The sequence below is a fragment of the Solea senegalensis genome, unplaced genomic scaffold (assembly GCF_019176455.1).
Source record: "Solea senegalensis isolate Sse05_10M unplaced genomic scaffold, IFAPA_SoseM_1 scf7180000015002, whole genome shotgun sequence".
NCBI classification, from domain to species: domain Eukaryota; kingdom Metazoa; phylum Chordata; class Actinopteri; order Pleuronectiformes; family Soleidae; genus Solea; species Solea senegalensis.
In genome coordinates, this window is record NW_025321194.1 from 1 (window position 1) to 121116 (window position 121116).

Sequence of the window (121116 nt, forward strand, 5' to 3'; positions counted from 1 at the left end):
CTGTTACATGTCTGTTACAAACAGATTACACATGACTTGGCCAGCGTGTCTGCCCTCTGTATTGCACCACAGAGAGAATTGTGCTTCAAATACCAAGATAGTATAGAATGAAGAAACGCACAAATTCCAGCTCTGGGTGAAGTTAATGTCTAACTAAATTTATCAAAACTATCAGCTTCTGACTTGACTTAAGAACATGCAGGAAATACATACATATAATTCAAAAACGATGTGATCTAGAAAGACATAATTAGTGCAATAAAAACATTACATAAATCATTATGTAACAGCTGTCATGCTTAGCACAGGTGGTGCCTGTGCTAAGCATTTATGTTCAGACATACGATAGCCATCACCCAACATTCACCTTTTGACTTATTTCTGACTCAAACACTTCCTTATCTCAGGTTGCACATGCCTAATTATTCTGACCAGTTCAACCAAAGAGTGGGGATTTGTTTTCCCCATTATTATATTTCAATAATGTTTAGAGTCTAAAATTGGTCCAATTGTAATTGACAATTCAATGTGTTGTTTTTACAAGGACAAATAAGCTCTTTCTTCTAGCAGAGGTCCAGTTCCTTCTCCGTCAAGGACCCCTCCAAGGACATTCCCACCATTTCCCTTGAATTCATTTGACTATAATGGAATAGCATTTCATACTACAAAATGGAGCAAAACCTGCCTCTTTGCATGTGTATGCCATATTATTATTACTATTGTTGTTGTTATTATAGTTATTCATTCATCCACCTTCTACTGCTTTATCCTCCACATGAAGGTCGCAGGGGGCGCTGGTGCCAATCCTAGCTGACGGGGAAACTGGAGAACCTGGAGGAGAATGAGAACATGCAAACTCCATTATGGGTTAAGGAAAGAGTGTGAACCACTACACAAACCGTGTTATTATAGTTATTAACATATTGTTTATCATTACAATAATACAAATAATGTTATTTTTTTGTTTATTTTCATTACCATGATGATTACAGAAATATTACAGAGTAGTTGTTTCAGTGCAGTAAAAATGGACAATATTGACTATTGTCATCAAGAGTAAAAGTTTAAAGCTCAATGTCATTCTTTCAAGGTTAACTACTGACCTTCACTGAGCTGAGGACATTTAATACGCACATGTGTTTTAGTCGCATGTTTGTAAAGTTCTGCCTATTAAACTACACAATCACGAGTTTGTTCGTGTTTGCCGTTCCTCTGGAGTGTGATTTTAATTAAGTGATCTCTTATTCAACTGTACTATAGGAGTCAAACCATGCCTCAGACACCCTGCACACTACCGGAAGTGCGTCACACTGCCATGTGACTGCTCCACTTCAGGGGGCGGAAACTTGCCTCTGTTCACTCGGTGACAGCAACGCCTTCCCTCGCCGGTATTTATCAACGGAACCGACTGCGGCGTCGCTCAGCTACTCCGATAACCTCAGCTCAACCATGAAAATCTGGACTTCAGAACACATATTCCAGTGAGTATTCTATTTACAAGCTCACACGCAACGACACACAGTCTTAGCGTATTATACGCCGTGATGTCTTCGACCGGTCGCCCGGCTTATGAGCGTAGAGGAAACTGAAGCATTTAAAAACTATCACAGAAGCCTTTAGAACTGTATGCAACTGTAGAATGTATTTATAAGTCACAACATTGTGCTTATTTTCATTAAATTACCGCAAGAAAAATGTAAGGAAATTGAGAAGAGAGTGCACTTCATTGACAATCCGAGGGAAAATTGCGTAAGCAGGCGGTCAGGTCCCACCCCCCCTGCGCAAGACCTTTCCCCTACATGGTGACGTAGGCGGCTACGTCACTCCCCAACGCCGGTGCGTTACCTTGACAACAATTCACATCCACGTTAGATTCGCATTTCGAACGATGCTGAAGTATTGTGTGTGATTACGATTAATTTACAGGAAAAGTATCTTACTTCATGAGGAGAATGTCACATTAAATGTACAAAATGAGCTGAAACTGTAGTGTCCAGAATGGGACTGCCTTACGAAGCCTTAAATTATTCTCTTTAACTTCTAAAGTATTTATACTTTATCTTTACGTATCAGTACAGCAAGACAATGAGAGACACAATAGAGTGACAGTTAGTTCCACTTCATTCATATTCTTATATGTATTATGGATAAAAAAAATGTGATTATAACTAGGTTAATAGTTATAATAGGTATAACTGGTAAATAATACTGTAAAATGACTGACAATTTCAGTGAAAACCCCCATGCTAAAAATCAAACTCTGTAAAACTAAATGCTCTAAGTGATATTTTATGGTTTTATCACTACTGGTGTTTTATCTTTGTTGCTAGTAAACTTTAACAGTTTTACTCATCATATTTAAAATCTGAATGTAGGCTATAAAGTAATTTAAGTGCAGAGAAGAAACTTGAACTTGGACCGCAGACTGACTTGAACTTGGACCGCAGTTGTCCTTGCATACATGCATATTTTACTACTTATCATAGGTTCTTTGTTTTAAAGAATGTAGGGCATTTAATATTTGATGTTACGTTTCTTTGTTTTCACTTGAAATGGTAAATAAAGCATAATTCTATTCAAACTATCTAAGCAAGGTATTTGTTGTAATTTGTCAGTAAATGTGTTCGTATTGACATGAATTTTTTTCCCTTTAACCTTCAATAGTCATCCTTGGGAGACGGTGACCAAGGCTGCCATGCAGAAGTACCCGAACCCCATGAACCCTAGTGTGATCGGAGTGGATGTCTTGGACAGAGGCGTGGACAAACAGGGACGCCTCCACAGTAAAAGACTGCTCAGTACAGAGTGGGGCCTTCCATCTATAGTGAAATCTGTGAGTTTCTCCATCTTTTTTCTTAAGAGTGGAACTGGTCAGTGGTCTGACGTTGTAGGCTCAAACTTGCTGCATTAGCTCAACATGTCGCCATGTGACTGTGAGTGGAGAAACACATGACCTGACATGGCAGCTTCTGCTCGTGATTCACTGGCTTGACACTACTTCAGAAGTCTGAAGCTCCACGTGAAACCAGTTATAGCTTCGGTCAGTTTAGTCGGTATGTTAATGCTTTTCAGCCAGTGAGTGTGACCTTAACCTGCAAGGCTATTTGTGTCTGGGTGTATCTTGCTGCATGGAACAAGTACAAGTTTGTGGCTTTGTGCCATAGCTCGTTTTGTACAGAGCGTGAGGTTTAACTCATGATCCCGTGTGATGCAACTTTCCATCTGTGTTGGCTCAGTTAAAACTAGAGGTTACTACAATGCAGAGTAGTGACAAAGGCTTGTGGATCTCAGTCAGTGATAGAGTTTCATTTCGCTGTTTGAATGCTGTAACTATAAGGCTGGAGAAAGATAATATCCTCTGACTTTGTCCTGTGTAATCTAACTACTGACCTTTGCTGTCAACGTATAGCCCCTTAAACTAAAAGGACAGTGATTGATAGAATATTAACATAAACCTTTGATCAGATTGTGCCAAGGCAAATCAGCCTTGAGCCTTAGTGTATCATATAAACTGGATGAAGATTGTTATCATAAGCTGAAGACAAATAAAACACTGATAGCAAACTCCAGCATCACTTTAAAGCTTAATCTAGTGGAACAGTGAGATATGCAAATATCGGATGGAACAGATTTCAGATCAAAACTTTTAACAGTCTTAAAATTATGAGGAGGTTAAATCACATATACTATGAGAAGTTAGGTGCCGCCAGAGTTTGGCTGAAGCAGAATGTGAATTACAAAACCTAACCTTAGGTTCGAGTTAATATTCAAATGTCAATTTTATTTGATTTATTTAGAAATGTATAGGCATTATGTATAAGTATGTCAGATTATAGCCCAGGGCTAGTTCTCATCTGCAGTCCCTTGGCAGGATGATGGAACATCAACAAAAAAGACTCGTAATACAGAGATAACAAACAAAGACAGAACAGCTGTAGAAAGATACAAACAAACAAGTCAACAGAAGAGAGATAATGAGCTGTTTCAGTGATTGCACATGTTTCCAGTGGATTTAATACTGTGTGTTTCAGATCAGCCAAAGGATAACCATAAATGTTTATTATTATTGTTATCAATAATTCCATTAGTCAATAAAGTTGTCATTTCAAAGCTAAAATTCTGTTCAGATAAGAATTATTGCATATCGTCGTAACAAGTATTTCTGTCTCTTTTCTTTTCAGATCATTGGCAATTCACGAACGTACACATATGTTCAGGAGCACTCGGTGGTGGATCCTAAAGAGAAAACCTTTGAACTTCAGTCCACAAATGTGAGCATTTACTAATGATAATAATGCTGCCCTTTGTTTGGGCTTATGTAGAGTTTTGTGTGTCCTCAGTTTACTTGAATGTCAGTGTAAATAACATGCAGCTTATAATGGGCGCAAGTATTCGGTCTGAGATTTTGTGTCACCCAGTAATAAACATACTACATAAGATTCCAGGAGTGAAATAGAATAATCATAATTCATGACTCTGTTTTGAGTTTCAGTCTGATATAACTCTGGTAATTTAGTCTTACCAGACCATCCAGCTGTTATCTGTTCTGTTTAGGGTTTATCAGCAACAAACATCCATCTGGATCCACCTTTCGTGCCTTTTAATTGACAGAACATATTTAGTAAAGTCAGTATGTGAGGCATCACTGGAATGAAGTCCTGCTCGTTCTCTTTCCAACAAGGAACATTCACAGTGGTTGTTTTGTTTGTTCTTACTTTGGCCTGTAACATGACCTGCTCTGTATTGCATCTTAACATTTACTCACTTGTGTTTTCTTACATTTTGTCTGTAGATCACTTTTACAAATATGGTTTCTGTGGATGAGAAGTTAACATACAAACCACACCCTCAGGATCCAGAGAAGTAAGTTTTACTGTTGACTAATTATACAATGATGATTCCCTAGCTTAAGAGCTCACATCTCTTGATTCATTTGTGAAAAAAATTAGGTTAAATGAACACACTTTTGATAATCCTTTCTCCTTCAGAACAATACTGACTCAGGAGGCGATCATCTCTGTGAAAGGAGTCAGTCTCAGCAGTTATCTGGAGGGAGTTATGGCCAGCAGCATCTCTTCTAATGCTGGCAAGGTAAGCAAACAGTTTAAATCAGTTCTGTTTTGGGCACATGACAAGTTTTAAACTAAAAAAACTTGACAGAATGTTCATTGGCATTAAAGTGAGAGGTGGAGTGTGATCTGGTGTTGCTTGTTTCTGCACAAAATTTAATAGAAATAGCTGAATGAAGAATTATTATTTTCATTAAATCAGTAAAATGTGATTTGTTTATCAGATGGTCAAAAAATAATAACTTTTAGACTGGCTGATTTATTCATCTCTTTTGAACATGTGACCCCCTAGTTAACCTTTGGACCTCTTGAAAGTAACCATCATCTTGACTTATTCTTGTCTAACTGTTGTGGAATCATTTTTATATCATTTCCTGTAAATTAATACTTTGTATTTTGTTCCCGATCAGGGCCGTGAAGCCATGGAGTGGGTAATCAGGCGACTGAATGCTGAAATTGAGGAGTTGGCGGCCACAGCACGTGGGACCATACGTACTCCAATGGCTGCTGCAGTCACAGAGAAATGACACCTACCTTTCTGTGCAAATGAAGTCTGAGAGGAACTTCGCACCAGTGCAACCAGCTTCCCTTTGTGATGCTCAGCTGCTGTTTTGGTGCTCTGCATCTTAGTGTTATTTAATTCCTTTTTTTGATATATTACTTACCAGCTTGTGCATCATAAAGGGATTCTGGTCAGGCTTTTTCAAGATATGCTGTCTGGCAGGACCACAATGGTGAGAGGCACATGGAGAGGACATGTGGGTGGTGGACTCAGTGACATTTTTATCTGTGTTGGAAAAGCATAACATGGACAGAGATGCATCAGAGGTTTTGGATGAACTGAAAACATCAAGTGCCAAAGAAGACGGGCCAGTTTTTTGTCCAGCCTCTGACAAAAACAAAACCTTTCTGGCTGCCATAACACCTTATATTGCCAGGAAATCGTGCCAGTGGCATGAACTCTTGAGTTTACAATCACAGAGTCAAGAGAGAAAAAAAAAAGAATGGTGGCGCCATGAACAGCACAGACGTGATGCAGAGGAATTCACCTGTTAAGATTTGGTGGTAGAAGACAATGCTGTGTCGTGACGGGTTACAAGTGCACTGCGAGTCAAGGGTACATGGAAATGGTTTCAGGTTTCGGTAAACAGTTGGTTACACACTGAGGTGGTAATGAGACTTTTAAAAGTCAAGTTTGTTTGTTACCATCTCCTTAACGGTGTTTTCTTGCAGGACCTGAGTAATAACAAGACACTGTACATGCCAATATTTAGATACAAACCTGAATATAAACTATATTTGTTATTATGTAATAACTTATATTGTTGTTAAGGTATCAAGGTATATGCCATATTTATATTTTATGTCTCTTAGATCGTGTTATGTACACAGGCACTACAGTAAAAAACGTGTTTTATTGAACAACATGAAATTTGTTACTTCGATGTAACTGAGTGCTTTCAGTGAAAAAGCTGAGACATTTGCAGTAGCTCTTATTTGCACTCAAATCAACTTATTTTAACAAAGAAAAGCTGCTATACCTGGTTATTTAGGTGTTTGGTATATTTTAAGAAAGGAAAGTTTGGTCAGTCTGTTTTGTGGTGAAGGAGAAAACTTCATGTTCAGTACATGATTAATAACCTGTGACAGAAATATATATATCCAGACCACAGAGAAATGTGATATCACACACTTGTTACCTCTGAAAAAGAAATGTTCTCACTTCTCTAGAATGTGGCAATTAATTAAAAACAGTATTTAACATGGTGTAGATATTCCAGATTACTGTTGTTTTATCTTCAAGTAGCAAAAAGGCCTGTATGGAAATGTCAAGTGCATATGATTCTGCCAAAATAGTGGCTCAGTTTTCTTTGGGAAGTTTGATCAAGAGATGTTCTTTGAATGTACGCATTCCAATAGTCACTGTTAAAGGGGACATATTATGCAAAATCAACTTTTTAACCATTTCAATACTTATATTTGGGACTCTGGAGGCCCTACCAGTCGCCAAAGTGTGGGAAAAGAATACTCAGTCATGTTTTCGTGGTCCCCCTTAGTGTAAGTATAGGCGATAAAACACTCGATGTTGAATTCCCTGCGCTTATGATGGCAGCATGCGCATTTCACCGCGAATGTTACCGCCCCACCAGTAAGTTTACTTGGAGAGCTCCACCTTAGCTCTACCTTGTCCCTGCGAGAGTGCAGGCGAGGGAGGAAGAGCGGTATTATGTCAACGCGGAGGGACAAGTGTGCTGTTCATTTGCATATAAAGGGACCATGCACGAAAACCGAGCGTTCTGAAAGGGGCGGGTTTAGCAGGGTTATTGAACTGCTATGGTGCTTCATCCTTATGGTATTTTGACCAAAGCATGTCACTGACATGTTCATTAGGACACCAGGGAACTATTTAAATGGGGGAGATAGGGTATAATATGTCCCCTTTAACTAAAGGGTATGAAAGTATGTTTTTCCTCTATATCATCAGAGACAAACTTTGTACTGTATAAACACTGTCAGATCCTCTGACGTTGCATGTTTGACCTGGAAATATCACATGGTGCCACATGGTGGCCAAAGGTTAAACATCCAATGTCATCATGCCTAATAGTGTTGAAGATTATATGTAAATGCTGCAAATAAGGTCTTCCCTTGACTTAAGTTTGGGCCAAAATTAATAAAATGTTGTGTTTTCATTGATTTCATTGATTAGATAACAAATGCTCCAATGAATGGTTAAATAAAATATTTTTTTAATTATTATCTGAGATATTTCTTTGAGAATCTATCTGTCTGTCCGTCCACCTATCTATTTTTTAATTGTACAGCATCCATGTACATTGAAAACATTAACAAATATGGTAACATGGTAGTTTTGTGGGAAAAGTGCATTAACACATAGCATAAAATCCAGAAAATAACATTAATTAACATATAAGGGAAATGTATCATCTCAGCCCATTGAAACATTGCGGAGAGTTGTCATAATATTGTATGTAAAAAACAAAGGAGTTCTTGTTGTTCATAAGTTATTATGCTATTTTACTGGTCCGGCTCACTTGAGATCAAATTGTGCTGTATGTGGCCCCTGAACAAAAATGAGTTTGACACCCTTGTTTTAGGGGGTATGGGGAATTTGAAATACATAATTCTTAGTTTTGTGAATTTTTATTCTGTCGTTTGGGGTATAATTTTCTTTTTTCTTTTTTGAACATTTGCTAATGAATAAGTTATTGCATTTTTTGTCAAGAATTACTATCTACAGAGCTGGCTAGTCTCTGACGTCATGACGCAACCCGTTAGTATCTCTTGTTAACCAATGAGAGTGAACGTAAGGCATTCTCTCAGCCAATCGGAGCTCGTGGTTTATTTAAAGGCATTGAACGGGGTACGTTTGAAATTGAAATCAGTTAAAGCCGTCTCCGCTGGTGCTCGGAAGTCGCGTTTACAATTTGTCATCTTATTTCTGTTTTGTTTCATCTATTCGGAGTTTTTAAGATATATTGTCTTTACGGAGGCAAGCCTACTACTGAAAAGACTGACTCTGCGGTAGCGTGGTTCGAGAGGAACTCGTATGTATCTATGTATGTCTTTGGTCAACTGGCTGACGTAGCTGCTAGCTAGCGAAGCTAACTACCTGTTTGAGAGCTGCTTTGAGTTAATTTAAATCTGGACATATTCGTGGACGTGTTCGCTGTCGGTCAGTGCACAGTAATACATTTAGGTAAGTACTCTTGTCTCATGGATAACAATGTTGTTGTTGTGTTGTTCGCTGTGGTTGTATGCTATTGCTAACGTTAGCCGGCAAGTAGCGGCGATACTTTGGTCGAGAGGACAGTGCTTTATCTATTCGCCGTTAGATAGTTGAGCCAAATATAAATAAGATTTAACTAAACCTGTCAATAATTGTTATTCTTTTTCTCTCAGAGCAATTTCAGTCATTTAAACTGTTGCCCGCTAGGGAGCGTTTTTAGAGTGACAAAGCGTTGGCTAACAGGCGAATGTTTCCTATCATAAAGCCGTGGGGGCACTTATCGCTCATGTGTGTATTTTATACACATTCAAATGACAAAGTGACACCCGTTGTGATATTGTGCGTCAGTGACCTATCTGTTCGTGCGTACAGAGATGTAACTTATCTCAGATTTGTTCAATCCTGCCTGCAATCCTGCGTTTACATTGTTTTCTAAATTCAGAAAGTAACTCTGCTTTTCTTTTTTTTCCAGAATATGGACTCTGCTGCAAGACTGAAGTTGGCACAGGACACAAAACTCCAAAAGCCTGAAGTGAAAGTGAGTGATGTTATTGTCTTGTCTGAATAATTGCTGTTGAAACTAAAATGTTGTGTTCTTGAGTAGAGCTGCAACTAACGATTACTTTCTCGATTAATCAAGTACTTGTTCTGTAAAATTTCAGAAAATGTTGAAAAATATTTATCAGTGTTTCTCAAACCTTGAAGTTATGTTCTGAAATGTCTTGTTTTGTCCACAAACCAGAAAATATTTACATTTAAGAAGCTGAAAAAACAAAGTTGCTGGTATAATTGGGAAAAAAAAACCCACTTGAACCTGTTTATCAATTATCTATCATTATATCTATGCAGCCTAGACCACCCTGTGAGAACCTTGACCTGGGTAATGTAGCCAAAAAGGTTATCATAAAAAAGCCCTTCTCTATTCTAAATTAAAAATTGATTTAAAGTAGCCAGTTTATTGTTTTTTGACAAAACACCTACTCACTTATCTGTGGTAAAACGTTCATAATATTGTGATATCTCAATGTAATTATGTGGGGCTGTCTTTTGATTGCAGTCCAGCAGGGAAGGACCAAAGCGGGTTCCTGTGTCACAACACTCTCAGATGGCTGTAGTTACACCAACGCCACACCAACGGGTCCTGGGTGTGTCAAATGGACCTCTGCGCATTCAGCGGCCTGTGAGCCACCAGAAACCACCATCTCATGTCTCTGTTGCCAACAAGTCCACTCTGCCATCCGATCAGAATTTGAACCCCATGACTCAAAATGTAAATCCCGCACCTCAGCCTAAACCTGGTTCTCAGCAAAACCAGACTAGAATTAATACAGCTACAGTGAAGGAGACTGTTAAACCACCAACAGAAACAGCAAAGCCGGAGAAGCACCAGAGTAAGAACAGCATGAGCATAGACAGACTAGTCAATAGCATATGTGTGTGTTTTTTGAATCCTAAAATATTTTACCCCCTTTTTGTTAGACAAACCTACCAAGAATGATGCTGTAGATGCTGCAGGATCAAAGTATGTTCAAGTGTGATTCACTATATATATATTTTTTTCACATTGTTGATTAGATTACAAATGATGTTGCTTTTGTGTGTAATTATGCATATTACTGCTCAACAGGAAGCGATGGAGCCTAGAAAATTTTGACATTGGCCGTCCCTTGGGAAAGGGTAAATTTGGCAATGTCTACCTGGCGAGAGAGCGACAAAGTAAGTTCATCTTGGCCCTGAAGGTGCTCTTCAAGAAACAGCTGGAGAAGGCCGGGGTGGAACACCAGCTGAGGAGAGAAGTGGAGATCCAGTCTCACCTCAGGTAAATTGTTTTTCACCTCGTGTGATGTTACATTAAAGCTGAACTGTGACTGTATTTTGATTTGTCAGAGGTTGAAATTTATGATATTTGATTGCTGTAGGTTGCTGTGGTACTAGTGTTTCAGTGTTCAGACCCTAGATTAAGACAAGGCAGATGCATAAATTGCAGTAATAAATAAATTGTAATGATGCCAGTATTGTGGCTTTAGTTCCTAATTGGAATTGATTTGTTATCAATGACACTGTTTTGACTTGAGAAAATCATTTGAAGTGGGCAAACCCAATCCAATGATCAGAGTTTAAGAGTGAAGAGTGGAAATAGGGTTGATATAGAAGGAGTTTGAATAACAGCAGCTGCTGCTTACTAGAAGAGAACTTGTGAATAGTAATCTGATTATTTAAACAAACAAGCAGTTACAATAAAAAGTGTTTGGCATAATATTCCCTTTTTAAGAAATGTATGCAGTGTAAACATGGTGGCTTGGTCATGTTTGATAAATGTGTTCTCCTGTTGTGCACAGCTCTGATGGACTCCCATAATATCCAAGCCGTGTTATATGTAGAAACCACCACTTGTGAATTCTAGTTCTGCTCCACTCGGCTGTGCCACAGGCTGCTTAGTCGAGAGCAAAGCTAATGTGTTACTTGAAAAAAAAATCTAATTTGTAATGCAGTTGTTGTTCCTGCCAGTGTTTGCTTTTTAAACCATGGTTGGATATTTCAACACAATTTCTCTACTATTCTGACATTCTGCAGGCACCCCAATATCTTGCGCCTCTATGGTTACTTCCATGACACCTCTCGTGTGTATCTCATCCTTGAGTTTGCACCGCGGGGAGAACTCTACGGTGAGCTGCAGCGCTGTGGAAGTTTTCCTGAGGACAGAAGTGCAACAGTAAGTGTGCCAGAATAGTCTTGAATTTTTTTTGTCATATAGACAATATATCTCCATGTATAATTATCTTTAAAAGTAGAATATATGTTTTAAAGTCTGTTGTCTATGGAAAGTTTTTTTTTTAAATGGAGGATGCTTTCAAGCATTTCACTTATCATAGTTCTTCATATGTTGTTCTAGTACATCATGGAGCTGGCCGATGCCCTCAACTATTGCCACTCCAAGAAGGTGATCCACCGAGATATCAAACCAGAAAACCTTTTACTCGGGGCAAACGGCGAGCTAAAGATTGCTGATTTTGGCTGGTCTGTCCACACGCCCTCCTCCAGGTATTTTAACTAACTTTTATATGAATGTCTTTATTTTCATGGTTTAAGCATGTCTTTTATAGAGATTTCTAATGGTTGGAGAGGAACCACTTACTGGGTTGCATATGGTGGTCGACTTAATTGCACCCATAAATTAACTTAAAAGTACTTAATCAATCACCTTTTCCTTGTTCAGGAGGTCCACTCTGTGTGGAACACTGGACTACCTGCCTCCAGAAATGATTGAGGGGAAAACTCATGATGAAAAGGTGGACCTGTGGAGCCTTGGTGTGCTCTGCTACGAGTTCCTGGTTGGAAGCCCCCCCTTTGAAGCGAAAACCCACGAGGACACCTACCGCAGGATATCAAGGGTAAGGCAAAAATGACTTTAAAAAGTAACTAAACCCTGAAATCACTTTTGCCTGGCAACCAGTGTGTATGGATTAGAGCTGAAACGATGAATCGATTACTAAATTAATCAACAATTATTTTGATAATCGGTTTTAAGGTTTTTTTCATGATTAAAACAAGATTTCTGATTAAGCTTCTTAAATGTGAATATTTTCTTAATTTCTTTGTTCTGGATAACAAAGAAATCATTAAAAGTCAATCATTTTGGTTTGTGGACAAAACAAGACATTTGAGAACATCATTTCAAGGTTTGATGATCGCCGATCAACATTTTTAAGGTTTTCTGATATTTTATGGACCAATCGATTATGAAAATAATCCTTAGTTGCATCTCTAGTATGGATATATTGTCATGTTATTTGTTGATCCAGGTGCAAATCTTAAGTTGAGTGTAAAGTATTGAATGTTGTGATTTAAACAAAATCTTCTGCCTCTCTGGTTGCACATCAGCTACAGCATTCAAATTTTTACCATTGGCATGTTTACGACACTGGTGCTAACTCACGTCACTCGTTTGTCTAATCAGAACAAGCAGTTGCTCTGTGAAGCATGGCACATTTTCCAGGTTTATATAATAAACCCTTCAATTGGCTTTTTTCTGCAATCCATGTCTGATCCTTTGATTTTAGATTTATAGTATGTAGTTAAAGGTGTCTCTTTCATTTACTGTATAATGTAAATCATTCAAAAGGTTCTTCATGAATTGATCATCACTTACTAAACTCTTCAAATTTCCTTGCAAACATCTATTTATAGGAAACTGTGACCAAAACTGTTGATTATATTACTGCAGTGTTTCTCTTAACTGGTTGTATTGTGATTTTACTTAAATCTGTTTCATGCTAATCTGTTTGTACAAAATGGCAAACTCAAGAGAATGCTTTCAACAGCAGCCCAGCAATCGTGCTGGCTAGGTGTGGATTCACATGTGTTTGAGCCACAGCAGGTTGATGAGGTCAGTGCTGTGGCCTGAGGCTAAAACACTCTTCTGTTTTCTGTTGTACAGGTGGAGTACACTTACCCTGCACAGTCCAACTTCAGTGCGGGAGCCAAACACTTGGTTGCCCAGCTATTGAAGCACAACCCCATGCAAAGACTTCCTATCCAGGGAGTCCTGTCTCACCCGTGGGTTGTCGAATACTCAACCAAGAAGCCCACAACTCTGAACCCTGAGGAGTCCAGCTAGTGAGCCGCTGTGCTTTTGGAGTGGTGATGTCACTGTGACTGGCTGGTGTGGAACATGACTGCTACAGCTGATCACAATCTGCTTTTTGCAACTACTTTGGCTACCACTTCACGTGTCTGCAGACAGTTTGAGCCTCTTGTCTTTTTTTTATATCCTTTTCAGATTTCCTAATTTCACTGGTGGCATTTAGTTGCCTGTAAATATTTCATTGTCTTTGTGTAATTATGTATTTGTATTATCGAGCTTTCCTAAAAATGTTATTACTTGAATTGGGGGGTGGGAGGGGTGTGGAAGAGACCATTATGCAATCGTAATCATAATTCTGACACTGACTCCATACATGTGCATTGTCAGTTGGCACAGTTGTGATGCTTGTGTTGTCACTGTCTGTCCCGTCATGTCTACAACACCTGCCAAAGTCTCAGATTCAGTATCACCTCTGTTTGTAGCTTGTCTCTGTTATGACACAGACTCACAGAGTGAAAACTTTAACAGCCCAATGGTCTCTGCTCCCAATACATTATTCATGGTGTATATCACTGACCAGTCCATGTTAAATAATACTGTTGCCAGCATGTTTGTTGTCCTCATTGGATGCATTTCTGCGACAGGTTTTCTTTTGAGATTCATTTCAGACTAGAAATCAGATTAACCATGTCCCCCATTTGGAAAAGCTGACTTCTGGTAGGTGGCTTTTGTCTGTGGACGGTTTTGTTACGTCGGTGCAACACATTAATACAGATGTTTAGCTGGACTTGGAAGTGCCGAGTTGATGATGGGTGTGGTCCGACCCATGACTACTTGGAGCCCAAGTGATGTATTATTGATGTTTTGTTTTTTCCTCCCAAATTAAATGATCAATGCTGTTTTGAGTCCAGCATTCTTAAATGTTACCAGCAGAGGGAGCCAGAATACTGGGAACAGGTTTTAGATGACAAAAAGCCCATTAATGCCACTGTCAATGTTAATTAATATTTGAAGCAAAGTGACTTCCAATTTAAATAAACTGTTGAAATGTATGTATTTTATTATGTATTGCCATTGATGTGAACACTATATTACAGTGAAATCTTTAAATACAATGTTGACATGTAATGAAATCAGTACTTTTATAGGTTATAGGTACTTTTCATCTGATTATTATTATACTAGTAGTGCCTACGTTGTTTCTCAAATTGCGATATGTGTACCAACCATTGTACACAAACTTCCTTAAGTGGTACTTGGAACATCAGAAAAGAAATCGTGTGTGTGTAGGAGGACGACAGAGCAAATGTTCTTATTTAGAATAAATCTGCCTCCTGTGAAAAGTCCAGAGCTGACTTTTCTCGGCCTATTTACACCACTGTATTTTAACGTTGGTGATAATGGTATCAATATTTTTCAGTTGGTACTTGATATGTGTAGTTTGAGAACCACTGATTTACTAACTTCTGGATTTTTTATGCATATTGTATTGTTTAGCATGTGGGATATGGAAGGCGCGAGTTATTCATTTGAATATTTTGTTCTGAGGTGCATGAAAAACATTGCCGTTATATGTATAGTAGACGGTCTTGAGAGGAAGCAGTGTCTCATCTCTCCGCCTCTTGGTGGCTCCCTAGGCATTTTTGATATTTAACAGAACTGCCTTGGCAATGATGGATGGAGAGAATCCATCTCATGAATCTGTGCTCATGTAGAAATGTTCATATTTTGCATTTGTGAGTATAGTCAAGTTTATGTCATGAGGATGAGGAGGATCACTGCTGCATTATTTTACTCTTCATAGTCTGCAGTTTGCGTGTTGGCTAACTAAGATGTTGATATGATTTCCATGTGTCCAGTGGGGTCTCCTTATTTTCTCGATGAAATAAATCCCTCAGTCTTAATTTCCCCGCAGTTGGTGATTCAGTAGCTGCAGATTAGGCCGGTTCAGAGAATAAAGACGTTGTCTAGAGAGATGATGTCGGAGGTGAAAAATCAACACAGTGAAGGAACAGGTCGACATAAGGCTTGATGCGCGCCTGCAGCAGGGAATCCGACAAATGGCTCATCATCTGAGCACGAGAATGTAACACGTGTTTTTTTTTTTTCGTTTTTCTGCAGAAAAAAACACGCTGCTGCATCATTCACTTAAGGTTTAGGGAGACAATGATTATAGAGGTATGATTGTGACTCACACACCCTTTCTTTGCCCCCCTGAGCCACTGAAGGCCCCTGCAACTGTTTACATTTACATCAAATAATATGAATGCGACTATTATTTCCACCATTTTCTGTGTTTTATTATATAGAGAGAGAGAGAGAAAAAAAATACACGTTCTGACCTTTTTTCATTTTACATAAAACCACACACATTTTTACAATATAATTTCACTTATTTCTTTATTCTTTAATATTAATTTCACGATATATGAGAACGACTTTGAGATATACATTCCATCTTTTTGAAACCACAATAACACTACACATACGGTTTTATAACATTTCCACAGGACCCATTGGATTGCACAGAATGAAAAATGTCTATATGCACATTTTCCTCTTGAATGATCTCTCTTTTTTTTATTCGTACACCGAATTTCAAACGTAATTTCTGAACAGGCCACGTATTTTTTTTTCAAGTTAACGAAAAGGAAGTTATTTTAAAACTGCGTGTGTAGGATTTCTGAGATTAGGGCCGTGATCTGGGGCTTGGAGAAGTAAATTACTTTGTTGTCGCTTAAAATGCCAATACTAAATAATACATGTCGAATATTATGAGGAAAAATACCAAAGCATTAACACTTTCACACAGAAGAATCGAAATTTAGACCCAGTTTCATTATGTTTTGTGACTGAAGTATCATACATTCAATGCATAGTTTGTATAGCTGCTGCTGTGTTCTCTAGTTTTGCATTTTTAATAACAACTGCCCAGGGGAAGGTCCAAATTTCCTCATTTATGAACAAAAACCACACCGTTTTTCTTAAAATGTGGTTTCAACTGCTGGTTATTTTCTCTTTTCTGGAATAAGCAGCACCCCACTCGTGTCCATAATCATACTGCAAATTACCTATTTCGAAGGAAGTGTCCTTTTGTGTTCCGTTTATTTATTTTTTCCTTTTCTTTATAATGATAATGATCATCAGTGACACACATTAAACCGTCGAATGTCCGTCTATCACAAACTCGAGCATTACATGAAGTGAAGTCTCGCGTGGGGAAGCACCACAAGAGCGAAGACAAGACAGACTGCCCTTTTTGCAATTTTGTTTAAGGTCAATATTGTAAACGTTCACTCCACTGGAAAATATGTAGATGCACTTTATTTGATCGCATATTTATACAACATGTATCCTCCATATAGTGTGTGTTGTGGATGGATTCGATTTCCTCACTGCCTCCGGTCTTATTTGTGTGTGTGTGTGCGCACGCATGTTTTTTTTCTGAATCAATGCAAAGACTGTATATGAGTGCGTAAATGTCCGCGTGTATTCTGTGCGCGCTTTTACGCATGGATTAAGCAGAGGGACTGCGTTTGCGGGGAAGTTTTTTGTTTTATTTATTTTCTCTTTTTTTTTTTTTACACTTTTTATCCACTAAATGAAGGGGGGGTTTGCAGTTTAACATATAGTTCCAGCAATGACTTGCAATCTACTCGTGTATGTTATATTTGAAAGCCTCTATGAGCCCCTCCATGGAGTGGATGAAACCAGATATGCTGCATATACCTCCTATAACAAAGATGGAGACGTCAAAGAAAACCTGGTGCCACTGCAGCTTTCTCCATAGAAGCTTGAGGTGGAAGATACTAGGCAGCAGAAAGCAAAGGCCTGCGCCCGTCAGGCTGCCGGTGAGGCCCATGAGGAGGGCGAAGTGTGGCACATAGATGGCCATGAGCAAGGTGAACACTACAAGGACACAGCGGAGAGTCAGTCCCCAGGATTTTAGGCGTCCATCGCCATCGTAGCAATTTGGAAAGTACGAGCGTCCCCCGTCCTGGAAAAACGATTTCTCTAACACCTCAACGGCGGCGAAAAACGGCAACGGATACGACAGCAAAGCTTTGGCCACCAGAAAGAGGTTGACAACGGCTCGGATGGTTGGGGGCAGGTTGTCGGTGATGACCTCCTTGGTTTCGTCAGCCCAGGTCAGGTAGGCCACCAGGGCGAAGAGGCCTTTGAGGATACAGGCAGCGATGTGAGTCCACTTCATCATGCAGCTGAACTCGCTGGGTTTCTGCATGTTCCCCTCCAGCGACGGCAGGAAGATCTGCGACGTGTAGCTGAACACGATAATCCCAATGGAGATGGGGAACTTCTTGACGTCGATGTAAAACTTGACCTTGTCCCAGGCCCAGTCCCGCGCTCTAGAGAGGCAGTAGGCGATCACCAGGACGTTGATGACGAAGTGGGCCATCGTGCACAGCAGGCTGAACTTGGACACGGCCTTCAGGTTTTTGAGGAAGGCGCACGGCAGGAGGGCGGCGGTGGCGATGATGGCCCATGACTTCTGGGAAATCGGCATGTTGGGGAAACTGTTGTACATGAGATTACCGCTGACCACCACGTACAGGATGCACGTCATCACCAACTCTATGATTTGGGCTACATTCACGACGTGGCCTCCTAAAGAGGGGAACCTGGGGGCGCAGCAGGCGTTCGCAATGTCCACATAGGAGTCCCTCACACGGACCAGCTGCCCGTCTTCGTCCTCCTCGTACAGACAGGCAATGAGGATTTTGCCCGTGTAGCAGCACACCACGGCGGCAAAGATAATCAGAAAGAGTCCGAGGTATCCTCCGTGCAGGATGGCGTAGGGCAACCCGAGGACAAACATCCCCTGCGAACAGACAGAAGCGGGAAACACGCATTGTGGATGAGTTTAGTGAGTTGTTGTAGCATAAAAAATGAAAAGTATTATTCGTTTCAAACTGAATGACATCATAACGTGGACTTTGACTCAGTGCGGCCTGTGTGCCTGTAACTGTTCTCCATGTTGTGTGTTTTCCACTTTGCTCTGAGCGCGTCCGCCCACCTCTGACGTCACCGTGAGCTGGAGGAGACACACTCTGACGTCACAGTGACTGCCGCGACCACGGCCGTGATAAAGAAAGGATTGCGCCTGCCTGGGGATTTTTTTGTCGCATAGCCTCCCACACACACACACACACACCTACGCACTTTCACTGATGCTTCTGCGCACACACAAGTCTCTTTTTGTTTGTGTTGTTTCAGCCTAAATATACTCAACATAAAAGTAATGTATAATATTTCTTACATTCATATCAGCACAATTACAAAGACAATATTTGAATAGGTGTGGCAGCATTATAATTCATATTTATGAGCTGATATTTGGCAACTTTTCTATGTAGAGTTATGTTCTGGCAACAATTATTATTATTATTTTTAAATCATTTTCCATGATCCATGTATTGTTTCAGGTGAGCAGTTATCAGGGAGGAGATCAGACACTGGAGATCACGCACAGTGTGTGTCTGTGTGTGTGTGTGTGTGTGTGTTGAGAAAAGGGCGCGGGTGTTGGTGGGTACATGGCACTGCTCTAAAATCTCTGCATTCTCACGATGACAGTGCGTGGAAATGTGAGAATGAACAGCGACACGAAATGCTGATATTCCCCCAAAACAAAAGTCTGCCACATTTATTTATTCCACCACTATTATTAATTAAGTAACTTAATGAAGTTGCTTTAAAGGGGACTTAAATGAACCTTGAATGGACAATGTTATGCGCTCGCGCAGATGTGCGTGTGTCTGGATTTTCACAGCTGATCCGGACGCGGCTCAGACAAATATGAACCACCAGAACCGCCCGTTTATAATCCACGAAGTGCGTCTTTACCTGGATTGCATTCGTGACGTTCCAGCCCGCCTCCCAAGCGGTAATTCTTGGTCTGACTTCAGTCAACTCGTTGTTCGGACCCCCGTCCTTTGAGCCGGAGTGCGGTGGCCCGGTTCCATCCCTCTGGTAGTGGCTGTCTCCCTCCAGCGCACTGCCGTCCCCGCTCGCCTCTCCTCCCATCTCATCAGATGACAGGATGTCCATCTGCATACCTTGTCTGTGGTCGTAGTCCAAGTCATCGCAGGCGGCAAAGCCAAGACCCTCGTCGTCGGTGGCGGCCTGGAAGCCCATCCTGGCGAACATGCCGCTCACCTTCGCCTGGGATTTGTTGGACACAGCCGTGGCTGCATTTGACAGTTTATTGGAAAGCTTGCCTCTGATTAAAGTCGCCATTTTTCGCTCCTCTCTTGAGTCTCAACTGTCCGCAGCTTAATTAGTGTTTTTCCTCCTTCAGTCAGAACAAAATGTGAGGCTACTTTAAGTTGCAGCTCTTGATTCTCTACATTAGACAAAGCCACGAGAGGGAAAAAAAGGCGCAAGTTTTGTTTGAAGACACCGATCGTTTTCAGTTGCTATCTCCGCTCCTGGTTCAGTGCTCGCCTGCTGCTCTCGCTTATCCTCAGGTTCATGTCACCTTCAGACGTCGCTGCTCTGTCTGTGCATCCTGGCACCGCGCTCTGGTTCAAGACGAGTAGCGCACCTCAGTTTCAGCCCGCGTGCGCAAAAGCTTTACGCACGACAAAGCGGCAGCCACAGGTTCCAGAAAGGCCTATGATATCGCTTTCTTTTGGGTTATAAGGTGGAAGGCAGCGTTTCCTGGAGCAGGCTGAAGGTTTTCAGGTGCCTTTACTGATGCCTATGCGGTACCGTGGCGCCCAGAGGGGGGAGAGGAGGAAGAGGACGAGGAGGAGGATGATGAGAAGACACGTGTCCTCACCAGCCTGCCAATGCAAAGCACGTCTCCAACCCTCCCAGTGCCCCACCACACGAGAGGACGGGAGAGATTTGCTGCATTTCTAGGGGAGGCGCTTGTGAACCCCTACCATTCCTTTCCAAACCCATAATACATAAAACCTCCTGCCAACATCCAATGACATTCCGGGGCCCTGAAATTGTGCATAACTTTACGCCTATAAAAGGAGGCTGGAATTCACCGAAAATCCAAACTCGCGGATCAGATATTATTACATACAAAAGTAGGATTCCTTTACTTACTCCCTTTTCAGTCAAATAATGCGGAACATTACAGGGTTTTTTTTTCACGGAGAAGTGGACGCGGGGCTTCAAAAAGTCACTCAAGTTGTTTTTGGGATTAAATCGTGTTGTGTTTGTTGAGTGGGAAAATCGTGCGTTTCGTTTTTTTTTTGCTAAATTATGGTAAGATATAGAGATGGAGACGGAATGTGTTTTTTAATCTACTCTATGCAAAATGTGACGTATTGTTATTTTTTTTATTAAAACTAAATGTTAATATTGTTTGTGTTTTCAGGCTTAAGTCTTACTTTCTTCCCTCATTAATTCATTCAGTCAGTGACAGTGTGTGTGATGACAGTCATGGAAAATGGCGGCGGTTGTAACGGGATATAAACGGTACAGTAGTATATGTTAACTTAAAAAAAAGTAGATGTGCGTATGCACGTTCTATAAAATAAAAATAATAATAATTGTTTTTATGTTTAGGGTCACATTTTTTTTTTTACCTTTTATTTGAAAACAAAAATCACGAAACCACGTTGAATTTCTGCGACACATTTGCAGTGATGCTGTAAACAGTTTGTTGTCAGTAGTAGCGCAGTATCATCACTATGATGCAGAGTCACGGCCTTAATCTGAAAGAGCAGTAGCACAGTCTGCTGTTTGCTTTGTAACTGAGATATACACCCAACCAACATCAACACAACAAAAGGCTTTTAACCTGGTTTCTTCAATAGAACAGAGTCAACTGTGTCATCATATGACAAACCCAGAGGCGGTTATTGTTTCCATCAAAGCTCCTGCTACAGGGATTTTTAGCTATTCACAAAAACATTATTTTAAATGTCAAAATGTAATTTGGTGCAAATTGAAAAGTTCCATACAGTAAATACCTGGAATGTATCTAATATAATTGTATTTATGTGTGCGCTGTGTTGCAGTGGTGACACAGTGGGGTTCAGTGGTAGCGTATACATGCCGAACCACAGCGACCATTGTGCTTCTATCGCTCTGTTAGATCCTAAACCTGGTATAAATCTGGAAAAAAAACAAAACACCAGACAAATTATCCACTCACTCTGACTCACACTGTCGTGTGTGCGTGGTTTAATGTGTAGTTGTGGGACTGAAAAATGGCTGCTTTCCCCTCTTTGAAAGAGTTAATGACGGAGGCTGTTATCAGCGGAGTGCAGGCTGCTCTGTGTGTGTGTGTGTGTGTGTGTGTGTGCGCGCGCTGCATGATGAAAAGAGCCAGCAGGTTACACAGGCTGCACACGTTTTTACGACATGCCGCACACCTTATGATAATAATAATAATAATAATAATAATAATAATAATAATAATAATAATAATAATAATAATAATAACAATAATAATAACAATACACTTTGTTGTCATTAATTCGATTCAATTCAATTCAAACAACTTTAGTCCCAGGAGCAATTGGTTAAAGGTACAATGTCTCAAATGTAACATTCATTAGTGAAGCTGAATGTTGCAGTTGCATAAAATCCCTCATGTTACACTTCATTTACACGTGTGTTGGAGAACCCAGCTCCTGATACAAAGAAAAAATGCTTACCCTGAAAAACAACAATTCACAATTCACTCAATCAGGTGATTGTACACATGTCCAACAATTGATCTCCAAATGTGCCTGCCAAAGAAGAATAATGTCAAGTACATTTTTACACGCTGGACCTTTAAGAGCAGCAACGACACCACATAGCAGCACATATAGGCTACACCACAAGGTGAGTTCACCTGGAGACAAGTGAAGTGACAGCGTAGTTCATGCGCAATACAATAAAACATTGAAACAATATAACGACGCCCTTCATGTGTGGGTATCCGGTCTGGTTTCAACAAGGCCTGTGATGATGAAGCTCACATTTGCACGTGATGTAGTGCACAAAGAGCAGAGGCCTCATCTTCCTCTTCTTCTTCCTTTAACTCTTCTCCTTCCTCTTCCTCTTCTTCTTCCTCTTCCTCACAGCGTTTGGGCCTCTTATTTCTCACATCCTTATAGTCAAAGCCAGACAAGGATTAAGTGATTGATTACTAATTTTGAACGTTTATTTGATCACATGTGCACGCGCTGACTCTGTGGGTGCGTGCCCTTCACGTGCAGAGACAGGGGATTCTCGCAGTTTATCATCCACTGTCTGTGGGTCAGCAGGGCCGTGCGTCCCACGAGGATCCTCGTCTGTGTCGCGTACAGATATGCGAGCAATCAAAGCTCCTTATCTTTTTCTCAACACTGCATGTCCCAGCGGTCAGCAAAAGGCGACATGGGAGGACAAACCCAAAATGGCACAGTGTTCTCACTTCAAATATTCATTTCAGCATGCAACCCCCACACACACACACACGCGTCGCCCCTTCTCTCCCTCCCTACACATCATTTCACCCCCGGCTCTCCCTTTTCACATTACACACATGGGTGAGCTGGCACAAGGTTCTCCGCCTTCGTGTAACCTCCTCCCGCCTCCGTCGACCCTCGCCCTCCCCCTCCCTCCCCACTTTCCTCGAATCACAAAAATACAAACCTAATTTTCGCGTTTATGGGAGACGTTTTCGCCTGCGTGGAAACAGCATTTCTCACAGCAGATCCCAATACATCAAGACACGTACAAAACATCTTCTTGATATATATACATGTCCAGTAGCTACGTGCCTTGTTTTCAAAGTTGCTGCAGTGTGACTCACATTACACATTTACGCAGGCTAAACCAGCAGGCTTTTATGTTTCCATGGCATCGTTGACCGCAATTATATGGATCCACATGTAGTGCCTTTTCATTGTGGGCTATGATTACTTCATCCATTAAATGATTTCAGCGAGAAAAGGCGCGTGAGTGTGTGCGTGTGTCTGTTACATGAATCCTTTTGACGCACGACCCAGATAAAAATCAGACTATTTCAGGAAGAGAGCAGGTCTAGGATAACCATTCCTGAACTCAAACTACAAGATTTCTCACCTAAAATATCTCATAGAGCCCCCCCGAATTCAGAAAACGCACGCACGAATCCTTTCATTCGATTTAACCCGTGATTAGCTGTCTGCTGTGTCTATCTGCCAAAACCAGCCAGGCAGAAAATACCACCCAACACTCATTGATTAATGCGGGACAATGAAAAGGCACTACAGTGCGGGCTCTCTGGGGACTGACTGTGTGCAGAGGAGGAGAATTAGCCCACATCAGGCTAATCACAGGGAGACCTCCAAGTCCATTAACATTTGCATCACAATCACACGTAGCACGCTGTCTGTCACGCGCATATGGTTATTGTTACTATTATTATCTGCTGTCCGAACATTTGTGCGCGTAAAACCGTCCACGGCGTGATTTCAGCACCTTGGACAGCGCGGCTACGTCTGCGCTCCTGAAAAGTGAAATTCACCCAAACATTTTTTATTATTACTCACTCACTCATTCATCTTTTAGAGCTTTATCTTTCACGTCAGGGTAACGGGGGGGCTTTATTGTTATTATTATTATTATTATTATTATTGGCCAAATAATATTATATATATATATATATTTGTTATCTTCCATAGTCTTAAATATAAAAAATCGGTTCCAAAAAAGAATGTATCGCAAAGGACACACTTTCCAAATTATTTTCTCTTTCTGACGCAGGACATCTAAATAGCACGTGTGGCTCATGCAACTAAGATCATTTGAAACCGTGACTTATTTTGTAAAAGTCATTCCATTTATTTATTGTTTACCTCAATTCCAAATTGAGCCTTTTCAGGAACATGTTTATTTTTGACGTTTACAGGAATGGATTGTGTCAAATGTAATGTAATGCGTGACTTCCACAAAAGCCACACATTTCCCCTCCATGTCGTCTACCAACCACATGAAGACCACAAACCACTCAAACACTGCTTTACTTTTTTTTGCTCTTCACTGCGGAGCATCAGAGAGTCACAGCCGCCGCCCACTTCCACACAGAGACATCCAGGTGGCCCACAGTGGTAAACCACTAAGAGCCTTTTCATTAGTCCTAATGCGGCTGTTTAATGGCTTATTATGTGCTCCCGAGAGACTTCCTCAGTGTCAGTGCTGCATGATGGCTCCTGTCTCATAACACCAGGACAACAGTGATCTATCTATCTATCTATCTATCTATCTATCTATCTATCTATCTATCTATCTATCTATCTATCTATCTATCTATCTATCTATCTATCTATCTGTCTGTCTGTCTGTCTGCGTAAAAGAGTCTGAAGTGTTTCCTCATGTCGGTGAGTTTATTCCATGTGTTCGGTGTTTGCTACCAAACGCTCCCTCGGCGCCTTTTTGCTGTTAACCCACGGTGACTCCGCTCTCTCCATCAACCCTTTGACGTCGTCTTTCCGGGTTCACTCTCCTGCTGCGACACATTAACATTGTAATTGCCTTTTTTTGAGCACAATAAACGGAGCCAGTCCGCGGGGACCTGCACAGCCCGGGGCTGGCACAAAGCTATGCCATCGATTTTTCACTCTCTGCCAGCAAAAAAAACCAAAAACCTCAGCCATGGAGAAACACAAACCTACCTTGACATGCAGTGTTTTTCTTGTACACTGAAATTGAAATTGTGCAGATGATGATGTATGTTGGCGGCCATCTGACACTTGCCTCAGGCAATGCATACATTATAGCTAATTATAATAATTTGTCTGGTAATGACTTAAAATATCAGCATGATAATTGTTCTCTTTTTTTATTGTCAGACACACATAGGAAGGCTGTATTGATCAAATGTGAGGTGATAGATAATCATCAATACCTCTCACACATAATCCACTCAGTCCGTCTATTGATGTGTGAGTGTGTCTGTTAAAAACACATTTCAAAACAGTAGGCTGTGTGTGTGTGTGTGGTCTTGTGCAGAGTCAGAGCCATGTCAATACACAGGCAGAGACCTCAGTGGCTGTTTAACTGGTGTGTTGTAGTTTTGTCCTCATTAAAGTTTCATGTCGTGGGAGCAGCAGACATCACAGGGATTCCCACGTTTGAATTACACTGCACTTTGACTGAGAGAGCAGAGCGGTTCACTGTGTGTTTCATCCTCAAGCACTTGACACAGTCATAACACACACGGGGACAACGACTGGGAGTTATCCAACCTGTGTCATGTACCCTCAACTTTAAGCTGCTGTTGTGTAGGATCATGTTACATCATGGATTAAAGCTCAAGTCCGTCATTTGTTTCTGACACACCTGTATGTAATCTGTTGAAATCCTCTTCACACCCTGATAGCTGTCAACAAACACAATTGTCAGGGAAAGAAATGAATACAAAAAATCTGGCGTAGAAGGAGTCTGGATTGCAGCAGCAGGCAAATGTTCTTTAGTATACTATAGCTGTTGTGTTACGCTGTTGGTACAGCCGTACTGCGAGTAATGTGTGTTACCGAGATACGAAGGTGAAAGATTTTATTGTAGATGGAAGAGAAAAAACTTATTATCCGGCCTTCTTTAGATTAGAAACTCATATTCCTAAAAGCACAAGCCTAACAAACTCAGGACAAGGCCAGCTGCAACTCTGTGTAACCCTGGCACCCATACTTTGTCTACAGATATGCCATAACTCTGGGATTCACAGGCAGAATGACTGCCCAACTGTTAACATCTCCCTGTTCATGTTTGGCATTGTCTTAGTTCTTCTTAGATCTGAGCTGTTTCCAAAAAAGCTTTTCAACTTAACTCATCACTGACTCCAGACACTCCATCCTTGGTAGTCTCACCTGACAATCAAATCTCCGCAACAGTAGACGGCTCTGATCCGAGGAGAACTGAGACAAGGCCTGACATTTGAACAGTGAGGCATCATCGCAGATTCTAGCGAGCAGCTTGCCAGGTCTGACACATATAGTTAGTAAGCCTTGAGATAGTGTATCTGGGCCAGATGCCTGGCACCTTGGTATCTAGTGAGGTAACCGTGAAAGGCACCTAGTTTGTGTCTTATGCTAAGTTATGGCTGTTTATATTGATCACCAGGTCTGTTTATAAGAATATGTGAGTGATTAAACCTAAAGATGGCTGAAGATTAGAATTTTCTCTCACTATGTGGTCCCTAAAGGTCTGCTTAAGCTTTGTTTTTTCTCAGTTGTCCTGGGGAGATTTAGGGTAACAACAAACTCCTGAGATGCTAAGGCCCGCACTTCAAGAAGAATGATTCAAGCACCTTAGCAGATGAGGGTTGTCCTTCTCTCACCCGGCAAAGAATGGCAGATGTTGGTGGACCTTAGGAATTAGCTGGTTTTCCCAGCAGTAATTACAACAACCAGCCTACGTCCAAATGTCATCCTTTGGTCCACAGCTGAGAAAACAGTCCTGAGCTTCACGTCCTCTGGGAGGAAAGCATGTCAACATCACACGGGAGGAAACACCTGAAGTAGACACCTGAATTCCAAGAGGCTGGCTGAAAGGGTTTGCCCGGTTGAGGTCAGATGCAGGGAATTTGAGGCAAAAGCAACAGTCCAATCGACATCCACCCACAACCACTGCCCCTCCAGCCCTGAGATGTGGTGGCAAACGGGGCGAAACATCACTCAACGTGGCCTGGTGGAGGTGTGTCAGGCCTAGTGTCGAAGCAGAGATTAAAAACCTCACCTGTACAAGGTTTTATCTGGCACTGGTTGATGTTATGAGGCCTGTGTCCAGACCTTCTCCATAGTTTGCTACTCACACAAGAGAACCCAGAAGAACCCAGTGGAACAGTGTGACTGTGAATTGCATTCACACCAGCAGAAGAACCTCTGGATGATCCAGGTCAGCGATTTGAGCATGAAAGAATCAAGACATTCACTGGAGAATAGAAAAGGGAAGCTGGTTGTTACATCTGCAGAGAATGTTCAGTGCAAAAATTTGCATTCTCACATAAGGCAATCTCTTGAGTTCAGCGCATGATTGAAGGCAGCTGGCCTTATCAAACATTATCTCACTGATCTGTGTCCAGGTACTGTACAATAGGAGTGGGTCTAAATATCAATTTGGTTGATATATTGACGTCTTTCCTTGTGCAATACAATAACGAGACGCCACAGCAAATATCAATATTTTAATCAAATTAGGGTGTTCTAAAGAAAACACTCTGTACCAGTTTCACTCGCCGGGTCTCACTACGTGATATCTCCTCATGGTGGCGCTGCTCAAATGAATGAGGAGGAAACTTGAGGGGAAGTTACCTGGCTGAAGAAGAGGGAGTTTACAGCGGGATAATAGAGGAGAAGGCTACGTTAAGAGATGTCACATCCACGTTCAATACATAGATACATTTATGCACTTTGTTTTCTATGTTGTAAATAAATAGAAAACAACATTTAGTCTTTTTCACATCACGACGTGATGTATCGTCTTGCAATATATCGATTATCACAGAATCGCTGTATCGTGATTTTATTGGTATCGTGGACCATGTATCGCATATCATAGTGTATCGTTAGCTACCCTGTGATACCCAACAGTGAATCCATACATTCAGTCCAGCACTTTGAGATTTCTGGCTGTTTATTACATGATTCTGAGATTACATTTAAAAACTTTATTCATTAATAGCTATCGGGACATAGAGATAAAAATGTTTTGAAACAAATTATGAACTGTGCATTTAAAAGGCTTTTTAACCCAAAATATTTTATGTGGAATTCTTACTTGGAGTATGTTATTACACTTTTATTCTACTTTGTTTTTAAATCTTCTGTTGAGGTGATCTGTGCTTTTAGCATATTAATACATTTAAAAAAAACATTTTTATACAAGTGTAAAACAACTGAAAATACAGCCACATATTAGAAAAAGAAGGAAATTAAACAAACAAGCAAAACACATGGTTATGTGGCCACACCCATTACATTCTAGAGACCATTATATCTGTTATATTGACATGGCACAGTAGAAGAGAAAAACGATACACATACACATTCATTGTTGTTGTTTTTTAATGGAGTATGAATTGAATTGAATCTGGATAAACAAAGCTGGGGTCAGGTGGAAACGCTCCTTTTTGGTTTTAGCCACAGTCATTTTAATGCATTTATTGTTGCTCTAATGTTTTTAGTCTTTTACTAAAAAGCCATCAGCTAAAACTGTAACTCTGGCTTTTTAGAACCAAGCAGTCAGAACACAACTTAACATATTTTACTCCACTTCACTGTGTTTCTCCATTAATAACCTTTTATGTCTCTAAAAATAAATGTTTTAACCACATGCCAAATTAAAGGAAAATGGCATCAAACAAATATTGCTTGGCAATTCAGGAAATCCCCCCTTTTGAAATCAGCATTGATGCTTTGTTTATTCCAATGCATCCATTCAGTCTGAATGATTCATTCAAATGCACATTTTCTTTGCAACTGACTACATTCACGACCTGCTAAAAGCTTTTTGTTGTGTGTCTGTGATGTCGGCGGGCCTTCAAACAGCTTTGCTCTAATTGAAACAGTGCTCATGGAGACAGTTTTCAGAGCTCAATAAAGGCAACTGCTGGTCACGTTACATTCAGGTTTATGAATATAAACCACATATGCTTTTGAAAATGGGTTTTCCACTCCACGTGCTACCATCCCCCACAGTCAAACCGTGCAGCCACTTTGGGCTGTCATTAACTGCTATTGTCAGCGACATAATCAAGAGCAGGGGGTGGTGGTGGTGGGGATTTACTCCAGCACTTCATGATGAGCTCGACTGAGAGAGAGAGAGGGAACCCACAAACAACACTCCAGAGAAGGATGGATGTTACTATCGATTTCTGAGCTGATGTGCGAGACATCGCACAAATATGGAAGCCTGGGTGCAAAAGGTGTTTTAGTCTTTGATAAAAACTATAATTGTTCTGAAAAACCAGGCCAGTGTCTGACTCTATGTTTAGACCGTGGGTCAATACAGCTACTGCGACAAAAGTTTGATCTGAGCTACTCTTATAAAGACTCGTGTAGAGCCCAAAACTCATCACAGACACGAGAGCGCACCATTCAGTGAAATAACAACATGATCATACATAGTGCGGGTTTGTTTTTGCCCCACTGTTCTAATCATTGTTTTATTATGAATTTATTATGAAGTGTCAACGCACTATTGTGAGTTATACTCTCGGGTGGGATGGCGTGCTTCATTGAACGTGTTCAAATCTTGAGGTTCACTCCACAACATGCAATTGTTTTTTTCAAGCTTGTAAATTTAATCTGGATTCTTGTCATTTGTTTTCTGCTTGTGTTTTAACGGTTGAGTGTTTCTTATTTGCTGCCGCCTATCTTGGCCAGGACTCTTAAGGTTCTTAATCTCAATGGGATTTTCTTGGTTAAATAAAGGTTTAATAAAATAAATAAAATAAAAATGACATCTTTAAACATTGGTCATACAAGCAAGTAAGTGAAAACATTTTTGATCACCTCAACACCAGCTACAAGGTGCTTAACAGCATCATGGAGGATTTAAAACAGAGTAGATACAGACATAAAATATGCACCAAAATATTCACAAAATTAAAATTGACCGAGGATAATGTGTATCTTCATTGATCTCACATAGAGGGAAATTAAAAAATGAAAGCTATTGAAGAAGACTGCAGGTCGGTGACGTCAGCGGAAAAAAAAATCCGTATGGATTGTGATATTTACTCTCATGTGTGTCAGATATATCTGATCTCGAGCCACAGAAGTGACACAGATCTGATTTGACAAGTGGAATTGACAATCAGATTTCTGTGTCCACAAATCCCTGATGTATATCTATATCTATATCTATATATATATATATATATATATATATATATATATATATATATATATATACATGAAGCTGCAGGAGAAAGTGGAGTGTGTGTGTGGAAACTGAGAGCAGTTGCAGGTGAGCTGGTTGTCACAGCTGGTGCTTGTTTGTAATTATGCTCCAACTTCAGATATCAGATGTTTGTGTGTGTGTGTGTGTGTGTGTGTGTGTGTGTGTGTGTGTGTGTGTGTGTATGTGTGTGGGACATGTGATGATGGGAGCCAGGACTCATCAGCATTTTTGCAATTTGACTTTGTTGTTTATGTGTGGATAGCTCTGTGTTACGACCCCAGAGTTTTCTTTGTGTGTATGTGTCTGCATGTGAGTGTGAGATGGATTGCAGGTGTGCATGTTTGACTGAACGACATGTGGGTGTGAGAGTGTAGGTGGATCCTGGGAGCTGATTGGTCCTGCACAGCAGGTTCCTGTGGTATAAGAAGCTTGATCCTCCCAGCTGTAGTGGACTTCCTGGAAGTCTTCTGAAATGTTTTGTGTTAGTTGCTGTTGGTTCTTTGGGAGTTGGGAAGAGGGAGTTTCCACACTTTCTATCAAAGTTGAGTTGATGTAACCACATAGAAAGACTGGATGGTTTTGCCCATTGAGCTTGAGCTCACCAGATGGAAAAAAAACTCCAAACATAAGCCTGGCGTCTGCCTGAGCTACAGCATTTAGCCCCACACTCACATCATGAGTGTAATGACCCTCTAAAGTGACTCGTGGGATCATCTGCTGAAATATCCAGGGGCATGTGGATGCTGGTTTCTCATTGTGAAATCCATATTTTAGTGATTTTCCGTTTGGGAGCGCATATATTTGATTTGTTTACTCTTAGAAATTACATGTGTGTACATATATCCATCTGTACCATGTATCATCTTAGGGATACATCTAACTCATAACTAATGGAAAATCAAGGGTTAGATGTAGCACAGTGTATACACACAGTCTCTGTACTCCAGCTGCCGTGGAGCACATTGAGGGTGTACGCTCTGACCCCTCTGAGCTCACCATTTGGGTATAGTTTCTATATGTGGAATCACTTATGCACTTTAAGTATCAAGTGTGAATATGGAAGTAGGTACAGCGTAGTGATTGGGTTGTCATCGAGTCTGCAGAGTAAACCTTGGATCCTTGGTATGTTCGCAGGTCTATGATACTTGGGTGGTTCCGTGCTCCGTCTGGTTGTTAGTTCAGCCTTGTAAAATAGCACCAAATCCATACTTGCAACACTTCTGTTCCTGTGATTGTCTCCAGTGCGTCTTTCACCGGAGGACTAGAGGTTAATGTTGCCTGTTGGCTTCTGCCTGGCTTGAGCTGTAGTGAGCAGCGTCCCAGGGGAGCGGCTGCAGCGACACGTCTCATACAAGCCTGTCAATACTCAACTTCTCTCTCTCATTTTGACACCAGCCCTCAGGCTCTGTGCCCTTGTATCTACAATTCATGCCTTATCGCTTTCAGGTCGCAGATCTTGTACTGTTTAAGCAGAACATGGACGGACACGGGCATGGCTGCAGAGGCCAACACACACACACACACACACACTCTGCTGATGGTGGACACATTTTGAGTGTTTGGGGGAGATTTGAGAGGACACAGTTAAAGGTGCAGTCAATGTTAAATATCTCTATACTCCTGACATTAATCTATCTAGTTAAATCAGATAACAGAAAATTATTCTGTCAGACAAAGGTTGTCTATTCAGTGTCAGGGTTCTGAATAACCAGTGCACAGTTACGTATGTAAATTATGTCGACATACAGTAATAAGATAATAAGAATAAGATACTGTGGTTTTTTTTTTAACTGAGACAGTTGCACAACATTCCCGTCTTCAATAATAGAAATACGTGTCAAGGATTGTTGAGGAATTTACATTTAGTGCTTTGGTGTTATGATTAATATCGTCAACCACACACACACACACATATTTAGTTTAGCTATGAAACATCTATTTTCTCAGTAACAGAAGTCAAGTGATCAGATCACAGCTCTTCCTAATTCAATCTTGAATGTAGCTTATCGTGTTTTCGCCACGATCTGAACTGTTTTTCACTCCTAGTTGCCAGATAGCATCTCCATTGTATGCTTCTGTTTAGTTGAGATAACGGCAAACAATATTAAACACCTCCATATCTGCACCCTGCCCCTCCTTTCTCACCCTCAGTGCTGCCTTATTACATTTCCACCTTACAGCTCTCTGATATGGTCTGTATTTATTCAGCACTTTTCTGGTATTGATGACCACTCTAAGCTGATTCATCCAATTTAATTGAATTCAATTTTATTTGTATAGCTCCATCAAATCACAACATAGTAGGACAGAAACCTTTACAATACTACAGAGATAAAAGAAACCCAACAATCTACACAATGAACAAACACTACAAAAAACTCTCTTTGACAGAACCAGACATAAAAATGTGCAGCACCTGCCTTGATTGGTTGGGGTGAATTGAAAAGTGTGGGACAGGAAAAGGGTGAGGTAGAGACACAAGAGAGATACTGAACCAGAGAGATTGTTGGGACTGGTCTGTTGGAAGGAAAAACTAGTGTTCCCCAGTCCTGGTCCTCAGGGACCCACTGCCCTGCATGTTTTAGATGTTGCCCTGGTCCAACACACCTGATTCAAATAGTCAGCTCGTCATCAAGCTCTGCAGAAGGCTGATAACAAACAACCCTTTTTAACATCTAAAACATGCAGGGCAGGGCGGTCCCTGAGGACCAGGACTGGGAAACGGTGTAGAGGAGTGATATGGTCCCTCTTTCTAGTAGGGATGGGACATACCACTTATACCACAACTGTGAAGCTGTGAACAACACATTTGTGGTGAGTCGTTTCAAAGACACAATTCTCCAACTGTGTAACAAATATTGTTCTCCCAAAACAGTCCAAACATGGACTCAGCTAAAATGCTTTTGTGGATTTTTATTTATGAGACACGTAGGATTTTTTTTGTTCCATCAGATTTTACATTTTTATCTGTTTGATATCCACTATAGTGATTTTGTGCTGCAATAATCCAACTCACACATAAGAAATGTATTAAGTCGTTTTGTAGCGTCCTTTTAAGGACAAAAGGTTTCTAATTTTCATAATGTTTCTGCAGGTGGAAGTAGGCTGTTCTGGAATTTAGTTTTATGTGTGAGTCAAAAATAACTCAAAAAGGTTCCTCACATTAGAACTGGAAGCCGTGGTGATGTCATCTAAAGTGACAATGTGGTCAGAAGGTTTTCCTCTAAGGTGTTTGGGGCCAAGTATAATGACCTCAGATCTACAGCTCACTCTGCCACTGACTTACCTGACTTACCTACCGTCACCCCATATACTTTCCTATAACATAGTGCTATCACATTGTACCTCTACTAAGTCAGCATGTGCTTCTGACTTCTCCACTTTATTTTTTCGCCCACGTAAGCAAAAACGTCCAGGAATGGTGGTGTTGACCAGGTGATTGGTCTGCCATTGATTCCCTGATTTAAGAGCCTCTGTTAGCTTCGACTGTACTTTATGTTAACTGCTAAAATAATAAAGATTTGTGAACAGTGAACGCGGTAAAATACGGTGTTATACCTGCAAAACGTCACCATGTGAGGATGCTGAACATAGCTCAGTTCACCACTGTGTTCTCAAAGAGCTGCAAGTATAAGATGAATGTCAGGATACTGCAGGTCAGAAATAATATCCTCTACGACTTTTTTCCAAATTCGTAAAAAGCACGACGTGGGCATGATAAGAGTCAGATATATTCAGACTTTCAAGTTGTGCAGTAAACTCTGATGGGGTGAATCCAGCATAAGTCCCGTTCATTTTTGCTGCATCTTAGGCAAAATTTGTTTTCCATATTTTTTTTATTGGCCAAATTTATTAATCAACACTGATTGCTTTTCCTTATCGTAGTTAACTCATATTCAGGTGTTTCAGGTGTCCTCACTTTCATCTGAATCACTCCTGCCTCTTGTGTCTGCCTCTCTCCATTTCTCTTATAACACCACCCTCTCTTTTTTCCACCTTCCCCCACCTTCCCTCTCTCCTCCTCCAGTGTCCCCTCTCCTTCTTCTCCGTTGTGATCATACCTCCACCAGGCACCTGACTGCAGATAATCACCCAACACCAAAGAGGAAAGGGAAAAAAGCACAATTTTTATCTGCAGCCACAGCTGCAATTCATTGTAGAGTGGTGAATGGAGAGATTAATAGCCCCCCCACCACACACACACACATCCCCTCTCTTTTCTCCTCTTCCCCCTTTTCCTCCACTTTCTGTCAACGCTGCCTCCTACAGCTGTGTTTTCTGAAGAGTGAAAAAAAAAAATACTCATCTCAATTTCAATGCCCCATTTAACAGCAACATTCATAGATGACACAGATGAAGATGGAGATGCATTTTGGAACTGTCCTTTTTGATATTTATGTCTAAAAGGGGATGAGAATTACATAGTTTTGACCATTGAGATTTTAAAAAAAAGAAAAGAAAAGTGCATAATTAAAGTTGCTTTAAGGGATACAAAGGCAATACGTTTTGCTCTTGCAATTACAAAAATTTTGATTTTGACCCCAAGGCAGCAAAACTCAAAATGAGTTGTAAATGTTAAGGGCGTGCAGTGGTTTGCAGCGCTCCGTAAATATCACACTGATAAATGGAACAAGACTGGACCTGGACAGTACTGCGGGCAAACAGGAAATCATCTACATCCTTTTAATTTCTTTAATGTGAAACTAGTTATTGTGTTGTTGTGAGTCGATCAAAAACTACAGGAGTGAATGTCAGAACTGTTTGAAAAAACTGTTCAATGTTGTCTGGCATTTACATAATAGAGCTGGTACCTTTTTCAATTTTATAATAATGTTCTAATAATTGCCTATTAGTGGTATATTTAGGGTGCAGGCCCTGTCTTGATTTGTGTATGCAGCATGCAGGAAACAGTGTATTTTGGGGTGATTACCTTTTACAGTATATGGAAAAACAAAGTGTTTGACAATGTTTTTACAGACTTAAAACATGTCGTCATACTCTTTGTTTTCAGAGAAATCAGACAAAGAACTAACATGATATCTAAAATAAGAAAGAAAGAAAGAAAGAAAGAATAGAATTAGAATACAACCAGTAATACAGGAAATATATATGTTGTATTGTATTAAAACCCTTTAATTTGCCATGGTAGGACAACAAACAAACAGACAAACAAACAAAAAAAACTGTATGTTTGAACACGTCAAACGTCCAGTTAGCAATGCTAGCACTAGCACAATTTTGGCTAAGTCTAATGCCATAACACAACCCCTGAATGTGTAAACATGATAAAAATCCAGTTCACAGTGCTAATACACAAGTTGGACAATGCCTAGTGTCCTTACACCACTATGTTTGTATGTGTAAGCAAGTTAAAAGTCCACTTAGCTATGCTAACACTAGCTAACACACACCTGGAGTAGAACCCTAATTAATGCCCCTGGTAACACCTGTGTTTGTAATGTTACTTCATGTTGAAAGTGGCTGCTGTAAAAGGGTGAATTATTTATTCAAGACATACTTGAACATTACATACACTTATGTATGCGCTTCATTCACTGGAATTTTATCATTCCATTCCAAAATGCCAAATATCACAGAATTTCACAGACAGAAAAATCATACTTTTGCATCAACAAGGCCAACAACAGACCTAGTGGAGGCCTGAGACCTTTGCACATTTTTGACACTTTCTTAAATTTTCTATTTTAGAAAGTTGTGTTTTGACAAATTATTTGAGGAAAATTAAGAATTTAACCATTTTCAAAGGTCAAATAGATGACTGAGATTATCTGAGTGTGCGTAATCGTTTCCAGTGTAATGCTGTGATACACTTTAGATCATTTGAGATGATCTGTTCTGTTCTCAAACACATCATTTCCACGTCATGGAGTGGCATGGCTGCATGGCTCTTCACTCCACGGTGTGAAGGGCCGTCTGGGGACGTGGACACGGGTCGCAGGCAGTGACAGCATCAGGGCATCAAGCTCCAGCCGAGTGGGAATTCATGTTGATTTTCATGCATGGCTAAGTCTGTTTTGCCAGCTGCCATTTATGCTCAGACATTCATTCTGTATGAGTAACTGTGTGTGTGTGTGTGTGTGTGTGTCTGTGTCCTATATTGGACAGCACAATGCAACATCCAGGTTAAAATAAAACCAGTGTCACAACATGTGAGCGACAGAATCTCTTTGAAAACAACAAAGCAAAAATGTACATATGGACGCAGAGACTGCATCATTTCTTATTCCTGCCGCTTCAGAAGCAGACATAAGAGCTTTTCTTCTCTGCCGAATACAATTCAGCCAGCCGTCTAATTCATATTATTACTGAAATTGCCCCAAATTTGTTGCCATGGTTATTTTTCTCCCCTCTCTTTTTTAAGCTTTGTGCCTCCTTGACGGCCAATGATTAGAGTCGACAGCGGCTAGAAAGAGTCTGGGGTGTGGAGAGACTGTGTGTGTGTGTGTGTATGTGTGTGTGTGTGTGAATGGAGGACAGACAGGCTGCAAGGCAGTGACCTGGTAATAGTGAATGTATCCACAGGCCATACACCATGATAGTTGCCATGGTCACAATAATTGGAAGACAGAGCAGTGAGGGACAAGGTGTGCGTGTCTGTGTGTGTGTACATCTGTATTTGTTACCTCTTTAGGACCGTTTCTTGCATAAACACTGATCTTGTCAGGACCAGTAGTCCACATGGAGAATAAAACCTGGTCCTAACGAGGCAGAACCTCATTTCTGAGGAACTGACTGAGTTTAGGGCTAGAATTTGAATTTGTGTTTGTGTTAAGAATAATTTGATTACGGTTAAAGTTTAGGGATAACACTTTGTCTCGACTGTTCAAATTATGACTTTTCAAAAATGTCAATTCAGTGTCGTAAGAAGAATAGCTGTGGAAACCTGTGTGTGTGTGTGTGTGTGTGGTAACAATGTCTCAAGAGAGACAAAGAAAGGGAGTGTGAGAATGATTGACTTTGAGAAAAAGAGGCTTGAGGCAACACTGCAGACTAGCAGCAGGAAGTGGTATTACATGACCAGCCAGTGATGCTGCTTCTGTTGCTGCTGGGCTGTTCACGTAGACAACACTGGACGGAATAACACAAACGTCTCGCTGTACTGCACTGTAATGCAGTTATAGGTCAAAAAGAAAACAAGCTGGACAGTCTGGTGAATCTAAACCTCCTACAGGAGCATAACAAAATCAGCTAATGTTCACACACTTTTTTCAGACTAACCTACAAAACAACAACCTTGTAGCTTGTGATTGCTTCCCACATCACATTGCTGTGATATGGGAAGGCCTGACAATTGTTGGGTGCATTTTGTTTGACAAAAAGCAACATTGGTGAAGGGGAGTACAAGCTTTAGTGTTTCAGCTGAATGATGAATGTGATTTGATCGTCGTATATGCATAGACGCGTTTTAATTTGGCGACACTTGGGCTTCAGTTTGTTGAACGTCTCCACTTCTGACGCGAGCAATGCAAAGAAACCGATCCATAATGCAATATGGTGACGCCCGACACTGGGAGAATGTGATGTTTGTGGTGTATTTGGAAAGTGGGAATGGCGTCAAATGTGTTTGAACGGATTCAACTTGATTTTTGGAAGAAAAAAAATGACAGCCCTCTTTCTGTGAAGCACTTGACTGAAATGTGGTATTCACATTAAAATAGCCTTTGCCTCAAGGTTTAGCACAAAACACAACAGCTTTGTTTTTTTGTAAGATACACTGTTGTCACTGTACATCTGTGATGTTGTGTTGTGTTTGTGTGTAACCATCTCTGTACGTCTGCTATCAGCTATGTCTCAGTCTGTCTGCAGCTGAATGAAGGCGCTCTGTTCTGTCTCTCTGTCACAGCCCAGCAGCAGCAGCAGCAGCAGCAGCAGCATCATCATCCTCTGACACACTCAGATCACAGGGGTCTCCCCCTCCCTGTACACACAGACACACACACAGATTTGTGACTGGCTTACTAACCTCTTTCATTCCACTGTCACCATTGCTACTGTCAACTCATATCTCTCTCCCTGTCTGCTGCTTCTTCCTGCTGTGGTCAGGAAAGCCTCCTGGAGGGAGTGATGGCGGTGGTTCAGCACTGCTGTGTTTTTCCACACTATACCCACTGTAAAGTCACTGGTGTGTAGGCGTTTGTGTGTGATTTTCAGAGATCTGAGGGCACGTCTGAAAGATGGGATTGCATGTTCAGCTCTCCTCTTGTCTCCTCCCCTCTCTCTTCTTGTTGAGGCACACACACACACACACACAACACACTCCTTGTGCAAAGAGATTCACTCCGTGTCACTGTGACAGTGGCAATTTGCAACCTTTTAAATACAGTATGTCTACTACATATAAATCATTGTCAAATGACTTCACACAATGCTGATTAAAGTCTATCAGCTCCACATGACTCTCTATACGTGTTTCTCAGTATAGCATGACATTCCTGCACTGCATCACGGGTGACTCTGCTTGCACAGCATGAGTAAAGCGAGACGGCTGCAACCATAAAAGTCTCAACAAATAGCTACTGCTAAAAATAAAAACTGGACTTCACAATTGCATTTTAATCATGATCACGATTTTTTTGGCCTCTCACAAACGTGGTCATACGTTATTGAAAATGCAAATCCAGCGCTTGCCTGCATGTCCAACCTCAGCTGCTGCTGTTCCTGTACCATGCGGCTCCATGTCTCTGGATGCAGTCTGGACAAATGACACCAGGTCAAAAGACAGATCTATGACACATGACTTACATCACCTTGGGGCAGGGTTAGAGAGAAGTGGTCGGATAATTACTCAACTTTAAAGCTGCTGTCAGTAAAATGTCAGTAAGTTAGTTGAAATAAAAGTATCGAGATCTTTAGCAAAACAGCTCTAAGTTCTGAGCGATATCACTGACTGAGAGCGTGTGGTCAGTGTATAATCCACTGAAGCTAAACTTTAGAGGGTTTCCGCTCCACACCAGTCTGTCTCACCACCTCATCACAATATTCATTTAGCAGTTAATGAAAAGAATGTACATATGGTCCATTTTAATAAAGAAATGTCATCTGAATAGCTGCTGCGATGAGCCCGAACTCGCGAGTAAATCAGTGGAGGTTATCATCGCCGGAAGCAGCCTCCTTTAAGCATATTTGCACTGATGGATATTGAAAGATAAAGCGGGGCTTTTCCATGCAATCATTTTATCTTTAATTATGTGTTTTATTAATGGCACTTTTTATATGGAAATTTGATTATATTAACACAACACGCAAATTGTAGTTTTATTTAAAGCCTCTCTGCTTTTAATTTCTTCTTAAAAAGAAAAAGAAGAAATAGAGGCGGGGGTTGACGAAGTGGCTATTTGTATATCTTTGATGTTTCCTTTCAGTGTCTTCCTGATGCAGATTCACAATCAGTTCTCTGCCCGTCTTTTGGCCTTCTGCAGGAGAGATAGGGCTCTCTTCATTACGCGCTTCATTAATTTAAATGCTAATTGATTCTGCGTGGGGCTTTCAGACTGAGGGCCAAATCCTGTCTTCCCCCCTTGATTGTGTGTGTGCGTGTGTGTGTGTGTGTGTGTGTTTTGTGCACCTGCTGGATCCTGGAGTGACACGTCCCGACAGAACAGCCTCTCCTGCCTGTCTGTCTGACTCAAGTGTGGCGCTGATATGGTTTGAGAGCTTCAAGCCAAAAAACCCAAGTACTAACAATACACAAAAAAAATACAAAAAACAAAACACCACCGCCATCCAGACTCTGGGCAGCAGTTTTGGGCCTGACTGGTGGGAATGTGAATAAAGGCGGCTGGCACACTGTTGGCACACTGTAACAATCGGAGGAATAAAAACAGAAGATGCAGGAGCAGTTAAATGATCCGTGCTCCGTTGCTAGGAGACATCCAGGCTGGATGGTGGAGATAAACGCTGGGATCCACTCCTGGTGGGAAGCAGAGGGGAGTGAGAGGGGAGGCAGGGGGTAAGAACGGGAAAGGAGGGGTAGAGTCATGAGACAGAGGCACCCTCTCTAATGGCAGATAAGCTTTTTTTTTATAATTTCTTTTTTTTGCCCCACCATCCCCCTTTTATACCCCCTTCTCAACCGTTATTTACAAAAGTGAAATTTGGTTTCTCACCTTCACATGTTCACTTTACACATTTGAACTGTTTTTTAGAACATAAGAGCTACATTTATTGAGTGAGTGTCATCAAAAACTTCAAAAAATATACAGAATATGTGAATATAGTTCAACTGACACAAAGAAAATGTCCCCAATTACTGTGCAGTTAGATTAGATCTAGATTTTGGATGTTTCATAACAGTGTCATTCTGAATCTGAAACACATTTATCGTATGATTTTCTGTAGGTATGTGTCTGAAGTTGCTTTGTACAGTCAATGTCGTATCTAAATCACCTTTCAGAAACCACTGTGTGTAATTTGTATTTACTAAATCTAAGCATTACAATAATTGAACACCTGACACAGTTTTTATAAAACATACTCTGCATAAACTACAGCACTTTTGATTCTCCCATTTCCTGCCTCACTTGAACACATCATCAGCTGCAGAAATTAAAGTCTAAATTTGAAATGCGTGTGTGTGTGGTGGGTCCACTGACACACACACACACACACACACACACACACAGCAGCTCCATCTCACACTGTCATCCCTCATCAATCCAGTTGACTCCGGTCAGACTGGCATAAAAGGACAAAAAAATCAAAATAAAGGGAAAGTGCTTCCTCCATCAAATGTGAGGGAAGTGCTTATAGCTAAGTGCACATCTTAGTTAGTTGTGAATGGAATGCAGTGGTCTGATTGGAGGAGAGAGAGCCGGGGGTCAGGATTTCTGCCAGCAGCTCATACAAGGCTGCTGATTGCTATTCATCCTCTGATTACAGTAATTTAGACCTGCAGCAGGCCAAAGGGACATGCGTCTGGCAAGCTGGTGCTGCAGCTCTGTTTGGGGGGTGGAGGGTGCACTCGGGTTTTCTCCGTATTTTTGTTGTTTTTCCAGAAATGAGTGGAAGAGGCTCGAATAACAACCAAACATAACATGAAGAATATTACAGCTGCACTGAGGCGAGGTGATGTGAAATCCTGTATGATGAGGCCGTCGGTGCAGACAACAGAGCCAATATCTGCGTTGTGTGGTGGAGAATACGAGGTAGCCTACTTTATTCGAGATTGTGCTTTGTTTTTTGATGTAAAATACGTGTTTTTTTCCCCCTTTTGTCTTCCAATCGCCCGTTTGGACACAAGTGAAAACCCTGAATAATCAAAGCTGATGAGGCAGTTAGTTGTAAATGGTTTTTCGAGGAGTGATGGTGATGATTAATCAAGGAACTGAGCAGCAGTGGCCTCTCCACCCGCACACATTACAAGGTTAATCTCTGTATTGATTATTTCTGCAGAATGAACCAATACTTCACTACAGATTTTCCCTGTTCCACAAATGTGTGTATGTTTGCTCCGTTCTGTGGAGGCATACATAAAGAAACGTGGCGGCAGGAGCTGATGCGACTGTGGAGTTGATGAATGATGTTTCTGTTGATACCATCTACCCCCACCTCCTGTGCCCATTATCCCATATTGAAAAAAATAAATCATGTTTAGCACAACATGAGATTCACATTTATTGACATTTAAAAAAAGAACTTTTTTTTCCTCTCTCTCTACAGCAAAGTATTTTTCACAGAAGTAGTAAAAACAATGACTTGCGTAAAGGGCTGAAATACATTCTGACGTCAGCACACTCATGCCTAAAAACCTTTGTCACAAGAACAAAATTGGACACTGAGTCAAAAGCTCAGCTCCAGACATATTTACCCATGAGGGGATTTTTAAACTGCAGCATGTGAACTTTTGCCTCCCTCTTTTTTTTAGGTTTGTCCACGTGTGTCATGTGTGTTGAGACAGTATATACGTCCATGTGCTCAGCTCCTCGGGCCACATGGACACACACACACACACACAGACTGCTTGCCCTCTGGGATGCTGCTGCAGAGGTGACCTAGTTCTCCTGATTGTCAGCAGAAGGCAGTTTCATCAGCTCGCTTTGTGCCGAGGCACTGAACTGTGCCCGCATCCATGCGACGGGCCAATTGGACTTGTGTAATGAAGCTCATCATCACACACACACACGTATGCATGCAGACACGCTCCTGCGATGCTGTTGTCAGGTCCATGGCAGCAGAATTTATGACAAACCATTTATTACCTGCTTCTTTATCAAAGAAATGTGATTCTCCTGCACCTTTCTGATGCATGCACTGCGCCGCTCCATTATGGTCCATTATAGGGAGGTGACAAAGATGGAGCTGGGGGGGCTGATAGATGTTGGTGGTGGTGGTGGTGGTGGGCCGCCTGTCATTACTCTGTCTATCGAGTGGAGTGTGAGAGGCACTTCCACAAAATGGCCGCGGAGCACCAACATGGCTCCGTCAGGCCGGGAGAGCGAGACGATTCACATTCTGCGGTGATTGATACAAAATGTGCGACACGTTCACTTGCTGCTCGCAATGTGTCTGGAATAACTTATTGGCTTTGAGTCGTGACACGATCACAACAGAGTGTTCTACTGCGGCGGTTGTAGTGCTTCTTTACAGCAAACTAGAGATATACAGTATGTACACAGGGGAAATTCCTCCTACTTGTACTGTCCAGGTAAAGTGATACATCAAAAAACGAATAATTATGTACAAGAACACTGTCAATTCCCACACTGAGGATGGGGAAACTTACACACAACATACTGTGACACTGAGTGCAGCAAGTCCATGTAATCCTAAATGCTCTCGAGCCTACGGAACACTTTTTAGATGCAGAAGAAAGAATGGCATTACATTCATATCATATAAATAATAATAATAATAATAATAATAATCCCAGTTTACCCCGCACTTTCGGCTCCATTCAACTGAAGACCAGCTTCAATGTGTCCTTAACGACTCCCTTTTTCTTTTTTTTTTACACAAACAATTACCGTCGTTGAGGTTGTGACACTAAACTCGTCCCTGTGTCAGAGGAAAAGAGTCTCTTTCAGTACTGCTCTGTTCAGGCCAAAGGTCCTTGGAAGCCCATGGATTTTTATAAGGCCCAGGAGACCACATGGTTTCACAGATAAAGGGGGGAACCCAGGTCACCAGGCTCTCTTTCCCCAACCTGAAAGGCACAGGCGAAGAAAGGAGCCGATGCAGAGAAACCCTCTGTCTTTGTTCACGTTGATCAAAATGTCTGAGCCGCAAAACAGACACAGTAATACAGATCAATCACTTAATTATTATAATTGATCGCTCAGTAATTGTGTGTGTTTATCAAGAGCTGAAGTTCCTGGTGAGCTCCAGTTCCTCTATAGCTTTTATTTTTATTTTGTATGTTTTCACAGTGAAGATTTGCAATACTCAAGGTTTTTCTGTCCTTCTTCTAAGCTACGTAGGCATTTATTAATAGTCGGTGTTTTTTAAGATAGCTTTCTACATGAAGCTGATCTCTTTACTATCTAAAGTGGGAACACATTTTAGTAGAGTAGAGGATTAGAATTGCTGTGAAACGCGAAAACGTAACAGTGGCAACTATACATCCTCGTATTTAGTGATGAGGATGTATAGTTTTCTCTAGAAGTTTAAATAGTCTGATTTCAACTGTTTGACTATTTCTTGAACTCAGAAAACGTCCTCAACTTTGCCGATCACATATTAAATGCTGTTTTCTTTCATATACCAGAAAGTAATGTTTTAAAATGAATTCAAAGGATATTTGATTGAGCAAAGAACATAGACAGAAAATCTCCCCCGTTTCTTTTTTAAAAACACTCGCGGGTAGAAAAACTCTGGCCTGTGAAAAGAGAAGCCAGAGGTGCTCTGCATCCCATCTGCTCTCTAATGGTTGAACATGACGATTTTGAGAGGAAAGGCTGCAAAGCAACTGTGCAGCTGCTCCGCTTCTCTTCACTTCTCCACGCAGCAGGTTCTCTGTCGGAAATAATGAGTCACGTCCGCAGCTCCCAGCTTCCAGAGTCAAGCCCCGTAAAGAAATGATGGAGAAGAAAAAAGAAATTGCACCATCTTCATCCACCTGATCGCAGAAAGTGTCTGTGTCCTCCATCTGTCTCCCTCTGCCATGTTGCTCCAAAGTTGAACAGGAGGCTGGATTTCATCTTTTTTTCTTTTTTTTTACAGATTTGTCCGTCCATCAATTCGATCACAGTGCTCTGCTGGCGTTGGGTTTCAGTTTGATGACCCATTCCCCTCCTGGGTTACTGTTGTACAAGTCCAGCAGGTGTGTGTCAGGATCCAGACAGTGCTCGCCTGCAGGGAAAAAACATTTCAGTATTCCACGGTTGTAATGGTGTGCTGTTGTTGTCTTCAAATGTCTAATATATTCTCTCAAATATGTTCAAGTTTACGATGGCTGAAAAGCAGCACATGTTTCCAATTAAGAGACCACAACTAAAATAAAGAACTAAGTGTTGAATTGAAGGTGCAAATGTGCAGGTTGAGACTTTTTTCTCCAGCCCACATCCATTTGTCTGCTCTGATAACTGCACATGCACTGCTCTTGTCTGCCTGGCGTCGGCACGGTTCATTACACAAGAGCTCGCTGCTCCCCTCATCAGCTCAACGAGCAGAAAGACATGCTAATGTCAGTGCTGCTCTCTGATCGCAGACGCTCACTTACCGATATTCCCTCCGACTTCGTAAAGGCCACAGTCTGGAGACGCCACCGAGCCGTTTCTGTTTAGAGACACAACACTCATGTATCAAGTTCTGCTTTTCCACGAAGGAGAGATATAGAGAAGTTGCATATTTTACCATATATTCAGAAGTATAGTGATTCTCTTATACACTAAAAATGAAATAAATACAACATGAAAATATAAAACAGATGATTTAGGTGATATTCTGGTTGCTGCCGAGTTTTGTCAGTCACAAAAATACGAAAAGATGCCGCTCTACAGAAACCCGCCAATGCTTCCCTGCCATGTTGCAGACCCAAATCTCATTCATTCATTCATTAATCTTCCACCGTTTTATCCTCCACATGAGGGTCGCGGTGGGGCACTGGTGCCAATCCGGTCATATGTCCATCACAGGGCTGCATAGAGATAAACAACCATCCACTCTCACTCTCACACCTCTGGTTAATTTAGAGTGTCCAATTTGCCTAATCCCCAAATCTGTATGTGTTTGGACTGTGGGAGGAAACTGGAGAACCCGGAGAAAACCCACACAGACACGGGGGCCCTTGTTCCGACCAGGGTCTGTCAGTCAGGGTCGTGTGAACTCGTGGTGCCGTACCTGCGCATTTTGCCTTTCCTATTTTCGGGACTGTGGACGAACTGGCGGTGAAACTGGGCGAGCAGGTCTGAGGTTCGTGAGTTGATGTTGAGCTGAAACTCCATGGTGCTGCTCACCAGATCTCCGACGTGGACCTTCACCGTGCGGCAAAGCTTTAAAAGCAAACACAGGGAGAGATTATGCGTCGCAATAATGACTTTGATCACAAAAGAAAAGGTTCCACAGTCCAGTTTGATAATAAGTGAAGTGTTGACATGTTAAACCAGCTCACCTCTGAGGTGTTTTTCCCAGGTTTCTCCCGGCTATCTGTGTGGATCTTCCTGAGCAGGTTCTTGATGCGGCGATCGTAGAACTGGTAACGTCGGTTACTGTTCTCATTCAGCTTGCGCACCTGGCTCATGAGAAAATTGGGGATCTGAAGGGAGAAGAGAGTGCACTGGTTAAAGTTGTAGTTTTTGTGCCAACAAATACCACATGTATACTGTCGGATTACAGTTTACACGTGACAGACAAATGTGTTATTATAAGGTCGATTGACTTGTTTACAAGAACAGAATGGTTAGCAACGAGTCTTCGGGATTAATCAAGACTTTGGCTGATAAAACATAACAAACTTCGGATGTGAAATGTCAAGTTTACTTAATATTGGACCTGTTCGCTTGCATTTTTAAAACCTAACAATGTCATGGTTGTCAGGTTAGTAAGTCACCTGCCAGGTTTGAGGCCTGTCAAGTGATACGTTCAACAGGAATGCGACACAGATGTCTCTTGAATTTTCCCTATCCAAACAAAGTCAAAGTCGCACACTGCTGCGTTCTTTCGACAAAGAACATTCAAGTGTGTAATTTACTCCCACGGTTGCCATGGTAACCCGCATACAGATCACAGAAAGGTTGAAGGTGGCATTTGTCTCCATTCATTTCGCCATTGTGAGCAGTGGCAACACAATGGTGCCCTCAGTAAATCACCTGCCAAGTTTGAAGCCTGTCGAGTTGGACGGGTGTGGTTAATGGACAGACAGACAGACAGACAGTCCTTGAATTAATAGAGAGACTAAAAGATATCACCGAAAAGCACATAGATCCATCCATCATCACCTACCGTCCAAAGAAGGTCCTGGTAGCGGATGAGGAGCCTCATCACATCAGCTGCCTTCTCCGCCTGTCCTTTCTCTGCTCCCTCAGTCAGACGACTGGGTACAGCCTTATGGAGGAAGAGGTTAGGAGCCATGATGGTCGCTACGGCCCACAGATTCATCCTGTTCCTCTTCTCCCTGGAAACCACCTTACTGAGGAACTCGAGGAGAACCTGAATGTGACACGGTTTAAATACAAATTGAGGAGGATGAGCATGCAGATTGTAGTTTAGTACATTAAATGACGTGTTTGTCTTCTGAAAGAAAGTGGCCACAAGAGACAGGTGAGACACCGACGGAAGTGTCTCTGTAAATAAGTCTGTTAAAGCACAGTAGGCCTTTTTTTGGCATTAACACTGGCTTTTTCAGGACCACTAGTCCTCATGGAGACCATCATTTAGCAGAACTTAATTTCTGAGAAACTGGTTAAGTTTAGGGGCTAAGATTTGATTTGTGGTTATAGTTAAGTGTCTTAAGAAAAGTAGCTGTGTAAATGTGTGTGTGTGTGTGTGTTTGCTGTACCTTCAGTGTGTTTCTGTTGGGCTCAGGCAGCAGCAGAATGAGCAGGTTCAACATGTGAAGTTTCTGCTTCAGGTCTGTGATGTCTGTAAAAAGAGCAGAGGTAAGATACTGGTCAAACACACACACACACACACACACACACACACACACACACACGTGCACACTTGTTTTTATATCATAGTGAGGACACAGCATAGACATAATGCATTCTCTAGCCCCTTATCCTAACCTTAACTATCACAACAGAGTGCCTAACTTTAACCATTGCTCTAACCTAAACCCCATTCTAACCTTAAAACCAGGTCTTAAGACTGAAGAAGCCCTTTAACGTTTTGCCCATACAAGGTAAAAATTTCCCCACATAGATAGGCTTTTACTTCGTTTTTTTGGACCTCACAAAGATATAAATATAAGTACACCCACACACACAGTCTGGTTTCTATGACTTCAGAGGACAATGCATTGATTTACATACATTTCCTGGAGACTTACTCTAACCCTAACATGTCTTTGCCTTAAAATGTAATCATTTACATTATGGACACTTGCTCTTTTGTCCCCATAATGACAGTTTAAACAGATTTAGGTCCCCACAACATGAGTAATACCCGGAACACACACACTCACTCCCTTCATTTCCTCTGTGTTTGGCTAAGAATAATGGGATGTCTAAAGATTAATAGCATTGTGACAGGCAGTTATTATGTTTGTTAGTTTCTGTCTCCGTGGTCACATGTCATTTATCACTTTTGAGTCTCCTCACAAACTACAACATCAGTGAGTCATCAATCAGGTTTTATTACATTAATATCAATCCGTCGCTTTATTAAGGTGAAGCTAATAAAAGATTTGCTGATCCTTGTTACTTAAAAGTCTATGAACTTGTTCCATCTTAATGTCGATTTCTTGGCTGAAATACATCTAAAACTGTCCTGAAAGTGACAGATGTTTTAATGTAACCAGACATTTGTCTTCTGCCCACTGACCTCTGACAGCGCTGAAGGTGTTGAGGTACTCGGCTGTGAGCAGAGGAGCGGGAAGCTCTCGGATGAACTTCTTCAGAAGTGCGGCGGCGTCGTTTGGACTCACTTCCTCCCAGCTGACCTGACCCGAGTAGAAGTTTGCCTCCAGGTTCTGCTGCAGCAGCTGCAGGGAGAAAATAACGAGAGCAACATGAGCACAGATGACAAAAACATGACAAACTGCACATCATGCAGAAGCTATGTCGCAACTATATTTCATGAATCTCTCAAGAAATAATGCAGATCGTGTAATAAAAAAAGTAATAATCAAGCATGCATGAGATACTAATATGAAGATGTAACACTTGGTGGAATTTCAGATAATGGAGCATTACCCTAACACATTTATTTTGAAATGTAAGGACCTGCAGGAACACAGAAAGGACCTGGGACGAACTGGGTAACAGTCTAGTTCAGATTTATGAACTTGTTTATATTCATTAAGTGAAAAAGAGTATGTGAGCAAAAGTCACAGTCATAAGTGTTGTAATTTGTAATTTTACTGCGTAATTGTTGAGCAGTTTGAGCATATTCTTGTTGCTATGTATGGTTTATGTTCATTTGAAAGGCTTGTAGTGGACAGAATTCAAGTCAAATCAAGTCAAACATGTTTACTTCAAATTCTCCCCAATCAATCAACGCTGTCACATCCATGATCCGTTGGCACTTACTCGATTGATTAGTCCTGGTAGTATGTCACGTCTGTTTTTCTCCCTCAGTGCTATATGGTGCCCTCTGGTGGCACTTGAGATTGAACAGATTGGCCATCTACTGCTCATGTGCTGAACTGAACACAGTATCATAAAAGGTATGTGGCAGCAGCTCAATAAAACGCCACGATTGATTTCTGTAAATGCCAACTGTGGTTAAACTCAGTCCGTTCGTAATTCTCTCTGCTATTCTTGCTCTTTTGACATTAACCGCAGTCAATAGTTCAGAAGGGGTTTCTTTCAGTTAAGGCAGAAGCAAAGCAAAGCTAAAACCTGTCCTGACACCACAGTAATCCATGCTTTTATCACAACTGGGCTGGATTACTGTAACAGTCTCTATGTTGGGGTTTGCCAGGCTAAACCCTCACGCCTTCACCGTGTCCACAGCGTTTCTGCTCGGCTTTTAACTGGAACCCACAGACGTGAGCACATTTCACCTGTGCTTTACACTCTTCATTGGCTTCATTGATTGTTTACTCTTTTTAATTGTTTGTGTGTTTATCTATCTCTCTGTTCTGCTTCAGCCATATGTTTCCTCTCGGGCCCAAAAGGTCGACTGACCACCTGACCTTGGTTGCCCCTAAGACCAGGCTGAAGCTCAGAGGGGATCGGGACTTTAAAGTTACCTTGAGCTGTTAGGCAGGCTGCTTCTCTTCCTGTTTTTAAATCTCTTTTGAAGACACATTTTGTTTTCATTGAGCTTTTTTCGTGTTTGCGTTACTTAATTGTGTCAATTTTATACGCGTACTATGTACGTTATGTACGATTTAAGACTGTACAGCACTCTGTATAAAGTTGGATTGGATTGGAATAGTTTGGGTGGATTTGGGGTCATGAAATTCTTTGTTTTGATTTGAACATTAAACCGTGAAACCGCACACTGTTGTCGGTGTGGTTTGACAGAAGTAAGTAAGTAAAGAAGGCATGGATGTAGAATTCGTACCTTGATTCTCGACTGGGACCCCGGAACCCGCAGAATCCCTTCTGAGTCAACTCCTTTCTTTTCCAAAAATGATAACAACTGCAGAGAGAGAAGGAGGTGGTGGGGGAGGGCAATAGCAGAGAGTGTCAGGCATGGGCAGATAAGAATCACACACTCACCTCTGCTGGTTATTCTTAGTAACTGCTGCTACGTACAGGGTGCGGTCAAAGCATTTCACACTCAGAGCAAAACTGTGATCATGTAATCTGCTGCTTCTTATGATGGGGGGGGGAAAAACCCTTTCATCGAATGTCACGCCACAGTATTGCATGTTTAGTACACACTGCGTGTGGAACTAATAGATTCTCACATACTGGCTTTGCATTTGCTGTGGCTTGTCATTCCTGTACAGTATGTGTGTGTGTGTGTGTGTGGACATTGTGTAATTTAGGTTCTCACCGCCTGCAGGAAGAGTGGAGTTGGTGTGTTGGGCTTCAGTTTCTGGTCGTTCTCCAGCAGTGTGGCCAGATGCACGCCAAAGAGAGGGCTCTCTGTAAAAAGACACAAGTCATTCAGATGTTCACAAGCATTATTCACAAGTGCCTGCATCTATACTGCAGTGTGTCATGTTCTAGCTGCAAACAATGGGTGTAAGAAAATATCTCATGGCATGATACTGTATTGATTCTTGATTCTGAATCGGAAATATTCTTGACAGTAGTTTTGTGTTGTTTGTGTTTCGGCCATTTGTCTCTGTCCACCTCCTGTCACTTCTGTTTATGTGTAATATAGCATTGTTATTTTTGCTCATAATATTGCTTGTAGTATTCCAATATATTCCAATGTATTATTCCAATTTCAATCACCTGATAATCATCTAAATGGCAGGGAAAGTTTTTAGGTTAAGGCAGTGCTACAGACAACCAGTGAAGTACCAGTTAGAATCAATAAAAGGCCTATAAAACACAAAACACTACTAATGAATAGTCTATGAGAGGCCTTTTGTTTGTGTATTTATCCTCCGCGTGAGGTGCTGCCATACCTGGGATTTTCCTCTTGCCGGTTTTGTGCCTTTTGACCTCGAGCTCCAAGAGGTCACACAGCGCTGTCATGTCGATGAGAGCCAGCTGACGCACCTTCTTCATGTCAGCGTAGGAGAGATCTTGGATATGAGTCACTCCCAAGCGGCACTTGGGGCAAATCACCCGCTGAGGAGAGACCAGAGGTGGACAGATGAGACGAAGTAGTAAAAAAGTAATAATAATGATAATTTAAAGGGAAAGAAAACAGGGGAGAGTGAGGGAGAAAGCAGAGCAGCAGCAAGTGGAGAGAAAAGGAGGAAAATAGAGATTTATCAAATCCTACAGTAAAGTTATATTATTCCCTTGTTTGATCCTCCATTCAGTATTTTCAAGTACATCTGACAATGGCATTAATCCGTTTACAATCATTGTATTAAAATCCATGTATTCTTCCCCTTATTCACGTATTCAGTCTAAAATAATAATAAAAAACAGATCTGCTGGATTCTGTTAATCCCTTCATTATTTCAGTCACTTAATCTGATATCTATTAAACACTAACGCTGAATACAGAAGAAACAGTGTGTATTTTCATGTTAATATGGAAAATACTTTGGTCAAAATCACTAAGAATCATGACATAGTTTGCTCAGTTTCACATTGACTTTTTATTTTTCATCAGTTCAAACTGACTGACCCGATATGATGATTTAGGAGTGGAAGAAAGGCTTGGCTGCTTAAAACCAGACTTAAAAACAAACTGCTTTTCTTCCAAAAGCGTGTGAATATACGGAAGCCTTTTAAAATAATTACAGATTTGTGAATGAAGAAAAATAAAACAACCCTGGAATGAAGAACCATATAGTTTGTGTCTTAAGAATAATAGAAAAATAGAATGAAGATTTGGACATAATGGTAAAATTGACCTTTCAAGCCACATATGATACTAAGTGAGAGGAACATGAGGATGGAATAGAGTAGTGTGTGCTTACAGGCAGGGTGCCATCTTCTTTCCTGCGCTGGCTGTTGTTCTGCGGCAGTTTGGCCTGTTTGAGGAAGATGACGGCCTGTTCGCAGTAAGCCACGTCAGTGATGAAGAATTCCTCTTTTGGAGCACCTTGCTGATGCTCTGGCGTCACACCTGAGCGGGGGAACGCAGATACACATGAATGCAGACTATTGGACACCAGTGTATTTGTTTCTTTTAGTAAGAACGACCAGAGGAGGGAAAAGAAATGAGTATGGCAAAGATATGTGGAAATATAGAAGTTCCAAACAGACAGGGAGCTGAAGACCGCTGTGTATCTGTTGTGGAAAGATTGTTTAGTTCCAGCACTGAAAGCTGGGACTAAACTGTATGTGGTACATGAACATGTGTGGACAGGGACTTTCTCCAGTTTAATCTGAACCAATTATATTATAGATCCAGTCAGAAAATCCCTCACAAATCCCCACTGATGCTCATCTGACTTATTCAGACACGCCAGTTCAGAGTTCACTTGTAGTTAAACCTGTGAGTATAAGTTAACATAATAAGTCTGGTTAAAGTTTTGTTGTGATTTAACTTTACAGTTGAATTCAAATAATCTCTCCTGTAGCAGAACATATGTCAACGTACTGTATGTGGTGAAATGAATAGTCCTGAAAACTACACAACAATAACACATACGTACAATATAAAATAGAATATAAAAGCAACAGGCAAGCACACAGGGTTAGAACAAAATGAATCTTCATGTCTTTGTTGATCCATTGTCACTTGATTAAAGATTTAAAATGAAGTTGCTCTTACCTGACAGTGGCGATTTGGCAACTGAAGCCATGCTGTTTTGTGCTTCACTGTGCTCAGACTCGGGGAGAAGCGTCTGGTGACCAAAAAAAAAACAACCCCAAAAAACATCAGAAAACAAAAACTACACTTCTTAAAAGAAAAGATTTAGTCCATATAATATTCCCCGAGCACAGGGAGCGGAGCTGACAAACGTGAACATGTAAAGTGTTTCTTTTGATAAAAAGTGATACAGATCAGAAGAACGTTGTGTCCTCTCCCCGGTCAGAGCGTCTTACAGACAGGGAGGACAAAGCATGGCCTTTTACGTGTGATTTGCCGTCATTGTCACAGGACAGTCCCTCAGCACAGAGCAACACAGCGCGGTATACACTGGAATGATGGGAAGTCTCGCAGCCTTGAGCCTTGACAGTCACATGGGAAATGTGACTGGGAAATTATATTCTACTGTATTTTAATGCGACGGTGACCAGACAGGCTCTTTATTGTTGTGTGAAACAGATACAGTAAATGTAAATATAGCAGTAATGTTGTGATGTACAGTGTATGCTACTCATTAAATGTTGTTTTAATCATGTATGGCAGCACGTGTACATCACTGTTCATCACTGGTGTGAACGCCATCCGCATCTTTCACTGGAAGCTTAGCATCTACAGCGGTACACCTACAGTGTTCTCATCTAGATTAGATTAGATTAGATTAGATTCAACTTTATAATCATTACACTTGTTCAGAACAATGCAACGAAAAGCAGTCTAGATTACTACAAGCTTTACTGCATCTACATCTGCAAGAGAGGAGAACCAGGAAGAGATCGAGTGATAGATGGAAATGAGAACGCTGCTCCTCTGTGTCTGGCTCGGTACCTACTCTTCCCGCTCTGCAGATAAACTAACACATTTAAGACTCAAGATTCAAAGAGTTTAATGTCATGTGTACAGTGAGAAAACACGTTGGCTTCTCTGTAAGTAAGAAAAATAATACACAATGAGGGCAATATAACTTTAAATGCAATAGAAATATCTATAATATCTGTACAATTTAACAGATTTAACAGAGCATCGTGACTCCAAGCAGTATTAAGTGTGTTGAAGTAAAGTAACCTGAGAGATGGGCGAGTTGAAGACGTCGCGGACGTCTCGGGGAGCTGATTTGTTCCTCTTGCGCAGGGACAACGTGTACGAGTCTATTCGGCGCTGGACGGCCTCGGCCTGGGTCCGAGTCAGAGTGGACAGCAGCACCACGTTGTCTACATCTTCAGCTTCCTCGCTGATGAGTGTCGACAGACCGGCGTCAGCCAACCACTGCTCCTCCTGTTCACCTTCTAAGACACATACACATACAAAAAAGCACGGCGGTTATAACACAGTAAGATCTGGAGACATGCTTTACTTCCTATGAGGCACTACTTCTTGTTAGTCAGCTTTACACTTTATAACATTGTTAAAAAGTCCTACATAAATACAATGATTTATTATAAAATAAGTATTACTACAGATATGCGATTACACTGTACATTTATAATAGATTACTGGAATATGTTGCACCAGATATTCCATTTCTCTGTTTCCTCACGTCCTTCCTTAGTCTGTACCAACTACTACCACGTATTAAACCAGCAATTTTATCAAATAAAAGGGCTGTTTTGCCCATTTTTTTCCCAAATTAAGAGTAAACTAATAACAATTACTAAAACTATAACAATTACAACGCTGCTGTGTTTGTTTAATTCACATTCTAACATTTTTTTTTATTGTTATTGTTTTGTTTTTTTTCCAGATCTTTCACTCATGAAGCATGTTATAATTGACAGAAACACAGTGAAGAGCAGTGTAGGGCTTTTATTTCCTTTGAAGGCAGTCACTTTGACGTCAACTTTTTGCCAGTTTTATTTAGTTTATTTATCTCTGGAAATTAGTCAAAAAAACTGTATGTTTCTTGGGTGACATAGCCTTCAGGAACAAATCTACTCTGCACAAACAATTAAGTCACTGTAGCATCAAACGCTGCAGCGCAACTTTGAATTTAAAGCCGTTTTCTTGGTGGTCGATTGATATTAATTGCAGCAGTTAGCATTGTGTTTGTATTTGACTTGGGCCGTGAGCAACAAAAAAGTGTTCACCCTCTCAAAAATAATAATGAGGCACACAGACATAAACAACGCACATCTGACATCAGGACTTCAGTGGTCTCAGTCATGACAGAAGAATAAACCTAAGACGGCGTCTCGGTTTAACAAAAGATCAAAAATATCCGTTGAATGGACACAATATAATGACGTTCACATCAAAGGAGCGTCCATTAATGGCTGTGTGGCGTGTGCATATCCCTACCGTGGAGTGTTTGATCCTGTTGTTATGGTGATAGCGGGGGGCTACTTAAGAGTAACCTGATATGTTGCCATGGCAAATGCATCCTCTCGGGGAGGATATTCAGTAGCAGCTGTGTTAATTCTATCACATAACCCCATATCTTGCTCCATCAGCACAGGATTTGCATTGTTTACCTTCTGATTGTTTGGAGTCTCTCCTGCTGCAGTCAAGGTCTGAGTAGCCACTCCCCTGTCGGATGGTCTCCACCTCGCTCCAGAAGGAGTCCAGGCACAGTTTGTCAGGGTGCTGCTCCTGATCCTGTGAGGGAAGCGCGTGGGTGCTGTGTGCGTGGTCAGCGGCTGCCTGGTCCTGCGGGCTGGCCCAGCTGGGCTCCACGCTCATCTCGGTGGGACTGGGATCTCTGCCGCAGACATACACACACGTCAAGAAATGGCAGGCATGCATGCAAACAGGCGAGCAGCGACACAAAGACACATACAAACACAGGAGGAATGGTGAAGAATGAGGCAGTGCAGGGGAGCCGTGTCGGCCTGGAGCACCCAGAGAGATGGGGAGACAAAAGGAGAGGGACGGAGGAAGGGCCGGAGTGAGGAGGGATGACGAGAGCGGACACAGAGGGGGGGTCTCTATTGTTCTTATGAAATGTGGCCCGCAGGCATGGTACCCAGTATATCCACTAGATGTCACTGTTGTAACGTGAAATCTGTTTTCATGAGGGTAACACCCCTCGATCACCTCTCACACACACACACACACACACACAGACATGAGCTCACTAGAAATGGAGAAATGGAGGGTGAAACGTGCAGTGAAAAGTGAAATAACAGTCGTAAATGAACTTATTCTGCTCTCAGCTTCCTTTCAAAACACAAACAGGGAGAATACAGTCTGCTCTTCCTGTGTAGCACTCAACAACAACAGAGGATACTGTTCTTCTGACAACAATGGGACACACTCAGCTGGCAAACGCACACACACACACACACACACATACACACACACACACCAAAAATGTGACCCAATGATCCCAGACACAGGAAATGGTCAGCTGACTCACTCCATCACTGTGCAGTTCAGCAGCATTCCTGAAGTCAGCGGCACACGTTAAGAGCCATGCCAAACGTCACTGCTCCCTCTCTGAGGAATGTTATAGATACAGCAGCTCATAAACGAACAGAGAATAGTTACCTGACAAGAAAAAATCATAATAAAATGCCAAAGATGTGAATCAGTGTGAGAACACTGACCTGGTGTGCTAATGCATTTCATGACCACATCAGATACAAGCCGGTTGAATCCAGATCAGTGCTTTGATGTGTTAAACCAGTTTTGATGGGTTTCACGGTGTCGCGTGGGCGGGGGGCAGTGACGTGACAAGTTTTGAGTTTCAGTGATTATTTTCTACAGCAATTAATTTAATATCTACTTCAGTTCATACTTGTTTTATCATTAGCCTGCGGTTATCATTACATTGAGTGCTATTGTGTCATCCACAGTATTCTAAAGCTATGATTATTTTTTCACTGTGCTCAGGCCTGTCAAATGTAAATGGGAGAAATAGGTCAAGTTCTTCACAGTGTCCTGTTAACCTGTAGGGTTAGTATCCAAACTGGTTTAGAGACGTGCACGTGGGAAAGTGACATACATGTCAATGTACTGATGTTTTGGATAGAGAGGTGAAACATATTCAGCAGAAACTTCACGTCCAGTCTCAATGGGTTTTGGATCACAGTGATCTGGATGAATGAGAATCTACACAGAATGACGTAAATGTGAATCCGGTCATCGCAGGCGTTTGTTTTTATACTGAAATTATTGCAAGGGTCAGATATTAGCCACACTGAGGCAACGTCTACAAAACTCAGCACACAAAAACCTTCCGATATTGAATTTACTCTCTTTTAGTTCAACTGATTTTTATTCCCCACTTTATTTTATTAATCCACCAATGATCATATAATTATGACTTGTGTATCTGTTCTAAGAACTTTGATAAATGCTGATAAATGCACTAAATCTTTCATTTATTTGCCAATGTTTGTTTTTGATGGCTATTTTCCATGTATCCTATTTTTCTTTGGACATTACTTTCATCTTAAATACAGACACTAAGTGCACTGCAGACAAAAATCATTTTGTGCATCATTTGCTATTATTAAACTGTTATGTTTCATAAAATGGAGGGAAAAATGAAAAACACCTAAACATACTGGTGGAAAACCAAACAAATAAACCTCTTTTCTAAAGCTCGAGATCAGCATTGGCCACAGAAAGATGACTGAGTTTCAGTCCGAGGATATAAATATGGTATTGATGCTTTTTTTATTTTTGCAGTGTGGACACTATGACCACTGTTTTTCCTGCATCATCTGACTCACTACTTCTCTCACACACACTCACTGGATCTATCACACACAGCTTCTTCTTCTTCTTCTTCTTCTTCTAATAATAATTTCTGGCAGGCTGTACACAGAGAAATGCAGCTGTCCAAAGCCAAAACATGTGCTCACAATCTGCTCCATCATCACATACATTAAGTGCATCAGATGTCTGCGGGGGCAGCTGACTCAGCAGTCGACAATCATCCTCATTTTTAAATGATGAAACAACTGTCGACCGTCTTTCAGACATTTACGATTGACGATCGACTGCACAAACTACAACAACGTGGTTTCCATAAAACACAGATTCAGAACTTGCTGATCCACATCAAATGCTACACGTACCTGGATTTTTTCTTGTAGGAGGACGACTTCTTGCGTTTGCCTCCCAGGGGGCTCAGGGAAGGACGGAGCCTGAAACGGCTCAGCCTGCTGCGTGGAAACTGCATGTTGGACCTGAGCGTGCTCACCTCTACCTCCTCTCTGCCTCCCATATCCACTGGGCCAAATCCAACCAGGAATTTACAGTCCAGCAAACTAACTCTATCCAGTCGTGGTGGTTCCACACCGCAAATCTGTAACTAAATCTGTCCACACGTCCAAGTTTTCTGTGCAGTGACGGTAAGGGACGTTGTCAGTCCACTGGGGCTCAAGGCTGTGTGACGTGTTTGTGAGCCGAATGGCGGTCGACCTGGGGTGGAATGCATGAGGGAGTGACAACTCCCTGAACATTAACACATCATTCACACCTGTCCCCTCCCTTGCCACTCTGGGGTGACACACCCTGCTGTCACGCCTGACAGCCATCAGCTTCCTCTTTGGCTCAAACAGGAATCTATGACCTGCTCTACGTTTAAATTCCAAATTTAAAAAGCCTAATTTCCAGTGAGGTTCGATGCTAAGTGGCAGCTGACTAAACTGCAATGTCTACTCACAAACTCGTCGACTCTGTTTGAGCTAATTAATCAAGAGCTCTTTGTCGACGAGACGAGACACGTGATCGCCTCTTTGAAACTGCTGTCACTGTAAGAGGCCAGAAATAAGTTAATCAAGTGGCTCAAAAGGAATGGATCTGTTTTCTTCCTATTCAAACTGTGGCCGCAAACGTGTTTACCTCAAATCAGTTATCTCCTGCTTGTGGTGCGACAGCCAATGACACCGTGAGCTGAACCAAACAACGCCCTTATAAGTAGAAAACATCTGCCTATTGCACCAATCACAAATTCAGGAGCCTCCGGCACATGAACAGTAAGAGAAGGTGCAACACGCATATTATTCTGTTATTCCACATCCGGTTGATTCAAATGGCGGCCTGTGGGCCACATTTGGCCCACAACCAACTTCATTTTGGCCCAGCCTGTGGTTTAACCGGAAACACTGAGAAATAACTAGAGAGACACTTTTCACTTGTCCCTCAAAGATTCCTACGTCAATTCCTGATAGGTTTGATATCAGTGTTGGTTCTTTTGTATTCTGTTAAAGGCACTTTAAGATGTTTGTGGGTCATATATGACGTGTGTTTATCTTATTTCAAAAAGAAACAAATGCTAATACTGTACTTTTTTTTTTTAATTTTGTGCACTTTTATTTATTTTCTATTTAAAATAGTTACAGCTACTACTGTGCACTTTTTTATGCAATAAAAAATAATTTTATTGCTAGTTCTTTTATTACATTTGTCCTGCTCGACATTGTTACAATACATTTCATGTAACCAGAACTGTGACATTCTCGGCTGCAGGCCCTCAGCAAATTGTCACGTTTTCGTTACCTCTTGAACAACATACAGCCTGATTTTGAGGTGAGGAGAGTGACACATTCCACCTGCAGTACATACAGATGTGTATCTGTGTACACGTGCACAGTTCCCTAATGCACAGATCAGCCTTGTCTGTTCAATGAAACTGTCAAGAAAGTGTTTCGGAATGCATTATTTCTCTGTCACTCTGTCGCCAAACCACTGACATCAGAATCTGCAGAGTGTGACTCTCTGCATATAGTATTACATCCAGATTATGCAAATCCCTGAGCCAAACTCACAATAATTGAAATCATCACAAAAGTACCTTCAGGTTAAAAATTCCAGTGTCTTTCACATGGGACATCCCCAGAAGGATTAAGTACAACGGTGAAAGTAGTGGTGCTTTGGATCTATTTTTCCTAGTCTTCCATGAACCCAGAAGTAAACAATCATTCATTCATTATCCTCCACATGAGGTTGCGGGGAGCTGGATTCATATGCGCCCCCCCCCTCCCCCCCAGAAGTAAACAGCGTTGTCTGATTTTCAAACCAGCTAATAATACCTTGAATCCTGGCCAGCTATTTGAAAAGCTCAGCCACAAAACAAAGCCAGTGTTCCACGCTACTACTGTCAACGCACAATTAAAAAAAAAGAGAAAAGAACAAGGACTATGGAAAATGTCAAGGTGTTTGAATTGTTTCTCGTTGAATGGACTTCCCATAAAGAGAGAGTATCAACAGGAAAATGTCCACTGTGCGAGAAGAATGGACAAAATGTCAAACTGTTATCTTCAGCACTCGCAGGCGAATAACACAGAAATAACTCCGGCCAATAACTTGGGTCAAGGAATACAATAATCCACTTGCAAAAGCAGCTTTTGTTGGAAGCAACACAGTGTTTAATCCTTGTGGCTGAATTCCACTGCAAGCCTCTTAGCTTGCAGAGAATGCAGCAGTGAGCTCCTGCGTGGGGGCCTCAAGAAAGCGTTTGTCTCCAAGGTTCTTTCACAGGCGTTTAAGATCGGCCCAGAGAAAATCCCAAACGCTGAGCATTCCAACAACCTTTCCAAGGACACAAAGAAGCATCAAAACCCTTGCACCGTGAAATCGTTGCAAAAACTAAGAATCAAAAACTGTAAAAGACACAAAACATCTCAGTCAAGTAGAGCAAGTGTACTTGCTGCACCCCACATCAGCTTATTTTAGACAAGAAAAACAAATTCATACATGGACCTTTTGGTCAGGAGAACCCTGAGTCCAAAGCAGCTGCAAAGACCTGATCCTACCTGGCCTTGGCCCGTCCGATGGCTCTGCCCGACAGCAGCAGCAGGACCGCCGAGCCACTTCTCCGCCACGGCATTCTGCTGTTGTCCCCCCCAAAACTGCCACAGGCTGTAGGAAACGGCAGCTGCCTGCCAGTGGCAAGCTGCTTCCCTGGAACCTCTTCAGTGCACAAACACTTTAGGACAAGGACAATCTGAGTGCGCTGGCAGGCAACGTCACTACATCGCATCCTGAGGCAGGAAAAAGGAGGTCTGCATGTGGGGGGCTGTGAAGGAGAGGAGCTGAGTGCTTGAATAGCTGGACGGCGCTGAGACACAGACAGACGGCAGAAGATGAATGGACTCTGACTGCATGGAAATACAGTAAGGGCACAGCTGCATGTCTGACTGTGTGCCCTCCTGGCTGGATGGCTTAACTACATGTTTGGATAAAGTTACACTGGCCTGCATTATTTTCAGACGAAGAGGTATGGACGTCATAGGTTTACCCTAACCCAAACACACTCACTAGAAATGCTGCTCTCTTAAGCTTGACCTTTGCTCTTTCATTGCAGTTTTTCACCAGCGTTTGTTTATCTTATTTCAAAGAGAAAATACTAATACTGTGCAGCTTTTTTTTTATTTTGTGCAGATGACAAAACATGTTTTTTTTTTAATCTAAAATAGTTACAGCTACTACTGTGCACTTTTTTATGCAATACAACATTAGTATTGCACTTTTTGATGTAATTTTTAAATTTGTCCTCACCTACAGCTTACTGGCTGCAGAAATTTCGACAGATTTCGTGTTCTCAGAGTACTCGTCTACATGAAGCGGACAAAAACCACAGTGTTGATTGTGATTTTAAACATCCAGTGTGCAGCTTTTAGGAGGGTTGATAGGCAAACATTGATAACATTTGTGTTCATTGCCTTTGGAGTAAGTTATATAGACTTTAGAAAAGATTTTTATGGCGGCCGCCACCTTTGCGTCACCATCTTTCTACAGCAGCCTGAATAAACAGACCAGCCAGACCGTGCATTTTTCTGGTTTTGAATAGGAAATGAAGAAGAGCACCTCTGCCCACAAATGTACATATGGTGTGTAAACCAAAAAAAAGAGGAAGGCAGAAAAAGAAAAATGGAGGGGGTGAGTGAAGGAGTCCTTTATCACTAATTATTGCCCACTGGACCCTTTTAGGATCAAGGTAAACTGTATTTTTCGAGGATACACAAAAGACAAAACCAAAATCAATGTTCAGCCACTGTGGCGTATAACTAGTAAATTAAATACAGGAATCAATTGAAATATTCATTCAGCATGGGTGAAATCACATTTGCCTCGGTGCTGCTGCAGTGTCAGGTTTCTGGCAGTTTATGAGCCACTTGTTAGACACAGTTTGTCTTTAACCAGATCAACACAGATTAAGGAGACGGCACCGATGCCTCTTGGGACTCTGCCTCTCTCGCCAGATTTCTCTTCTCACACTAGCGTAGTCATTATATTAAGACTCGCAGAACATCCGTACTCTCTGATCTAATCCTTCTTAAACCAAAAAGAAAAAAAAGTTTGAACATTTCTTCTCTTTCCCTTTGAGTCAAGCCCGATGCTCTGATTCTCATGCCCTCCCTCACCTTCTCTGACAATCCTCCTTAGCTCACATACAATATATATGCCAGGAGGAGAGGATGAGTAGAGAACGTGACGGCGCGTCTCAGCGTGACCCTGCGCATGTCATGTGACAGCCAGCTCAGCCTTGTGCCCCGCTCATCCATATCTTGGCAAGCAGGGCCCAGAGCCTGTGGCGACAGCGGACAGGAGTAGAACAGGAGAGGGAGACAAGATGCATGAGAAAAGAGAGCAAAGGGGACAATAAAGGATGAGAGGAGAGGAGGGAGGATGTGTGCGGGGAGTGGAGAAAAAAAATGCACAAAAGCCCCACTGCTAGATTTCAGTATATTAGAATCACAAGCCTATGTTTTTGTGGCCGACCGTGTTAACCTGCAACTATGTCAATGTCAAATCTGATCCTGACTGAGGAGAAAAACAACGCCTGTGCCGATCGACGCTCACAAACAAGCAACATGCCACTCATACCAGACATGATTAAAAACCAGCATGTCAGCATGCTCGCCGGTGAAGAGCCACCAAAACAGACAAAACAAAGGCGCTGACTGTATCACGGTGCCATCAAAACCAACTCATACAATAAACATTCAAAGAATATGCGCAGTCAACAGTGTACTCAAGCGTACGGGACATTCAACAAATCACAAGTCACGCATGTGGAATTTGCTCCGTCTACAAACGCATGGGTCAAAGTGTACAGCCGTGGTGACATCCCCGCTTCATTCTGACAACAACACAAGTAGTTTGGTGCATTCTTAAGCTGAATTAGTTCTCGTGTTAGTTTAGCTTTAAAGTCACGTTAAGTTCTTGTCACTTTTGGTGTGGGTTTGATTTTCACTTCCCCTTTTATTTTGGTAAATGTCATGTCTTCCTGTCTCGTAGTCTCCTCTCCCCTAATTCCCTCATGCACTTCACCTGGTGATCTTTAAGTAATCATTCCCACCTTGAATCCCTCTCCCCTATATAGTGCTCCCAGTTCCTTTGCCTTTCACCAGTGCGTCCTTCATGCTCCTGGAGCTTGTGTTTGTGTCATCTTAGCGCAAGTGTCAAGTCAAGTCTTGTTTGTTTTCCTTCTGTTAAGAAGTGATTTTGTTTTTGCCTGCCTTTTCAAGAGGAGAATAAAGACTCTTGAAATCAGTCATCATGCCTCATGTCTCGTGCATTGGGGTCCAAACAGAGCATCACTGACAGCGACGACTATAGTTAGATTTAAAGACGCAGAGTCCACCGGGTGAGTTTGTTGGAGGGGTTAAACATAAGCTCCATAAACAGTTGTTCCTCCTAGTGACACGTGTGGCCATCACTGAACCGCCGCCTCATTGCTATGTTTGCACTCGCAGGGGCTCACGACAGCTGCCAGCGTCCAACCCGGGGCTCACTGGTGACCGCAGTATTTGACTCACGGACAATGAAGAAGCTAAAAGCCATGTTTCTAAGTGGAACAGTTCGGTACAGTACATATTTTTCGTTACATTATTACCAGAAGAATGGTATGGTACAGTAAGAGTGGACCTTGACCCACGTCGGGTCAGCTGATTGGGCGACAGAAAAGCGCCACTCCATTGCGAGCAGTGTCTCGTACACAGCTTGACGTCCTCCGTTGTTGTCTCGTTCAATGACGTTGTCGTTGCGCCGCTACAACCACCATGCCGCGTATCTCACTGACACCCCACACTACCAAGTAAATGTACTTTTCTCAGTCGAAACGCAAGTCTGACCCAGGACTTTAACGTGGTTTACAACCACATTCTAGTCTTGCACAGTGTCGGGCACCATCCTGTTTTGGCCCAACAGGCTCTGCTCGAAATTTTTGTGAGTCTGTGTTGTGCTGGGAGGAGCAGGTAGATTGTTGATATTAGCATTAGCATCCCTATGCTAATAACAACTCACTGGCTACGCACTGCTTTGGGAGCAGCCACTGCTGTTTGCCTGAGGCATGCAAGAGCTGCATAACATCACATAACGTATCGATTTTTGGCAGAAAATCTGAAGGCCGCTGTTGGCAACGGAGGAGGATGCATCTCATTTTTGAAGTCATGTTATATGTTCATTCATCCACTCATCCATCCATCTTCTACCGCTTCATCCTCCACATGAGGGTCGTGCCATAGGGTGAATGGCACGGTCACACCCTGGACAAGTCTCCAGTCCATCACAGTGCCACATACACAGACAAACAACCACCCATTCTCACTCGCACCTACGGTCAATTTAGAGTTGTATAATTTACCTAATCCCCATATTGCATGTTTTTGGACTGTGGGAGGAAACTGGAGAACCCAGAGAAAACTCATGCACACATGAGGGGGACATGCAAACTCCTTGCAGAAAGATCCTTGTTCCGACTGTGTCGCAAACCCCCGTCTTCTTGCTACGAGGGCAATAGTTTGTTCATTCATTTGTGTTCTAAAAATATTTAATGCATGAATAATCTTACATACACCGCCTTTTAAGATAAAAACCAGAAACAGCTCATACTCTCTACACTCATGCTGTACTATACAAAAAGCAGTAGAATATGAATGAATGAATTAATAATGCTGAAAACATAATCTGCAGCATATAACCATATCACTACTCTTTCAGTCTTTTGTGAATACGATGCTCTTTACAAGAACTGTGTAAGTCTACTTCTCTCTTGATTCATAGCATCAGTAAACATTTTTTTTAATTCTAAGCTTCAGGTCTTCTCCAGATGATTGTTCTCTCAAATCAAGCCAAGTACTTGATCACTGATTTGTTCACAGTGCTGTGAACAATCAAACACTGTGTGTAAGTCACAACAACCCACATGACCTCAGGGTAAAGTCCCACACGGCAGCTGTCCACCTGAGCTGTGCAGGGTTTAAGCCATGAACGCTGGAGAGCCTCCACTTTTCTTGCCATATGGAGTAAAAGTGGATTACAACAACACCATTACTGTGCTGTGACTCTTACTAGTTCAACTAAGAAACAAACACACTGACCACAAACCATTTGTTGTTGTTTTACAGGCATGCACTGTCATTATCTTACATGTCATTTAAATGTGAAAATATACTGATTTCCAGTTTCTCAAATAACAAATTCAAAACAAATTCGAGTAAACCGTTCTGCACGTGCAGGCAGGAAACAATGACGTCCATAGAAACCTGACCTGATACCTTAGCAACCAGAGACGCATGGACAAGAGAGATGCAAAGGCAAACTACACAAGAAACACTACTGCACTATTAAACATTAAAAAACACGGGAGTGTAACGTTTAATTACTTTAAACAAAACAGTGAACAAGTTCACCAAAAACAATCACACCATATGTTTTCTTCTTACCCGAGAAAACAGCGTCGCCAGCCCCGTGAAAGAAGAGTTTTCCATGAAGTTTAGCAACAGTGACGCGTGTGAGTCTGACTGTGAACACTGTCCAAACTATCACGAGGACAGAGGAGACAGAGGAGAGGACAGAGGAGACAGAGGAGAGGACAGGAGAGTCTGATGCTCCCACGTTATCCTCCTCAACGTGCGGCTGACGTGACGTCACCACAGCACAACAACAACGATGAGTTCATGCACGCTGTAAATTACACTGTAAAAAAAAAATACTGCAGTATTATTGTTTTTTCTGGGTAGATTTCAAGAATATAATATAATATATAACATCTAATAAGTATCTCCCCCTTTCTTGTTTAACATTAAATTTCTCATTAAACAACAACAAAACTCTCTGCCCTGCACCTTCCTTTACTTAATTTATTTTTACTTTTTTCATGATTTACACCAGTAATCCGGCATTATTACTTATATTGTATGCATGTTTGTATTTGTATATTATTATATTATATAATTATATATACATTTACATGCACAGAGATAATCACACATTGATCTTATTCTGAATACAATGTCATTTAGATGACGACGTTTCCATGATTTATTATGAAAACAATCTATCCATGTTCCTGTGTACATGAAACAGAACATAGTCTGATTATGACTCGCATCACATAGTATAACCTAAAATAAAATACCATATTTTATTCTAAATCTATTGGTGAATGAGAAAGCAGACATGACCTTAAAGAGTTGTTTTTGTTCAAACAAAGAAGGGCAACAACCAACATGAGGAGTAAATGTGTGTCAATAAAAAGCAACCGTTACATTTTTAAGAGAGAGATCGTTTAAAAATAGAGTTATAGATCAATCTAAGTAACTTGAGGATTGATATTTGTGAAAACATGAGATAGGATATTGTAAAAGACGTGGTGATTTGTAATTATTAATGGGACTGTGTGGCATTAGCACGACAGTGTCTTATTCAGACTATTGTCTTAATCAGGCTAAATATTACTGTCTATGTAAACATAGACTCGTTGCAACATAGGAGTAATGGAAATATAATCGTCCTCTCATCAACGAGACGTTTCGTGGGGTAGACTATCAACATGCCTATGTAGAAGCCTTGGCTGACCCAAATGTAGACGATGGCTTCAGTGAATTTATTTATCAGAATCAGAATCAGAATGACTTTATTGATCCTGAATAGTAGCTCCAGAATAGTACTGGAAAAGCAGTGTAAGTGTTGGTATGAAAAAATAAATAAAAGTGAATTAAAGTGTTTGGTCCAGAGCGTGAAAATGTCTCAAAATCCACTTCAACAGATTGGGATTAAAAATTTGATTAAAAAATAAAAGTGGATTTTTACTGATTTTGGATTTAAATCCTTAATTTTATGACTTTTTTAAAGCATAGACTATTTGTCTTGTTAAATTATGTTTAGTGTGTGGGTGAAATGTTAAACCGAATGCGTGAAATTCAATTACGACGTTGTTATGAAGTCTCTCTCTGTAGACACAGTCATGTCGCAGTCATTTATTTGGAAATATCCCATTCCAAACAAACTGTAAACGCCGCCTGACTCGTCCACTCCACCCCTGCATTTTGTCTTGTTGCAGTTCTGAAGTGGAAAGATCATTCTCCTGGTACAGATAAATTCTCTCTGGCATCCTGTTTTTGTTTTCATTGTCTTCTCAGCTTTCTTGCAGACAGTCCACTTCATGCTGCGTATGTGAGCGAGTGTGTGTGTCTGGGTGAAACTGAGTGTGTGGGAGAAACGCACAGATAGACAGAAAGAGACAGAGAGAAAAAACAACAAAATAAGAGACATGAGCGACACAGAGGTCCAGTAGAGCGGACCTCTCTTCTTCCTGCCATTGTTTTCATCTCGGGGACCCATGTAAGGTTTTTGTAGGCCACACCTCCTGCTTTGTGTTTCCATGGAGACAGAGAATATGCCTGCAGATGATGATTGCATCCCCCCGCTGAAAGACAGTCATGGAGAAAATAGTCATGCACAGCCTGATATTCTGACTGTTTAAAGTGTATTCACTCATTCACTCACACTTTCACACAGTGAACCCTGTGTAAGTCGCACAGAGAGAGTCTGGTGCACATTCGGACATGTGTGCATTAAGCTGGATTCCTAACGTCCTTAAGGCCTTCAGCTGCTTTACTGTAGTAAACCTGGGGGAAAAGGGCCAAGACATCTGCTCTCTTGTTTACTTGACGTCGTGCCACCGAAGCACGTGAAAGCTGCCCAGCGACAATAGACACCTGGTCATGATGAAGTGAACTTGCACCAAACGAGTATAAAGAAAGCTCAAATGTGTGGTTATTTCTGACAGGCATTCACAAATGTGTGAGTGCCTCAGTGCACAGAAGATGAGGGAAATGTTACACAGCAGATAAAATAACTAAATGAATCACATTTTTCACCCTATATCAGGTGTTGGATGGCAGACACTTTGAATACTCTGGATGTTGACAGTAACCACTATCCTCTTAAAGTGGTTCTCTTCAGGTGAGAACTATGAGATTGTCTAGGTCCCGAAAGATAATTAAATTTCTTTTAGGTTAAAATCAACATCTGAGTTCTACACTGAAGCTGATATTTACAAGTGCAAGTTTTTATCCTAAAACTTTCATTTTTAAAATTTTTGATCGCCTGCAGTTGGTTGTCAGGGAAGTTCCCTGAAGTGACCCACACTATCAAGTCTGTGCCACCACAAATATTATTCATCATTACCTGTAGCTGTTGGAGGTTCATGCAGCGGCTTCCAATCTTTGTCTGCAGAGCTCCCAAATACAAAAAAGAAAGAAAGAAAGGAACTTCTCACATTGATCATATAACTTATTTCCTGCAGAAGTTGAGTTGCCAACCAATTACAATTTTTTTTTTATTTCCATGAACTTGTGAATTATTGCTTCTGCTGGTTTGATTACAGGGCAGAGGTTCAACGTGAGCAGAGCGATTACATGAACTCACAGACAATGCACACTATTCAAGCGAGGCTGGAAATGCTTGCTATATTTAACCACTTCTCCCTCATTCAAAACAATATCCTGCTTTTGGGATTAAGCCTGATTGGAAGCTGGGCAACATAGTATCACAGAGCAGCACGAGTTGTGATGACGTTTGACAAAGGAGTTACATGAGGCGAGAAAAGATAAGATTGTAACCAGTGCGATACATTTTCTGATGGCAGCCTAAAACTTTGTTTTCTGAATGAGTTCCCAGTGAAAGTGATTGTCTATGATACAAAATTGAATACACATGCTTATATTTTCATTTAAACTATATTTTAGCCCAGAGATTAAATCTCTTTTTCCTGGCCAAGAGGCACACATAAACACAATAAATGATAAAAAAAAAAACCACAACATGTTTGTTATAAATTGTGTGATTATAAGACCTATTTTTCCATGTATAAACACATTTGTTTTGTTTACTAGAATAACATATAAAGACTGTTATCAGACTATACAGGGACTATATTTCCTGCCATGCTTTTGGACAGGTGTAGATTAATTTCTTGACAGATCATAACACCACACCAGCGCCCCTCTATGTCATTATGTGTGTACTACACTTCTTCCTGCACATTGTTGTCAGTGGGAAACATTTGAAAATATTGACTGGGACACAGAGACACACAGGCAGTGATAGTAAATATGATTTGAAATATAAATATTATAAATACAAAACCTCTGTGGTTTTGTTCACAGCAGCTCAACAGCTTTATATCATCATTGTTGCTTCATATGTAATTGCACAGATCAACCACAAGGGAGCAGTCTTGCTTTCTGTATGGAAAGCTGCAAATGTAGAGAAGAGAGAGTATATATATATGTATATGTATATATATATATACAGCAGAGCGTTAATACCTCACTGCTTTTATAGATGCAAGGTGAATTTTATTTATCCTTTATTTTGCCAAGGTCCCATTGAGATACAAGATCTTCTCTTCCAGGGAGTCCTGGTCAAGATAGCAGCACAGATAAAACTAATAGTTACATAAAACAAGACAATTTCAGATGTAAAACTCACAACAGAATAAAAAGTTTTTCCAGAATAAACCTAAGATCCTTGTGATGCTGCTGTGTTTGTTTATTTCACTTTGTCTAACAGTGCTGGCATATTATTTATTTTTGCTTAATGAAGATCCTTCACTCATAACACATAAAACTCAGTGGAGAGCAACGTACTGAAGTCACTTTAACATCGACTGATAGTCAATTTTATATTATTTTCTTTCAATCCCGACTCCCTGTGTTCTTTTGGGAATGGGACATGTGTCTCAGAGCGTGTGTGCAGTATCTTTTTTGGTGAAGTGTCCCTTTAAAAGGAGGTAAAAAAAAGAGAGAGATAATAAAGTAAAGTGCTCAAACAGGTTATGTAAATCAACAACATATTTCTTTCATGACGGTCCATAAAATGCATTTCAACATGTTTAAAGAAGGCAGTGTTTGTAGTGAAATTGTGTTTTACACCTCATATCCATGTCCATGGTGCGTAGATGGAAAAAGCAGTTTCACTGAATTCAGAGTTCATGCTGGGAATATTTAAAAAAACCTGGTGTTAGTTGCTGACAGGAGGCTAGAAACATACATAGGAAGTTTACGTATAAAAAGGCCTTGATAGTAAAACAAAATATGCATATGCATTTTCCAGCCTACAGATTCATATAAAATACAATATAAAATGAGATGAAGCTGCATGCGTGCAAATCACATCACCATAATCTAACACAGATAAGAATGAACGCTGTACAATTCTCCTTCATTTCTTCAAACGATAGACAAAACCCAGTTTTGAACATTAAAAGCAAAGTCAGGTCCAGTATGACATGGACAGTGATGCAACGCCAAGAAAAGAATGAAACTCGAGGAAAAAAAAAAAAGTCCAGAGAATGAAAGAGAATGACATTGTGATGCCAAAAAGGGGAATCAGGGCATGGTTTGGTTTACTGTCAGATTCTTCAAAGGAACACTCAGAGCTCGAGGCCTTCAGAGCCACAGTATCGCTCCTGTCAGCACGACATGTGTGATAATCAATGTCTGCTACAGTGGGATGGAGAGGAGCTCAATATACGTCTTTGTTTGAGAGGCACAACTTGACACCGGCTGAATAACCTGCCTGCAATCAGGGGTGGAAAAGCAGCTAAATAAGCACTTACAGCTCAAGCCAATGCAAGAAGACGTGACACGTTTTGTGTTTGGTCCTTCAGATGTCCTCAAAATATTCAATAGTAGACATTGTGCTGAAAATATTACTGCAAAAGTATTAACTAGTATTTTTCAGCAATTAAATAACTACTGCAAATTACTGCCTATTATACTATTATGCATGTTAGTTACGCACAAACTGCAGTAACTAACTGTGACGAAAGTATTTATGATTAAAAATCTAATACTTTTTGCTTGATTCGTATTTGAATGAAGTACTCTTATGTGATAGAGCAGAGGTGTCAAAGTGGCGGTGTAACATCCCTGAGGAGTCTTGTGTTTCCTGTTTTATTTTGAAATAATTACCATTACCTCTCGTTTCAGAGCCTGCTTCCTGTAAAGTTTCCCTCCTCTGTGATTACCTGCCCCGCCCTGATGTGTTTCACCTGTGTATTTAGCCCGCGTGTTTCCTGTGTCTGTTGCCAGTTCGTCTTGTCTGCTGACCAGTAAGCATCCTTGTCGTTATCTAAAGATTCATTTCTAGTAGCCTTTTGACCTGTTTTGTTGCCTTGTGCTTTCAGAAACCAGTAAAAGGTCTTTTTTCTTCACACTGAGACTATTTCAATGATAGGCCCAGCACTTACTTACCATACCTTTAACGAGGTGATAGAATATAATACTTGATATTGTTTGCTAGCAATATTTTTTATAATGGTAACACATTTATGTTGCACCTAGAGCTGAAACAATTACTCGATTATTAATCGTTTACTAAATAAATCAACTATTTTGGTAATCGATTCATCTGTTTGAAGCTTTTTTCATTATTAAAGAAAGATTTCTGATTGTTTCAGCTTCTTAAATGTGAATATTTTCTGTTTTCATTGCTCCATAAAACAAAGAAGTCATTAAAAGTGAATCATTTTGGTTGCTGGACAAAACAAGACATTTGGGAACATCATCATTTCCGGGTTTGACAAACACTGATCAACATTTTTAACGTTTTCTGACATTTTATGGACCAAGCGATTACTCAATGAATCGAGAAAATAATGGACAGATTGATCGATTATGAAAATAATCGTTATTTACAGCCTTAGTTGCATTATAAATATGTTTTTTAGTGTATGCTGTACATGTTTCCATATCAAAACAAGTGCATTATTTTGAAATTGTGTGAAACATCATCATGAATATGTTAACTGCATTATCCCGATGAAATACTGTGTTATAATTATAGGGTCACCAGACATTCACTGGCCCCCAGGGTCATTTGAGTTTGACACCCCTGTATTATTACATTAAGAGTATTTCTGAAAATACTTTTAAGCTTATTTGATGTCATTCTAATACTTAGTATTCTCTAAAAGAAAGATTAGAGTATTAAATAAAATAATCAAATTGCCCAAAACCAGTCAGCTGAGGTGTTTTGCAGCACAAAGGTTTGTTCCAGCTTCTAAATGCACAACTTCTCCTTTCGACTGAGACGTCAGCAATATGCAAAAAATGCTGGAGGAAATGCTGGGGACTGTTATTTGTGATTTCTCTTCTCTCTTAGGCTGTCATTATGACGCAGTCTTTTTAAGTTCCCTGGAGAATCACTGACACAGCAGGACTCTTATCACAGAGTAAATTATGTCATGCAGGTTTTGGGTTTTAGCTCGATGGCTGATGCCAGTTTTTCCTTCCGTGCAGGAGTGGAAAACATTCACAGGGAAACATCTTTCCCCCTTTTAATGCCAGGGGAAAACATTTTGAACAGCCTGGTTAAAGTGAACATGGAGATCTATTGGCACATATTGTCACATATAGTGAGACAGTATGTACATATACATATATATATATATATATATATATATATATATATATATATATATATACATATATATATATATACATACATATATATATATATATATATATATATATATATATATATATATATATATATATATATATATACATATATATATATATACATATATGTATTGCATTATATACCCCTTTATACCCCATTAGTAATAATTCGACCGCAGACACTGTTTCAGTTTTATATGGCGGCAAAGTATTCTTATTTACCAGCTGAATGAACTAAGAGGCAGCGTGTGTCATTTGCAGCTGTTCTGTTTGCATCTTTATGAAGCATTGTCACCTTCAGTGCATGGAGTAGAGCATTTAAATGCAACACTCTGATTCAATCCACACCCTCCATTCAGAAATATGTTTTAGCTATTATCAGCTGTGTCCAATCACTGTCTCCTGTATGTATGTACATAGTCTGTCTGTGCGCACCTCAGCCACAACATGCAGCTTACACAATGCAACTGTTGCGATAACAACTGAAAGCAACTTAAACAGCTAAAGAAGTTAGTGCTTTTTTTCCATTGCTGTGTTTAAACATACAATATATACAGAGGATATAAGAATGTGTAATATAGAGTGTCTATATACTGTATATCCTTTTTTCTCAGCACAACCTAGGCAATCTGATGGGGGAAAAAAACTTTTTCACTAACTACATAAACACACCTGAGCAAAAAGTGCTCAAAATGTTAAAAATCAGATTGAATTTGTGAAATATGGAAATATGTCACAGTCCATAGTTCACTTGGCTCGTTTTTTTATGAACAAAAAGAAAAGAAAAAGTCTATTTTGTGACTTCTGCACAATTATTGCTACTTTATCTCACTATTAAAATGTGATATGAAATGATTCAGAATTCAGAAACACATAAGAAGAAAAAAAAGGATTTTTAAAGGCCTGAATATGTGACCTATAAACACACACCCCATGGATGTCCATATTTGGAGTTGTGTATTATTCCCACTGCCATGGGTGCACCTGCGGCACAGATCTGTGCCGTGTTAGCACAGAGGGTTAATCAGCTTGTCACTGTGAGTTCTTTTAATTATTTTGTGGTGAGTTCTCAACTTTGATTGTTGTTTGTTCGGTCAAAGTTGTAATGTTATTTCAATACACATTTTGGAACTTTAAAGTGTGTAATAAGATAATTGGGTCAGTTTATAGTAATAACACTTCAGAGACACAGGATCGCATCTGGATTCATTTGCTTCCATTCATGACGGGCAGTTTTTTATTTTCGTCAAAGTTAAAATGACTACCCTAGGATAATGGAAGGCAGAATGGCAGAATGGCAAAGAATGGCATAAAGACTTGTTATTGTAGAGAAAATCAAATAGCACAGCAATTACATGTGAAGCCAGGAAAACATATGCGACAAAAACCTTAAACTAAGATAATCATGATTTTAACAAAATATAAAAGAAATCGGGGAAAAAAATCAAAATCTTGTGTAAATAATCAAATCTACTTACTCAGTATGCATTAGATAATGTTATATACTACTACTTTTACTATTACCATACTATAATCTTACTTCTCATTAGCCAAACAGTTAAATATTTAACATTGTGGATTGTTTTATTTGACAAAACTAAATCTGTGGAATAATAGTAACCATAGCAATCAATGAAATATGTAGTGAAATGTAAATTTCCCTCTAAAATGTGAAAGTAAAACTTGCTGAAATACACATGCATGTGGAGCAGGGGTCATAAACTCAAGTGACCTGGGGGCTACTGAGTGTCTAGTTGGTCAGTGGGGGGCCGGTCATTTGGAAACAAATGATAATAAATTATCAAAATAATATTTATGATGAAAATATGTCACAATACACACTTATTGATGATGTAAAAATGTATCTAGTATTAATTAAAAAAACATGAATTAAGTGACGGGCTGCTTGAAATTAATTGGTGGGCTGTACACTGTGAGAAAGACTCAAGGATCCTCACTGTGAGGCTCGTTATTATTTGACAGCACACTGTTTATTCACAAGTTCATTAATAGTTCAAATTACACTGCGATACATAACACTTAAAATTTTACGTCTGATTAATGATTAATGTACAACTTAGTAGAAAAAAGAGGGACTTTGTCGGTAATATGAGTACGCTCCATCCTCGTTGATGTGCTAATATCTTAATTGCAGGATTTGACAACATGGGCTCATCATAGCTGGCAGCAGCTACTTGGCACAGATCTTCTCTTCACCACGGAGATAAAAGAGAGCGAGAGAGAGATTGACACAGAAAGAAGAGGGTGGATCAATGTAGACAAGTATCTCTGAGCATATTTATAATATGATTTTTAATAGCATAACTCAGAGAGACAGCATTAGTCAACAAGATTGACTCTATTTGCCTATAACAGCTGGTGATGGAGCGTTCTGACTTATAAATTGACTTAGCAATGTAGGGTGTAATGAGCATCTTAATCATTTTTAAGCACCAAAGACTCCAGCCTCTTTATAACGAAATTCCATTGCTCTAAAATTGTCTCTCGTGTCAGCTTGAGGGACATGGGCAGAGACCCAACCTTCTTTTTTTTATTTGTGGGCTTTGTTGAGTCATGCCACTCCCAAAACAACACTAACCACCCCCTTTCTTCTGCCTGGCAGAAGTGGGGCAAGTGCAAATCCATGAAATATGTAAAGACTAAAGCCTGTCTGCCATTTCCAGCTTCAATGGGGACAAATACTTTGTTTCTCTGAAAATGACTGTTGACCCAGATTCTAAAATCTGTGTGATATAATGTTAAAACTTTTGTTTACGCTTTTTGCCCAGGAGACTTTGTTTGGTAACAGAATGTTATATTGGGCATTGCTGTGCCTTCTTTACCTGTCATGTTTTAAAAGCTCTATGAGATAATTCCACATTGACTCACAGAGCAGACAGTGTTTTTCTCATTTGGACAACAACAATAATTAAAGTATTGGATGATAAATAATTGAAAGCAAGAAGGAAGGTGGGGCAGCTCATTTACTGTCTGAATCACTCCTAAAAGCTTTCTGGTTGGGTCTGGCATACGAGCATGAGCTGGTCTGGTCTCTATCTTCAAGAGACACTTGAAAAGTCTTCTCTTTGGAGAACGCTTTCTCTTTAAAATCTCTAACTCAAACTCTAGTGGTCTTTTTTTCTTTCTGGTGGTTCCTCTCACTGTGTTGTTACTCTAATGAATGTCTCTGGTTATCCTGTCATTTTTTAAATGAATATTTTCTATTAACATTGAATATTGCCTATGACATTGTAACCTTAATACATCTATTTACCCACTCAGGACTGCACCCACAGAGATTGATGCACAGTATAACTGCAGGACATGAGGACACACCAAATTTCCGAGCTAAACTTCAGATGAAAAAGTAATTTATAGGAGACATAAAAGAGCGCATCCTCCTCAGGGAAACCTTTGCATTTGTGATTTGTCTGTAATGTGTTTATTTAGCATTTTCACCTACTGAATAAAATGCACAGCCCCAAATATGCACTTAAACATTTAAATGCATGCGCATGTGTTTTGTTATTCATTATTGCACACCTAAATATGAACACAGTGTAACCAATCTTTTATTTTTAAGTTGCAGCATGAGTCATTTATTAGTCATTCGGGTGAAATATGAAAGAAATATAAATAAAATAGCTTTTCTTTCAAATTGTGGAAGACAAAACAGTTTTCCTGAATTTCTGCAATCCTCTATGAATACAGTGTTATTACCTTGTATCAGGAAGCAGAGCTTTGTGCTGGAGTTGAGAAAATGGTGCGAGTCCTTGAGGTCTTAAGTGACAAGGTGAAGCAGTTCTCCCTTGAGCGTCACTTTACTTCCAATCAGAGCAGCAACTTCCAACTCAGTATGTGTGTATACAAGTTTGGTCTGAATATAACAATAAAGAAATAATAATCAGGAACAGTGTGACAGCAATGACACAACCAGCACAGCGTCATTGCACAAACACACAGCATGCACACAAGTACTGCTAGCTGATGAGAGCTGACCTATTACACTTGACATCAAACGGCATAAACACACCATAATATGAAACATGGCAGCTAACCAATATAATAGAACACAACAGCAAATGACATGTTAGCCAGCTAGTGTGCTAACCTCTGGCTAGCGTGCTAACTGCTAGCGCAAGTATGGGTAATGTTTTACTTTTATTGTCAACTGTAATGCATAATACTGCTTTAATGTAATGAAAATGTTTCTGAGTGAGTTGGTGGCACATAAAACAACAACAATGTTTTTTTGTCCGGTGACCACATTAATGTACGTTTTTAGTGCTAATGACTGTACTGCAGCACAGTAAAATCAACTTAACTGGCAAAGTGCATCACACACAAGTTGTCAATGCTTGTAAACAGTGCAAATAAAGGCACACAAATGTACATCCACATACAAATGTTTTTTAACATAGGTCAGCCAACTCAGCTAGTTTATAGGCAGATTAACCGCAATGGGCCTTTTGCACAGCAGCTATTTTGAGTTCATGTACGTTTATACAGTGTGACAATGAATCAGCATGTAGTCCAAAAGAGATAGAGCTATTATAGTATTGTGACCTGTGCAAAGGGCCCATTCAAGAAACATCATATACCACCGCTCTGTTACATCAGTGTTGTCTTACAGATGCACAAGGAACCCTTCTGCCCTTCGGGTTCAATTGAAGTCAGTTGAAAGCCTCTTTCAGATGTGGAGGGGCATGTTGTGTAATGCTGAGGGACATGACAAAGTGGCATATGATGTTTTGGGAACGAGAACAGGCTCAGTCTAATACCTGAGCTGCAATCTGGATGATCAGTCACACTGAACTGTGATGTGCAGAGGGAATAACATGTACTGTGGCTCTATACTCATACAGCTCATCATTTGGTGGCAGGATCACAATTCAGCCAATTTTGGTATTTGCTCTCTCTGTCTCTTCAGGTCGGGTGAATTCTACTGTGGGTCTTATTATCCAAACCACAGTGTTGGGTCTTATTCAGGTCTATTTTTGGAACCTGTCTGACTACAGGTCACTTTCGGACTGAAAGTCTCCTCTTGTGGTTTTCCACAGGTCAGAATTAATGAAGGCCTTCAGGTAAGTGCAGGCTGGTGTACTGGCAGAAAGAACCCGTCACTAAAAGAGAGTGTGCCGGCCCAGGGCAGCCAGAGGGGTTAAAGCTATCGCTGCATGAGGATTGTTCCAAATATATTCAGGTGGCTGTTTCATACGAGCATGTAGAAACATGCAGAAGCATTTACAAATGTATTTGTAGTTGCATCATTCAAGGAGAAGGTTTTACATGTGTTTCTTTGTAAATCTCAGGCTCAGACATGGTGCACACTTCATTTACAGTTTCCTCCAGATGCCACGTGTCTGTGAAGGACTGTGTGATGTAAAGTTTGTCGTCTGCTCATTTCTACAAAGGCCTGTGTCAACCATGTGCTTGCCGTATAAAATATATGGCCAGACATCTGTGAAGATAACTGCTGTAGTCTCACTCATGTAAGACTTTTTGAAATTTGAGCTTCTTTCAAGAGTCTCTCCTACTTTTAGGATTTGTCATGATTTCCTCTGTGGCAGCAAAATATGTTACACCAGTCTCCAGAAAGTCCTGCAGCTTCAATTTAAGGACGAATGAACTCCAAAAGGCTCACAGTGACAATAAGTTGTTAAACTGCAGTTTCCTCCATCATTAAGATCAAATGTGTTAGTTTGTAACTTTGGCATTTGAAACCTTTGGTTTAGATTTACATAACTGACACAAACTCACCAAACAAACAGCCGTAAACTAGCAGCTCCTGTGTCCTGCGAGATAAAAACTCAGGTTTTCTCTATGGAGCTTAGTGCTGGAGAGTAAGCCATTTACAATGTGTAGTTTCCAGAATAATGTCTATCCGTGAGATAACGTGGCAAACCTTTTAATTTATCATAAAGGATAGTGTGGTGCATCTGTCTGGCTTTTCATTTCACACATGTTAACAGATTAGCACAGCTATAGTCCCCTCAGGTAAAGTTTGTTCCATGGGCTGTATATTCTTTTAGCAAAATATACAGTGAAAATGATCTTTCACCACATACTGTTCGAGCTAGTCTTGGTTGGACTAACATACCTAGATAATGTAATTCATGAGTTTGACTACTCCTGCATGTATACACTTAGTCGGACTGGATTCGGACGTGGTGTTCTGTGCATGCACCAAAATTTCCTCCCTGGTCTTTGACCTGGAAGTCTTTCTTCAGACAACACAGCAGGTACGAAACATACGGAACCACAGCACACTCCATCTCGCCATTCCAACTGATTCAATGTGCACCAATTAATGAGAGATACAGCGCCACCTAGGCAGATGTGCGCGGCCAATAACTAGATTTTTTTTCCTCCCTCCGTGTGTATACTCTGGCTCGGGCAAGTTGTCCGGTTGCCTGTCTTAGTCGGACTATGGCCTTAGCTGGATTAAACTGTGTATGCATCAGATCAGCATCATGCACCCAATGGATCTGTATCACATTCACATTGACACTCCCAGAGAATATAACCCACATTTACTTTACTTTTTTTCACAGATAAACATTTTGTGCGGTGCAGGGGCAACTACAGCGCGACGGGCCCCACTTTTTTGCGCTCCTGCTGCTTCAGTGCGGCTGCATCCGCCCTCAGACTCCTCCTCCCGCTCAGCTCCTCCCTCAAGGAGTGAGAGAGAGGGGGAGAGAGAGATAGAGGTTCTGCAGAGTGGCAGACACACACACACACGTACGATAACGGACTCACTCAGTTTAACGTGAAGCGTTTCGTTTCCAGCCTATCAGTGTCTGCACTAACGGGACAAGTTTAAAATTCTGGGATACCACGGACGGTCCTTCGCTTTTCTCTCCCCTCGGTGTGAACATCTCGACCCGGAGTGAGGTGAGTGCAAAAATGTAGACATGTTGACAGTTTTTAGGTGGGGAAGTGAGCTGGTTGTAACTAAATGAAGGGGAAGACGGGAGGCTGTTCTGTGGAGGTAAAAGCGGCAAACAGAGCTCTCACTCATCTTCCAGTAGTTGTTTGGCTTTACCGCCCCAACAACCCGCAGTTACACCCGGCGAACGGCGTCGTTTCCGCCGCTGGCGCCTGTACACGGAGCCTGAGATTAGCCGAGCTGCTTCAACATCCTCCCCGGGATGTTGCCGCTGTTAAACCGCTACGCACCCACACACACACACACACACACACACATGGCTGTTTGCTACAACACACTAAAATAACACCACTGCTTCTGCTGCTGGGACACTTGGACACAGTTTGAAATGTGTTGTTGATGCAGAGATTTACTTTCAAAGTCTCTGTACACAAGAGAAGGAAGAGCTCATAATCACCACTGTAGAGGTTCAGGCTTTTGTAAGTGAGGAGCTGAGTCTAATCCCAAACTTTGAATGGAAACCTTCAGTTTCTGTTACTATGTGGAGTATGATTGATTTCATGTGTGGGCTACAAGACTTTGCTGTCATAAGATTTTTATTCAACCTTTTTCCTTTTTTACGAAGCAGACATAAGAACTGAACAAGTTAATATTTTTTTTTCACTATTATACACATCCAGACCTGTACAAACCAATTCTGGACTGATATTTACTGTTTAATATACTCATATATTGATAATAATAACAATAATAATAATAATAATAATAATACTAATAACAGATTTTATTTGTATTGCACTTTACATTCGAACAACAAATCTCAAAGTGCTATATTATACCGCCCATACAATATAACATATTCAAACACACAACAGATATGAACAACATCCTCACATAAAAGTAACATTGTAATGTCAGGGAGACAATGCAGTGACCACTGTGTCACTTTACAGTATCTCTATTTTTCTTCCAGGTCAGATGTATAAGTCTCCATTTCATCCTTTGAGATTTAATGTCCCCTAGATATTCACAGAGATGATACCAGGTCTCTCTCTTTTTTAGGCCATAGAGAAAGCTTGATAAGGGATGATATTTGAGAGAATATGTAAAGGGCTCTAACTCTGAATATCAATGGTCAGCTTAAGCTGATCCTTGCACCAAGACACAAAGTGTGTTTGAAGGTTTTGTTGAGATGATGAATAATTGCCCTCCAGTTTTGCTGAATGTGAAGACAGTCCCTCATGGCAATAAAAAAATGAACCAACAATCTGACATTTAGTGCAGAGATCTGAGTAATATACAGTCTGAATTATCTTAGTAGGTTTTTTACTTAAGTCAGTACTGGAGTTAAGCTGCCAATATTTATTTTATGTACAGCTGAATTCAAATTGATTTTTTTTTTTACTAAACATAGAAAATGAGAAATGTCAAGATTTTTGATATTTTTGATTGATAAATGACTCAAGTTGATGTTTAAAACAGGTGCTGTCATTAATCTATGACATATCATTGTAAAATACATTTACGCTGCATTTATTTTGCAACTTGATTGTCAATAAAACTGGATTAACTACCTTTGCAAACAGAAACTGGGCTGTGCCAGATTTTTTAATTGTCATTTTGAGTTATTATTGGGATTGATAATAAAATGGTCCTTCACAATTTAACAGATCTAGTTTCAGTCAAACTGTTTTAAAGTCAAAGAGATTTAACTGTCAATCGCAAATAAACAGAGAAGACCTGGAAATCCTGAAGCAATACATTTGATTATTGATTAATCAACAGTATCCTCAGTCCTTTAAATTACACTGGGCCACATCAAACACAAATCTGAAATGACAGCAGAACTGCAGCATGTAAAGTCTCCGTCTCTCGCAGGTTTTCTCATCCGCTGTTTGATGTTTCATGGACCAGCGCACAAAATGATGTGTGTGTCTCTTTTGGTGGCAGATGCAGGTGGTATCCCTGTCTGTCAGTGTTGGCCTGTTTTATGTGCAAAGACTTCTGAGCGCTTTTCTCCTGCTGTTTTCTCTCAGCATCTGCTCCTCCTGTCAGCTCTTGGTATACTGTAGAAATGGGCTGTTAGAGACGATCTGCCATGCACACAGTATAGTACACATATGCGTTTATATCTTGACTGTGATGTGGGATGGCATTAACGCCATGTCTGCTGTGCACATTGTGTTTCATGGATAATGTTTATGGCTGAGTCATACAAGTGACCTGAAAAACACACCAGGGCCCGTCAGTCTAAACACTGCCACTCTACATACAATATAATCATTCGCACAATCTATGTTCATTAGAAAAGCTTTAGAGACAATGTGTGTGTGGTGTCAATGTGTGGTACGTAGCGGTAAAGCCCCAGGTGTTTTCAAGAGCAAAACAACCAGCTTAGCAAAGACTGTTTTGTTTTGACAAGTCGTCTTTCTGAGATAAAAATCCATCAGTTAAAAAGGTGATTGATAAGGTTGTGCCTCACCAAACCATTTTCACCCATCACTTGTTGCTTTCATGTCATAGTCAGTTGCTTCTCAGCACAACACAAAGTAAAACAAATGTTAAAATTTTGATATTCGGTGTATATTTTAGACCATTAATCAATTTAAAAAGAACAAAATCTCACATCATCTCCTTCATTTTGAGGATTTCCTGTTTTCGTATTTCCTTGCATGATAGTGAAATTAACTTTTCACGGGTATTTTTGGTCCGGTACCTTTGACTTGAGCTTCAGCGAATTTGTGCTGATGATGCATTAGATTCATTGATACAGGAGTGTTTTCTGAAATGGTGTTAAATTAATCTGAAAAAAAAACCCCTGCAGCATCAGTTCTTCCTCCAAAATCAAACCTTTAACAGGAACAGAAATCACGTTATCCTTTTCATGCAGAGTTCATCTGCAAGATCTTCTTCATCTCCTGGTATCAATCGATATTTTTTTTTATGTCAAATTAAAATCTGGACCTAGATGAAACTTAGTCTGATGGTAGATTGTCTAATTTTTCTTTTTTTTTTCCTTTATAGCAGTGAAATAAAAACTGTGTGGGAGGCTCTCTGAAATCTTTATCCTAACACTAGCAGACTACAGTCAACACAGACACACACGACTAATAATTTATTACATTTTGATTGAAAAATACAGCCTCCCTTCAGCAGTCCTCAGTTTCTTTATGATATGAGTTGGAAATCTGTTTCCTGACCTCCTGCTGTTCAAGGCATCGTCTATGAGCCTCACCTGAACGCACTGTGCTTGTTTATCGTTGAAAAGTGATTATACGTGATCAGCTTCCCGATCACAGCAAGCGACTGGGGGCTGCCTGCTAATCTGGGGTCCAAATACTGAGACAGGCAAATCTCGGGGCAACTATCACGGCTACTGGGTTTTTGATGCACCGAGACTTAAATGATCAGTGGATGTAAGTTTGAACCCCTGCTGATGGATGCTGGGAGTCCCTCGTGTGACCACTCACTGAGAGGGTAAAGCCACAAACATTGTTTTCTAGAGAGGAGCTTTAGTACAATGCAAATCGATCAGTCTTGTGTGTGTGTGTATTTGTTGGTGAGAATCTTAATTTGCAAATGGTCTTTGTTCTTAAATCCATTTATCACCAAATGTGATTTTCTTTTAAAGGGATCAGGCTAATTGTAAGGCAGTCCTCCTTCGCAGGGCTGAATCACCACTTTTTTTTGGAATCATTTTGCATATAGTTCAATTCAATTTGCATAATAAAAAAACGGTGGGACGGCTTCCAAGCTGAAGTTAAACCAGCAACGTTGCAATGGGTTATATGCGTCTTTACCCCTCAGCTACCAGAGACATACCACTATTTATAACAGAAACATTTTCTGTGAAATCACTGTGATGAATTGGAGAATTTGTGCAGTGATCTGGTTGGATGTTTTACCATGGTAAACTGTCTTTACAGCACTGCCAAAATGTTAATTTGTGATAGTTGAGTTCTTCCTTCATCTGTTTTTTTTGTCCCAGTTATCAGACCTTTTCAGATGTGTTGCTAAAATACTAATTATTTAAATACATTTTCAGTTTATAGGATAACACAAATGACAAATTGAAAACCGAACTTTAACTTTCTTTAAAATGTGTAAAAACAAACAAACAGTACATTCAGTATTTAGCTGTAGCACCTGAATCTTTCAGCGATTGCACCTGATTTGCACATTCTAAGACATTTTCCTCTGGCTCTTGAGCTCTGTCTGGTTGGAGAGGGTCCATCTGCGGTCAGCCATGTTTTAGGTCTCCAGGGATGTTTGATTGGGTTAAAGTCAGGACTGAGTCCGAGCCACTCAAGGACATTCACAGAGCTGTCCCTCAAGCATGCCTGTGGCTGTGTCACTAGGGTCACAGTCCAGTTGGAGGTCCTGAGGACTCTACTCCAGGTTTTCATTAACGGTATCTCTGTACATCGACCAATTTAGCTCATTTGGCTTCACAAACCCCAACCAGTCTTCATGTCCCTACTTGGGCCACCCTTTTGGGATGGTATTGGGCAGGTGCCCAGTTACCTCCAGACTTGATGCCTTGAAGTGAACAGTTATATTTTAGTCTCATCAGAACAGAAAACCTTGTCTCTTACAATCCATAAAAAGGCTGTTTAACAAACCACAGCCAAGCTTACATATATCCATCTGTCTACTCTGCCATAAAGCCTATAAAGTGCTGGAGTGTTATAGTGACAGTGTAGCCGTTTAAATTGACTTTGTTGTGCCTTTTTCTCTTGTGCTCAGGCACGTGGGCTCATACAGTTCTTGAAGAACCTCACTACATTATCTCAAAAATGTTCTTTTCTTAGATTTACAGAGGGAACATTTTGATGTTCACCCCTCCTTTAGATTTCTGGCATCTGTGTTAAAGCCCAGCCTCTCCTGCAGGTTGTGTCTTGTGAAGCAGAGGAACCCAGTTGGTGAATTATTGTGACCAGGAAGTGAGCTCACACTCGGGGTCCAGGAAGATGTTTGACTGAGGGGAGGGCGCATTGTAAACATTGTTGAGGAAAGCACAGAAAGCCTGGTCCAGTCTGACTTAAACACTTTATTCCTGAGAAACACGTCAAATCCCAGGATTTCCTGGTGTCCTGTTAAAGTTGTCGTCATAATGCACGGAGAACGCGCCATGTTTTCTCAACCAGGCATTGAAGACCTTGCACGATATGAGGAAATCATGCCATATAAGATAATGTTGAATATTGTGCAGAAGATGTCGAGTGCGATAAATGAACAAATACAAATAAAGACATTTGTTTCGATATGTATTGATTTACAGTAACAAATAAGAAAAACAAACTAGATTGAAGATGTATCATAAAACCTTCACTATATATGTGCTGTAAAGCCAGAAACTTCATCAAAGCAGCATAAAAACAGCGGCGCTCATCTCACCTCCGCTATGTGTGCGTGTGTGTGTGAGGGAGAGAGAGAGAGAGAGAGAGAGAGAGACGCTCTGCCACCGCTCACACATGAGACTGAGCAGAAGCAGGAAGAGAAGAGAGAAAAGGAACAACACTGAACTGGAATGAAAGAAATATTGCTCCGAAACGCTTGAGTTTGTGAATCATCGTGTGAAAGTTTAGCAGCGGTGATCCTGACGTTGCACAATATACTGTGCAGCACTACTTTCCATGTCTTCTTCAGACGATCTATGGGAAACAGATTTTGTATATACGGTCCTTGCTGTCTATAAAGAACCTCTCTCTCTCCTCAAAAATGCCTTTTAGATTAGATGCACACAGCTGTTGACATTCGGCCAACATTGACGTTGAAACAGTCCCTCTCTCTGTTTTTATGAATTCCCCCTGTGCTGTTTAAGATGTGCTCTTTAATGTCTTACGTCTCCATCCAGCTCTGCACCCATTGGTCTGAAATTGATGGCACAGTCTGGTGCCTGGTTGTACCACGGCAGTGGTTGTTGTGTGTGTGTGTGTGTCTGTGTGTGTGTCTACTTGTTATTCATATCTTTGTGAGGTCCAAAAACTCTTTTTGACTTTTTGTCTGGGCCCTTCAACTTTAAAGGGGCTTTTTCAGGACCTGGTTTTAGGTTTAATATTTTTGTGGTTAGTGCCCTTAGTGTTGTTCCTGTAGGCCTACGCATGAATGTGTGTGTACAGTTTCTACAAGTGCTTTTGCACGTTTCTGAAGTTAACGTTTCAAGATCTGCAACAATGGATTGTCAGTCAATTACTAAATGCATTGCCAACTATTTTTCTTTGCTCCATATAACAAAGAATTCAGTAAAACTGAGGACACATTTGAGAACATCACCATTTTTTTTAACCTTTTCTCACATTTTTTGGACCAAGCAAGATTAATGATCGATTATGAACATACATGCGTCTCAATGACTGATGCTCTTCAGCGAAAGTTACTGCATTCATTTACAAAAGAAACAGAAAGTACATGTAAGGGGAAAGTTATGACAACAATCTTGATTGTTGAACTACACCAGGTCCAATACAATGATTTTTTTTTTTTCTAGTTCAGCTATCTGACTTACTCCTTTTAATCAAGTTTGCATCTGTCCTGTCAGTATGATGGGTTTTTCTGAGCATTTTTCTGAGGATAATAATATACTAGACTATCTTCGATGATCCAAAGTCATGTAAGTTGAAAGTGGAGTTGTGAAGAAAGTGTTTTAACTAAGTTTAAAGTGCAGAAACTTGATGACACTAAGAAAGTATTTGCATAGCTGCAACGTATGTTTTTTTTTTCGACCTTCATTTTATACAAACAAATTAGCTGAGGCAGCTTACACTCACAGAGTATCACTGAACTGTCCAGCAGGAAGAACAGATTGTGGAGCAGATTGTTGAGATCAACTGTGTCCTCATCCTTTTTGTCTGTGTCTACTTCTTTGTATCCAACAAACACTGACAGATCTTTTATTTTGCGGCATAGTAAAATGAGAAATCAGAATGCACAGTTCCTAAACTGTCCACGCCTTCAGACACGTGCATGTGCAGTGTTGGATTAGAAGAGACACGTCCTGCAGACTGGCTGAGTCTAAGCCTTGTTTACTCTGGCACGGTCTTTGCCGTGGACTCAACCATCATTAGACAGTGAAATGACTCCACAGTGAGACACCGAGCCCCAGAGAGAGAAGCCCAAGAGGGAAAACAGTACGACAAACCGCTCAGAAAAAGAGGCTACTCCTGAAATTGTCTGGCAATAGACTGAACCGGATGACTGCAGCAGGGGGTGTAGTTGGAACCAGGAGGTCAGGGCGTGCTGTGGTCAAACCCTTTTTATAAATAAACAGACAGATTGGTCTAAAATAAACAGAAGTCGCTCATGTCAGTGTGGAGCAGATGGACGTATAACCCCACCCAGGTCCAGGAGAGGACACTGGGCCCTAAACACGGGTTGTTGCTGCTGCTGCTGCTGCTGCTGTGCAGACAGGACACACGGCAGGTTTAAAACCCTCCCACACAGGAACATCTGCAGAAACCAACCAGTCAGGACATTTGTTCTTGTTCTTGTGTTGTGTTTGGGGTGGGGAAAAATATTGATTGTTAGATGCATCGCGATTCAGACATGGACGATTCTGAATTGATTCACAAATGTCTGACTTCTGATGATTTAAATGTTAAATAACATAAAATACATGGTACGAAAAGGCACCCAGACATACTATGGGGAGCACATAACAAAGATGCACAGAGATGCTGGTAAACACATTTCATGTAAAAGCACGATTCTGTTTACATTTTGTCTTAAATATGTGAATTGTGATTTAAGACGTTACTTCTTTACAATGCAATAGAACGTGCATCAAGACGTATCAATTCAGGATGCATCGATAATCGTTTCATAATCAAATCGTGGCCCCTGAATGGTAAATCGAATTGTGAGGCCCCTAAAGATTCCCACCCCTAGTGTGTGGTGTCTTCTAGGGAATGGTTGGCTGGACAGATATTTTTCAAAGCTGTTAACCTGGTTGTCAACCTGCTACCTCAGACCTGCACTGTGTTTTGCTGATGTAGCAAAAAACACGGTCAGCAGCTGAAAAGAAATGGTGTCTGTTTCTAAACGGGGGGAATAAAAAGAGCTAATGCGGCCTTGCGTCAGTTCATGGTAGTCTTTCGCCCCAGCTAGAATCAGCTGACAGCAAGCTGATCATAATCTATTAATCACTCTCCAATCACAGTCACCCTCACACCAACACAGTCCATTTAAATAACACTCCTCCCTCACTCATTTCTTGCTACACAAACGCCGCCTCACTCTGCTGTCACTGGCAAACCTTTAACACCATCACCCCAGCTTCCACTTTTCGGACTCAACATTTTTTAAATGTAATTCAGTGGCTGCATCTTAAGAGCAGAGTCATCAATGTCTATCATGTCAAACTGAATTTGCATTTTCTTTTTTTCTTTTGCAATAAATGGTTCAACTATTGGTTTAATTATAATGAGGGTTCCTTCCTGACCGAGCGGCGCATAAATGAAGATTAGACAATTAGAGGTTGTTCTTATTTATTCTGCTGAACATAGTTAACGTGTATGTCACGTCTTGTGTCGTGTGTGTGTTGAACAGATTATTTAATATTTATGTAAGACACAACATGCCAGAGCTTTTTACTTGAATGTTTTGTTTTTTTTTAAATGTGGTCCTAAATTAAGCAGTACACTGATTGTGTTATTGCTAAGTTATCAAGTCCGATGTGGGAAATAGAAATTGCCTTCATGAAGTTTTTATGAGCGAGGAAATGCATTATAGTGCAGTGTAATAAATAGCACTGTAAATAGATCAGTCAGTGAAATGGCTGACAAAGTAATTGGCAGCTATTTTAATAATTGATCAATCGCAGCACTATTTCTTAAGCAGATTTGCCAAACACTCTGCCAACTTTTTTTTTGTTTTTTGGTGTTGACACATGGTGACATGGACAATACTATGTGAGGCCATCTTGGTCGTATACAATCAGTTTTCCTCTGTATCTCAGTTTCTTTCTGATTTAAAGCACTGAGTTTACAGACATGATTGTAGACTTCTGCCTCTCCCAAGCTCTTAACTGTTTTTGGCGTCAAAATAGGATAATTGGTAGTTATTTTCTTTAGATCTCTTGCAGGGGGGCGTCCCGTCTCAGTGCGTTGAGCCAACCAGGTTAACAAGCTGTTTCCACCACTGTTGATCTTGAGCCAGCTGCTCTGCGTCCACCACAGCAACTCCATGTTGTTGGAGGTCGCCTGCAATAACGTCGAGCCATCGGGTGCGGGGCTTGCCTCGTGGTCGTCTCCAGCCTGCAGCCCTCGGGTCAAATTGGAAAATGGCTCTCGTCCGATGGTCAAGGGGAAGACGGAGAACATGACCAAGCCAGTGGGTGTGCCGCTGCGCGACCAGACAAGAGCCATGCTATCAAAACCATCTAGTCTTGTGGCCAGAGACTTGTGTAAGGGCCATGTTTCAGAGTTGTAACGCAGGATAGATAGTATTGCTGAGTTGTAGATCTGTAGCTTCGTCTTGCGTGAGATGGCCTGGTGCCGCCAGAGTGGTTTCCAGAGGGACTGCAGAGCTGATGCTACCAGGGCTCTTCAGCGGATAATTTCTGGTTTTAGGTCCCCATTGTCTGTCACTATGGACCCCAGGTACACAAAGTTGTTGACAGGTTCTACAATGTTGTTACCAAGCCTATACTTGGAAGTAGCTGTATAAAATAAACCAGGAGCTCTCGATGGGTTTGTGCTTTAAAGGAATATACTGCTGCATTTATGGCCCCCTGCTGTTAATCTTTGTGTAATCATTTGCATATGGCTTTGGAGTGCATGTTTTCCGTTTACCTGTTGTAAAGTTATGGCTGTCCTCTCTTACATTATTACCATCCTGGGCCGTTCAACCGACCGTTGAGATATGCAAATGAATCTATTAGTCTTAATTAAATAATATAATCCTCTGAGTGTGAATGTTTATAAAGGCTTAGAAACACAGCAGTGGTGTGTGCCAAGGTTTTTTCCCCACATTAGGCTGCTTCATATTTATTCACACAGAGGAACAGTAACAGATTGACAGCGTATCTCACCGTGTGTTGTTGTTGTTTTCTCTTTTGATTTCAGTGTGTTCATCAAGATCTCGTGTTTACCATTCATACCGTTCATTTAGTTTCTATTTTAATATATAAATTACTCCTTTTTTTTATTTACCCCAATGGAATGAGCTTTGCTTCCCAATAAATCAGTTTGTTTTAGAGCTGAAACAATTACTCGATTAATCGATTACTAAATTAATCATCTTCTATTTTGATAATCGTTTGGAAGCTTTTTTCATGATTAAAACAAGATTTCTGATTGTTTAGTTTAGAATATTTTCTAGTTTCTTTGCTCCAGATAACAAATCTGAATCATTTCGGTTTGCTGACAAAACGACCAAGCGATTACTCGATTAATCGAGAAAACAATCAATTGATTATGAAATTTTTGCAGCTCTCGTTTCTTTATCTTTAAGTGAATCTGTCAGATAACTTCTACTGTTTAGGTTCAGTATTATAATGTATGTCCAAGTAATGTCTATGACTGTTTTAATGTGTCCTTAAATCGGGGTGGCATATGGATGAAAGTGTAATTTCAAAATCTCTTTTTTTTAATCTGTGTATTTAGGCTTTTTTAATCTGTGTATTTAAGTATCTACATGGTTTATTTTCCTGAGGTGCTGCCTGCCCTCACTCAAAACAAAAGAAAACAAAAGAGAGAAACACAAAGTTAGGATAATGAGAGAGACTGAACATTTTCTACAAAGACTTCTTGTTTTGAAAACATGCTCTAACAAGCACAGTCATAAAACGCACCGTTGGTACAAAGATGACAAACAAATGCTGTTTCTCAGATTTTCTAATTAATAAGGTAGAATTATTGAAATTGCTCCCTACAAAGAGAGTGTAAAGACAAACTGCTGCTTGTCAGAGATGAAACGCTGCCATTATGATGTGAGAAATGACACAAATTTGAATTAAAAGAAGGTGAAAACATATGGTTATGCTACTTAATTTGGCTCTTTATGAAAAGGTGCTAAATCTGAATTATCATCCCAAATCTTGAATCTTTACTTCCCCTTAGGATTTACGGCTGGACTTGACTTGACCTGTATTTTCCCATTTGGGCTTTTTTTGAGACCTGCTCTGGTTCCCCACACACACACACACACACATTGGCTAAATCTGTGTTTCCCACAAAGTTATTTTTCAATCTATAGTGGTAGCAGGGGTGCACCTGCTGCCACATGCAACAGAGCTTGAGTGACAGGTACGGTACACAGGGCAGAGAGTTGAAGAGAAGAGAGAGAACGGAAAAACAACAAAACAAGGTTGATTGGGAAAGAAACACTGCGCTTTCCACTATACAGTTCTAGCACGACTCGGCCTGACTCTGCATTTCATTTTCCATTGCTAAAGTACCTCCTCAGCGTGGGTGGGATCGTCATAGCGGCTGCACGAAAGTGCTGTTTCATTTGCGACACGCACACAAACTAGTGATGAGAAAAGCAGTTATTCTCAGTGCACTGAATCATTAGAATCAGTTCATTAAAAAGACACAGTTACTGAATTAAAATATGGCTGAACTTGAGCAGTGCTGTCGCTAAATACACCAGAATATTGAGATTTCCTTGCTAAATGTTTGAGATTAGACACATGTTTTCAGGATTTTTAAGTCTTTTTGACTGATCTACTGTTCTGCATTGTTCAGTCTGGGTGTTGTGTCGGACGTCGCGCTCATGACGCTTCCACTGACGACACTCATTCAATCAGTGGCCGGCAGTCTGTCAACGTCATATTTTAGTATCGCCTCGGCTCATGTGGAACCTTGCCCAGAGCGGGTACCAAAAGAGCAACAGGTAGAGCAGAGTCAAGCTGAGCCGAGCTGGAACTGTATATGGGAATATGGGAAAAGTGCCAAAAGGCTGCTTGAGAGCACAAGGGAAGTAGTGCTGCAAATAGTGCCACACTCAGCTGTACAAAGAAGCATCAGAGCAAAACACTACTTAGAGATGATGTTATCCGAGGTGTATTTTTTCATTCTGAAACTGTGGTGGGACAAATTAAAACATGGCATACTGCCACAGCTTAGATAATCAATGGAAAGACTAAGTACTCAAATTTAGTTGTAGTAATGTTGACTGGCTGTTTTAGGCAGAACGGAGCATCTAACTATGAATAACGCTAATAGGAATTATAATGTGGACTGTGCATGACTGCAGGGCCATGATGTGTTGTGTCGCAGTGATTAATAAGTTGGTCACTCACGTGTGACTTATGCAGATATCGGGCAGTGTAATTTGGATGCTTATGACTTGTGTTGAGCTGAATGCTTCATGGTCACTGTGAGAACACTGGATCACATTTGGAAGCGAAATCTAAACCCACAAGTAATAGTGTTGACCTGTCCCTGCTCAGTTCCGGGCTCTGCTGACCAGCTGTTGCTTCCCGCAACACCTCAACACACCTTGTTCTTGTCGATCTGCAGTGAGCTGTCGCTAACACTGGCCTGGTTCATTACGACAGGGGAGACAATGACCCAGAATCCAGTTGACCTGAGTGCTTTAAATCAAGGCTCCACGGGAAGAAATAAATTCTCTTCCTAGCCTAGTGCCAACTAGGACAAGTAATCCAGACAGAATAAAAATGTCCTCTTAAAGGACGCCTAGGGAGAGCGGGATGGAGGAGGGAAGACTTGTTACGCAAAGGGAGGAAGCAGTTAAAGTGGTGGCCTTGTGATAAAAGATGAGTTGCTTTTGCATCAGTTTTTGTTCAGGATATTTGCTGTTCACAAATCCGGACTAACAAAATCCCTGATTGACACATGACGTGCAGAGATCTGTCATACCTTTGAGACATGAGACCTAAGAATAAGGTCTATTGTACAAAATGGGACATTTAGATTTAGGGTCATATTAGCATTGATAACAATTGCCCTTTATCCTGTGTTTGAGTTTGGGATTAAACCCCCTTTCATTGCTGCACTTATAATACAAACCCCACAGCTTGGAAAGTGTCAAAGGGATGTCATCATGATCCACATAAAAGGCTGCACTGCAGCATCACTTCTTCCCCAGAGTCCATGTATCACTTGTCATTTCTGACAAGGCTGTTTCAGCGCTGTGAAGGGCTTCCAAATCCTGATTTAAATGAATCAAGGTGCGTAGGAAAGGTTGCAGTTGTTCTCCGTTTGCATTTGAAAGGAATGGTAATTTTGTGATGGACTGGACTGATAGCGGAACATTTTAGCTCAAGGTTATGTTTGTTTGAGCAGAGGCTGCATACCTGAATGTTTAAAAAGTGCAGGGTCAAATTTCCGTCTAAAAATTTAAAAAAATAATCTCTTAATGATGAAGTGTTTAGTTTGTGAGATTGATCACGACTGAAAATGAGGATTGGGATTTTCTGGCTGTAGATCCATCTCTTTTAAGAGTTGTCTGACAGCTGATGCGATGTACTGTAAGTGTGGGGAGTCTGCATTTAAGCACAGTTGGATGCCAGTTCAGTTGAGCAGGAGGAATGAATGAAGAATGAAAAAAAAAAATCTGGCAAATCAGACCCTGTTGAACTGTAATACTTGGGTTTTTTTCACTGAAGCATTCAGGTGACTTTAACAAACGAGTAACATATTAATCGGTAAACTTGGAAGGTGCTGGATGCAGCTGCATGTTTTTTTTTTTAAACCTTTGAGCAGAGCCCGGGTAGTTCCTTGTCTATGTGTTGTGCTAAGCTAAGCTAACAGGCTGCTGGCAGTAGATTTATATTTACTCTACAGAGACGAGAGGGCTATCATGTCGTTAAAACTGCAAAAAAGAAGTTTTAAGTGTCAAATAGTGCAATATGGATATTTGTACTACTACTACATCATTCTAAATATTGAAAAATAGAAAACAATACCCTGCTCATAATGTATAATGTACTATATGAAGTGTGTATTTGCTGGGTTTTGTCTTCACACATTTAGAGTTGGCCCTTTATGGTGTTACCGCACGTTGCACAATTTCGACACGAAACATCCATTATGACATTTTCAAGTAAATGGTGCGTGCCTCAAACCACATGTTTGTGTGTATGTGTATGAATTGCTTTTCTCTTGATGTGTTAAGATGCTGCAACAGCTGCTGCCACTGTCTTTTTTCGCCCCCACTTCGCTGCTCTCCTCTGCCACCGAAGGTTTCCTTTCAAGTCTCTTTTTCTGTTGAAGAAAGGAAACTGCTGCTGGGGCTGCGGAGGGAGTCGAAAACAGACAGAACATACAGTCGCTAATATGTTTAAAACAAATAATCCTGTTTGAGTGAAATGCTGATTTGGTCGAGTCCCAAATCATAGAATTAGCATTTTCATTAAGTCTAAATTTTGTATTTCTACTTTTAAAAGCAAAGTTCAATGGGGAAAGGCCATGAAAACCTTCCAGATTCATTTTAAAGGCCACATAGACCGGAAGCTCCAATTAACGCTGCGTTTGTGTGTGTATCTGCGTCATTACCTCGTTTATGAAACCCTAAAGTTTCAGAACAACAGTTCAGCCACTGCTGAGAAAATAGTGTTGTATTGTTTTCCTGGGCTCTGCGAAGCGGATCGGCACTTCCTTAATTTGATGTCGTCATCAGAAATCCTCACCACTCCTCTCACCACCGTAGCGCCTCCTGGTGCGGGCACTAGTCCGGGCACATCCGGTTGCGTACATTCAACCGCAGAAGAAGAAGAACTACTCTCGTTGTAGCTGCTGAGATGCAGAGCATCCACCGTGCCAGAGGGGGAGCTGTGTATCTGAGAGCTGGCCTATCTATTACGTCACTTCCAGGTACCTGGCCAATCACAGGACAGTGGGAAAGCTCTCGTTGGCTGTCCAATCACAACACAGTCCACATTCTAGGGGTGTGGTTTTGGTCTGAAACAGTGCGGCTGACGAGAGCGTCAGTGAGGAGATATTTTGATCGGCTCGTTTGCAGCGATTAGGAGGTTTTTAACCATGAAAACAAGTTAATATATGTAAGTAGACCTCCATAACTAACATATATGTGTGATACAAGCATTCTATGTCACCTTTAAAGTGAAACTAGATAATGCATTATTCAAAGATTAAAATTCAGAACAAACAGTTATGGAAAATGTGTTTAGTGTTTCATTAAATCAATGTAATACACCAATCTTAATGAAAAAGAACTTGATAACTTGTAATATCGTGTGTATGTGTGTGTGCTCCTGGTTCTCCACACACAGACCTGCCTTCTGTCAGTTTGACACCAGTGTTTGACACGGCCTAGGGTCGTGTGGTGGCTAATTGCTGCAGTGGTCAGAAAGGTCACATGTCGAATGTCAAATGGCATAACCAACCACTTCCCGATATATTAGCCTTGTGCTGTGTCAGAAGCCTTTTGTGCTTCTTTTTTTTCATCACAAGTGGCTTGAGGCTTAAATATTTCAACCATTTTCAAAACATGCCTCAGGATAAATTTAAAGATTACAGGAGCTGTAATCGACTTACTTAGTAAATTGATGAGACCTGGGAACACGGCAACAATGACAAAATAAAGAAGGATGGGCAGGTAGATCATAATAATACCAGTTTTATTATAATGCAGCTTAGGCAAAGGCATTTGGCAAAACCTTTAAATTCCTTTTATGATACTTAATTAAATAATTGTCTCAATCCGTTAATCAAGCCCACACACTTGCCCATAGCAAGTTGATGTGAAAGCATTCATCTTTCAGTATGTATGTGACACTTATTATCATCTGCTGGCACAAGAAGAACATAAACATATGATGGTACTTCATTTATATTATGTAGGAACAATATTTAAATGATATATGTAGGAAAATGCAGAAGGAAAATTGTCGGCTCACAGTATTAAAACCTCTAAGTGCCAAGTTTCTCATCTTGTTTCAAATGAATGTTTTGAGGGATTTTAGAAAAGGAATTCTGTTGGTACCATCAAAAGCACCAAGCTCTGTGTTAGTGCTTAAGACTCACATGCTCTCAAAGTGACAAAACACCCATAAAACAATCTAACATAAAGTCAGGAATCATTGAGACTACAGTCCTCTCCACCAAATGTACTGTATGTTTCCCCCTCACTCTCTAAGCTGCTCTATGACTGCTCAGTGTCAATATTTTTTTTTATTATGAAATTATTGATCAATAACGCCCAAAACAAGTTGCCTACCCCATCTTTTTTATTCCCGCAATGAGAAACACTCTGATCCTTCAGATTTATTTGTCTTTGCTACATCTCCTTAAGTGCCTATTAGCATGTCATTAAATGCAACGCGCTGTCAAGCTGTCTATTGTATGCAAAGAGACGACATATGCAATCAATTGATTTTCTCAGAGTGCGTCACCTTCACCGGCACCAGTGATGGACACAATCAACAATTACTGCACAGCTTCCAAAGTTATGGATTTGCTTTTGCCTCTGATGCCCTTTCACTGTTGTGAGCCTTAGTAATGAAACCAGAGCAACTTTGCAAGAACCTTTATTGGGTCTGCCAAACCGGGAAGATGTCAATTATTTCCATTTCACGAGGCCACATTGGTCATTTTCAACATGAAATTGTATTTAGCACTTTCATTGCAAATGTCTTCACATAACAATCCCACTGGAATCCTCCAAAAGCTGCGTGAAAATATACCAGAAAGAGAAACTTTAAACTTAGCTGCGTAACACTCAGCACTCGATTTCACATTGAAGAGAACCTGTAATAAACTCCTCCACTGTTTCACTGTAATTGATGGTGAAATTGTCTCCTATACTTCAGGCGCCGTGAAACCAGGTGGGAGATTTAAGACCTTGGTGTGATTCAAGGTTCCTGCCGCGAGTGAGTGGAGTGCTTGTATCTGTGCAGTGAGTGATGGCCCGTATCACCGCTACGATAGCAGTTACTGCTGCTGCTATTTGGCTGAAAGGACTCACTGAGCTTTTTAATCAGCTTGGTCCGCCTTAGTAGGTCATTATATGAATCGGTGGGAGCTGGAGACATGAGAGCGGGGCTGAAGCACAGGGTGTCGAGCCCTCGGACTGGACTTCGGGGGGGGGGAGCACGGTAGGTCAGGGTGGCAGTGGTGATTGGAGAGGACGGAGTGAAGGGGACAAAGTTTCACGCACTTTTCATGAGGCCACTGTTACAAAACGCAGGCATGTGTACACACACACAGTGTATACAAACACACTTTCTCATGACATAGAGGGGTTTGTACAACTCACACGCATACACACACACACACAAAGACAAAACACAGACACGCTCTGTCAGACACAGTGGGCCATTGTGTGCGACACTGCTGCCACTGTGTCGCCGTGTAGAGCGTCCTGACACAGCAGCACACGCCTCCTCACACCTAAATGTCATGCACTAATTCTGACATTATTGGTGATGCAGAGTGGAGCAAGTGTGTGTTTGTCTGTGCGTCCGCTCATTAAATATTTTAATGTTCTATATCGGTGTGAGCGAGTGTCATTGGGTTGTAGACTTTTGGACACCAGACATTTTATTTTGTCATCTTTAGAGTCAAAGCAATGAATCAAAATGAAGTAAAATAATGCTCAGCCATTAACATTTCATTCTTTTAGTTTTTAGTGCTGCACTGTAAGGTTAATTAACATGAATGAAATACAAAAAAAGAGAGAAAAATAATCACAGAGCTCAAATGTGGTATTTTCTGCCCCCTAAATTCCTCCACAAGCATTTAATTATCATATCACAATGAAAAAGGAACAAGCCTACAAATTAAATTTTTTGCACCAAAGTATTCATCCAAATTGTTGCTGTCTGACTCAACAACGCGGCCATGTGTCTTTGTCTTGTTTGTCTTCGTGCCAGGCAGAGACTGATAACAGCATTCACTTGTCTCCTCGTAACAGCAGATGATGTACTGTGATGAGGAGAAGAGGTGACTGTAAAACTGTCACCACCAGCAGCACAGGCACAAACATTGACTCTTTTGTGGCCCAATTTTCAGGCCTTCTTCTGGGTGAGCCGCTGATTGGCGGCCTCATAGTCTCAGTGGGTCGGGTTTTCATGAATTGCAGAATAACAAAACTCTTGAAAGACGTGAGAACATCTTTAGTGTTCTCTTGAGGCAGGGCTAGAAGTAAAAGCCTCATTTAGAGCTTCAGGTACATTAGTAACAAGGAATTCTCTCTCTCTCACTCTCTCAGAAATTAATATTAAAGACATTTTCAATTGGTGAGACTTGTTTACCTTGCACTACCCTCATGCATGGGTGATTAACCTTCTATTGATTTGTTTAACTTTTCATGGATTTTTCTCACTGAGCTCCAGATGACTGCATGGATGATGTGTGTGTGTGTGTGTGGCCACTTTAGCAGATACACCTCACTATTTAAACAGTACTGCAAGCAGCTGAGCAGGTGTGGCCTGGCCATTTATTTATTTATGTTTGTAGTTTATTAAACTATGAGTCAGATGCTTTATATAACATTTAAATCACAAGCAAAAACCAACAAAGTGTGAACTAGGCTTCACCTGCTATTTCCGTTCTCAAGCTCTCAAACGTCATCAGTGGCTGATGCATCCTGTGACTGTTGTGCATGTAGGGGCTCAGTTATTTCATTAATGGCAATTATATAAGCATTCAATGAATTTCATGTGGTCATTTGTCGTTGAAATAAATCAGAAAGCTTGTACGCTGATGCAGTGAACATGTACAAAATCAGGACATTTGATATTAGTAAGAGATGTTGACGAAATCCTGTCCATGCTGTATAATACGATGTACTGTGGTATGATGCCCTGTGCCGTCATTATCTGTAGTGAGCTGCCAAATCACTTTCAGTAATGATGTCATTATTTGAATGACCTCAATCTGTCTGGTTTTAAAAAAATATCAGTGAATGAAGTCAATGTCAGCACTGCTACATACACGCACGCACGCAGACACACATGTTTCCATGACTTCAGAGGACATTACATTGACTTACATTCATTTCCTGAAGACTTAGTCTGACCTCTACCTTAATTACTACCGGTCTAATCCTAATCCTAACCCTGACCCTAAAATGAACCTAACCCTGACCTCAGCCTCACTTTAAAACATGTCTTCACCTTAAAATGTAGTATTTTATGATATTGGGACTTGACTTTTGTGTGTGCATAATGTGACTGTGTGAACAGAGTTAGGTCCCCACACCATAAGGAATAACAGGTAAACACACACATACACACACAGTCTCACCTGTGAAACTCTTTTAGGGCCTTCATTGGAGCATTCGGAAGACCGACAGCTCATTTCACTGAGTGATGGCAGATAATGTGTTTCATTTTCCGTCCGTTAGTGAGAATTTATTCCTCATGAGTGTGGAAACTCATAAACTCACACTGGCATATTATAATTATCAGTATGAAAAGGAGGGAATTGATCACAAATGCTTAGTGATGGAACCTTAGGGCCTGTCCACACAGAAACAAATTTAGGTGAATCTGCATAGTTTTTTTATATATATATATATTTTTTATTAAATTGGCTTTTCATCCACATGGAAATGGTGTTTTGGGAGCACTGAAACAGTGTTTTTTCAAAATGGGTCCTTGAGTGGGAGCATTTCAAAAGCAGCCGACAAGAATACACTACTTATGGAAAACGTGTGATGTCATAGTCCCACCTCTCTCTTTGTCACCGTTTTCGTAATCATACCCTTGTGTTTGGAGATTGTTTGGCAGTGTGCCTTTTGTCATTAGTTACTTTCAATACTCAGTGACTTCAGACATGGGAATGAAGACAAAAATAAAAGATTAACAGTGAAACTGAATAGTAAAAAAGGGGAAGAGAAAACAAAACCTATTTTTACAGACATTATTTTTACTTGAATTAACAATACAGATTAGTGGTTGTTCCGCACACAGTCAGCTGTACTGCACAGTACATGTACACTTCTCTTCAGCATGGTCACAATGCATCTACAACCACCTCCCAGAGTGGTTTGGCAGATTGGATAACAACCTGTCCTCAATGCGTCTCAGGTGTATTCACACCTGTACTTACAAGTGGTCAGGGGACAGATTTTGTGTTGTGGTGTCTCTAGATTTTTTATTAAACAGTATCTTGATATTGTGATGATTTTACCTTGGCAGATAATTGATATTTAGAAGTGTGAAAGACATAGTTGTGTCACTGGGATCATGTTTTATAATCTCTTCAAAAAATAAACATTTGGCAGTAATTGTTTCTCTGTGATAGTGTTTTTCTTTTCCATTTTATACATAGAAACCTATTTCATGATCAAGATCTGACCTAAAGAATCTGTATAACATTTGGGCAGTGCCATTTTTAGCCATGAAAATCCAAAGTGTAACATTCTTATCTGCAGTCAGAGAGCTGATTGAGGTCAATCTGTGATTTGCTGCCCTGGGGAGTGGCTGTGATATCACCAGAGGGATTATAGTTGCTCAAGTTCCTCATGTTTAACACTTCTTCGAACTCTGTGTCTTCTGCTTCCTGCTAAGGACATGATAGGCCTGAAATACCATGGTACACCGAGCATTTGCACTGTTCAGAAAAGCCAAACCGTGCCAATAGCATCGTCTTCTTCACCAGTTGTTAAGGTTACAGGAGCGAGACTCCTTTGTCAGCTCTCCGACAAAAAATTGCCACCAGACGACGAGTCATTCAGATAAACATCAAAACTTCTTGTCTCATTGCGCTCTGAATAATGCATGCTAACAACCTAAGCTGGCAGGACATGATGAACTCTGAAATTACTGCAATGCGTCTGTGTCATGGAACATCTTGCATTTAATTTAGGCTCACGTGCTGCGAGTAAAGCTCTCACCTTTTTGTGCCGTGTGCAGTTCACCACAAAAACAGACAGTGGAAACAATCTTTCCCCACTGTTTTTTTCATGTCATTTAAAAGTAGAAGCACTCTCTTTTTGCTTATGTAGTCCATTAATGTTTCTCAACAAGGCTTTGATTGTGAAATATTTGCATGGCTTCATACTAAAGAGTTCTGGTATTTAGTTATGAGGCATTTTAAAAAGTAATTCATTTCTGGCCATTTTTAAAGGCAAATCTAATGTAAAACACAACAGCAGCCATGTGGGAACAACGTGTGAGGTCATGGACTGCATAGGCAGCCAGTTTGGCTGAGGCAGTTCCGTGCTTGCTCGGCCACTGTCACCATTATTTATATCAAATTCACCATAGTGTCAAATGACAACGTATTTTTTCACAAAGTACTAAACTTTACATAGTTTACATGGTTTATGCTCACACAACATGCCGAGGTACAGACCTCAGGAGGTACCGCATGACACTCAGGGCACAGTGATGTTGTTTCTGGCGGTAGCACCAAATGTACTCTGACGAGTATAAACCAGGCTTCAGAGTGTGCAGCCATCTGCTTTTGCTGGTTGGTTCCTGTTGAGGGAGGGTGAAGGAGAGGTGGAGGCAGAAATGAGGAACAGTTGTGTGAGAATAGCGATGGTGCCTGTTTTCCTTCACTAAGAAGGTTATGTTTTCTGTGCGGCTTTGTCTGTCAGGATTACTAAAAACTACTGAACAGGTATATTTATTTATTTATTTTGATTTAATGTGAGGGTCAGGCTAAGGAACAACATATTCAACTTTGAAGTAGATGCAATCATGAGAGTAGATACATTGAGTTTTTCAACAATTTGGTCATACCTTTAAGAACTTGAGATCGTTAAAAACTAGATAGATTTGTCATCCAAATCTATCCTTTGCTTTTTGAGTTATGCTGCTCACAAACAGGCAGACAATGTAAAGTCCATTAAATACAGTATATGTGAGGGAAGTTTTGAAGAATTTGTGGTGTTTGGCTGTGTCGTGGAGAGTGCAGTCTTTGACAGAATGTGAAACCTGGCGGAGAAAGCGATTTTGATAATCAGTTGTTGATAAACGCTTGTGTGTTGCTGTCTTGTCTCCGTCTTATTTTAACTGTTTGTATTTGTGTCCATGTGCATGTGTGTGAATAATGTCATTACCTCTGCTTTGATTCCCCCGATTTAATCAGCAGAGGCTCCTGGGTTTCATATTCCTGCTGCTGATGCCATTGACCATCAAAGGCAGCTAAAGAAAACCCTGGATGTTTCTTGTTAGTCGCAGGTCCTGCCTGTAGATAATTCAGTTTACGATTAGATAAAACGTTGTCCGTTCATATTCTGTCCTGCATTCACAAGCTCATTCAATCCCTTACCATCACCAGATGTATGATACTAAAACATAAAAGAGCACATGTAGCATAAAGACATTGTGCAGACATTGACTTATTTGACTGTTTGCGTGGCCCATTCCTCAGCGGAAATGTAGGTATTGGAGGAGTATGATCAAAGTCAATTTGTTGGAGCTCAGTCAAGAGTTTAGAAGTGGGAGTGATGCACCACTTTGTGGCACATCCCCTGCAGCCATGAGATTTTGGCAAATGAACCCAAATTAGTCTCCATAACACTTTTAGTGTTTTCCTTTACTGGATTTAAATGGCCCTGCGTCGGTCCTGTCCAGTTGAACAATCTTCACAGATAAAGTCAGTGTGGCAGGTCCAGGACAGTGCTCTTTCCACGTCCACCCCCCGCCTATTTGACTAATGGTGTTTGTTTTTGTGGTGTGCATGCTGTGGTCACATCCCAGAGGAAAAGAGCGAGAGAAGGTTCACATTTTCTGGGGACTATTCATCGTACACCAGTGGAACCTTTACCATTAGAAATCATGTCAGCCTGTTGTGAAATAAAATATTTAAAGGTGACATAGAATGCTTGTATCACACTTATATGTTAGTTATGGAGGTCTACTTACATATATTAACTTGTTTTCATGGTTAAAAACCTCCTAATCACTGCAAACGAGCCGATCAAAATATCTTCTCACTGACGCACTCGTCAGCCGCGCTGTTTCAGACCAAAACCACACCCCCAGAACGTGGACTGTGTTGTGATTGGCCAGCCAACGAGAGCTTTCCCACTGTCCTGTGATTGGCCAGGTACCTGGAAGTGACATAATTGGTAGTCCAGCTCTCAGATACACAGCTCCCCCTCTGGCACGGTGGATGCTCTGCATCTCAGCAGCTACAAGAGTAGTTCTTCTTCTTCTGCGGTTAAATGTACGCAACCGGATGTACCCGGACTAGTGCCCGCACCAGGAGGCGCTACGGTGGTGAGAGGAGTGGTGAGGATTTCTGATGATGACATCAAATTAAGGAAGTGCCGATCCGCTTCGCAGAGCCCAGGAAAACAATACAACACTATTTTCTCAGCAGTGGCTGAACCGTTTGTTCTGAAATTTTAGGGTTTCATAAACGAGGTAATGACGCAGATACACACACAAACGCAGCGTTAATTGGAGCTTCCGGTCTATGTCGCCTTTAAGGAAAAGTGTTTTTTAAGTGTTTGACGTTGTAGTGATTTGTAGATTGTGTTTGGCCAGTCAATGTGCGTGTTGTCTTGACAACTGCCTTTGTGATATTTTCTGAAATGTTTCATATCCTGATTTACAAAAGTAATGGAAAATTTTTCATACTTGAAAAAAATCTGTTAGATTAATTGAAATTCACATAAATTGTTGATATTTTTCTCTCTCTCCAAAATTAAACCCCCGTAGACCATTTCCCACTCCCTAATGCTTCTGCCATCTGTCTTCCTTGAAAGGTTTTGCCCGAGATAAAAACTGCTGATGGTATTAATTTGAAATTCTTGTGTGTGACATTTGGATCCTCAGCAAGTGTTTACAAATAATTTGCCTGAAACCAATTTGCTGTATTTAACACATCTCTCAGCAGGGAAAGGTCATGAATGTACTCACATCACTCTGCTGGAAACTTTTACATATGCATCTAAAAGTTGGAAGAGTCTTAGAAGTTAGGGTGCTGCACTCGCCTGCCTCTGAGTTGACACTGAAAGTAACACTGTAAGACTGTAAGAATTGATTGTACTGCTTGCTTCCGGTCCCTGATTTTCAGCAGGAAATGTATTGTAGGTTTGGTGGCAGACTGACGAGATGTAGCAGCAGCAGCAGCAGCAGCAGCACAATGGAGTGTTAGTTTCAACAACTGCAGGGTTTCTATAGCTGAAGGTTACATACATAAGCATATTTATATCTGTTAGCGTGTAATATTGTGTCAGTCATTTGTAAAACAACATACATCCATTTTATGTAAATCATGACATATAATTTGATTTAGTGTATTTGTTCTCAGCATTAGGAAGTGCTGGACTTAAGGGTGGGCCAATTTTCACCATATCGCCCACCTCTAGCTGGCATACTGCATTTTAACACAGTGTTAAAATGCAGTATTTATTGTGTTCTGTGTCTGTGGAGAGCCGTTTTGTGTGTCCAGCCTGTGGTGCAGGTTCATTCCTAAACAAGGATCCGTGCCAGTCAAGTGTTCCATGCATGCGTACACATCTCATATTCCATTGCAGTTGCATTGTACCCTCATTTGTCCGTCTAGGCTCCGCATGTTTTTGAACCAACACGAAAATGGGCGCATAGTGCGGCCCCTAGTGATACACGGAAATGATGTAATAACAGTTTTTCTGACTATATTTTACGGTTGATATTGTTCTTATTTAACAATAAAAATAAAAATATAAACTCTAACATACTAACAAACTGGACAGAACCTAAACAGACAAATAAAAGTGCTGGCCCACATGTAGCACTGCATAGAACAATAAAAAGGTGTTTCACATTGTAAATATTAAGTTGTTCAGCTCTTTTCTGTATATAATGTGCTTACTAGCATTATTTTAAGTATGAGTGGTTCTGCATTTAAACGTATCACTCGGACAAAAGCTGTATATCAGTGTTAACTAAATGTTTCAGCGAGTGATTCACTTATTAAAGACACAAATCCCCATGAACCAATTCACAATGTTATTTGTGATGAGCACATTTGTGAATGTTGTATTGTTTCTAGGTAAACCAGCGTTCAGAGCTGTATTGCAGATCTTAAATATGGCCTTAAACTGCCCAAAACATGTCTGTGGGCCAAGAGCCAGTCTCTCGGAATCACTATTGTAGATGATTATCTGCACATTATGCTACACTTTTGATTTCATCACTTATCGTGTAGCCTCAGATCATCAGATCATCGCACAGAAAAGTAAAGCTCTTACATTCAGCCAAAGTAAATCGATGTGACAGTGACATGAAACATCCCCTCTTCAACTCAGTGTCTGGGTACTTTTCCCCCCTCTTAATCAGTTTTTTTTTTTTACCATCATACTGGTACACACTTGAAGTATCCAGGAAGCGGTTAACTTTCATGGCGGATGGCAGATAAAAGTTTGTAATGGCTCACAAAGCAAATGGAAAACTGAGAACTGTGACCCACGCTCAGTCGTTTAGATAAGAATAGTTATTGGTTTTCATTTCCTTTGAGGTACATTTGTACATTATTGTTTCACCTTGATGTAAACCTCTCTGTTGGAAACTGTTACATGTATCACAGTACACGGATGAAAAGAAAAAAGGTCAGACAAGAAGACAACACAAACCACAGCACTGGGTGACATGGTAGCGTGAAGCCAGGTCTCCAAAATGCATCTCTGTGCACTGTCTATATAAATGTCTATATTTCCCCAGTGGCCAAAGATTTAGTCTAGGTTTTGCACTGCGTTAAAGTACATCCACCTTGTATTCACTGATGTATTAAAGTTTCACGGAATAAAGATTTGTGTTTGCAGTAGCTCAATTCTTTCTCTTTGCTCACTCAGGAGGTTCACCACTGCTGAAAGGATGATGCAGAGGGCGAGAGGAGACCACAGACGAAGGTGCAGCCCGCGCTAGAAAAAATACACCCTCGCTCCTCATTTTCACCGCCCCATCACTGCTGTTCCGTCCCCCAGCGTCATGGCCAACCATCTGGAGCTGATCCAGGAGCTGCAGCAGCTGGACAAAGTGCCTAGTCTGGAGAGGCTGCGGGCGGCCCAGAAGCGTCGCACGCAGCAGCTGAAGAGATGGGCCGTGTACGAGAAGGAGATGCAGAGCAAGAAGCGAAAGGCAGAAAAGAAAGGACGCAGCGCTAACCATCTTCAGCATGGGGAGTCCAAGAAGCACGTGTCGTTTGCCGCCAGCGTGGCGCTTCTGGAGGCATCTGCCAGGAATGATCCAGACGAAGGTAAATAAGGAAATTGGAAGTGTAGATTTGTGTTTTAAAATGAATCACATAAGCTACATATGAAGAATATGAAGTACATTTGAAACACATGGCAAAAACAAACTCTATCCACTGGGGATTTATTTACGTTCTTATGTGCAGGTGTTTCATTCATATGCTGATTGAGAAACTGAGTGCAAGGCTCAGTGATGACACATTTGAATAATTACTTTAATTTCAGCCCCACCTCACTATTTCAGGTGGATATCAAAATGCCAAGGTCAGGGAAACGATTAGCTGGGCCTGCCCACTTAAACTGCTCGGGCTAGTCTCTCCATTTGAACTGAATTTGTTCTGCAAGAAGTTTTATCATCGGGAAATAATGGAATTGTCACAGTGAGATGAGACTCTGTCAGTCTTTTAATTAAAATTTCTATGGATGGTGTCCCCCTATTTGTAGATAATAATTGTTTTCCTTCAGTACAAACAGTCCTTGGAATGATTTGGCTGCTCTATCAATGTGACAGCGATGCAGATATGATAACTGTCTGCTCTTTTAGATTAAGCATCTAATTTAACTTCACCTTAACTTTAAAATTAGGTTGAACTTTTTTTTTTTTTAATTATACCAAATTCAGCCCACGTCTATACTGCCGTTCGTCCTCTTTACAGATGGAAACCACCACAAAGGGGCATTTATTTTAATAGTAAGTTGTGAATGAACACACACAAACACACACACACACGTGAACTGGCATTGTGTAAGCCCCAGCTGGAGTGAGAGTCAGTGGAAGCCTTGGGATTAGTGTTGTCTCGATGGTGTTTTGGATGGATTTTACCGTGATGCATAACCTAAATAGAGAGTTGATTAAAAATAAAAATAGCAAGCAGTAACAGGATATATCATCTGACTGTTTTTGAACTTAAAAGCATTGAAATTTCATCAGTTATTTTGCTGCCTTTGGCGATTCAATTGTAATTTTGTGTTGTTGCGTCAAAGGTTTCAGAAGTGGTTCTAACAGCATTAAAAAGCTTTTACTGCTGTGTGGTCACCAAAAAGTTGCCACTTGGACTTTTAACTAGGGCACTGTGGTTGTTGGGAATCATGTGAAAACAAACAACAAACCATGAGGTGACCAGGAACACACATTTTATTTATAGTGTGTAGTCAGTTGCAGGCGTTGGCTCTATAATAAGATCGACAATGTATCCGCACTTCTTCTCACTGCACGTCCCAGATTCAGGTCCTGCCTTCTGGTGCTGGTAAAATCCTTTAGAATCCGAGCATGAGTGATTGCATAGTGGAGCATTGAAAACCCTGCCAATACACGTTTTGATAACTGAGTGTTTCTTTGTGCTACACAAAGAAATCATTAAAACAGATTCATTTGAGAACATCATCATTTTGAGCTTTTGAAAACAATGATCAACACTTTCCAAATGATTGCATGATTTATCAAGAGAAAAATCAACAACTTTATCAATTATGAAAATAATTATTAAGTAGCAGCCATACATTAGTTATTCATGGCACACATACAGTGTCAGACAGCAGTGTTTTTTTATACCATTCTCTGGTTAAATGAGCTGAAAAGGAATTTGTTTGTATCAGATGGGATTCAGCATGGACCTGGTCAGCAGGGAGTATGCTGATATTGGGCTGCATGAGTGCATTAATCATGAGGAAGAGAGGGAATAAGTGGGTCTATAAATACAAGTGTGTTCAGAAAGGCTCCTCAAGAAGCTGTGCAGAAGAGCAAGTGTTTACTAAAAAGACAAAAGTCAAGAGTTTGATTGCTCCCTGATTTGAATAGACAAAGTAACTGACCGTAGTTTTTTGGAGCTAAAGAGTAACAGCATTTCATCACCAAAGAGTGCCTGAAAGTCACTTTCTCCATATTAATTATCATCTGTGTGCAGATCGATGTAATCTGCCATCATTAATCGACGTGAAAAAGGATTTCTTCTCATGAGGACATTAGTATTAAGTATAAACACTCATTTAGAAACCTTTGTAATGAAAGCTGCACTTGACAGGATCACTACAAAATATGACTTTGGTCATATATTGTGATATTGTGCAGCTCTCTGTCCTCAGACAGTCCTCAGACACATTAGTGTCACACTAATATTGACATACATATTGTGTTCATTTTCTGATTCTCATTTAGATGATTAACTTTTTAGGCTTCTCTTCAATGTAGGCAGTTACTCTTGACACGGACCCAGTTGTATGCTGAGTTATTTCTTGGTTTTACTTACATTTTCTTGCATAGGCCTTTTAATTAAATAACATTGTCATGACACTAACCATTGGTATTTGCGCGGCTGTATAGTATATAATATATTGTAGGTTACAGTGTCCATTTTATATGTCATAAATGAAAATAATCATAAATAAAACATCTCCAGCCTGTGTTATTATGAAACAATTTTACTTTGTTTTTTTAGGACAGCTTAGTTTCACAAATCTGAATATGCACCACTTCGTTTTGACTGAATGCAGATAGCTTTATATGCAGAAACCCACACCAATCGCTCCTGTACATTGACACATTTGCTCGCAGTGCTGTTTTACGAGGATGACAATGAAAGAAGCAGAGACATGAAACAGAAAGGGGGACAGGATGTCGTGTTGGCCACACAGCTCCAGTGGCAGCTGGCAAGCTCAGTAGCCTGATAATCTCCTATCTCATTCCCTCTGGTCCCCGAATGCTCCAACAGGCTTCATGACTCTACACGCTATGCTGCTGCAGCTCGCTCTTCATTTTTTAAAGAGAGGAAAGAAAAACAAACGCTTATTACTCATGACAGAATTAAGGTTCCACGTCACAGGCGGTGATGGTAATTACAAAAAAAATGCTAACTTTCACCGTTTTTTTGTGAGCGATGAAAGGAGATGCTAAAATGACGTTCAGAGAGAGATCGAGTTTGACCGACTTTGACCTGAGGCTGACTCGACCAACATCAAGGCTATAATTAGATGAAGGGTTAGATTGGCTGGACTGACTCTTATTGGTTTATTGGTTGGTGTGGATGAATAAGTTATACTGCTCTCTTTTGCAGTGTGTGATTGCTGCCATAGTGTTGTGTTGCGTTGAGTGAAGGGAATGTGACAGTATGTGTGATATCCATGTTGTAAAGATGGAATATCTGCTGTTTCTCTGTGTACTTTGTTCTTCAATGGCATCAATCAATCAACCAATCAATCAATCAATCAATATACTTTTTTTTAATTTACATTTTGTGTCTTAATTGTTATACACTTTTTTTTAATAGTAACTTGACTTTTGTGAATATGTTTGTAGCCGCTCTAGAGACAGGTATTAAGTCTGATCATTTATAAATAGAATATCATGTATTATGCAATGATCAAGATCAGTGCATGTAATGGATTTGCAGCATTAGAATGTACCCGAGGTCACCAAATATGCGCATTATACTATAATTTAGAATACAGTACATAGATAATCCACAGATGAGATGTTTGTTATGTGCTTGTGTGTTTTGTCTCGTCTGCACTGGTGCCTCTGTCATTATAACTTTGGTGGGAGCAGACTCACCGGGCTTTGAGGAAGTCAGACACAGTGTGCACTGATGCTGCGTGTATGCATGAGAGAAAAGAGATGGACAGTTTTCATGTGAATGTTTGATATTGCATTAAAGAAACTTCTCAGTGGAAAGAAACCCAGAGGAAACCTGAAGAGGCTTGCACCTCTTTTACATCAATATTAGTGGGTTTACTAGTGTTTCTCAAACCTGCTAAAAGTGATGATTGACTCCCTCCCCATTGATAGAGGTTTGCCTCTTCTGTTTCTGAATGCAACACACAATAGATGGAAAGCAGTGATAATCATATCTGTCATTTAGTCTCCTCTTACACACTCAGCATACATGAACTACACAAGTGCACAGTAGATCAGTGCTTTACTTGTGTGCACATCAGAAGCGTAGACACAGCTGCTGCATCTACATATCCAAAATGTAGTGGAAAGAAGAAAATTGGCATGTTTAGCTGGGTGTTTTGATTCCATCTCTGCCATTTGGAGCCAGAGCCGACAAAACCCTGTGCCAAATGCACGGGACACTGATTGTTTCATTGCATTTGCAAACAAAAGCAAGAAGTAGGTGTATGTGGGGGTTTTTTGGCCAGTGGAAAAAGCAGGGATTAAAAAGTAGAGGTAGGAGAGGATTGGATGGAAAGGGATGCATTCTGAGAATGATTTCTTTGCCCTCTGCCCTTTTGGTGATGAGGGGTGATGACTGTGAAATTGCTGTAAAGCACCCCAGTGTCTCTCTGTGCAGCTCTCTGGCTGAGTCTGTTTTTTCTCTTCCTATAGTTGTTGGTCTCCTGCAGAGGAGCTGCCATTGGGGTCAGAAAGTACAGACAACACATGTACCTACGGTACCTACAGCGTCGCTTGGTTTCATGTTTCCATTTATAGATGTGCGTTTTCCTGATCCTGTTCTGAACTTTTTACCATTGAGTATCTGCCGATATTGAGGCCTGACCCAATACCTGTATTTACCTGACAGAATGTTCACTCACCTGACTGACGTTTGGAGAGAGAAACACAGAAAGAAGAATAGACCCCTGCTGTGAGGCTGCAGATACCACTAGTAGAGAAAACAGGAGAGGGAGGGTGGGGATGTCACCAGCTCACTGTTTGTTAAACCAACAACTCCATAAACTGTGACAAAAGTGAAAAATATTGCCTCTCTACAGTACATGCTTGTTGAACAGGGGCATAAGATAAGATGAGATAAGATAATCTTTTATTTGTCCCGCATGGCGAAATTTGCAGTGTTACAGCAGCATACAATCACAACAGTGTAGAGAAATAGAAATAAGATTAAAGACTATTAAATACTAAACAGTGAACCCAGGGAAGACGGTGTTATAATTAGCAGTGTTGCACAGGGAATGAGGCAGTTTTGGAGTGGTTTTGGTGCAGGTGTGGTCTATTGACAGTGCTGATTGTATAGTCTGACTGCAGCAGGGAGGAAAGGCCTGTAATACCTTTCCTTTATTTATATATATATATATATATATATATATACATATACATACATACATATATATATATATATACATGTATATATATGTATATATATATATATATATATATATATATACATACATATACATATATATGTGTGTACTTTCTTTGATATTGATGTTTTAGTGTGATATTTTGGCATTTTATTTAACAAGTTACAATAAGAATTCTATATTGTACCTAAATAAATCAGAAAGACAAAGCAACAAAACAAGGTCACAGTCTTTGATCAGCTGTGGCTTAACCAGGCGTGTTTTAACCCTCCATGAGCTTGGTTTTTTTTGGTCTGCCATTTATTTTCCCACTCCTACACTCTGTTGTTTCACCCTCACAAGTGGCGTCACTCAGAGCACTAATTACCACTTATTCCCCAACTCAAAATCATAACTTGTAACTCGATGTCACCGACACCACAATCTGCATTCCATTTTTAGCTGCTGTGGCTTTTGTCTTTGGTTCACCATCTGGGTTTTTTCTGCCATATCATCATCATACTACAAATACAGGGGAGAAAGAACTCTTGATTTAAAGATATATATATATATATAAAAAACTTTTTTAGACATTGCAAATTAGGTCTCAGAGGAGCTCTTTGTCTTCTCATGCTGTCTTATCAGAGTGGTGAGTCCTTCTCCTTCAGAGTCCAGAGACAGACTTAGCTGCTCACTGGCATATGGCAACAACAGAGTAGCATTAACACACACACACACACACACACTGGTTTAGCATTCTTTGTGTGGACACTCATAGACATAATGTGTCGCCTAACCCCTTAGCTTAACTGTCACAACTAAATGCCCAACCTTATTCTAACCCTAACCCTAAAACCAGGTCTTAACCCTTTAACACCGAGTGTATTGAAGAAGACACGTTTGCGCATTACCGTAATTACACAACGGCAAATCTTTGTCACCAGAGAGGAAAGAGTTGGAAAAACGCCTGTACATAGTTTCAGTGGTTATTTTAAATACGTTTTATTCTGTTCAGGTGTTCATGTACAACTACAATGTTTCTTCTAAATAAAAGGTTTTGTTTTTCTTCATTTTAAATTGTAAATAACTGCCAGATATTGAAAGTTATTCTGAGAAAGACGGACCAAAGCACTTACTCACGGGGCATTTTATGGCCCTTTTATGGTTAAAATAAGCAAACAGACATTTGGAGGTTAAGGGGTTAATCCTCAAATGTCCCCACAAGGTCAAAATGTCCTCACAAAGGATAGGTTTGTGCATTTTTTGGACCTCACAACGTTATAAATACAAGAACACACACATACAAAGCACTGGCTAAGTGACAAGTCGGCAAACAACAACAAAGATGAAGCAAATCTCATTGGATCCAACTAGTTTTCAAGAAAACCACTTTTCTTGGTCTTTCTTCCATTCTCTCTCAGCTTTCTCATGTGTCATTATGATAAAAACATATGATCAGAACCAATCAGCCATAACATTTAAACCATTTTTCTGTTTTAATGATGAGTGCAAATCCAGCTGGAGAGGAATTTTAAAAACTGCCAAAACAATTTTGGGTGTTGGCAGTCAAAAAAAAGGTGCTACATCTCCTGCAATAAAACATTTGTTGAAAGGGATAATTATATGGAAGACTCATCAAAATAGAGGTGGTGCTGGTAGTTTGGGGAGAGATAATTACAGTCCTCCCAACGTTTACTGCAAATCAATCTTCACTAGAAAAATGTGGTGTTGAAATAGCATTATACTTCCTGTTATTCACCTTAAACTTTTGTCTTTGTTTCAAATGTCAGTGGGGAGATTTATCCAACTCCTCATGTTTGAACGTTTATTAGAAACAAAACTACAAAGCTAAGCTTGTCTGATTTCAGGAGGGGACAGTCTCAGTCTCCTGCCTTTTAGGCTGCGTTCAGACCAGGCATTATCATCGGTCTTGAGTGGTCCAACAGCATTCGGACAAGTACGACTGACTGGTCATACATGACATTAAAACGTGCCTTGCATGCGTCTCCTGTGCTCATACGAGATCAGATATTTTACACATGTGTCTGTTATCAACATGTTTGTTTGTGTGTGTTTCTGTGGAGAGGGATGGAGAGAGAGAATCAAAGCACTACTAAAGCTCCTCTAACATGAAATAAGATGTTAACCTTTAGAATAGATATTTAATTTATATCTAATAGTTAATTAGGTGTTATCAATCATATAGGGTTTTACTTTTTTCCTTTCATATCTGCGCCAATGATATCAGCTCAGGGGGTTTATCTGAATATTTTCAATGGTGTAATGTGTCAATGTAATATAATAATGTTTGCGTACGATTTTAGAGAAAAGTAACAGCCCTACTCAGGACTCTTTGTGGGGTCAAAAATCCAGTTGATTGGAAACTCCTCAGTCTTCCTGGTGCCTACTACACTTGGCATCAAGGATCATTTCAATCAGAGAGACACCCCACCTCCTTATTTACTGCTCACAAAAAACAAATCAATTGATGTAGATAATTAAAAACTATGTTTGACTGAGAGACTGAACACACTTCTTGTTATTTACTGTAAGGAAAAAAAGTATCTATGGTAATAATGGACTAATTCTAATCGAGAAGCTCAAGTTACATGACACAGTTAAGTAATCTCAGGTCATCTTATAAGAGAGGGAACAGTATTGCTCCATGGATAATGTAGGTCATTTAATGTTGCTGCGCTTGGGTTAGATTGCAGTGATAATCTCGAAACAAAGACAAAGGAAAATGTGCAAACTTCAAACGATTTGCTCTCAAGGACATGAAAGGATGGCTTATAAAAGCTGCCTGGAGCTTGGCTTTCTTACATTTGACTGCTGACAAAATGTCTCTGTGTTTACGCCTCTGGGATTTCAAATGTACACGGACGCGGATTGATTACAGAATCCGTTGTGTCTGTGGTCTCCCACGCTTTTAAAATCAAGTCAGATTTGAAAATCCTTCAGCCTATTCCGGAATTTTACATAGGCATGAACGTTAATCACTTCCTGAGTGGATGACGTCACACTAAAATCTCTTCAACATGCTCTCCAATTCACACATAATTCACACTCTTCATACATGATTGGACGTAGACAGTAGGCAAATACTTCAAAGTCCCCAATTTTAAAAATTCTTAATCTTAATAAAATCAATGCCATATAACCTATGATCTTTACAATGAGTAGTATGGAAGGTGCATCAGTGGTGCTCTCTGTGTATTTTTAATGGACCTGCTCCACTAGCAACCACTAAATGCAGGTTTGTGGATGTTAGGTTTGTTTCCACTGGAACCAGTCTTAATATGAAGTGATGTCTTGCAGTTGTGTCTTCCTCTGTGATTGCACTCCATCATACAGTGGTATTTAATTTTTTTGCGATTGTCACAACAGCCCTGATGAATGTATTCAGATTTTGCATAATATATATTTTTCCTACTTTCACTCCCTCGTTTAGCACAAATGTGTCTTTCTAAACAGTCACACATTCAATTTGAAAGTTGAATTCACAAGGTGGCATGCTAGATTGGCTTTAGCTTGGGCGGGAGGCAACATTCCCACTGCAATTTCCTCAGAAATTGCCTTCCCTAGCTTAAATTTATTCTCTCTCTCTCAATCAGATCCATCAAGCAGAAAATCTGTATAAACTGTGCATCTGTGTTTATTGCATCTAATCTGCCAACCTTGCAAAATGCTACAGTTTTTTTGTTTTCTAGGTATTTCATTCATTAATCCCTTAATGCGATCATTTATACCACCTCTGCATCTTTCCTCTTGACAACAGTGAGGCGCTTCATTTGAGGATCCTTCACCACCAGCTCTTTGCAATTTAGCTTTTTCCACTTGTGCGAATCATCAATGATTTTATGCAGCATTTCGTAGGTACTGATTACTTAAGTGGGGTTTGACATTTTACACCCTAAGCAGGCCTGCAACAATGACAGGACCGAGGGCTACAGTAGTGGTTTATTGTCATGCTGGCGGTGTTCATCGAGTGCTTCTGTGATTAGGAGGAGTCGACGTTTGCTCCAGACATCAGTCGGTTGTGAGGTTTTGGGGCATTTTTCTCTACTTTGTTTTTTATGACAGTCCGCTGTGATTAGGGCCGTTTTCATGGAGTCTAGAGGTCAACAGAACTTTATTCATTTCTACTCTGTCACACTCTGTCATTTTTTTTCATGGGCCTTTCAGAGTGGGCTCCTCCTCCAGGCATTGCTGCTCAGCCTGGCACACATCGACACTGCTGTCTCTAACCCCTGCCACATGCTATTTCATTTGCCACAGCCCGGGCAGAGGTGACTGGCTTATCCTAGTCATCATTGGAGATTAACAACACAGAGAAAACAAACAAACAAACAATAAAACCCCCCAAACAAATATGGAGCTCATACAAAAACAGAAGAAGCTTTGTTTGCTCAATGTTATGTGGAGTGAAAGTGTTTCATATCCAGCAGCTGACAAAGCAGGATTTACAGGGCCAATAAAATGTCAGAAATGTCGCCTAGTGTGTGTAACTACCCAACTACCACAAATGGCCATTTATTTGAACTAGAACTTTCAGTGATTATCTCTACTTCACCTTGTGCCTACACTTACGTGATTCTCCTCATATTCTCTCTTTTCATTAACATTTCAAACTGCTCTCATAAAAGCATTATTATTATTATCATTATTATTATTATTATTATTATTGTTGTTCTTTGCTGGGTCACATGCAGTCTTAAGTGAACCATACCACACTAAGTGGTAGTTTGCCTGCAAGCTTGTTGAGATACCCCTTTCTCTCTCCTCCCCTCTCATCCCCATTTCCACATCAGTCAGATCTCCTGGGAGAAGCCAGACTCTCAAGTTAACTCTTATTTCCATGGTAACGGAGGCAGATATAGAGAGGTCCACGCAGCCATAGCCCAGAGCCACTCAACTGCCAACGTGCTAATTGTGCATTATCATTGCCACCGCTGCATGGAATAGTAAGTGGTAGGGGTTGTACTATTAATTGCAAAATAATCAAAAGTGCAACATGACCAGGTGCATTCATTAAATAAAAAGAAGTAGATAAAATGTGTCACAAATAATTATGTTGATATTCTGCAGTGCTACAGTAAATCCAAATAGAAAATGTATAGAACCACAAAACATGTTTGTCCCTGCTAATAATAAAATAAATACAATCAAGCCAAGTAGAAAATAAAGTGTTATTTTTTTGCCTATACAGTGTTCACTGAGCTTGTCCTGTGAAATGTGAGTTATCAAATTAACATGCTTCAAATTAAACTGAATAATGTCTTTTCAAAACCCTGGATTGCAGATAACAATGATGAAGATAACTTTTATTTCATTTTGAGGTAAAAATAGTTTTTTAGCTGTTATAATTCACTCTATATTGCAATTTGATCCCCCCCTCCCCAAGACCCTACTTATTTGTGCCAGGGACTGTGCTGCATGTCTACAAGCAGCTTGTCAGCCGTCCTTCATCCCTCTCACGCTCACTGATTTTGCGTGCTAGCCTGCTGCAGCCCTTTAAGTGGCAGTGTGACTTGATCTACCTATGTCAATCCCCTAAATGCCTGTTCAGCACCCTCTTTCTCCCCCTCTCTTTCTAAACCATCTCCCCAACTCATCCACCTGCTTACCCTCCATAATAAGCCGCCACCATAAATCTTGCAGCAGGATTCAGGATTATTCGTTGAGGATTAGGCCAAACGTAGACAACTGCATCATTGACAACAGAGACTTTTAAACTGGGATGATTACGTACGGTAATATATTGTGAGCTGAGAAATCTAACTACCTTTAAATCTTAATAGTTCTGACAATGGATTTGGAAAGAAAAGAAAACAAGGTTCAGTGGTCAAAACTAGACCGTAATTTGATAAAAATGACTCGTACTAAACCAGCGTGAGCCACAGCCATCGTTATCGGTTATGACTGAAGCCATAAAACCATAATGGGGCTGTGAAATGGAGATGAGCTGGGATGAACAAATGGCAAACCACTGCAGCTTTTCATATCCTGCAGAGCTGTCAGTCAAGCTGTTTGCCTTGACTGACAGCTCTGCAGGATGTAAACGATACTGTAATTTCAGTGTTTCCCACCAAGGCACGCAAGAATTTAATGTCTCAGTCTGTTTTTTTCCTCGAGATGAATATACACTGGATATTTTTCCTATTCACCAAATTACATCCAAGAGTTTTAGGAACTGCTAACATTAGTGTTTAGCTCAAAGAACCACAATCAGGAAGTACTAACCATGTAGCTGCCAGTACTGCTGTGGACTCAGTCTTGTTTACAAACAAGTAATCAAAATTAAGTCTGTTTGTATTACTATCAAGGATTGTGTGGATTGTAAATTACATTTTATCAAATTAAAATAGTAGTTCACTTTGTGTAAAAGTTCTCTTTTATGCCTCCATGCAATAATATTGATAGCTGTGGCTTGATATTACGATTGGCTATCTGCCTGCCCACTCTTTTCTTGTCAACACAATGTTTCCCACACAATATGTGTCCAGTGATCATGGAAAATACTAATTCTGCTTCATCTTCACGAAGTGCAGTTGTGTCCATAAATCATGCAAGGTATCATGGGGGATAGGTATAAGTTGGATCCTTTAAAGTATCCATATTTCTCTGCAACTAAACAAACGAGAGAGAAGAAGATGAACTTAATGTATACACCAGCATTCACTGTATGCCCAGTGTACCTGAATATGGAATTTGATTTGTCAATATTTTCATGAAGCAAGCAACACTTTATGAATACTTACAATTATTTTGTCGAAAGCTGACGGGAAAAACTTGGGATACGAGTTCTAGACCGACAGAGACTCAAAGCCTGTGACTACGTCTGGTAGTCAATCAGCAGGCACCTCCCTAAGGCCCGCCCATGGTCCGAATTGCAAACAAAATTCCGATCATTGAAAACAAAAGTGTATTTTTCAAACTAATACAATACAATATTTTTGAATGATAAATCCAGATTTTATTTGCAATTTCCGTATTGTGATTTTGTCATTCATTTTTGTTTGCACAATTCATAAAGTGTTGCTTCCTTCGTGAAAATTGTTGTTTAAAAATACTGACACAAATCTAATTCCGTATCGGAATGGTCACATGATGTATTAAGTAGGGATGCACAATATTGCACTTTTTGCCAATATTCGTTATGCCGATATAAATCGGGAGAGACAATAACTGATACCGATATATATATATATATATATATATATATGTACGTTTGCGTATATAATAAATAAATAAATAAACATACAAAAAAATAATAATAATTGAAGAGGGCGCTAGCATAGAAGTCAAAGAGGTAGCAGCCTATTTAGCCTACTGTTGTAGTCATTAGTCATATTGGCAGATCTAGCCAATATCTGCTAAGACATTTTAAAGCCAATATCTTTTAAATGTCTGTGTAGTAGTGTGGATGTATCTTAAGATGAAATATAATTTTACAAATCGAAACCTGACATACACTGACTGGCCAAAAAAAAAGTCGCCACCTAAAAAAAGGGTCACATCGTTGGACCGCCTTTAGCTTTGATTACGGCACTCATTCACTGTGGCATTGTTTCCATAAGCTACTGCAATGTCACAAGATTTATTTCCCTCCAGTGTTGGATTCATTTTTCACCAAGATCTTGTATTGATGATGGGAGAGTCGGGCCACTGAGCAAAGCCTTCTCCAGCACATCCCAGATTCTCAATGGTTTTAAGATCTGGACTCTGTGTTGGCCAATCCATGTGTGAAAATGATGTCTCATGCTCCCTGAACCACTCTTTCACAATTTGAGCCTGATGAATCCTGGCATTGTCATCTTGGAATATGTCATCAGGGAAGAAAAAAATGCATTGATGGAATAATCTGGTCATTCATTATATTCAGGTAGTCAGCTGACCTCATTCTTTGGTCACATAATGTTGCTGAACCTAGGCCTGACCAACTGCAGCAACCCCTTACCTATTTGCTTAGTTAAATCCAGGTGGCGACTTTTTTTTTGGCCAGACAGTGTACATACAGCATGTGCATGTATGATTATTCTACTTCAGTGTTAAGTTCACTGACAATGACCCAGAAAATAAATGCCTGCTGCATCTCCTTCTCCAGCTTGTTGTGTCTTTTAGTTTCCTTTCCTGCTGTGCTGTCTAACTACAGCAGTTCAACTCGCCAAGCATACAATTAAGGCCCCGTAACAGCTCATCATGTGGAGAATAATTATAACACACAGTGGAATACTAATTATACATATGATCCTCTGTCATAATGTCCTACTAAATCTAATGTCATTTACGGACGTGCCGAGTGGCCTTCTTTCTGCACAGTCAAGAGGAAGACGAGACATTGAGTCAAAAGCGCTCAGTGTGTAATTGTTTTATTCTGAAAATGGCTGCACTAATATTATTGAAAGTGAATTATATTTTGTTATTATCAATTTTTTCCTCCTTTGCCATAAATTATTTGTAATTGAATAAGACGCGACATAACGTAATGATGACAGAAGTGAATGATAGCAGTGTTTTGATCAATCAGTGCTCTTGAATGCTGAAAACAAATCTGTCTACTAGAATTTAGAGAAACTGACACTCATTACCTTAATGTACAATGTTTTGTTCTTCTTAAGTTAATTAAAATGTATATTTATTATTATATATATTATATTTATTTTATTATATTATATTATAGATATACAATGAATTAATCTTGCAGTAAGAGTGCTAAAGAAGCCCTAGCTACAGCTCCAGCATGTTATCATTTAATTAGCTGAACCACCTATTTTGCTCTTCACTTGCTGAATGCTAAAATGTGCATCTACTACTCATCTACTAGTGAACCTAGAGTTCACACTAGTCACTAGATTTGTCAATTCACACCCGTTATCTCTATCATCAACCGTTCTTGAAATATGACAACTTTAAAACATGCTGTTTTCTCTGTTTCTCTCTTCCACCCAGAGAAAACCCCCACACATCCTATATCAAAATGTGTGGTTTGATCGGGAATGGCATGCTATTACTTTTCTAAGTGTGCCGATCAACAATGGCGACAAAAATTGCAAAAACTGCGAAGAATTTCCACATACACATGAATGACCAAGAAATTATCACAACCCAGCCCAGTTTAGAGCCTCACAGTGTCGTCAAACTATCAGTTCCTTACAACTCCTGTGTCGTCATACTTTAACATAGAGACATGGTTCAAACTTTAAACCAAAATGTGACAAAAATTACATAGTTTAGTATGTGTTCCAAAACTTGACAAAAATTACATAGTTTAGTGTGTCGTGCAAAATTTTACAAAAATGTCATATTTTAGTATATCCTCCAAAAAGTCACCAAAATGTCATAGTTTAGTATGTTGTCCAAAATTTTACAAAAATTTCATAGTTTAATATAGTGTCCAAAAATGCACCAAAATGTCATAGTTTAATATGTTGTCTAACTATGACATTTTGGTGTCATTTAGGACATTCGACTACTCACTGTGAGTACTGTGGTCGTGTAGTGGTTAGTGCATGTCACTGTTGTTACAGTTGTCAGCAACTGCTGGGTTCGACTCCAGTTCTGGCATCATGTGCGGTGCTTTTTTGTATGTGCTCCCTGTCGGGTCGATACCTTACTATAACAGGTTGTGTTTTTAAGCATGTGACATTCTTGACACACCAAAATGTTACTGTGTAGTACAACATGAAAGTGGGATTTTTACTAAGGCATAGGAAACATACATACTCTACACAAAAATATCCCAGACCTGGGATTGAACCCATGACATTCTTAGAACAGTATCATAGTGCAGAATTACTGCATTACTCAGGTGGCTGTAGTAAAATGACATAGTTTAGTATGTCGTCCAAAATTTAACAAAAATGTCATAGTTTAGAATGTTGTCCAAAATTTGACAAAAATGTCATGGTTTAGTATGTAGTCCAAAAAGTCACAAAAATGTCATAGTTTAGCATGTCGTTTAAAATTTGACAAAAATGTCATGGTTTAGTATGTAGTCCAAAAAGTCACAAAAATGTCATAGTTTAGCATGTCGTCCAAAATTTGACAAAAATGACATTGTTTAGTATGTCGTCCAAAAAGTCACCAAAATGTCATAGTTTAGTATGTGTCGTCCAATAAGTATGTCAAAATTTGACAAAATGTCATAGTCATGTGTCCAAAATTTGACAAAAATGTCATAGTTTAGTATGTCCAAATTGTGACAAAAATGTCATAGTTTAGTATGTCGTCCAAAATTTGACAAAAATGTCATAGTTTAGTATGTCGTCCAAAATTTGACATAAATTTCATAGTTTAGTATGTTGTCTCACTATGACATTTAGTTTAATTTTGGACATTTGACTACGAGATGTGGGTGCTGTAGTGGTTAGTACATGTCACTGCTGTTACAGTTGTCAGGAACTGCTTGGTTCGACTCCAGGTCTGGCATCTTTTGTGGTGTTTTTTTTGTATGTGCTCCCTTCGCTCCGCTACCTTACTATAACATGTTGTGTTTTTAAGCATGTGACATTCTTGACACACCAAAATGTTAGTGTGTAGTACAAAATCAATATGGGATTTTTACTAAGGCACAGGAAACATACATACTCTGCACAGAAATATCGCAGACCTGGGATTGAACCCATGACATTTCCACAACAGTATTATAGTTCAGACTTACTAACCACTAGACCACCATGCCACTCAGCCCCTGTAGTAAAATGTCATAGTTTAGTATGTCGTCCAAAATTTGACAAAAATGTCATAGTTTAGTATGTCGTCCAAAAAGTCACAAAAATGTCATAGTTTAG

At 40.5% G+C, this 121116-nt stretch overlaps 5 protein-coding genes across 8 annotated transcripts; 3 read left to right on the forward strand and 2 right to left on the reverse strand.

Moving 5' to 3' along the window:
* The first annotated feature begins 1101 nt into the window (after positions 1-1101).
* prelid3b (PRELI domain containing 3) lies at positions 1102-6836 on the forward strand. Its single transcript, XM_044017025.1, has 6 exons — positions 1102-1481; positions 2665-2833; positions 4182-4271; positions 4793-4863; positions 4989-5091; positions 5480-6836. The coding sequence occupies exons 1-6, from the start codon at positions 1450-1452 to the stop codon at positions 5594-5596; spliced, it is 582 nt and encodes a 193-aa protein (XP_043872960.1). The 5' UTR covers positions 1102-1449; the 3' UTR covers positions 5597-6836.
* Positions 6837-8464: 1628 nt separating this feature from the next.
* aurka (aurora kinase A) lies at positions 8465-14457 on the forward strand. The gene is made up of 9 exons (XM_044017032.1): positions 8465-8790; positions 9293-9358; positions 9878-10211; positions 10300-10342; positions 10448-10639; positions 11395-11533; positions 11714-11862; positions 12038-12212; positions 13259-14457. The coding sequence occupies exons 2-9, from the start codon at positions 9296-9298 to the stop codon at positions 13436-13438; spliced, it is 1275 nt and encodes a 424-aa protein (XP_043872967.1). The 5' UTR covers positions 8465-8790; positions 9293-9295; the 3' UTR covers positions 13439-14457.
* A 1331-nt stretch (positions 14458-15788) lies between these two features.
* slc32a1 (solute carrier family 32 member 1) lies at positions 15789-20249 on the reverse strand. Its single transcript, XM_044017031.1, has 2 exons — positions 19268-20249; positions 15789-18245 (listed from the first exon to the last, which is right to left on the reverse strand). Exons 1-2 carry the CDS (start codon positions 19658-19660, stop codon positions 17058-17060), a joined length of 1581 nt encoding a protein of 526 aa, XP_043872966.1. The 5' UTR covers positions 19661-20249; the 3' UTR covers positions 15789-17057.
* A 24021-nt stretch (positions 20250-44270) lies between these two features.
* Positions 44271-60584, reverse strand: LOC122761797 (rho GTPase-activating protein 40). Of its 4 annotated transcripts, none has more exons than XM_044017028.1 (15): positions 60406-60584; positions 55171-55397; positions 53768-53988; positions 52667-52739; positions 51867-52015; positions 50895-51060; positions 50312-50403; positions 49874-49951; positions 48185-48344; positions 47199-47281; positions 46643-46849; positions 45813-45956; positions 45542-45693; positions 44922-44977; positions 44271-44551 (listed from the first exon to the last, which is right to left on the reverse strand). In XM_044017028.1, the coding sequence occupies exons 1-15, from the start codon at positions 60477-60479 to the stop codon at positions 44445-44447; spliced, it is 1989 nt and encodes a 662-aa protein (XP_043872963.1). In that variant the 5' UTR covers positions 60480-60584; the 3' UTR covers positions 44271-44444. The 4 variants fall into 4 exon arrangements, with proteins under 4 accessions (XP_043872963.1, XP_043872962.1, XP_043872961.1 ...); XM_044017027.1 differs by lacking the exon at positions 60406-60584 and adding an exon at positions 57724-58912 and having other exon boundaries at positions 51867-52003; XM_044017026.1 differs by lacking the exon at positions 60406-60584 and adding an exon at positions 57724-58911.
* Positions 60585-79081: 18497 nt separating this feature from the next.
* LOC122761800 (protein phosphatase 1 regulatory inhibitor subunit 16B-like) lies at positions 79082-105312 on the forward strand (the record flags this gene model as incomplete). Its single annotated transcript, XM_044017033.1, has 2 exons — positions 79082-79245; positions 104909-105312. A coding segment is annotated over exon 2 (268 nt), but the record flags the coding sequence as incomplete, so codon positions are not given.
* Between the last annotated feature and the right edge of the window lie 15804 nt (positions 105313-121116).

Coding starts and splice junctions, on each gene's coding strand:
- aurka (XM_044017032.1), top strand. CDS start 9,296: ATGGACTCTGCTGCAAGACTGAAGTTGGCACAGGACACAAAACTCCAA. Junction 10,212..10,299: donor AAAGCCGGAGAAGCACCAGA/GTAAGAACAGCA, acceptor CCTTTTTGTTAG/ACAAACCTACCAAGAATGAT. Junction 10,640..11,394: donor GAGATCCAGTCTCACCTCAG/GTAAATTGTTTT, acceptor GACATTCTGCAG/GCACCCCAATATCTTGCGCC.
- LOC122761797 (XM_044017026.1), bottom strand. CDS start 57,872: ATGGGAGGCAGAGAGGAGGTAGAGGTGAGCACGCTCAGGTCCAACATG. Junction 49,952..50,311: donor CTCCACTCTTCCTGCAGGCG/GTGAGAACCTAA, acceptor CTCTCTCTGCAG/TTGTTATCATTTTTGGAAAA. Junction 47,282..48,184: donor CACCTTCAGCGCTGTCAGAG/GTCAGTGGGCAG, acceptor CTCTTTTTACAG/ACATCACAGACCTGAAGCAG.
- slc32a1 (XM_044017031.1), bottom strand. CDS start 19,660: ATGGCGACTTTAATCAGAGGCAAGCTTTCCAATAAACTGTCAAATGCA. Junction 18,246..19,267: donor ACGTCACGAATGCAATCCAG/GTAAAGACGCAC, acceptor GTCTGTTCGCAG/GGGATGTTTGTCCTCGGGTT.
- prelid3b (XM_044017025.1), top strand. CDS start 1,450: ATGAAAATCTGGACTTCAGAACACATATTCCA. Junction 2,834..4,181: donor TTCCATCTATAGTGAAATCT/GTGAGTTTCTCC, acceptor TTTTCTTTTCAG/ATCATTGGCAATTCACGAAC. Junction 4,272..4,792: donor TTGAACTTCAGTCCACAAAT/GTGAGCATTTAC, acceptor TTTTGTCTGTAG/ATCACTTTTACAAATATGGT.